Below are 144179 nucleotides of genomic sequence, written 5' to 3' on the forward strand. Positions count from 1 at the left end.
AACTGTCTTTATAAAGACACTTTTCTATAGAAGAAAACTGTCTTTATAAAGACACTTTTCTATAGAAGAAAACTGTCTTTATAAAGACACTTTTCTATAGAAGAAAACTGTCTTTATAAAGACACTTTTCTATAGAAGAAAACTGTCTTTACAAAGACACTTTTCTATAGAAGAAAACTGTCTTTATAAAGACACTTTTCTATAGAAGAAAACTGTCTTTATAAAGACACTTTTCTATAGAAGAAAACTGTCTTTATAAAGACACTTTTCTATAGAAGAAAACTGTCTTTACAAAGACACTTTTCTATAGAAGAAAACTGTCTTTACAAAGACACTTTTCTATAGAAGAAAACTGTCTTTACAAAGACACTTTTCTATAGAAGAAAACTGTCTTTACAAAGACACTTTTCTATAGAAGAAAACCGTCTTTACAAAGACACCTTTCTATAGAAGAAAACTGTCTTTACAAAGACACTTTTCTATAGAAGAAAACTGTCTTTACAAAGACACTTTTCTATAGAAGAAAACTGTCTTTACAAAGACACTTTTCTATAGAAGAAAACTGTCTTTACAAAGACACTTTTCTATAGAAGAAAACTGTCTTTACAAAGACACTTTTCTATAGAAGAAAACTGTCTTTACAAAGACACTTTTCTATAGAAGAAAACTGTCTTTACAAAGACACTTTTCTATAGAAGAAAACTGTCTTTACAAAGACACTTTTCTATAGAAGAAAACTGTCTTTACAAAGACACTTTTCTATAGAAGAAAACTGTCTTTACAAAGACACTTTTCTATAGAAGAAAACTGTCTTTACAAAGACACTTTTCTATGGAAGAAAACTGTCTTTATAAAGACACTGTCTTTACAAAGACACTTTTCTATAGAAGAAAACTGTCTTTACAAAGACACTTTTCTATGGAAGAAAACTGTCTTTATAAAGACACTTTTCTATGGAAGAAAACTGTCTTTATAAAGACACTTTTCTATGGAAGAAAACTGTCTTTATAAAGACACTTTTCTATGGAAGAAAACTGTCTTTATAAAGACACTTTTCTATGGAAGAAACTTTTCTATAGAAGAAAACTGTCTTTATAAAGACACTTTTCTATAGAAGAAAACTGTCTTTATAAAGACACTTTTCTATAGAAGAAAACTGTCTTTATAAAGACACTTTTCTATAGAAGAAAACTGTCTTTACAAAGACACTTTTCTATAGAAGAAAACTGTCTTTACAAAGACACTTTTCTATAGAAGAAAACCGTCTTTATAAAGACACTTTTCTATAGAAGAAAACTGTCTTTACAAAGACACTTTTCTATAGAAGAAAACTGTCTTTATAAAGACACTTTTCTATAGAAGAAAATTGTCTTTATAAAGACACTTTTCTATAGAAGAAAACTGTCTTTATAAAGACACTTTTCTATAGAAGAAAACTGTCTTTATAAAGACACTTTTCTATAGAAGAAAACTGTCTTTATAAAGACACTTTTCTATAGAAGAAAACTGTCTTTATAAAGACACTTTTCTATAGAAGAAAACTGTCTTTACAAAGACACTTTTCTATAGAAGAAAACTGTCTTTACAAAGACACTTTTCTATAGAAGAAAACTGTCTTTACAAAGACACTTTTCTATAGAAGAAAACCGTCTTTACAAAGACACCTTTCTATAGAAGAAAACTGTCTTTACAAAGACACTTTTCTATAGAAGAAAACTGTCTTTACAAAGACACTTTTCTATAGAAGAAAACTGTCTTTACAAAGACACTTTTCTATAGAAGAAAACTGTCTTTACAAAGACACTTTTCTATGGAAGAAAACTGTCTTTATAAAGACACTTTTCTATGGAAGAAAACTGTCTTTATAAAGACACTGTCTTTACAGAGACACTTTTCTATAGAAGAAAACTGTCTTTACAAAGACACTTTTCTATGGAAGAAAACTGTCTTTATAAAGACACTTTTCTATGGAAGAAAACTGTCTTTATAAAGACACTTTTCTATGGAAGAAAACTGTCTTTATAAAGACACTTTTCTATGGAAGAAACTTTTCTATAGAAGAAAACTGTCTTTATAAAGACACTTTTCTATAGAAGAAAACTGTCTTTATAAAGACACTTTTCTATAGAAGAAAACTGTCTTTATAAAGACACTTTTCTATAGAAGAAAACTGTCTTTATAAAGACACTTTTCTATAGAAGAAAACTGTCTTTACAAAGACACTTTTCTATAGAAGAAAACTGTCTTTACAAAGACACTTTTCTATAGAAGAAAACCGTCTTTACAAAGACACCTTTCTATAGAAGAAAACTGTCTTTACAAAGACACTTTTCTATAGAAGAAAACTGTCTTTAGAAAGACACTTTTCTATGGAAGAAAACTGTCTTTATAAAGACACTTTTCTATGGAAGAAAACTGTCTTTATAAAGACACTTTTCTATGGAAGAAAACTGTCTTTATAAAGACACTTTTCTATGGAAGAAAACTGTCTTTATAAAGACACTTTTCTATGGAAGAAAACTGTCTTTATAAAGACACTTTTCTATGGAAGAAAACTGTCTTTATAAAGACACTTTTCTATGGAAGAAACTTTTCTATAGAAGAAAACTGTCTTTATAAAGACACTTTTCTATAGAAGAAAACTGTCTTTATAAAGACACTTTTCTATAGAAGAAAACTGTCTTTATAAAGACACTTTTCTATAGAAGAAAACTGTCTTTATAAAGACACTTTTCTATAGAAGAAAACTGTCCTTATAAAGACACTTTTCTATAGAAGAAAACTGTCTTTACAAAGACACTTTTCTATAAAAGAAAACTGTCTTTACAAAGATACTTTTCTATAGAAGAAAACCGTCTTTACAAAGACACCTTTCTATAGAAGAAAACTGTCTTTACAAAGACACTTTTCTATAGAAGAAAACTGTCTTTACAAAGACACTTTTCTATAGAAGAAAACTGTCTTTACAAAGACACTTTTCTATAGAAGAAAACTGTCTTTACAAAGACACTTTTCTATAGAAGAAAACTGTCTTTACAAAGACACTTTTCTATAGAAGAAAACTGTCTTTACAAAGACACTTTTCTATAGAAGAAAACTGTCTTTACAAAGACACTTTTCTATAGAAGAAAACTGTCTTTACAAAGACACTTTTCTATAGAAGAAAACTGTCTTTACAAAGACACTTTTCTATAGAAGAAAACTGTCTTTACAAAGACACTTTTCTATAGAAGAAAACTGTCTTTACAAAGACACTTTTCTATGGAAGAAAACTGTCTTTATAAAGACACTTTTCTATGGAAGAAAACTGTCTTTATAAAGACACTTTTCTATGGAAGAAAACTGTCTTTATAAAGACACTTTTCTATGGAAGAAAACTGTCTTTATAAAGACACTTTTCTATGGAAGAAACTTTTCTATAGAAGAAAACTGTCTTTATAAAGACACTTTTCTATAGAAGAAAACTGTCTTTATAAAGACACTTTTCTATAGAAGAAAACTGTCTTTATAAAGACACTTTTCTATAGAAGAAAACTGTCTTTATAAAGACACTTTTCTATAGAAGAAAACTGTCTTTATAAAGACACTTTTCTGTAGAAGAAAACTGTCTTTATAAAGACACTTTTCTATAGAAGAAAACTGTCTTTATAAAGACACTTTTCTATAGAAGAAAACTGTCTTTATAAAGACACTTTTCTATAGAAGAAAACTGTCTTTATAAAGACACTTTTCTATAGAAGAAAACTGTCTTTATAAAGACACTTTTCTATAGAAGAAAACTGTCTTTATAAAGACACTTTTCTATAGAAGAAAACTGTCTTTATAAAGACACTTTTCTATAGATGAAAACTGTCTTTATAAAGACACTTTTCTATGGAAGAAAACTGTCTTTATAAAGACACTGTCTTTACAGAGACACTTTTCTATAGAAGAAAACTGTCTTTACAAAGACACTTTTCTATGGAAGAAAACTGTCTTTATAAAGACACTTTTCTATGGAAGAAAACTGTCTTTATAAAGACACTTTTCTATGGAAGAAAACTGTCTTTATAAAGACACTTTTCTATGGAAGAAACTTTTCTATAGAAGAAAACTGTCTTTATAAAGACACTTTTCTATAGAAGAAAACTGTCTTTATAAAGACACTTTTCTATAGAAGAAAACTGTCTTTATAAAGACACTTTTCTATAGAAGAAAACTGTCTTTATAAAGACACTTTTCTATAGAAGAAAACTGTCTTTACAAAGACACTTTTCTATAGAAGAAAACTGTCTTTACAAAGACACTTTTCTATAGAAGAAAACCGTCTTTACAAAGACACCTTTCTATAGAAGAAAACTGTCTTTACAAAGACACTTTTCTATAGAAGAAAACTGTCTTTAGAAAGACACTTTTCTATGGAAGAAAACTGTCTTTATAAAGACACTTTTCTATGGAAGAAAACTGTCTTTATAAAGACACTTTTCTATGGAAGAAAACTGTCTTTATAAAGACACTTTTCTATGGAAGAAAACTGTCTTTATAAAGACACTTTTCTATGGAAGAAAACTGTCTTTATAAAGACACTTTTCTATGGAAGAAAACTGTCTTTATAAAGACACTTTTCTATGGAAGAAACTTTTCTATAGAAGAAAACTGTCTTTATAAAGACACTTTTCTATAGAAGAAAACTGTCTTTATAAAGACACTTTTCTATAGAAGAAAACTGTCTTTATAAAGACACTTTTCTATAGAAGAAAACTGTCCTTATAAAGACACTTTTCTATAGAAGAAAACTGTCTTTACAAAGACACTTTTCTATAAAAGAAAACTGTCTTTACAAAGATACTTTTCTATAGAAGAAAACCGTCTTTACAAAGACACCTTTCTATAGAAGAAAACTGTCTTTACAAAGACACTTTTCTATAGAAGAAAACTGTCTTTACAAAGACACTTTTCTATAGAAGAAAACTGTCTTTACAAAGACACTTTTCTATAGAAGAAAACTGTCTTTACAAAGACACTTTTCTATAGAAGAAAACTGTCTTTACAAAGACACTTTTCTATAGAAGAAAACTGTCTTTACAAAGACACTTTTCTATAGAAGAAAACTGTCTTTACAAAGACACTTTTCTATAGAAGAAAACTGTCTTTACAAAGACACTTTTCTATAGAAGAAAACTGTCTTTACAAAGACACTTTTCTATAGAAGAAAACTGTCTTTACAAAGACACTTTTCTATAGAAGAAAACTGTCTTTACAAAGACACTTTTCTATAGAAGAAAACTGTCTTTACAAAGACACTTTTCTATAGAAGAAAACTGTCTTTACAAAGACACTTTTCTATAGAAGAAAACTGTCTTTACAAAGACACTTTTCTATAGAAGAAAACTGTCTTTACAAAGACACTTTTCTATAGAAGAAAACTGTCTTTACAAAGACACTTTTCTATGGAAGAAAACTGTCTTTATAAAGACACTTTTCTATGGAAGAAAACTGTCTTTATAAAGACACTTTTCTATGGAAGAAAACTGTCTTTATAAAGACACTTTTCTATGGAAGAAAACTGTCTTTATAAAGACACTTTTCTATGGAAGAAACTTTTCTATAGAAGAAAACTGTCTTTATAAAGACACTTTTCTATAGAAGAAAACTGTCTTTATAAAGACACTTTTCTATAGAAGAAAACTGTCTTTATAAAGACACTTTTCTATAGAAGAAAACTGTCTTTATAAAGACACTTTTCTATAGAAGAAAACTGTCTTTATAAAGACACTTTTCTGTAGAAGAAAACTGTCTTTATAAAGACACTTTTCTATAGAAGAAAACTGTCTTTATAAAGACACTTTTCTATAGAAGAAAACTGTCTTTATAAAGACACTTTTCTATAGAAGAAAACTGTCTTTATAAAGACACTTTTCTATAGAAGAAAACTGTCTTTATAAAGACACTTTTCTATAGAAGAAAACTGTCTTTATAAAGACACTTTTCTATAGAAGAAAACTTTATAAAGACACTTTTCTATAAAGACACTTTTCTATAGAAGAAAACTGTCTTTATAAAGACACTTTTCTATAGAAGAAAACTGTCTTTATAAAGACACTTTTCTATAGAAGAAAACTGTCTTTATAAAGACACTTTTCTATAGAAGAAAACTGTCTTTATAAAGACACTTTTCTATAGAAGAAAACTGTCTTTATAAAGACACTTTTCTATAGAAGAAAACTGTCTTTAAAAATAATAAATTTCTGTCCACATTTCTGTCTAGAAATTTAGCCAGTTAGCTAGCTAGAATTCTATTTAGAAATTTACAGATTTCTATAGGAAAATCACTTTAAACTAATCTGCATTTTATAAATAAATTGTTTTTAATATTATTGTTTTTTATTCATCTTTTCTTTCTCGCTAATATATTTAAAAACAATAAAATAAACGAGAATAATAACAAGAAAAATTTAGCTATTTATAACAAATTCAATTTATTTTAAAATAAATTTTTATCTCAACATTGTTTAGTTTTATGGCAAAACATTGATGTCTACATAAACAACCAGATAGTCTTTCCAGTACTCCTTTCTCCCAGCAACATGAGTGAAGTGTCTATACGCCATTTCCGTTTCCGATATTCAAATTTTGTCTCATGTTGTTCAAGTATTGTTTGCTTATAATGTAAAGCACAGACCATTTAAAAGGAAGCAATAGTAAAAGAAAAATAGAAACTGTCGCAATAAATATTATGGCATAATATTAACCCTGAGTTCCTCTATATTCTCTACTGCTGCAATGAAATTGTTGTTCTATTGAAAATAAATTGCCAAAATTGAAAAATACTGGAGAAAAAAAAATATGTAATAGATTCAAAGAATTTGTTCTTTCTCGTTAGGGCTGGAGTAGGAAAAAAGCAAAGCAATAATGCAGAAAATATGTATGTTTTGTATATAAACAGGAAATGCTTGAGTAGCTGGTATTGCCCAGCATTTATAGTTGTGCTTGTTCGTTTCCCTTTTAAAGCAAATTTTCTTCTTTTTAATATGTAAATTTTCTGTTGTTCAAAGAGGTGGTAAGGGACAGATAGACTTTGGATTTGGTTAGCAGTTTGTATGTTTTTTGGTAAGTGGGTGATTGTTCATTCTTTCTTGTTTTTTTGGTGGTTATATATCTTTGCAATTTGTTTATGTTTTATTTGCTAGAAATACTACAGTTCTAGCTTATTTATTTCCATTACCCATATTGTATTCTTTTCGTTTTAAGTGGTGGCTGGAATCTAGGGTGGTGGTTTTTTTGTTTTGTTCCAAAAGAAAGTGTTATTAACATCTATAAAACATGCAAAATATGTTTTGGTAAAGTGTTGATACATTAAGATTTTTTTTTAGCTGTGGCATTGTCAATAATCGTAATGTGTTTGTAAAGTAATTGAAGTCGTTATAGTAACATATGGTCTCCAAATACTAAAGAATTTGTATTTGTTTCTGCACTACAACAGCTGCCATTTTATTAAAGGGGTGTTATGTGCCTGGAAATGTAAATTAAATCAATAAAACATTAGTTTTGATTGACTACCAAAATTAAATAACACCCCCTTTTTTAGGGAAATGTGCAGAAGTTATAAAAAAGAAGACAAACAATTGCCAAAATATGCATGTTTAATAAGAAGGAAACAAATATGGAAATGTTTTCACCTAATAATAATGTTGTTTCTGAGTTATTAAGATGACAACAGTTTGTTTTATGGTAAGAACTGTTGAATAGCTTTAGACTATTAAAAAAAATTAAAAATTTAAAAGACTTTTTAGTTTTTATGAAATTAATATCGTCTGATAGAAATCGAATTTTTAAGGCCGAAACTGAATCGAACCTAATATTCGACAAAATCCGAAATGAGCTGAAATTTCTTTTACTTTATTTTACAGGTCAACAAATAAAGAAAACAAATGTTGGTAACGAGATACCTTTAGTTGATTTGCATTAGATGAGCATTGGTACCACATTAATTTTTCAATATTTGGTGTCTTCAGTAAATTCATGTGCCGTAATGTCTTCATCGCTAAAACGTTGTCACAGAGACTGACAAAAATTTTAGAAACCCTAAAGAGTGTTTTTGTGAGACCGATAGAACTTTAAATTGTAAAAAGTTACACAATAAGTTAATTTTAATCAAAAAGATTTTTTTAGTCGAAAGATCAATACATATGTAGCTTTAACATTTGAAAATTATTTCGGGCATATGGTCAACTCGGCTGTTCTTGAGGAATCACATTCTGGACATCCAATTTTGGGGCACCTTTTTGAGCATTGCTGTCCGTATGTCAGAAATAACACAAACAATGTTGGCCACCGAAGAGTCAATTGTTGCTGATTTAAACCAGTGACTTTACGTTGACCCACAGGAAATAATCGCACGATCTTGGAAGCTAACTGACAAGTCCATTTCTCGAATTCAAGTTATTGCCAAATGAAGTTATCAACGTATGAAACTAACACGTCTAGATCATCGTCATCCATATTTTTAAACAAAAAATCGTTGGTCATGGTGCGGTAACAATATCCATTGAACGCAACGAGAGTTCCTGCTTAATTTTTGAAGAAATAAGGTCCAATGACTCATCTAAATCGCACTAAACGTTGAATTTTTCTGAATGTAATAGATACTGTAGGGTTTGCTGTGGATTGGTCTCGCTCCATATGTGGCAATTTTGTAATATAATAAAATGACTCGTCTATCTCCGCTTACTCTCAGTTGCGCCTCTAGTTCTACCCTATGGTCTCTACTGTACTCAGGCGACGTTCCATCTTATATGAATCCACATATATGAGAACTGAAGTTTGGAAGTTTTTGCGGATGAGCATGACAGTGATTTTGAAGTGTTAACGGTGCCTTAACTTTTTTCACAAGATGCCTTAAGTGACTTGATAAGAAAACTTGACATTTCTAAAGAGCGATCTGAGCATCTAGATTCAAATTAATAAATCTTTTAACTCAAAGTACATACGAACGTTTAATTTGATCGCGAAAAAAAACTTTACCTCCATTACACATCAAATTGGGACTTAAGAAGCAGGATGTGAAAGCATCAATAAAACTGGTCCATGTTTGGCTTTTCTTTTAAGAAAGTTTTAAGATTTGAGTACAGATAAACTAAAATCTGATATCCTTGATGGCCACAAATGAGAATTTGAATAAAAGACAACGATTTCTTGCATTTAATGAATGATTTAAAAGCAGTGGCTTGGAAATTTTTTGTTGCCGTTATAAAAATTTTTAAGGAAATAGGGTATCTCACTAGAGACTACCGCTGAAGCTACATATCTAGAATTGACTGTAATTTATTTAGATTGTTTGGCCAAATCACTATGGACGGCAGCAGCGTTCAATATTATGTGAAAATTATGAAAGTTTTATATTAAAATGGTGGTTCAGTTCGGACAAAGTCCCGCTCGCTTCGCCCTTTTTTACGGTGGGTCCCATTTCTGGATGAGTTGTTGAATTTGTGACAATTACCAATCCACATGAGATCCAAGAGCATCCAATGCATCCCGAACAAGTTACTGTTTGGTATGTCTTTTGGTCTAGCGGCGTCATCGGTCCATTTTTCTTTGAGAACTACGTTGTTATCACAAACGACATGTGGTTTCAACTAGCAATTTGAGGGCATGGTAATCTAACGTTAAGATGATGTGAATTGGTTACTGAGATCGTGCGAGATCGGCCCTTAAATATTTGTTTTTTTACAAACATTTTTTTTACTAAAACATTTTTTCAACATTTTTTTCTAATAAAATATTTTTTCCCAAATTTTTTTTTAAATATTTACCGGCACTTCAGTCTATAGGACTCTTTCATGTTTTATGTGAAATTACTTTCTATTTGATGTTACCCATTAATTGTGAAATCAGTATTTATTTGTGAATTCAGCGAATTTTTCTGATATTTGCATGCTTTTCTTGTGTGTTATTACCAGAGCTGTAATGAGTTATATTTGATTTTTAAATCTCAATGAAAGAAAAAAATTTAAAATTTTTGCCGAAAATATAATGAAATCATCATGATTTGCTCTAAATATGAATTGAATTCAAATTTTAATAAATTCATCATAAATTAAAATTATTAAATGCATTCGTTTCTTCAAAGTAATTGAATTAAATGATTAAAAGAAAAGCAATTTTAATAAGTTTTTTCATTGAATTTTACCCTTCATTTTGTCATTCCGTTTGTAATTTCCACAATATAATTTTCCGACCCTATAAAGTGTATATATTCTGGATTCTTATAGATAGCGGAGTCGATTAATCCATGTCCTTCTGTCTGTCCGTCTGTTAGTTGAAATCAATTTTCTTAAGACCCCAGATATCTTCGGTATCCAAATCTTCAACAATTCTGTCAGACATGCTTTCGAGAAGTTTCCTATTTAAAATCAGCAAAATCGGTCAACAAATGGCTGAGATATGAGGAAAAAACCACGACAACCTCGATTTTTGACTTATATCTGGAGTACTAAGACATTAATATAGACAATATGGATATCTAATGATAGATATTTCAAAGACCTTTGCAACGACGTATATGAGACCAAATCGGATATTTTTTAACCCGATTTTTTTTTTCACCAAAAAAAAAATTGAAAAACCAAAAAAAAAATTTTTAAATTTCCAAATAAAAATTTTTGAATTTCAAAAAACAAAAAAATTTTAAATTTTTAAAAAAAAAATTAAAATAATCATTCGAAAAAAAATTTTCCAAACAATTAAAAAAACAACTTTTTGTTTACCTAAAAATATTAAAAATTTTTATTTTGAAAGTATAATTTGGTTAAGGGTATATAAGATTCGGGACTGCCGAATATAGCTCTCTTACTTGTTGTATGTAATATTTTTGGGCTTGAAATATTTTTTATTTTGAATTTTATGTAACAAATAAAGATTTAGAAAACTGGTTAAATAATTATTGATATTTGTTAATTGACCTTTTTTAAATGTTTATTTCTGTGTTTAGATGTAAACTTTACAAGATTATTTTTGTATATCACCTACTCGCTATCATTTTTCCTAAACATTTTACAGCTGTAAGAAAGAAAGTAAAGTAAAACCTTTTACTACCAGCAATTTGTTTCCATTAAAATTAATGTGTGTTACACAACATGGTCTACTACTTTTCAATTTAATATCTGCTCTGTCTACATTTGAGACATTTACTCCTTTAATTTTTACTATTTTTGCGTCTCTTTTGGGGTTTCAAAATAGCCGTTAAGTCATTGTTGTTTAAGGTTTATAAATGGAGCGGAGTTTTGAGAGTGTACCCAGCAGTTCTGGGTGACTATCCCGAAGTGAGTATTTTATCAATCGTATAGGATAACGACTGTAATGGAAATGGCATCGTGACTTGTTATTTTAACATGCGGCCTAAGCTAGGGGTATATCTGGTTCAAAGTAGACAAAGCATTGGATTCATATACATACCTGTTACATAGAGTCCAAAAACCGATATCAAATAGTCTACGAAAAAGAGTTTATAATTTTTCATTAATATTCGAGTTAATGAAAATGATTATTCTAATCCCAATAAGCATTTTTACTGAAATTCAAGTTGAAAGCAAGTGTAATTCAAGCCTTGGATTATAGTCAAGCAATTGAATTACAGTTGTATTACACCTAATTTCAATAGCATTTTCCAGTAAAAAGGAAACATAAAATCAAGCCATATTTTTTTTGTTTGAAAATATTTAATGTTTTCAAATATTTTTCATTTTACAAACATAATTACATTTGCATTCAAGTCAAATTCCAACAAAATGTTCAAGTGCTTGAATTTTTGGGAATTTGGTGGAATACGTTAATGTAAAATAAGCATTCTTACTGGAATTCAAGTTGAAAGCAAGTGTAATTCAAGCCTTGAGTTCTAGTCAAGTAATTGAATTACAGTTGTATTAGACTTTATTTTAATAGAATTCTCCAGTAAAATGGAAACATGAATTCAAGCCATATGTTTTTTGTTTGAAAATATTTAATGTTTTCAAATATTTTTCATGTTTAAAACATAATAACATTTGCATTCAAGTCAAATTCCAACAAAATGTTCAAGTGCTGGAAGTTTTGGGACTTTGGTGGTGGTTATTGGCAATAAGTTAATACCTACTAATCCTTCTTACTGCAATTCAAGTTGAAAGCAAGTGTAATTCAAGCCTTGAATTTATCAAAGAAAGATAAATTGAGGCCATATGTTTTTTATTTGAAAATATTTAATGTTTCCAAATATTTTTCATGTTTAAAACATAATTTCATTTACATTCAACTTAAAATCCAACAAAATATTCAAGTGCTTGAATTTATGGGGCTTTAATTCTTCTTTTGTAAAGAATATTCAATACCATTAACCAAATGACACTCTGAATTTTTAACAAGTGGAGTTCTGGCATCTATTTAGAATCTTTTTTCTATCTTCCTTTATGACTGTAGCCAATATTTCTAGAATTTAAAGAACCATCCTACTAGATTCAACTCCTCTTTCTCATACCCTTTTTGCTTAAAAGTGTGAGTGTGTGATGTGAGTCTTATTGACAATTAAAATTGTCAAAATATTATGGCTTCTTTGCTGCTGCCGTTTGTTGTGTGTTAAAGACATGTTAATGCATTTAGACAAAATACAAAAACTTTTCTTACATTCTCGCATGGTTTTGGTATTCATTAAAAACCATAAAAACCATTTACATTCACTTTTCTTTATATCAGTCAGCATTGTTTCAAACACAATGAATCACAAAAAAAGCAAAAGAATTTTTATTTCACGGTCATAAACATAATGTCTGATAAATGATAAAATTTTTGAGCTGGGGAATATATTTATGTTAATCTCTGTGTCTCTGCCTAAATATCTTATGTAGACATGTGGGCCATAGTTGTAAATTTTATATGACAAATAAAAATGTTTTTGGATAATTAAATTTTATGTGGTCAAATAGTAAAGTGTTGCTTTTGTCTTCTATGATTGTCAGCATTTTATTGATACATATTGAAAAGCTATAAAAACGTTTGCCTAACAAAACTCTTAGCTAAGTAGTTTAGTTTATGGTTTATAGTGAGAGATTTATCAATAAAGTTGACAATAAATTTGGCGATATTTATTAGATTTATAGAGCTTAAATATAGTTGATTTATTTTGATAATCTGAAAAGAGAGAAACTTAGTTCTAAAGATTAGGGTCAAACGAATTTTGTAAAGAAGAATTATATCAATGGAAAGCTAATATTTTTCTCTATTTAAAGACATAGACTGCAGCAGGCTACACAACTACAAGTGCCGTTGGCGGCAATGGTCGATCTATAGTCAGTTACTAAATTTAATGATAAGGACTGTAACATCGTAACCAGCTGACATTAAAGTTTGAGTTTTTGATACATCGAGCCCTTAGCGCCAAATTATCGTAAGCGACAAAACACAAATTTTACAGCAGAAGGTTTTTTCGATTATTTTGAAATTTATACATAAAATTAAAAATGTTCTGATGCGATATAATATAATTTCGTTCAAGCTATTTGTCTATTTTTAAAAATATTTATAACTTTTGACAAAAAATGTTTTTTATTGAATTTTTGCATAAATACAAATTTTTCGAATTGAAATAAAATTGTTATTTATGAATAGTTTTTAATGAAATTTCCCAGTTATGTAAAATTTTCTATTTAAATTGGAAAAATAAAAACGAATTTTTAAATTTATTATCAGCAATCCCGCAATTCCCAAGAAATTTTTGAAAAAAACCCAAAAATGGAAATTTTTAGTTTTTTGGCTATAATATCCATACCAGGGTCGGAGTTATCGGAACCCTTTAGAAAATAATTAAAAGCATATTGGACCATCTAAAATTGGTTACTATATTTTGATATCGAATATGGGATTTGAGAATTTTTGTCCTAAATTTTAATTTTATATAAAAAATAGGTGTTTTTTTAATGGACCTGGTCCCCTCGGTAAGAACATTTTTTTATTTTTTTTTCAACTAAATTATATTATGAGAACTTAGCTTTCAGAAAGTGTATATATCTTTATACATCCTCTTAGAAAATTTTTGCGATAACTTAAAAAGAAAAAAGTTATTTTTTCCCAAAAAATTAGCGAAAAATCGGTTTTTTAATATTTTTTAAATTAAAATGCATATAACTTTGGACCTAGTCATTATTGTTAAACAGTTCTTTTTCTATTTGACACGTACATATGTTGTTATTCTAATGAAGAAAACTGGAGAAAATCGGAAAATATTTGGATACGTGTGTTATCAAAAAACTGGAGTTGGTTGGGTAAAAATTTTGAAAATTTAATTTTCAAATGCATATATCTCCTAAGCTATAAGAGATAATTGATAGCTACGACCTCCATGAAAAGATTTTATATATGTAATTTTTTTGAAATCGGAACACAAACGAAGAAACAGGATCGTTTTAAAAATGTAATATAGCAGAGGTGTCCTACTTTGAGGAGCCTTGTCCGTGCCCCTGGTGGGCCCATGAGGTCCTCGTTCAGAACTTAAACTCGACAACACTTCTTCATTGCGTATGTGAAATTTCATTCAAACCAATCTAACCATTTAGAAGTTACAGATTTATTTCCCTCTTTTTTTCTTACCCCCTATAATTTTGAAGTTATTAAAAATGTTAATATTCGGTTCATAACATTTCGCTTACGATAATTTGGCGCTAAGGGCTCGACATATTGTTCAATGCCGCATACGAAAATAGAAATTTAAGCTGCCTACAGCCTCGCTGTTGTCGCGTAGAAAAATTTTAGCAATTTTGTGGCAAAAAAAAACTGTCCTTTAAATCCGCCAATTTTTAGTCAGTGTCTACTAGGGTGGCCCTTAATAAACGAAAGTTGGATTTTGGCCATTCTCACCCCTCAGTTTGGTGAACATTAGTAAAAAAATCATCCTGAAAAAATTGTAGGTAAATCGGTTGGGGTTAAGACGTGCCGCAAGCCCTCTGAAGTTTTGAGATGCATTTACAAGGGGAAAAAATGATTTTTTTTTAGTTTTTGTAAAAATCTTGCCATTAAAAAATTACTTTTGCAATTTAATTTAAAAGAATCGAAATGTGTAAGCAATTGTCGTTCTAATGAGATATAAAAAACGGAAAACGGAAAACGGAAATTCGCCAGGCCATTAACGTGTCTCAGGCAACTAGAACACGAAAGGTAGGAACAAAATTAACATATTTTGATAAATATTAAAATAAAAGCTCATTTTTACTTAAAATATGTCCATATTTACTCGTATATGAGTTTTTGTCTTCGTAAGATACCGTTAACCTTTTCTTAGGTATGAACATAAAAATAAAAATGTTTTAACGGCAGTTACAAAACTCCATTTTAAAATTTTTAAAAATTTTGTTAAACAAATTTCAGAATTTTTTGATCATCTCATTGGGATTTATTAAGAATATAATAGGGAATAAAAATGTGAAAAAATTATGAAAATATCTCTTATAGTTTTTCCGTACCTGCGATTTAAATTTTGAAACTTTCGAGAAAAACCAATTATTTGGCAATTTTTTGGCGAATGAGCTCTATTTCCTTACTCTTATGAATTTTAAGCAAAACTTATTCAGAATATTATAGTTCAGGTAATTTTAAATACAGTCGAAAGTTTTCCTAAAATCGGAAAACGTTAACCCTTAAATCGTGAAGGTCAAATGTCAAATTTTTCAATATTTGGAATTTTTAATGGAGAGATAGCGAAATAATCCTGAAAAAATTTTAGTCCACCAAACTGGAGGGTGAGAATGGCCAAAATCCAACTTTCGTTTATTAAGGGCCACCCTAGTGTCTACGTTAACCCATAACAACTGCAACTGTTCAAATTTGCGTTTTAATACCCTTCACCTGTGTGAGAATGTCTATATAAGATTGTCTATCCGTTTGTAATTTCCATAATATAATTTTCCGACCCTATAAAATATATACATATGTATATTCTGGATCCTTATAGATAGCGGAGTCGATTAAGTCATGTCCGTCTGTCTGCCTGTCCGTCTGTTTGTTGAAAATAATTTTCAGATATCTTCGGGATCCAAATCTTCAATAATTCTGTCAGACAAGCTTTCGAGAAGTTTCCTATTAAAAATCAGCAAAATCGGTCCACAAATGGCTGAGTTATGAGGAAAAAACCAGGACAACCTCGATTTTTTACCTATTTTTGACCTATTCTGGATTACTAAGTCGTTAATATAGACAATATAGATATCTAATGATAGATATGTCAAAGGCCTTTGCAACGACGTATATAAGACCATATTAAGTTGGACCTACAATGGGTCAAAATTGGAACAAATATTTTTTAAACCGAATTATTTTCACCAACAAATTTTAAAATTTATAAAAAAAAAAATTTAAATTTAAAAAATTTAAAAAAAAATTTTAAAACAACAATTCGAAAAAAAAATTTTTCTAAAAAATTAAAAAAACAATTTTAAAAAAAAATAAATTTTGTTTTCATAAAAATATTTAAAATTTCTATTTTGAAGTATAAATTGGTGAAGGGTATATACGATTCGGCACTGCCGAATATAGCTCTCTTACTTGTTAATCCTCATTTAACATTTATAGGAATCGAAGACTTTTTTTAAAATTGTTTGAAATTTCATTTCAAAAAACTTATGAACTAATTTCTATTACCAAATACAAAAACAATATTTATGACTTCTTTGATTTTTCTTTTAAAATAAAACTCTTTTTCTTTTTTATATTTTTTTTTTAATTTTTATTTCTTTATTTTTTTTTGTCCATCTGTTCAGTCTTTGTATAAGAAATAACATTTTTTTTGTTTGTAGTTTGTATGGTTTTTTTGTTGGGTTTTCTTTTAATAATAATAATATATAATTAATTTTAATTATAATTTTCATAATTTTTCTCTTATTCTATATTTGTTTATTACTTTTGTGTGTCGATTTATTAATTAAAGAGAGTTTTATGTAACTATGTTTTACTTATAAGAATTACACAATTTATTTTGAAGTTTTAAGGAATTAATAATAAAAAATTACAAATTTTCTTTTAATTTTTGAATTTTTAATGTGTTTTGAAAATAGTATTTGGTAATTACAAATATTTTGCAAGGAGTTGTTTAATATTTAGACAGTTGAAACTCAATTGTAAATTAATAATAAATGAATTGAAATAAAAAATCATTTAAGGCTTTAAGTAAAAAACATGTACGAGTGTTATATTCACCTGTGCCGACTCTTATATAAGTAGACCTTAAGAAAAAAATATAAAATAAAATTTTGGTGAAAAGAAAATTTGGTAAAAAAAAAAATTTAAATGAAAAAAAGTTTAAAACATTTTTCTGGGGAAAACAATGTTTGTGAAAAATTGGTTAAAAAATCGGGTCAGTCACTGTTTGTTGCTTATATCTCGGTATGTATGTTATTTGTTGGCTTTGGAAAGTTGATCTCAACAGTCAGAATAAGTACAGTATAAGTACATGGAATCTTAAAGAGAAAATGTGGAAATTACAAACTGAAAAACAAACTAATATATGCCCTTGCTACTCACGGTGAAGGGTATACAAAATTGGCTCCGTTAGGTTGTGAAGAGCAATTAGTATTATAAGTATCATGAATGGTACATAAATCCAAATAAAATTCGGCAGTTCTAAGGAGTGCGCACGAAAAATAGTAGGCATACTTTAAGGCTTATAACTTTTACAATAATTGAAACAAATTAATTCGGTTACATTGGTTTTGTTCCTCATTTGTCTCATTTGCCACGTGTTAAATGTCATAACTATAACAAAATTAGTTTTTTTGAAAATGGACGCCAAATAAGAATATTGTAGGAAAATAATTTAAATTTTCAATAAAAAACAGCGCTGTTCGCAAAAGACAATAGAGGCTCGTAGGTGTTAACCGAAATATAGTTTCCAAAGTGATAAAACAATACAAAGAGCTTTTTAGCATTGAAAGAAAACGTGGAAGTGGAAGAAAGAAAGGATTTTCTGACCAAAAGAAAGCAAACAAAATAATACGGACTTTTTCAACACACCCTAATATTTCAGGAAGAAAAGTGGAACAAAAAGTTGGGTGCTCTGAAACTTTTGTCAGAAAGGTTAAAAAGAAAGCTGGCCTTAAGACACTTAAAGTTCAAAAAGTGCCTGACAGGAATGCAAAGAAAAATTTGGAAGCTAAAAAAAGAGCGAAAACTTTACAAAAAGAATTTTTCGATAATCATGAGTGCTGTGTAATGGATGATGAAACATATCTATTGGCTGATTTTTCGCAGCTTCCTGGTCAAGAATTTTATATTGCTAATTCTAGAGGAAACGTTGAAGAAAAATTTCGCGTACAAAAAAAATCAAAGTTCCCGAAAAAATTGTTGGTATGGCAAGCAATTTGCACATGTTTAGAAAGAAGAACCTCCTTCATTACTAACGGTTCTATTAACTCCGATATTTACATTAGCGAGTGTCTCCAGAAACGCTTGCTACCATTTTTAAATAAACATAGGGTAACCACATTTTTCTGGCCAGATCTTGTCACTACAGCAAAAAAGCTATTGAGTGGTAAAATACCAATAATATTATTTATGTACCCAAAGAAGCTAATCCACCAAATTGTCCAGAACTCCGCCCTATTGAGAGGTATTGGGCATTAGTAATAAAACATGTGAAGGACATAAAAGGCCTAGTTAAAAACTAAAAAGAATTTAAGAGAAAGTGGACAAATGGCTGCAAAATGGTAACAAACGACACATTAAAAGCCCTAATGAAAGGAATTATAGAAAAAATAAAAAAATTTGTTAAAACACATTGAAATTGTAATTATTTTGGATACGAAAGAATTTGAATACTATTTTATTTCATCTAAATATAAAATAAAAAAAAATCATCACTTTGTTTCATTTCTATAAAGAAAATAAGTTGCATATTTTTTTTTTGTGCGCACTCCTTACGTAGAAAGAAATCACAAAATGAAATTTTGTTTGAATTTTGTTCATATTTGGCCATTGCCCCAATATAAATTCCCCTTCTGAAAAATCACTTAAATAAGTAAAATCTCTTAAAAATATCGTTATTAGTGTGAAATTCTACATAAATTATACTAATATTTTGTGAAGATCGGTCCATAATTCTATGACGAAAATTAGTTAAATAGATCTCGTGTAAATATCTATATCATGTTAAAATTTCTCATATATTTTTATAGAAATCGCCGAATATTGTTGAATATTAAACTCGTTAAAACATGTCATCTTCTTGGGGTACATCCGAAGTGTCCAATTCTCCATGACTCTGGCGCATAGGACATTGATTGTGTTGGCTTTGAGGGCCGCTGTGGTTTGTGGCTTATTTGTATAGACCTGTGACTTAACAAAATATTGAGATATTTGAAGTTGGAATTTTTAAAATGCTGTAAAAAATTTGAGACTTAGAAAGGTGAAAATAATATTTCGAATTTTCCAAAAAGTGTAACATTTTATTTTAAATTTTCCTTTACATAGGAGTCATAATAGTCGAATTTTTACTTATACAAGGTGGCGCAAAAGTAATCCTCCTATCAGAAAATGCTTTAAATTTTGCGATTGCCCCCTAATGTCAGTTCTGTTTTGACATTTGTGTAGTAAACACATGCGAAATACACGTTAATAAACAATGTTACGCTACACTGCTCCAGAACGCGGAATATTGCTGACTATTTATTTGACCAATAATCGGTCGGTGACTTTGGCACAACGTGAATTTCGTCGCAGATGAGTGATGATGCCCTTTTATATCTTAGCGGGTACGTAAATTAGCAAAATTTACGCTTCTGGGGCACTAAAAATCCGCGTGTAACCCACGAAGAGCCATTACACCCGCTCAAAGCCACTGTATGGTGTGCTGTTTTCGCTGGAGGAGTCATCGGAACTTTTTTCTTCGAAGACGTCGCGGGCCAAACGGTTACTGTGAATGGTGAGCGCTACAGAGCAATGATCAACGAGTTATTTTTGCCGCAACTTGATGAATTGGGATTGGAAAACATGTGGTTCCAACAGGACGGTGCAACGGCACACACTGCACGTGCCACAGCCGATATGCTGAAGGATGCATTTCCCGGGCGCCTAATCTCCCGTTTTGGCGATTTGCACTAGCCAGCAAGATGGCCTGATTTGACCGCTCCAGACTTCTTTTTGTGGGACTTTTTGAAGTCGCAGGTTTATGTCAACAAGCTTCAGACTCTTGCAGCTCTTAAAGACAATATCCGTCAAGAATGTGAGGACCTATCGCCGGAAGTTTTGGCCAAAGTGATGGAAAATGCCATAAAAAGTGCTCAAATCACAATCAACTGTGGCGGCGGCCATTTACATGACATCATATTCTGTTTGTTTGTGCTTTATTCGGAAGTCTGTTCCATAGATGGATTGCGTTATAGTAAAATTGCCATTCCGTTATCTTACTTCGGTGTGCAATAGGTATGACCTTATTCCCTCTATTAGACCTTGCAAAAGTTATCCGATTATATAAATATGACGGCACTTTAGTGTAAACGATTTTGTGTAGTAGCGTAAGTGTCCTGATGTTGACCAGATTATTGAAGGTCACGTTGTAAAGCCTTTTACTTAAGGTTGCAATACCATCATGGGTATGAAGACCAAATACATATCTGGCAATATTGTTAAAAAGAGTATTTAACTTCCGCTTACTAGCGGAATCACAGTTAGCATAAACTTCGCAACCATAAAGTAGTACTGGCATTAAATAGGTTTTAGCAATTAGCATTCTAATGTTAACTGGGGTGTAAAATTGTGTTGCCCACAGATTACCAAGCATTGAGTACGTTTTACCTACTACAATATTAACGTGATTATCTTTGCTGAAGTAACGATTTCAATTTTTTCATTGTTAATACAAATGTCAACGTTAATTTTTTGTTTTAAGGATTTCTTACGGATTATTAAACATTTTGATTTTTGGGGGTTCAGGCATAGACCATTTCTTGATGCCCAGCAATAAATATTGTCAAGATCCGAATTAAGCTTACATACATTTTCATTTATGGCCTTAAGCGAAGTGTTAATGTATAGCTGTACGTCATCAGCATATAAATGAATTTTACTGTAGGATACATTATTAGGCAAGTCATTAACATACAAAGAAAATAAAAGTGGACCCAAAATTGAACCTTGTGGTACTCCTCGGGTAACAGACAGAGCTCCAGAGTAAGTGTCATTTAAGAACACAGATTGAGAACGATTATCAAGGTACGATTTAATTAATGAAACTGATGTGTCACTGAACGCGAATTGATGATACAGTTTTGAACAAAGTAAGGAATGATCAACAGAATCAAAAGCTTTCGAGTGATCTAGCAGAACCAAAAGTGTTAAATTCCCACCATCAATTGAACAACGTATATCTTCAGTAACATCTATTAAGGCTGTGATGCAACTGTGTTTCTGACGAAATCCGGATTGCCTGTTGGTGAGCAGATTATATTGGGCTAAATGATCGCTTATCTGTTTATGTAATATTTTCTCAAGAACTTTAGATAAAAATGGTAGAATAGCTATCGGCCTGAACTCAGAGTTAGACTTAGAAACTGGTATTATTTTCGCATGTTTCCAGTTAGTTGGAAAAACACTAGTCATGAGGATGGTATTAAAAATATGAGTGATATGAGGCAACAGCTGAGGAAGTAGGATTTTAAGAAATTTAGGGCTGATGTTATCATAAAAGCGGTATAGAGACATGCTTAATAACTTGTTCGTGACTCAATTGCAGACATGTGTTTTCATCAGGATGGTGCCACATGTCACACATCACGCGATACAATCAATTTACTGAGAGAAACATTTGGCCAAAGAATAATTTCAAGAAATCCTATTAACTGGCCTCCTTGTTCATGTGATTTGATGCCATTCGATTATTTTCTCTGGGGATATGAAAAGTACCAGGTCAATGCAGATAAACCAATTGAATTGGAAGGGAATATTATACGTCTTAGTTCCGAAACAATAACGTCATAAAATTAACTAATCAATGAAGCCAATTTGAGGGATTTTGAAAATGTTTTTCTTTATTTCAATTTAAAATACACCGTCTCTATAAAAAAACATCATTTGGATTGGAATAATCCAAAAACAAGTATGTAAATCTATCTGAAATCATGTTCAAATGACAGGTACGCTTCTTAAAAAGTGTAAGTAGTGGATCCGTTGCCTAGCCTCTAGGAACCAGTCACGTGGCTAGTTTTTTTGTCAGTTGGCTTCCTTTGTTTGGAGTTGTTTTCAAAGCTTCAACTATTAACATTATTATTTGATTAGCTTAAGCAAATGTTTTTTTCCCAAATTGATCAATGCCATTTAAATAACCAAAATTTTCAAGCTCTGTTTCCATAATAACCTATCAGATTTCGACTTTAAAAACAAACAGAAAGGAAAATAAGTGCTGGTTCACAAACGTCAAGTTTACTTAAGCAAGTTTAGAGTTTATAGAAGAAAGAGATAGAAAAAAATCTCCTCTCCTCGCTCATCTACAAACTCAAGACTTGCGCAAGTTAAATTGATGTGAGTGAATTTGGAAAATTAATATTTTTTTTTTTGTATAAAATTTGTTTTGATGTTTGGTTTTTTTGAAATAAAAACTAATTTTTGTTTCGTTTTATTGTTTTTTTTTTAATTAAAAAAGAACTTAAATTTTTATTTATGAAACTATTTACATTTTTTTGATTTATATTTTTATTTTATAATTAAGGATTTGTTTTTGTTTTAAGTTTATTTTATATACAATAGCTAATAATTAATTAAAGTTTATTTATATATATAATTTTGTTTTTAATATTGTCATTTTATTTTAAATTTTTTCTTAAAAATGTTTAACCTGTAATAAAAAAAAGAGAAAGAAATTAAAAATTATTTTAAAGGAAAAACAAACAAATAAAATATCATTAAAAATAAAACACTAAAAAAGCAAATAATAATTAATTAAAATATTAGTAAACTAAAATAGAGAAGATTTAATTAATATTTTATTAATTTAAAAGTAAACATAAAAAAGCAGAGACAGAGGAACTTTTGTTATAAATTTTTATATTATTTTTTTTTCTGGTGTTTTTATAAAAATATATTTGTTTTAAATAAAAATGTTTGAATTTAAACAAAATTTAAATAAATTAAGGTAATTAGTTAAAAAACAGTTGATTTTTGTTGAATGCCAAGCTTTTAAACAAGTGTAGACAAATGTAAAGCATAGTTAAGGGATTGTGTTTATACACACCCCCTATAAGTATGCTAAACTTTTATGTAAACATAGCAACATGTATACAAACAGTGTATATGTTGCTAAGCCTAGTAAAGTAGAAAATCCAATATTTTTTTGAATTTCTCTTTTTAAAACTATCAAAACTGTTAATTCCCTAAATACTAAATAAAATCATTCATCAATAATTGCCATAAATTCTTTTGATTTATTTCATTTAATTTGTTTTTTTTTTGTTATATTCAAATATATATTTTTAGTTTTATTTTAAATCTATGTTGCTTTATTTACATTTCAATATATTTCTATTTTCATTCTTTTTTAGTTTGTAATTTTTAGCAAAAAAAGTAACACTTTAATACAGTATATTGGCCTTAAACTGTTAAATAAATATTTTTTTCCATTCATTTAATATTTATTTATTTATAATTTCTATATTTAGTTGTATTTTTTTTTATCATTTATTTACTCGTATATATAAGTTTTTGTTTGTCGTGTTAGTTTTCTCTTTGTTCAATTTAAATTTTTAATTTATGGTGTTATGAATTCTAGTTATTATTAGTTTTTTTATAATGAAATATTTGAAAAAAATAATACATATTTTATTTTGTTTTTTTAATTTAAATTTTATATAATCCCTTGTTTCATTTTGCTTGTTATTTTTATTTTATTTATTTTTAATAAGTTTTTTGCTTTGTTTGGTTTTGTATTTTTTATTATTTATATATTTATATTTAAATACATACATATTTTATAATAATTTGTTGTGTGTAAATGGGTTTTTTTTTATTCAATAACAAAAATGCTCATACATTTTTAAATGTAAAAGTTTGACAGAAATTAAAAAAAACTTGTAACAAATTAAAGAGATTTTAATAAATATAAGGAAATATTTAAGGAAGTAAATGACATATTGTTTTGTTAACAGTATAATAGATTTTTAAATTTAAAGCTTTAAGCTCAATTAGTATATTTATAAAAGGCATTTTGAAACAATTTTATTAAATCATAGAAATTGTTGAAAATTATTTCCAAACTTTCATCTAAGCAATGAAGCAAATTTTCACCTCGCTTTGTTAGTCGTCAAAATTTCAGTAATTGGGTTTCAGAGAAACATCATGTGATTTCGAAAAACAAATGCATTCATATCCTTGAAACATAGTCTTCGAAAATGAGTATGGTCAAGCAGTGACTGTCACAGATGCTCGATAATGCAACATGATAACATAGTTTCAACAATACGTATAAATCATTTCAATACATGAGACATTTCTTAGACGTGAGATTGTCTCGGTGATCAGAATTCGACCTCTAGATTGTGCGATTTAACACATATCTTTTTATGGGGTTATTTTAAGTCAAAGGTCTCTAAAAAAAATCATTTATGCTAAATTGTTATGAAAAATTTCTATCAAAGACTGTGTTCCACCCCAGCCATGAAGGCCAATTGACCGATGTACTATTCAATACATAACCCTCTTCTAAAAACTTTATGATTCAATAAAAAACAAAAAAAGATCGAAATTATAATTTTTGGAACATTTTTGTTTGAGCAAACATATGACATATGTAATTGCTGGCCCTTAAAGCTCATAAGCTTTTAAGTATTTGATAAAAGCTTTTGTAAATTTTTAAAGAAATTATAGATTTCTCTAAAACTTTTTAGTTTCCTCTCTAATTCTAATAAATTAGCAAATATTTAAGCAAATATCTAAAAAGCTTTTAAAATTTATAAAAGCTTTAAAAAAAATTTAACTAAATATATATAAAAATTATTTTTTAAAAAAGTTTTTATGAAAGCTTTTGGCCAAAAGAGTTGATATTTTGAAAAATATTTACAAAATTTTGGAAAATTTTCGAAAAAGCTCATAAGCTTTTGAGTATTTGAAAAAAGCTTTTGTAAATTTTGAAAGAAATTATAGATTTCTCTAAAAGTTTTCAGTTTATTCTGTAATTATCTAGTAAATTAGCAAATATCTAAAAAGCTTTTAAAATTTATAAAAGCTTTAAAAAAAATTTAACTAAATATATATAAAAATAATTTTTAAAGAAGTTTTTCTGAAAGTTTTTGGCCAAAAGAGTTGAAATTTTAAAAAATATTTACAAAATTTTTAAATTTTGGAAAATTTTCGAAAAAGCTTTTTGACATTTTTCTGAAAAAAAGGAAAAATTATTTAATTTTATTCCTATTATTACTAATAATAACCAAAAACTTTAAAAAATATTTTTTTATCAAATTTTGAAAATTTACAATATAAAGCTTTTTGTTATAAATTACAAATAATTAATGAAATCAGTATGAAAACATACTAAATTTTACAGGTTTTGCTAATTGATAAGACTTTGTTATCTGTATCCAGCAAAAGCATTTAAAATAATAAAATTATTAATTAACCAGCCTAAGAGCTTTTTATTATAATTGAAAAAATATTGTAATAGAGAATTTCATTACTTTTATAACATAAAAAGGTAAAAAAATTTAACATTTTTAGCTAGTTTTTATTGTAATTCAAAGCAGTTAATATTAAAATGTTGAAAATATTAACTTTTTTCGCTTGCTTAAGGAAATTTGGTCCTTTTTTAAGAAAAAAATATTTTTTAAATTTTTAAAGCTTTGAATTTTTTTTAAAAAAAATTTGAAATTTATAATCCAAAACTGTTTATGGAAATTTGGTCCTTTTGAAAAAAAAAATATTTTTTTGAAATTTGAAATTTTTTTTTTCAAAATTTTGAAATTTATAATCCAAACCTTTAGATCGTTTTACAATATTTTAATATAAAAAAATTGCAATAGAACATAAAGAGATAGAAGATTTAACTTGTTTTGCTAGTTGAAGCTACTTAGCCTTGTTTTCAAAAAAAATCTTTAAAATAAAAGCTTTTTAAAATTTCTCAGTCTGAGAGCTTTTTTAGATGACTCAAAAAATATTGCAAATTTAACTTGTTTGGCTATATGAAAATACTTTGCCTTGTTTATTAGAAATTTTTTTTAAAATAACAGCTTTTTTAAATGCCAAGCCTCAGAGCTTTTTTATGTAACTCAATAAATACAGCCATGAATGTAAAAAAATAAATATTTTAAGTTGCTATGCTTTTTTAAGGAAATTATAGGCTTTTTTTAATCTGTTAAAATAAAATAAAAGAACTTTTTATAACAAATACCAAAATAGTGTGGTTGAGCATAAAACAGTTGATATATCTTTTTAACTTGCTTTGCTTGATGAAGTTGATTTGCCTTGTTTTCAAAAAAAGCATTCAAAATAAAAGTTTTTTTATATGGCAAATCCCAGAGCATTTTATTATAACTCAAAAAATATAAAGCTTTGAAAGTTTTTTTCTTCTTTTTTAAGGAAATTTCAGCCTTCTTTCGGCTTAAAAGCGAAATAGAAATTTAAATTTGGATTTTTAACTTTTTATAACAAATAAAAAAAGGTGTAATTGAACATAAAAAGGTTGCTATTGCAGATTTTTTTTAACTAGTTTTGCTATCTGCTGAAACTATGCCATGTTTTCATGAAAAATCTTAAAAAAGCTTTTTTTTAATTAACAAATCGGAAAGCTTTTTATTTCAATTAAGCATATATTTCAAAGAAAGTTACAATTTTAGCTTATTTGGCTTTTTTAAGGAAATTTGGAACATTATAAGAAAAAAAAATGTGTTTAATTAAAAGCTTTTTTTTTAAAAAAAAAAAATATTTTTAAAAATTTTAAAATTATAATTTAAAAAATGCTGAAATTGAAATAGCAATGATAGTTAAAAAAGTAAACTATTTTAACACATTTTTTTTATAAGAAAATTTTAACTTTTTTAAGAAAAGCTTTAAAATTTTTTTTTTAAAAATTTTAAAATTTATAAAACAAAGTTTTAAAACTTTTTATTATAATTCAAAAAAATATTTAATGAAACTTAAAAGGCTAAAACTTTCAGAAATAGTTTTTGTAAATAAAAGCTTTGTTAAAATTTATATGTTTTAAAAATTTTGGAAAGAGCTTTTGAAATTTTTCTGATAAAAATAAAAATTATTTAAATTTTTTCTTATTTTTACTGTTATTATTACAATCCTCGTTTTTTCCGAAGATTTTTAACATGTTTGCAAAACGAAGCTTTTTTAACCCCACAAATTATAAATATTGATGTTTTAATTAAAGCTTTCTGCATTTGTAAAGCTATTCTCTTTAAATTTATATAAATATAAAAGCTTCATATGTCTAAATAATGGTTTCCAAATAAAATAAAATATCTTTAATTTGTTTGTCTAAAAATTTAACCAAGTTGTGGAAATTGTTAAAAGTTTTAAAATATTTTTTATAGTTAATGTCTGTATGTATGTATTTATATGAGTTAGTTCCTCTTAACTGTTCCTCTTTACCACCTTTTTGCTTAAATATTTATGCATTTACTTTCATTACTAAATAAATCCTCTACTATACTTTGTATTTTACTTTAACTTTAACTTTTAGTTCTTTGTTTTTTTGCTTTAGTTGTTTTAAGTTTTAGTTTACTACAAAGTTTATAATTTTGTTTTCTTTTTTTATTTTTTTGTTCATGCTAAATAAGTTCCCTGTTTTTGCCAAGTTAAATAATAATAAATTATTTATGTACGAGTATGTTGGTTGGTTGGTTTGTTTGTATAATATTTTTACTAAGTAAATATCGGTAAGTAGTTGGGGAGAAACGGTTAGAAGTTGTTTGTGTTGTTTTTAATTTTAAATAAACTGGCCGTTTTTTTCATAAAGAATTTGCTTTCAACCAAAATGTTTAACATGCTTTTTTTTTTTGATAGTTTAGTATTAATAATAAGAGCTTGTTTTGTTGGTTTTTAAACTAATTTTATATAACTACACATTGTATTATAATTATTATTTAAACAATTGCTTAATGCCACAGTATCACTAGAAGATCCTTCATCAATGATCAACTTTTCTCTACCATTATATCATACATAAACTATATGAGGTTTATTAAGAGTACCACCACCACCAACACCACCACCACCCATTGTATTAATCATACTTCCCACACCATTATTCAGGCCACCACTACTGCTTAAAAGACCAGTTGTTGAATGTTTATTCTGGGAATTCATCATATGTTTACCATTAGTTGTTTTCGACATTGCTGTATGAGCATCGGGATAGTCGTAATGATCGAATTTCTCATATAAATGTTCAGGTTCATCGGTATAGGTATTTGAGTCCTTTACTGGTGGCAATTCCCAGGGCTTCAAGGCTCTATATTCATTGGCTATGGCCTGGGCTGTTAGATATCTTTCCAATTCCAGTTTATCCACCTGGGGCAGGGTTTGATGATATTCCTGATGATGCAGAGGATGCATATTATGATGATGGGGTAGTGTTGATCTTTGGCTTTGCAGAGTATGATGGGGATATGAGCCATTCATCAAAGTGCCTGGTATGCCACCATTTGATTGAGCGCTCAAGGGTTGATGCGGCAAGATGCGATCATGTACATTGACTATGGACTTGCCCGAGCGTAAACTGCGATCATGCATTAACTTCCTGCGGCGCTTAACAAATCTCATATAGAAAACTATGCTGGCACCGGTCATTACAACCAGCAAACACGTTAGCACGGCACACACTATGGTCACCACATGTGCTGGACAGGTGATTTCTCCCTCTGTCATGGCGGCCAAATGTTTGCGTGTCCTCTTGCTATCATGCCATATCTCACAGCCTATACGTTCCGAGTCCAATTTCAAGTAGCCACTATTCATAGCAGCCGCCGGATTGGTGTATTTGAATTTCGAGCTAACATCCTTTTTACGTTCGGCCACATAGGCCGCCACCCTAACTAAATTATTATCCGTTTCAGAGTTCAAATCGGCACCCAAAGCTGCCACAGAGCCAGCATCATGTGACATCATCATATTGTCGGGTTTCAGTTCATTGCCCTGCTGGCCATTATCAAAATTACCCGTTACCAAACGCCACAGCCAGAAAAGCGTACAATTACACTGCAAAGGATTGTCGCCCAAATAAAGCTTTTCCAATTGATCGATGGGAAATTGGGCGGCATACAGGGTTTGCAGGCTGTTGGCCTGCATATAGACCTCCACAATATTGGGATTGCCTTGGAACATACGCATGGGTATATCGCTGAGCAAAGGATTGTTGTTCAGATACAATATTTGCAAGTGGGTGTTGTCTACAAAAGCTCTGGAAGTAAGAGAAAAGAAAAATATATAGTTAGGAAAACAATATTTAAAGAAGGAAATTAAATAGATTAAAGCATACATAAATAATGTTTGGCTTTAAAAGCAAGTAGTTCTTGAAAAAACTAAAAAAGCTTTTTTTAATCAAAGCTTTCTATACTAAAAATTTCCAAATTTGTTTACAATTTAGTGAATTACTTCAAAATTATTAATGAAAACTATTTGAAAATTTAAATTTTATAATTTTTAAAGTTTTTCAGGAAAGCTTTTCTTGATAACTTTTATATGAAAGCTTTTCCCTAATATGTTTATAATTAAGTAAATTACTTCAAGAAACCATATTTAAAATACAAATTTTATAAACTTCTATTAATTTTAAAAGCTCTCCAAAAAGCTTTTTTTAAAACTGTTATATAGAAAGCTTTTATTAAAGAAAAATTGTTTAAAAGTAAAAATTAATAAGAAAATTATTAATTTAAAGGTAATTTATGTACACTATTTCTAAATTATGATGGTAAATTGTTTAGAACAAAAATTGTGTAAATTTGTATTAATTTTTGAAGCTTTGTTAAAAGCTTCTTGAGAGATTTTTCAAAAACTATTGAATTCAAAGGTGTGATATATAAAATGTGATCATTTGTACAATTAATTAAAGCTTTTGTTAAAAACTGTTTAAAATTAAATTAAAGCTCTCCAAAAAGCTTTTTTTAAAACTGTTACATAGAAAGCTTTTAATAAAGAAACATTTTTTTAAAAGTAAAAAATTTAATAAGAAAATTCTTAATTTAAAGGTAATTTATGTATACTATTTCTAAATTATGATGTGAAATTGTTTAGAACAAAAATTGTGTAAATTTATATTAATTTTTGAAGCTTTGTTAAAAGCTTCTTGAGAGATTTTTCAAAAACTGTTGAATTCAAAGGTGTGATATATAAAATGTTATCAATTGTACGACTTATTAAAGCTTTTGTTAAAAACTGTTTAAAATTCTTGAAGCTTTTGCTGATAGCTTTTTTAGAAAACTGTTGTATAGTTGGATTTTTATACAATTTAATATTTTTAAGTAAAAATTATAAAAAATTTAAATTTTTAAAAATTTTTTTAAAAAGCTTTTTTAAAAGCTTTTTTATAAAATGTTGTATACAAAGAGTTTTTCAAGGAAATGTTTTTAAGGTAAAACAATAATGAATTGTAATATTTCTTAAAGCTTTAATTGAATTGAGTAGGTGACAAAAATTGACACAACTATTGATTCTGGCAGTCCTTCTCTATTTTGCAGTTTATTTAATTTTTTCAATTGTAGAGTTTTAGTCAAGAATGGAGTAACATCTAAGAATTTAAAACATTCGACTAATTTGATCCATTTAATCAGCCGCTACATGTTTTTCGTGTTTTTTCTAAAATTCAATTGCAATAAATTCGAAAATTGATTAAAGCTTTTTCAGAAAACTGTTATATTGAAAGATTCAAATGAAGTAGAATTCTTCACACATACAAATTTAAGAAATTCTGAAATTTCTTATTATTTTTGTTAAAAGCTGTCTTTCAAAAAATGTGTTATACAATGATTTTAATCAAGAATAATTTTGTTACATTCAAAATATAAAAATTTTTCAAATTTATTAAAGTTTTTGTTAAAACCTTCTAAAAAAATTGTAAAATTCAATAAAGCTTTTGTTGAAAGCTATTTTAGTAAACTGTTATTTTAATGCTGGAAAACTTTTCTAAAGAAAATTGCAATAAATTGTAATATTTGTTAAAGCTTTTCTTAAAAGCTTTACTAAAGTGTAGCAAATTCATTAAGTTGTATAATTTTGTAAAGCATTTGTTGAAAGCTTTTATAGAAAACTATTTTATTTAATCATTTTAAGAAGAGAAATATTTCAAAGGTAAAAAATAAATAAATTATAAAATGTTTTAAAGCTTTTGTTAAAAGCTTGCTGAAAGCTTTTTTATAAATCTATTGTATGAAATATTTTTTATCAAGCTACATTTTTTAAAAGTAAAAATTTTTAAATTACTAAATTTTTCAAAGCTTTAAAAGCTTTATTAAGGTGTACTAAAATTAATAAATTGTATAATTTATAAAAGCTATTGTTGAAACCTTTTTGTTATTTAAAAGTCTTTCAATCGAGAACAGTTTTTAATAGCAAGCTTTTAGTAAATTGTAAAGTTTTCAAAGCTTTTGTTAAAAGCTTGGCGAAAGCTTTTCTAAAGAACAATTATAGTGAAGGAGAATGAAGGAGATTTTAATGTTTCTGTTTTCTAAATTGTAGTTAAAAGCTTTTTAAAAGTTTTTGTTAGCAAGTTCGTTGCTTAACTTTATACCAAAAAGCTTTTGATATTGTAAAAGCATTTCTATGGTTGTGAATATAAGTTTTTGTTTATAATACATAAGTAAAACTTTAAGCTGTTGGTATTAAATATATATTGATGAAGGATTTTGTGTAAACAATTAATAACATTAATTGTTTAAAGTTTTGAAAGTTCTTTCCTAACCCCCTTAATTAAGAAACACGGAAAACTATTTTAAAATTTTTTGTATGATAAACACAAACAAATTATTTGAAAACTGGGTGACTAATTTTATTAATTTTAATTGATCTTGGTTATCTTGATTTCAAACAATATGAAAAGTGGATATAATCAGTTTGCCAAAAGCATTTTTTTCTTATTGCTTAAATATAATACAAAATATTAGCTGATCTTTTGTTTTAACAAAATTTTATTTCCATTAATTTTTTGCTTTACATTCCTCCCTAGACAACCACTAAACACCCCACAAAAAAAATTATTCTGTTTAATATTTTGTTGAATTTTTCTGACAAGACAGTCATATTAATCTAATAAACAGCTCATGTTATTTTAAAGTGACAGGTATATTAAAGCAAAAATATGAAAAGTTGATTAAGAAATATGAAAAAAAAAAAACACACACAACAAAATACAAACAAGCAGAAAACGTTTTAGTGAAAGCAAACAGCAAAGCAAAGTTTATTATTATGAAAAAATGTGTCATCTAAAGCTAAGTGGCATGTTAAAAATGCCACATAAATTATAATGGAAATAAAACAAATGGAAAATTATGTTGGGTAACTAGAAGACAAGAAAAAAAAAAACAGACAAGAAGAATCTAACATTTTGAAAATGTTGTAATTTTCAAGGTTGTTAAAGATAAAACTTTAATTTTATTAGTATTTTGTACTTTGAAAAGGCCTTTAAATTAATGTAAGGAATAAGTCCCTAAACATGTCTATGAACCTGAGAAATTAATTTACAAAATTTGTTAAGTGTAAATAGCAAATTACGATAGTAATCTTATATCCCTTTTTCAATAGCTAAGAATGTATGTTATTTTTTAATTGTTTTGTTGTCTGTAGTGAAAGAATGTTAACTATAATACAAAATATTTACCCTTAAATAGAAAAAAAGGGTGGCTCATGTTATTCACCTGAGTAGTAAGTAACTGGAAACATTAGACCTGCTCACAAAGAAATTTACTTAATTTTGTGTGCAAATATGTAAACATTCCACAAATTTGCGAAGGTCTCCCATACAAACTACTTCAAAAAAGAAACATTTTATCATATAACTTCAATTTAATAGGCTTCTATTTAAAAAATTTAATATTTTCCAAATTCCTCTACAACAAGCTTTTCTAAGCTTTAAATAATTATTTTAAATCCTTCAGATAGAGCACCTTCCCAAATTTTGAAAAATTAATAATACTTAAAAGTATATCATGATGGATGTCATTTGAAAGATCTTTGAAAGTTATATCAAAATATTTAAAAATATTAATATGACTGCTTATAAAATTCTAAAGTTATGAGACAAAAAACAATTTTTTTCGTGCATTTTACATGAGAGACCTTTTTATATTCATATAATTTATAATTATTTTAACATATATGAAATGTATGCCAAAAACTAAAAAGTTTGATATACATATTGCTTATATTTTCATAAAAAAATATTTTAACTTGTAAAAAATAATAGGTTTTTCCCTATACAAATTTCCTAAAATAAAAAATTATTAAAAGTATGTCATTATGGGTATCATTTGAAAGCTCTTTGAAAGCTATATTATAAAATGTTAAAACATTAACATATGTTCCTACTAAAATATAAAGTTTTGGTACAAAATCTAATTTTTTTGTGTTTTTTGTTTGGGAGACCTTCTCAAATTTCAATAATTTGACAATATTTTAATGCAAATTTAATATATTCATAAAAACAGTAAATTTGATATATATATTGCCTATGTTCTTAAAAAAAACTCACATCTTCTATAAAATAATAGGTCTTTTAACTAAAATTTTTTCTATTTTTGAAAAAAGTAATAATGCATAAAAATTTATTAATATGGGTATCATTTGAAAGCTCTTGCCAAGTTGTTTAATAAAAAGCCAAAACTTTTATACATCTGCTTGTTAAATTCATAAGTTATATAACAAAAACAGATTTTTTTGAAGTATTTTACAAGGGAGACCTTCTCAAATTTCAATAATATAAAATTATTATAACAGAAATATAATTAACTCATAAAAACAAACAAGTTGATGTACATTTTGTCTATGTTCTAAATAAAATACTTGCATTTTCTATAAAATAATAGGTCTTTTACCGAACAAAACTTAAAAAAAATAATAAATATTGATTAATAGTATATCAATATGGATATCATTTGAAAGCTTTTTAATAGCTTTACCGTAAAATGTAAGAATATTGATATAAGCTCATATTAAATTCAAAAGTTATAAAACAAAAACTTAGTTTTTCCAAATATTTTGTATGGCAGACCTTCCTAAATTCAATGAAATTCATATTATTTTAAGGTTTCTGAAATGTATTCAAAAAACTAAAAAGTTTGATATACATATTGCCTATATTCTCAGCAAAATTTTAATTTCCGATATAAAATAATAGGTCTTTTACCGAAAACTAATTTTAAAAAAATTAAAAATTTTTTAAAAGTATACAAATATTAGTATCATTTGATAGGGTTTTGAAAGTTATAAAACAAAATGTAAAAATATTACTATGTGTTCCTATTAAATTCAAAAGTTATTCAACAAAAACTAATTTTTTTTTAATATTTTGTATGGCGGACCTAAGGAAATTTCCGTAATATAAAAATGTTTTCACATAGACGTAATAAACTCAAAAAACTAAAAAGTTTGATATGCATAAGGGCCATATTCTTAGCTAAATTTTAAAATTTTCAATATAATAATAGGTCTTTTTCCGAAAATAAATTTTAAAAAAATTAAAAATTTATTAAAAGTATACAAATATTAGTATCATTTGATAGGATTTTGAAAGTTATAAAACAAAATGTAAAAATATTACTATGTGTTCCTATTAAATTCAAAAGTTATTCAACAAAAACTAAATTTTTTCTAATATTTTGTATGGCGGACCTAAGGAAATTTCCGTAATATAAAAATATTTTCACATAGACGTAATAAACTCAAAAAACTAAAAAGTTTGATATGCATAATGCCCATATTCTTTGCAAAATGTTAAAATTTTCAATAAAATAATAGGTCTTTTACCGTAAAAAAATTTAAAAAAAATAATTTTGATTAATAGTACATCAATATGGATATCATTTGAAAGCTTTTTTATAGCTTTACAATAAAATGTAAAAAAATAATATATTTTCCTATTAAATTCAAAAGTTATAAAGCAAAAACTAAATTTTTTATGGAATTTCATTAATTTTAAAAAAATGTTTACATAAACATAATGCCAACAAAAAAAGCCAAGATATTGATATACAATTATTAACATCATCTCTAAAATAATAGGTCTTTTACCAACATTTTCGTTATTCCTATTATCTTTAAACGTTACTTTTTATAGCATAATTATAGAGCCCTCCTAATGTTTATACATAATAAATAGCATAGTATAATTTTAGGGTTTGTGTATTTAACTGAATGTGATCAATATCCTTTTACCCTTTTAAAATAATGCCTTGTATTCTTTACAAAACAAAAAAAATACCAATGAAATTGTACTAGTATTTCAAAATGTTTGTTTGTTTTCTATTTTACCTTTATGAGCCCTCTCTTCACAAATGGTAACAAGTCACATGAAATTGTATACTTTTACAAAAGAAATTCTTGAAATGTTTTTTTTTCTGCATTTTACCATTGAAGTGTTAAAATACACAGTTTTGCTGGCAAACAGGGAAGTTTAATAGCAATTTGTTTTTTTTATAACGATGTTTGTTCAGTTTGTGAAACAAGTTGTTAATACTTGATTTAGTTTAAAGGGGGGAAAAGAGGATCAGAGTTCAATAATGAGTGTGAGAAAGGTTAAAAAACAATAGAAATAAATCAATATTTTGAAAATATTGAATATCACATGCTTAACAGCAAATTGAAATAATAGCTTGTATTTAAATGTTTGGAAAAATGGTAATATTAAATTACTAAAAGTAAGTTTGTACAAGAAAGGGTTATGATTTAGATTTATTTAACAAAAAGGGGTAATTTTAAGACATTTTTCATAAAATTCATAAAATTTGTATAAAATCTCTCTTACATATAATTTGCTCATTAACAAGTCTGCACAAATTATTTAACAATTATTTAACCATTACAGCCATTACACCTTATCATTTACCTACAATAAACGTTTATTAGCTCAGTGAAAAAGCAGTTCAAAACCATTGAAAATTTTACATGTAATATAACAACAATAATTATCTCTAAAATATCCCAAAATGTAAATAAACTTAGGTAAATGTTTTATTTAGTTGTTATTTTTAACTCAAAATACAGCCAAAAAAAAATTTCATATTCAATATGAAAAGCCGTAGAAAAATAACAACATGTGAAGGCATGATAGCGAAATAGCCTGGGAAATTAGACAACTGGTTATACAGACAATATGGGCATAAAAAATTTTCAATGAAAATAAACAATATTAAATATTAGGCCAGCTCGATATGATTACAAAATAAATTCAAGGATTTTGGGATTCTCACAATATTTTTGAATTTTTATAGATTTTTTTTTAAATTTAAGTTCAGATTTAGATAATTCAATTAAATAAATTAAATTTTTTGTTTCAATATTGTGTAAATTGTTCAAAAATTAAAATTTGTATACCCTTCACCTTCGTGAGAAGGGTATATATAAGTTTGCCATTCCGTTTGTAATTTCTACATTTTTCATTTCCGACCCTATAAAGTATATATATTCTGGATCCTTATAGATAGCGGAGTCTATTAAGCCATGTCCGTCCGTCTGTCTGTCTGTTGAAATCAGTTTTCTGAAGACCCCAGATATCTTCGGGATCCAAATCTTCAATAATTCTGTCCGACATGCTTTCGATAAGTTTGCTATTTAAAATCAGCAAAATCGGTCCACAAATGGCTGAGATATGAGGAAAAAACCAGGACAACCTCGATTTTTGACCTATTTTTTACCTATATCTGGATTACTAAGACATTAATATAGACAATATGGATATCTAATGATAGATATTTCAAAGACATTTGCAACGACGTATATAAGACCATAGTAAGTTGGACCTGCAATGGGACAAAATCCGAAAAAAAATTTTGAACCCGAATTTTTTTTTTCATCAAAAATTTTTTTTTTGTCATAAATTCTTTTTCCAAAAAAATTAATTAAAGAAATTTAAAAAAAAAAATTTTGAAAAAACTTTTTTTAAAAAAAATTAAAAAACAATTTTGACCTATTTTTAAAAAAACTTTAAAACATTAAAAAAAAAATTTTGATTTTGTTTAAATAAAAATATTTAAAAAAAAATATTTGTAAGTATAATTTGGTGAAGGGTATATAAGATTGCGCACAGCCGAATATAGCTCTCTTACTTACTCTTTTTTCTAAAAATAGTAAATTATTATGTATTATATGTTTTTTAAGTTCAGATTTAGATAATAAAGTAAATTTTTTTTTTGGAATTTTTTAAAAAAAATTATTTTTTTTTGTATAAAAAGTTTTTAAGATTTAAGTTCAGATTTAGATAGATAATTCAATTAAACAAATTAAATTTTTTTTGTTTCAATATTTTATAAATTTTTCAAAAATTAAAATTTTTTTTTTCTAAAAATAGTAAATTTTTTTTTAAGTTTTAAGTTCTGATTTAGATAATAATGTAAATTTTTTTTTTGGAATTATTTTTTTGCTTCAAGATTTTGTAATTTTTTTAAAATTTTTTTTTGTAAAAAAAGTTAATATGCATATCAAACTTATTCTTTTTTTGAGTATATTGAGTTTTGTTTAAAATAATTTTAAATAATGAATATTTAAAAGGTTGTTCCATGTAAAATGCTTGAAAAATTTAATTTTTTTAGATAACTTTAAAATTTTATAAGAACATATATCAAAGTTTTTACAGTTTATTGTTAAGCTTTCAAAGAGCTTTCAAATGATACCAATAATGTTACACTTTTAAAAATTATTATTTTTTCGGAAAAAAAAATTTAGGAAAAAACCTTATTATTTTAGACGAAGTAAAATTTTTTTTGAGCTATTAAGCAAACTATATGTCAAACTTTATATTTTTTTGAGTAAATTAAGTCTATGGAAAAATATTTAAAAATTTTTGAAATTTAACAAGGCCTCTCATATAATAAACTAGGAAAAAGTTAGATTTTGTTACATAACTTATGAATTTAATAGGAATATATATCAATATTTTTACATTTTATTATTTGACTTTCAAAGAGCTTTAAAATGATACCCATAATGCTATACTTTTAATCATTATTATTTTGTTTTTAATTTTGTACGGTAATAGACCTATTATTTTAGACTAAATCAAACATTTTTGAGATACTAGGCAATATGTATGTCAAACTTTATAGTTTTTTGAGTACATTAAGCCTATGGAAAAATATTTAAAAAATTTTGAAATTTAACAAGGCCTTCCATATAAAATACTAGAAAAAATTTAGATTTTGTTACATAACTTATGAATTTAATAGGAATATAAATCAATATTTTTACATTTTATTATATAACTTTCAAAGAGCTTTAAAATGATACCCATAATGCTACACTTTTAATCATTATTATTTTTTTTTTTTTAAATTTGTTTCGGTAATAGACCTATTATTTTAGACTAAATCAAAAATTTTTGAGATACTAGGCAATATGTATATCAAAATTTTTAGTTTTTTGAGTACATTAAGCTTGTGATAAAATAATTTAAAATCTTTGAAATTTAACTAGACCTTCCATATAAAATATTAGAAAAAATTTAGATTTTGTTACATAACTTTTGAATTTAATAGGAATATAAATCAATATTTTTACATTTTATTATAAAGCTAGCAAAGAGCTTTAAAATAATACCCATATATTATTTTTATAATTATTACTTAAAAATATCGGTAACAGACCTATTATTTTATAGAAAAAACTGAATTTATATTGAAAACATAGTCAGTATGTACATCAACATTTTTGCTGTTATAATTAGGATATGATTGTGTTAAAATAATTACAAATTATTGAAACTTTGGTAAAAAATTTTATGAAAAAAAATTGGTAAAACAAATGTCCAAAAAATATTTTTGGTAAAGAAGTGTTAAAAAAATTTTGGTTTGAAAAAAAATTTATAAAAAAATGTTGGTGGACAAATCGAGGTATATCTCGCTATTTATGGGCCTATCTAATATGAATACATTCGACAACAACAAACTTTGTTCGAAAAATGTTTAGCATATGTTAGGGCATATATACCGCTTAGGTATTAGGAGACATTAAAACAGTTTTACAAATTTATATTTGTTTGAATTACATTTACAATTCAAGTAGGTACTTGTTTTTTTTTTACAAAATACTTGCTGCACTAAATATATTTTCCAGTTGTACAGTAGGGTATCTGTTCAGTATGAAAAACGTAAAACCGAATTAATGTTAATGGCATTACATACAACCAGATAATGCCATAATGTATAATCGTATGCAATTTAATGTTAGATAATAAGCATTTAATGCAATAAACAACACTGTAAGACTGAGTGTATTTAATGTGGCAGGCTCATACAGCGAGGTTGGTTTGGAAAGTTATTTAAAAGGGCAAGGATTAATTAAGGAGAGACCTTAAACTACATGGATTTCATATACAATACAAATTACAGTTTTCTTAATAGAAAACTTTATTCAAATTAAAATTTCCCATAGAAAACATTTATCGATTAAAATTTTTTGAATATAAATATTTTCTCCAGAAAATTTTAATCAACTGCAAATTTCCAATAGATTTAATCGATTAAAATTTTTTTATTCGATTAAAAATGTGGAATATAAAACTTTATTCCATTAAACAATTTTCATAAAAGGTTTATTCGATTTAAAATTTTCTTTAGAAATATTTATTCGATTAAAAAATTCCATAAATGTTCTATAGAAAACTTTATTCGATTAAAAAATTTCCATTAAATGTTTATTCGATTAGAAATTGTATATAGAAATATTTATTCGATTAAAAATTTTCCATTGAAATTTTTTTCGATTAAAAATTGTCTATAAAAAACTCAATTAAATATATTCAATAGGAAACTTTATTCGATTAAAAATGTTCAATAGAAAACATTATTCGATTAAACATTTTCTATAGAAAATTTTATTTGATTAAAAAATGTCTATAAAGTTTTAATCGATTATAAATTTCCCATATAGAACTTTCCTATTTAAACATTTTCTATAGAAAACTTTCTTCGATTAAATAATTTCTATGAAAGCTTTATTAGATTAAAACTTGTCTATAGAAATTTTTATTCGATTAAAAATTTTCCATAGAATACTTTTTTAAAAATTTTATTTGGATAAAATTAAAAGATTAAAATAGAATTTTGAATCGATTAAAATTTTTCTATTCGATTGAATATTTCTATTAAAGATTTATTTAATTAAAAATTTTATTCGATTATAAATTTCTCATATAAAACTTTTCTATTTAAACATTTTCTATAGAAACTTTATTCGATTAAAAATTATCTATAGAAAATTTTATTCGATTAACTTCTTCTTCGATTAAAAATGTAAAATAGAAATTTGTATTCGATTAAAATTTTTCCATAGAAAACTTTATTCGGTTACAAATTTTCTATAGAAATATTTTCTCCAATAACTTTTATTGAATTACAAATTTTCTATAAAAAATTTTTAATTGACTAAAATTATTCGATTAAAACTGAAATTTTAATCGATTAAAATTTTTCCATTCGATTAAAAATTTTCCATTTAGAAAACTATATTCGATTAAACAAATACTATAAAAGGTTTGTTCAACTAACTTCTATAGAAGGTTTATTCGATTAAAAATGTAAAATAGAAATTTGTATTCGATTAAAATTTTTCCATAGAAAACTTTATTCGGTTACAAATTTTCTATAGAAATATTTTCTCCAGTAACTTTTATTGAATTACAAATTTTCTATAAAAAATTGTTTAATTGAATAAAATTATTCGATTAAAACTGAAATTTAAATCGATTAAAATTTTTCCATTCGATTAAAAATTTTCCATTTAGAAAACTATATTCGATTAAACAATTACTATAAAAGGTTAGTTCAATTAGAAAATTGTATTCAATTAACTTCTATAGAAGGTTTATTCGTTTAAAAATGTAAAATAGAAATTTGTATTCGATTAAAATTTTTCCATAGAAAACTTTATTCGTTAAAATTTTTTTTTAGAAATATTTTCTTCAGACACTTTTATTCAATTACAAATTTTCTATAATAATTGTTTAATTGAATAAAATTATTCGATTAAAACCGAAATTTTAATCGATTAAAATTTTTCTATTCGATTAAAAATTTTCTATAGAAAACTATATTCGATTAAACAAATACTATAAAAGGTTTGTTCGATTAAAAAGTGTCCATAGAAATATTTATTCGATTAAAAATTTTCCATAGAAAACTTTATTTGATTAAAAATGTTCAATAGAAATGTTCATGAAATAATAATTTTTAATGAAATTAATCCAAATTTCGAAAATTTTTAATCGAATAAAGAATAGAATAATTTTAATCGATTAATTTTATTCAATTAAAAATTTTCTTTACAAATATTTTATCTTGAAATTTTTATTCAATTACAAAGATTCTATTTTAAAATTTTCGAAAGAAAATTTTTAATTGATTAAAATTATTCTATTCGATTAAAAAAAAATCTTTATTCGATTAAAAATTTTCGGAATATTTATTGCATAAAAAACAAGCTGGATTTAATTTCATTAAAAATTATTATTTCATGTGACGTTTTTTATAGAAATTTTTATTCGCTAAAAAAATTTTCTAGTTAATTTGGTTTTGTATAAAAAACTTCAATTAAAAGTATTCTATAAACAAATTTATTCGATTAAAATTTAGTTTATAAAACTTTATTCGATTAAAAATTTTATTCGATTAATCATTTATTCGATAATTTTATTTATATTTTCAACTAACATTTTTCTTAAATTGAAAATTATGTACATATCGAGAACTTTGGCCGAATTAAAACTTTTATATAGAAAGTTTTATCTGATTAAAAATTTCAGTCGATTGAAAGTTTTTCACAGCATTTTCATATCACCCTCTTATCAACAAATACATTAATAAATAATGTTACTGGGAAAAAATAATGAAAATTCGTTTAAATTAGCATAATTTCGTTGTAAAATTACCAAGAATTTGAAATGTTACATTTACAAATACATTTTATATATACACAGTTAGACACTCTCATACTGGTATCAATCATACACATACATATGTAAACATTAAGATGGTCCTTATTTTTAATCTTTTGGATTTTCGTTGCTTCAAAGGTATACAATTGTTCCTCATCATCTGAAAACCAAAAGCTGAAAATTTTGCAAAATCGTATAACGTTTAGAGGTTGCAAATTTTATTTGATATTTCGAAATGGGTTTTTGAAGGACGGAGCTGAAAAATTTTATTTGTTAGGAGTAGCGTTAATCGGAAAAACTGCAAAATAAGGTCCAGCCTAGTGTGTAATAAAGACACATGTAATTCAATACTAATATTGCCTGTTATTTTAATGACAGCGTAATTTGAAGGTTTTTTATATGAAAAATCTACTTAAACAACAGACAAAATAAGCCAAAATAAAACCATTTACAGGATCATTAACATTAATTATATTTTTTGTTAAATTATTTACAACAATTTATATTATTATATTACAAGTGCTTTTTTATTATATCAATTACATGGATACATACATATTTTGTTTTAAAGTATACCAAAGAAGCTTGCTATATATCCTTTTTATGGAATATTGCAGTTTGAATAATTTTTTCCCAGCCAGGATTTACAATTTTGGAAAATTATTTTTATAAAAACTTGTATTTTTGTATGTGGTTTCATGGAAAGTAAAAATATTTTTTATTTTCTCTATAGTTTAAGAGTCTACCATATATCCTTTTTTGGAATAATATAAAATTTTAAGTTTTTAATGTAAATTTTGTATATTTTAAAGAATTTAATAGCTTTACTATATAATTAGGGAATTTTAGAATAAATATAACTTTTTGTCCTTAAATTTTTTGGAAAAATATATTGATTTTTTAAAATGTATTGTTATAAAAATTTGTGTTTTTAGTTAAAGTACTATTAAATATAAAAATATTTATCATATTCCAACAATTTAAAAAGCCTGCCATATATCCTTTTTTCGGAATCATAAAATTTTTATTTTTTTTTTAATTTTTGAGGACACTAAATTTATGTAGTTACAACAGCTTTAATTATAACTATAATTTTAGTACCATGATGATTTACAGGTTCTTTTTCCTGGCAAGGATTCATAGTTTTGGAAAATTAGTTTTATAAAAACTTGTATTTTTGTATGTGGTTTCATGGGCAGTAAAACTATTTTTTATTTTCTCTTTAGTTTGAGAGTCTACCATATATCCTTTTTTGGAATAATATAAAGTTTTAAGTTTTTAACGTAAATTTTGTATATTTTAAAGAATTTATTAGCTTTATTATACCATTAAGGAATTTTAGACTAAATATAACTTTTTGTCCTTAAATTTTTTGGAAAATTATATTGCTTTATTAAAATGTTTTTCATTAAAAACTAATGCTTTTAGTTAAAGTTCTATCAAATATAAAAATATTTATCATATTCAAATAATTTAAGAAGATTACCATATATCCTTTTTTTGGTATCTTAAAATTTGTATTTTTTTTAAATTTTTGAGAACACTAAATTTATGTTGTTACAACAGCTTTAATTATAACTATAATTTTAGTACCATGATAATTTACAAGTTCTTTTTCCTGGCAAGGATTCATACTTTTGAAAATTTATTTTTATAAAAACTTGTATTTTTGTATGGCCTTTCGAATGAAATAAAAATATTTTTTATTTTCTCAATATTTGAAGAGCCTGTCATATATCCTTTCTTGAGAAATACTAAATTTTTATATTTTCTTTCAACAATTTTTATATTTTAAACAATTTTATAGCTTTATTATACAATTAAAGAATTTTAGAATAAAATAACTTTTTGTCCTTAAATTTTTTGGAAAAATATATTGATTTTTCAAAATGTATTGTTATAAAAACTTGTGTTTTTAGTTAAAGTTCTATTAAATATAAAAATATTTATCATATTCCAACAATTTAAAAAGCCTGTCATATATCCTTTTTTCGGAATCTTAAAATTTTTATTTTTTTTTTTTAATTTTTGTGAACACTAAATTCATGTAGTTACAACAGCTGTAATTATAACTATAATTTTAGTACTATGATAATTTATAAGTTCTTTTTTCTGGCAAGGATTCATATTTTTGTAAATTTATTTTTATAAAAACTTGTATTTTTGTATGGCCTTTGGAATGAAATAAAAATATTTATTGTTTTCTTAATATTTAAAGAGCCAGCCATATGTCCTTTTTTGAAAAATAATAAAATATTAATATACATAAATTTTCTAAAAATTGTTTTACTATACAATTTATGTATTTTAAAATGAAAATAACTTTTTGAACTTAAATAACTATTTTATGATGAAAACATTTACTTACCTAGAGTCAATGCGTTGCAGAAAATCTAAACGATTTAAATGTAATTCTCTTAAATGGAATAGATTTAGAAAACCCACTGCAGGCAAATAGGTAAAACGATTACCGCTTAAGGTTAAGTGGGTAAGATTTGAGAGTTTGGAGAGTTGTTGGGTAGGCACCATCTGCAAAAAGAAAAATGCATAAATCTTTAATAAATAATTAAAAATTAATAAACTTAAGATACTAAAGATTTCAGATATTCAAATTCAAGTTCAATGTTATTTTAAGCTTTTTTTGTTGAAAAACAAAAATCTACTTTTTGTTAATTCTTATGATATTTATATTTAAACTTGTGTTGTTCTCTATTAGTCTAGCTTAAGGGGCAAACACACAACATATTTCTTGTTATTGCCACTTTTTCATGTGGCATTATACACCAGCACGTATTGTTTATAACGTTATCGCGATCTAGTGGCACGTTTTAAAGCTACAAATTTTTTCCTTTTTGTTTTTTTATTTGCCACTTTTTTATGTGGCTGTTTCTGCAACAAAAAAAAAACAAGAGCTCTAAATCAGGTTATATTTTGGTAGGATTTATTTGTGGAAAAACAAACAAATATTAAGCTCTCTCAGGTGGCTGTTTTGGCAGAGTGTTAAAGACAGCCAAACCAAGCCAAGCAGCCAGCCAACCAACCAGCCAACAAAGAAATCATGGCGAAAGTAAAATTCAGTTTTTTTTTTGTTGACTCAGTCACAGTTATAAACTGAAATGGCTAAACATTTCTATAAATTTCATTGAAGTAGAGGGTGGCTGGTGGGGTTTTTTGGCTAAAAAAGATTGATTTTATTACCCTGCTTTAAACTACTACTGCCACCAACAACGAGCTTTGTTTTAAATGGAAAAAGGCAAAAAGAAAACTACTTTCCCCTGTTGGCTGGCTGGGTTATGGTCAGTAATACTCCTTCAATAATTTATTTTTCTATACAGACTTTTATAGAAAAAACACAATGTTTGAGTTAAAGCAAAATTTTTGGAAAAAAAATACACCAAAAAATATTGCTGCAGAGTTTTAGTTGTTGTTAAAAGGAAACAACGAACATACGTTTCCGTTTCCTTTCTACAATTTTTTATTTTTTTGCAAATTGAGGAGGGAGCAAATTTTTTACATTATATAAAAGCATTAGTTTGTATTAAAGGAAAATTGAAGCTTTAGTTTCTTCAATTTATTTTTGGTTGTACAAATGTCGTTTGCTTTAAAACAGTGGTCGGCATATCACTTTAGTATATTTTTTACTAAAGTATAAAATAAAAACAAATTTCGAATTGAGTTTTTGTGCACCTTATCCAATTTGTTAACTTTTAATAATTTTAAAGAGTTTCGCTCGCATTCGGCCCCTGCTGGCTATCACAGCCCACCACTGCCTTAAAAATAATTTCATGTGGCGCTGCTAAAAAGGTCACGTAGTTTTTATTTTTTTTACTTTAGCTTTCTTGTCAGTTACAATATAATCATTTTACAAAGTTACAAATTTCATTTTGCCACATTGTTGTTAACATTATATTTTATTGTTTTTTTTTTTAGTTTTATGTGGATTTTTTTAAGGGAAAAATTTTAATATTTTTTTTTATTAGCTAAATGAAAGGGGTTTATTAAAAGCAAATAAAATTAGTTTTAATTACTTAAACAAGTAGAAGAAACCACATTCTTTTTTAAGACCGCTTAAATAAACTTTTTAGGGTGAAAAAAGGAATTGTGTTGAGAAAACAACCTTCATTTGTAAACTACATTTTTTTTAATGACTCAAAAGGGAAATTTAAAACAATTGTTTTGAACGTACTAGTCTTAGGTTATGTGAAAATATAACATATCACTTCATTTGTCCAATCAATGCTAAAAAAATTAATTTTAAAATTCAAAAAAAAAAAAAATTTTTATTCGAATAAAATTTCTGATAAAAAATTTTTATTCGAATAAAATTTTTGATAAAATTTTAATCGAATAAAGTTTCCATATAAAATTTTTATTGACAGTTTTCTTTAGGTAATGTTTAACGAATAAAGTTTTTATAGAACATTTTTAATCGATTTTTGTTTTCTATTGAAAATGTTTAATCGAATAAAAATTTGCTAAGATAATTTTTAATCGAATAAAGTTTTTTTATAGAACATTCTTAATATAATAAAGTTTTCTATACAAAATTTTAATCGAATAAAGATTTCTTTAGAGTATTTTATTCGAATAATGTTTTCTATGGAACATTTTTAATCGAATAAAGTTTTTTTTAGGAAATTCTTAATCGAACAAGGTTTACTTTAATAAATTTTTAATCGACTAAACTTTTGTATAAAATTTCTTATTCGAAATTTTCTATTGAAAATTTTTAATCGAGTAAAGTTTATTTTTAAAAAATTTTATTTAAATAAATTCTTCTATAGAACATTTTTAATAGAATAAAGTTTTCTATACAAAATTTTAATCGAATAAAATCTATTATTTATTTAACCAAATAATTTTTTTTGTTAGGAAATTTTTAATCGAAAAAAATTTTCTTTAATAAATTTTTAATCGTATAAAATTTTCTATTAAATCATTTATTCGAATAAAGTTATCTAAGGACAATTTTTAATCGAATAATGATTAAAAATGTCTGATATAAAATTTTTATTGGAATAAAATTTCTGATAAAAAATTTTTAATCGAAAAAAGTTTTCCATATAAAATTTTTATTGAAAGTTTTCTTTAGATAATGTTTAATCCAATAAAGTTTTTTATAGAACATTTTTAATCGAAGATTGTTTTCTATTGAAAATGTTTAATCGACTAAAATTTGCTATAAATAATTTTTAATCGAATAAAGTCTTTTATAGAACATTTTTAATATAATAAAGTTTTCTATACAATATTTTAATCGAATAAAGTTTTTTATTAAATTTTTAATCGAACAAAGTTTATTTTAATACATTTTTAATTGACTAAATTTTTTTATAAAATTTTTATGAAAAATTTTTAATAGAGTAGGTAAAGTTTATTTTTAAAAAAAATTTTAATCGAATAATAGAACATTTTAAATCGAAGAATATTTTCTATTGAAACTGTTTAATCGTTTTCTATTGAAAATGTTTAATCGAATAAAAATTTCTATAGACAATTTTTAATCGAATAATGTTTTCTATAGCACATTTTTAATATCATAAAGTTTTAAATAAAGTTTTCTAAGGAACATTTTTAATCGAATAAAGTTTTTTAGGAAATTTTTTATCGAACAAAGTTTACTTTAATAAATTTTTAATCGACTAAACTTTTTTATATAATTTTTTATTGGAAATTTTTTATTGATAATTTTTAATCGAGTAAAGTTTATTTTTAAAAATTTTTATTTAAATAAATTCTTCTATAGAACATTTTGAAAATAATAAAAATTTCGATACAAACTTTTAATCGAATAAAATCTATTATTTATTTAACCGAATAATTTTTTTTTAGAAAATTTTTATCGAACAAAGTTTTCTTTAATAAATTTTTAATCGAATAAAAAAATCATTTATTCGAATAAAGTTATCTATGGAAAATTTTTAATCGAATAATATTGTTTTTGGTAAATTTTTAATTGAAATACCGTTTTAATCGAATAAAGTTTTCTGCAGAACATTTTTTAACCGAATATTAGTTTTGATAGAAAATTTTCAATGGAATAAAGTTTTGTATATAAAGTTTTTGACTATAAAGAATAGTCAGTTTTTAATCGATTAAAGTTTTCTGGGGAACATTTTTATTTAAATAAGTTTTTCAATAAAATTTTTTTAATCGAATAAAATTTTCTTGGAAAATTTTTAATCGAATAAAATTTTCTATTGAAAATATTTAATCAAATAAAGTTTCTTTAAAAAATTTTTAATCGAAAAAAGTTTTCTATTAAATATTTTATTTGAATAAAATTTTCTTATAGAACATTTTTAATAGAATAAAGTTTTCTATACAAAATTTTAATCGAATGAAATTTTTTATAAAATGTTTTATTCGAATAAAGTATTATATGGAATTTTTTTTGATCGAATAAAGTTTTTCAATGAATCTTTTATTCGAATAACGTTTTCTTATAGAACATTTTTAATAGAATAAAGTTTTCTATACAAAATTTTAATCGAATGAAATTTTCTATAAAATGTTTTATTCGAATAAAGTATTCTATGGAAATTTTTTTAATCGAATAAAGTTTTTCAATAAAAAATTTTTAATAAGTAATTTTTTTTATACAAAATTTATAACGAATAAAGTTTTCTATAGGAAATTTTTAATCGAATAAAGTTTTCTACAGAAAATTTTTTTAATAGAATAATATTTTTGATAGATAGTTTTAAATTAAATAAAGTTTTCTATCGAAAATTTTCAATCGAATAAAGTTTTTTACAAAAAAATTTTATTCGAATAACATTTTCTCTTGCAAATGTTTGATCAAATAAAAATTTCTATATATAATTTTTAATCGAATAATGTTTTCTATAGAATATTTTTAATGGAATAAAATTGTCTATACAAAATTTTAATTGAAAAAGTTTTCTATAAAAAATTTTATTCGAATAAAGTTTTCTATTGAAAATTTTTAATCAAATAAAAGTTTTTTTTAGGAAGTTTTTAATTTAACAAAGTTTTCTTTAATAATTTTTTGTCGATTTAAGTTTTTAATCGAAAATGTTGCATCGAATAAAGTTTTTTATTGAAAATTTTTAATCGAATAGTTTTCTATAGAAAATATTCACTGGAATATAATTTTCTATTGAATGATTGAAATCGAATAATGTTTTCAGAATTTCAATCGAATTAAATTTTCTATAGACAATTTTGAAGCGAAAAAATACAAAATTTTAATCGAATAGAGTTTTCTATAAAATAATTATGAATTGAAATTTATTGTGAAAAAAATTTAATCGAATAAATTTTTTTGGTAATTTTTTAATCGAAAAAGATTCCTTTAATATATTTTTAATCGAATAAAGTTTTCTATGGAATATTTTTTAATCGAGGAATATTTTTGATAGGAAATTTTCAATCGAATAAAGATTTTTTATAAAAAATTTTTAATCAAATAACGTTTTCTATTGAAAATTTTTAATCGATACAAATTTATATAGATCATCGAATAAAGTTCTCAATAACAAATTTTATTCAAATAATGTTTTCTATAAGACATTTTGTAATCGAATAATATTTTTGATATAACATTTTTAATCGAATAAAGTTTTTTATAAAAAAATTTCAATCGAATGAAAAAATGTCTGTAGAAAATTTTTAATCGACTAATATTTTCTATAACAAATTAGTAATTATATACATTTTTCTATGGAACATTTTTAACAAAATAAAGTTTTCTATACACAATTTCAATCGAATACAATTTTCTATAAAATATTTTAATCGATTAATGTTTTTTATAGAAAATCTTTAATCGAATAAAGTTTTTTTTGGAAATGTTTTAATCAAAAAAGTTTCATATAATAAATGTGTAAGCGAATACATTTTTCTATATGACATTTTTAAACGAATAAAGTTTTTTGTAGAAAAATTTTAATCGAATAAAGTTTTTTATAGAAAATTTTTAATCGAATAAAGATTTTTAGAGACATTTTTTTAGTCGAATAATATTTCCTATAGATAGTTTTTAATTGAATAAAGTTTTCTATAGAACATTTATAATATAATAAAGCTTTAATCGAATAAAGTTTTCTATAAAATATTTTATTCGGATAAAGTTTTATTGGGAAAATTAAAAACTTTTCTTTCGTCAATTTTTAATCTGCTAAAGTTTTTTATAAAATATTTTATTCGAATAAAGTTTTCTATGGAAAATGTTTAATCGAATAATTTTTTAATATAGCTTTATAAAAAATATTCATATTTTTGTAGAAAGTTTTTAATCGAATACAGTTTTTTTTAGAAAGTTTGAAATACTGTAAAGTGCTTATAGAAAATTCGCAATCAAGTGAAGTTTCGTATAAAAAATATTTAATCGATTTAAGTTTTCTAAAGAAAATGTAATTAATCGATTAATAGTAAGTTTTTAAAGGAAGAACTTTTTCTACAGAAAGATTTGAATCATATCACATCACTTCTGCAATTGCAGCTCAATAAAAGATTCCTTACACAATCAATTTGTGTAAAATTTTAATTAAATAGCAAATAGGTACTGTTTTTTCTTAGAAACATAATTTTGTATAAACAGTTTAACGGATAGGGTATACAATCGCAGATGGTGTAAGGCTTTGCTGCAACATATGCTCTTTTTCCCCATGATAATTGTGCCCAAAATATTGTCTGAATTTCTTTGATGCAGCCTTGAATTTCTTCCTTCAATGCGAGAATGCTTAAGGGTTTGTCCACATAGTCCTCAAATAATCTTGTGAAAATTTGACCATTCATATGAATTTCTATTTCTAAAACATTTTCCAACATTTTGATAACTTCTTTTCCCTTATTATTTGTTATCTACTTTTATTTGTGTTTTACCAAATAATTACAGTATTCTGTAAGTTTCTCCTTAATAAAACCTTAAATAATTGTTGAGTAGCATTAAAACACTTCTAAATGAAAATTTTATCAAGACAAACCTCAAATCTTTTGAGGCTTTTATCAAGAACATTTTGCACAAATTACTATATGGAAAACATAAGTTTGCTGTAAAACAATTCGCACCATAAGTGCCTGGGAATTGTAACAGACAGAGGATGTAAGGAGGTAATGGTTTTTGAACACATTACAATAAGCATGCATAAACATGCACAATATTTTCAAAAAAATAAAATTCATTTCATAAATACCAATAAATATCTTCCTAGAAATGAATTTTAGATGCAGATATTTTTAAAGAATTGATTTTAGAAAAACTATTTTTGGAGTTTTTAACAAAAAACCGATGAAAAATGAATTTTCACCAAAAAAACAGATTTAAAAAAAAAAATTCTAGAATTTTCTTTTTGAAATTTTTCGATTTTTCGCTAAATATTAAAAGAACTCTAATGACTTTAAAGAACTTACAAGATTCGTTTTTGCCAATTATTTATCACTCCTACTTGTTTCACTTTAAAATTTTGCTAAATATTTTCAAGTGTTAAAATTGTTACTTAAAAAAAAATTGTTATATTTCCTGGAACAAACCAACAATTTTGAAATAAAACAAATAACTAAAAATATTTTTATCTATTGTAGAGTTTCTGCTTCAACTACAAAAAAAAGCAAAATCCTTAGATTATTTTCCACACACACAAAAACACTTATAAATGTAGTTGTTGTTGTTTTAGGAAAAAACAGAAAACATTGGTAACAAAATACTTGCTTAAATATGTCTCTAAATTTTGTTGCTTTTTTTTGTGTGATAGAACCACAAAAACATATTATGGCTCTCTGGCTTATATGGTTCTTAAAAACAATGGTTATAAAACAGCAGGACCTGCATTAACTTACAAACACATAACAATATGCAGGCAGGACCTGGTTTTAAACAAGAGTATAGAATTTATTGTCATTGTTAACAGTATAAAGTCGTACATATTTTTAATACAAACTAACAGCTACAGACACTTACACATGCCCAGGTTCCAAACCGGAAACTACTTAAAATAACTCTCAAAAATTCTTTAGTGATTCATACACTAAGTACGTGAATTTCCTGATATGTGTGTGTACGTTTGCTTGCTAGATAAAATGTTTAAGTTTAGTAAAATACCTGTTTATTGTTGTAGAAGTTAGTTTGTCCGTCCTGTCTGTTGTGTTTAAAAAGGATATTTTTGGTATTTTATTTGTTGAGTTCAAAGTATTTCCATATAGTTTTCTTTTTTTTGTAAGTTTCTTTCCATTTATTCCTAGTTTGTGGATTTTAATAACTTACGAAATGAAATATTTTGAATTTCCTGTTATATTTTCTTGCTTTTTTTTTTGGCAAATTGTAACAAATATTGCCAAAACAGGAATTCTATATATGTTGATAAACATAAAGAGAAATTTAAGTATCTAATTGTTTAGTAGAAATATGAGGATATAATTTACGTAGAGATAATAAAAATAGTTCTGTTCTAGTTCTGTTCTAGTTCTGTTCTAGTTCTGTTCTGTTCTAGTTCTGTTCTAGTTCTGTTCTAGTTCTGTTCTAGTTCTGTTCTAGTTCTGTTCTGTTCTAGTTCTGTTCTAGTTCTGTTCTAGTTCTGTTCTAGTTCTGTTCTAGTTCTGTTCTAGTTCTGTTCTAGTTCTGTTCTAGTTCTGTTCTAGTTCTGTTCTAGTTCTGTTCTAGTTCTGTTCTAGTTCTGTTCTAGTTCTGTTCTAGTTCTGTTCTAGTTCTGTTCTAGTTCTGTTCTAGTTCTGTTCTAGTTCTGTTCTAGTTCTGTTCTAGTTCTGTTCTAGTTCTGTTCTAGTTCTGTTCTAGTTCTGTTCTAGTTCTGTTCTAGTTCTGTTCTAGTTCTGTTCTAGTTCTGTTCTAGTTCTGTTCTAGTTCTGTTCTAGTTCTGTTCTAGTTCTGTTCTAGTTCTGTTCTAGTTCTGTTCTAGTTCTGTTCTAGTTCTGTTCTAGTTCTGTTCTAGTTCTGTTCTAGTTCTGTTCTAGTTCTGTTCTAGTTCTGTTCTAGTTCTGTTCTAGTTCTGTTCTAGTTCTGTTCTAGTTCTGTTCTAGTTCTGTTCTAGTTCTGTTCTAGTTCTGTTCTAGTTCTGTTCTAGTTCTGTTCTAGTTCTGTTCTAGTTCTGTTCTAGTTCTGTTCTAGTTCTGTTCTAGTTCTGTTCTAGTTCTGTTCTAGTTCTGTTCTAGTTCTGTTCTAGTTCTGTTCTAGTTCTGTTCTAGTTCTGTTCTAGTTCTGTTCTAGTTCTGTTCTAGTTCTGTTCTAGTTCTGTTCTAGTTCTGTTCTAGTTCTGTTCTAGTTCTGTTCTAGTTCTGTTCTAGTTCTGTTCTAGTTCTGTTCTAGTTCTGTTCTAGTTCTGTTCTAGTTCTGTTCTAGTTCTGTTCTAGTTCTGTTCTAGTTCTGTTCTAGTTCTGTTCTAGTTCTGTTCTAGTTCTGTTCTAGTTCTGTTCTAGTTCTGTTCTAGTTCTGTTCTAGTTCTGTTCTAGTTCTGTTCTAGTTCTGTTCTAAGGAGTGAGATCGAAAAATTCTTAACACACGTTTTTCATTACATTTTTTAACCCAAGTATTATTTGAATTTTTTTTTGATCAAGTTACCTTTGAAAAACATGTCAGTTATTATGTGTAATGTCAATTATATTAATTTTTTTGTTAATCTGATTAAAATGAGTGACCAGAAAAAAGTGCGTACTGAAATTATTAAATATTTTCAACAAAACCCAACTTGGTCTTACAAAAAGTTGGCCAAGCATACAAAGGTCTGCCGTCAAACTGTTTCCAATGTTATTAAACAGTACCGGGAGAACTTGTCAGTTGATAGAAAACCTGGTTCAGGTAGAAGGAATGGTCCACATGATGTTTCTAAAGCCAAAAAAATAGAACGCATTTTCAAAAGAGCTCCCAACACATCCGGTAGGAAAGCAGCCCGGTTAGCTCAGTGCTCGGACTATTTGGTACGAAAAGTTAAAGCTAATGCAGGTTTAAAAACATACAAGGCTCAAAAAGTTCCTGACAGGAACGCTACTAAAAATTTAGAGGCCAAAAACAGAGCACGGAAATTGAAGTCAAGTTTTATAAAAAAATATTCTTGCTGCATAATGGATGACGAAACGTATGTTCTGGCAGATTTTTCGCAACTTCCAGGTCAAAAATTTTATGTTGCTGATGCTCGAGGGAATGTTGAAGAAAAGTTTAGGACCCAAAAGCAGACAAAATTTCCCAGAAAGTTCTTGGTATGGCAAGCAATATGCAGTTGCGGCAAAAGAAGCCACTCATTTGTTACAACGGGCTCTATAAATACCGAAATTTACATCAAGGAATGTTTACAAAAAAGGCTGCTTCCATTCATAAGACTTCATAATGTGTCCACTTATTTTTGGCCTGACTTGGCATCCTGTCACTATGGCAAACAAGCCCTTGAGTGGTACAAGAACAATAATGTGGTATTTGTACCAAGAGAGGCAAATCCTCCAAACTGCCCGGAGCTAAGGCCAGTGGAGAGATATTGGGCTCTTGTTAAAAGAGAATTGAAGAGTACAAAAAAGGTGTCCAAAAGTGTGGTAGATTTTAAACGGAGATGGACTACATGTTCGAGCAAAGTGACAGAAAGCACTATAAAAACGTTAATGGAAGGGTTTCCGAAAAAGGTTCAAAATTTCATCACTAGTGATTAAAACTATAAAAATAATTTTTTTTGTAAATTGTAATAATAATTTCAATCAAATAAAAAAAAAATTAAAGCTGTAAGTTTAGTGGTTTCTTTTTTATAAACATATATGTATGTTAAGAATTTTTCGATCTCACTCCTTAGTTCTGTTCTAGTTCTGTTCTAGTTCTGTTCTAGTTCTGTTCTAGTTCTGTTCTAGTTCTGTTCTAGTTCTGTTCTAGTTCTGTTCTAGTTCTGTTCTAGTTCTGTTCTAGTTCTGTTCTAGTTCTGTTCTAGTTCTGTTCTAGTTCTGTTCTAGTTCTGTTCTAGTTCTGTTCTAGTTCTGTTCTAGTTCTGTTCTAGTTCTGTTCTAGTTCTGTTCTAGTTCTGTTCTAGTTCTGTTCTAGTTCTGTTCTAGTTCTGTTCTAGTTCTGTTCTAGTTCTAGTTCTGTTCTAGTTCTGTTCTAGTTCTGTTCTAGTTCTGTTCTAGTTCTGTTCTAGTTCTGTTCTAGTTCTGTTCTAGTTCTGTTCTAGTTCTGTTCTAGTTCTGTTTTAGTTCTGTTCTAGTTCTGTTCTAGTTCTGTTCTAGTTCTGTTCTAGTTCTGTTCTAGTTCTGTTCTAGTTCTGTTCTAGTTCTGTTCTAGTTCTGTTCTAGTTCTGTTCTAGTTCTGTTCTAGTTCTGTTCTAGTTCTGTTCTAGTTCTGTTCTAGTTCTGTTCTAGTTCTGTTCTAGTTCTGTTCTAGTTCTGTTCTAGTTCTGTTCTAGTTCTGTTCTAGTTCTGTTCTAGTTCTGTTCTAGTTCTGTTCTAGTTCTAGTTCTGTTCTAGTTCTGTTCTAGTTCTGTTCTAGTTCTGTTCTAGTTCTGTTCTAGTTCTGTTCTAGTTCTGTTCTAGTTCTGTTCTAGTTCTGTTCTAGTTCTGTTCTAGTTCTGTTCTAGTTCTGTTCTAGTTCTGTTCTAGTTCTGTTCTAGTTCTGTTCTAGTTCTGTTCTAGTTCTGTTCTAGTTCTGTTCTAGTTCTGTTCTAGTTCTGTTCTAGTTCTGTTCTGTTCTAGTTCTGTTCTAGTTCTGTTCTAGTTCTGTTCTAGTTCTGTTCTAGTTCTGTTCTAGTTCTGTTCTAGTTCTGTTCTAGTTCTGTTCTGTTCTAGTTCTGTTCTAGTTCTGTTCTAGTTCTGTTCTAGTTCTGTTCTAGTTCTGTTCTAGTTCTGTTCTAGTTCTGTTCTAGTTCTGTTCTGTTCTAGTTCTGTTCTAGTTCTGTTCTAGTTCTGTTCTAGTTCTGTTCTAGTTCTGTTCTAGTTCTGTTCTAGTTCTGTTCTAGTTCTGTTCTAGTTCTGTTCTAGTTCTGTTCTAGTTCTGTTCTAGTTCTGTTCTAGTTCTGTTCTAGTTCTGTTCTAGTTCTGTTCTAGTTCTGTTCTAGTTCTGTTCTAGTTCTGTTCTAGTTCTGTTCTAGTTCTGTTCTAGTTCTAGTTCTAGTTCTAGTTCTAGTTCTGTTCTAGTTCTGTTCTAGTTCTGTTCTAGTTCTGTTCTAGTTCTGTTCTAGTTCTGTTCTAGTTCTGTTCTAGTTCTGTTCTAGTTCTGTTCTAGTTCTGTTCTAGTTCTGTTCTAGTTCTGTTCTAGTTCTGTTCTAGTTCTGTTCTAGTTCTGTTCTAGTTCTGTTCTAGTTCTGTTCTAGTTCTGTTCTAGTTCTGTTCTAGTTCTGTTCTAGTTCTGTTCTAGTTCTGTTCTAGTTCTGTTCTAGTTCTGTTCTAGTTCTGTTCTAGTTCTGTTCTAGTTCTGTTCTAGTTCTGTTCTAGTTCTGTTCTAGTTCTGTTCTAGTTCTGTTCTAGTTCTGTTCTAGTTCTGTTCTAGTTCTGTTCTAGTTCTGTTCTAGTTCTGTTCTAGTTCTGTTCTAGTTCTGTTCTAGTTCTGTTCTAGTTCTGTTCTAGTTCTGTTCTAGTTCTGTTCTAGTTCTGTTCTAGTTCTGTTCTAGTTCTGTTCTAGTTCTGTTCTAGTTCTGTTCTAGTTCTGTTCTAGTTCTGTTCTAGTTCTGTTCTAGTTCTGTTCTAGTTCTGTTCTAGTTCTGTTCTAGTTCTGTTCTAGTTCTGTTCTAGTTCTGTTCTAGTTCTGTTCTAGTTCTGTTCTAGTTCTGTTCTAGTTCTGTTCTAGTTCTGTTCTAGTTCTGTTCTAGTTCTGTTCTAGTTCTGTTCTAGTTCTGTTCTAGTTCTGTTCTAGTTCTGTTCTAGTTCTGTTCTAGTTCTGTTCTAGTTCTGTTCTAGTTCTGTTCTAGTTCTGTTCTGTTCTAGTTTTGTTCTGTTCTAGTTCTGTTCTAGTTCTGTTCTAGTTCTGTTCTAGTTCTGTTCTAGTTCTGTTCTAGTTCTGTTCTAGTTCTGTTCTAGTTCTGTTCTAGTTCTGTTCTAGTTCTGTTCTAGTTCTGTTCTAGTTCTGTTCTAGTTCTGTTCTAGTTCTGTTCTAGTTCTGTTCTAGTTCTGTTCTAGTTCTGTTCTAGTTCTGTTCTAGTTCTGTTCTAGTTCTGTTCTAGTTCTGTTCTAGTTCTGTTCTAGTTCTGTTCTAGTTCTGTTCTAGTTCTGTTCTAGTTCTGTTCTAGTTCTGTTCTAGTTCTGTTCTAGTTCTGTTCTAGTTCTGTTCTAGTTCTGTTCTAGTTCTGTTCTAGTTCTGTTCTAGTTCTGTTCTAGTTCTGTTCTAGTTCTGTTCTAGTTCTGTTCTAGTTCTGTTCTAGTTCTGTTCTAGTTCTGTTCTAGTTCTGTTCTAGTTCTGTTCTAGTTCTGTTCTAGTTCTGTTCTAGTTCTGTTCTAGTTCTGTTCTAGTTCTGTTCTAGTTCTGTTCTAGTTCTGTTCTAGTTCTGTTCTAGTTCTGTTCTAGTTCTGTTCTAGTTCTGTTCTAGTTCTGTTCTAGTTCTGTTCTAGTTCTGTTCTAGTTCTAGTTCTAGTTCTGTTCTAGTTCTAGTTCTGTTCTAGTTCTGTTCTAGTTCTGTTCTAGTTCTGTTCTAGTTCTGTTCTAGTTCTGTTCTAGTTCTGTTCTAGTTCTGTTCTAGTTCTGTTCTAGTTCTGTTCTAGTTCTGTTCTAGTTCTGTTCTAGTTCTGTTCTAGTTCTGTTCTAGTTCTGTTCTAGTTCTGTTCTAGTTCTGTTCTAGTTCTGTTCTAGTTCTGTTCTAGTTCTGTTCTAGTTCTGTTCTAGTTCTGTTCTAGTTCTAGTTCTGTTCTAGTTCTGTTCTAGTTCTGTTCTAGTTCTGTTCTAGTTCTGTTCTAGTTCTGTTCTAGTTCTGTTCTAGTTCTGTTCTAGTTCTGTTCTAGTTCTGTTCTAAATCTTATAATAAATATTTGTTTGCCTAAAAGTAGGCTTTAGTTTTTTTAAATTCCTTCCACTTACCGTTAAATTATTATCCGCCAAATCCATATGCTTCAGCGTTATCAAACCCTCAAAAGCACTCAAATCCAATTCACTTATAACATTACCCCGCACCGTCAGCGTCACCAGTTCTCGCAGGCCCTCATAGCTATCATTGCGCACATACTCAACCAGATTGTCAGACAAATCCAGTGATTTCAACGAATGCAAATGTTGCAAGTTATTCGCCGGTACATCCAGCAATTGATTATTTTTAAATATCAACATTTCTAAAGACACTAAATTCCGAAATGTATTATCCTCCAAACTAACAATATTGTTATTCGTCAAATCCAATTCTATCAGCGTGGACAAATCATTCATGGCGGAGGCATGTACCATATCAATGCGATTGAAACTTAAATCCAAAACCAACAAATTAGTCAAACCCTTAAAGGCATCCTTTTGCAAAGAGCTCACCGAATTATGACTCAAATTCAAGGTTCTCATTTCCGTTTGGTATTCGAAATTTTTCGAACCCAATGTCTCGATAATGTTACGCGACAAATCCAATATCTCCAATTTCATATAGAAGGGCAGTGTAAACTCTATATTGCGTATTTTATTTAAGGTTAAATTAATATATTTGGTCTCGGGATTCAATTGTATTGGCACATCTTCTAAAGCGGCATCCACACAATACGCCTTCGTATTGGCATCACTGCCCAAACACTGACACTTGGAGGGACAAAATGCCTGGCTAAATTGTGTCTGATAGCTGAGCAGGATTATGAGTAATGAGCTTAAATGTAGCCAAGGTATGCTGCAGGAGGATAACATTGTTAAACGCCATCTTACATGGGTAATTCTGTGTAAATGTTTCATTTTTCTATACAGCGACATGGAGGAGGAGCAGCAGGTTTGTTGTGTGTGTTAAAGTTTAAAGAAATTATAAAAAAATAAAATCAAAAGAATCGTTAAAAAAGATTTTTAATGATGAAAAATATTTAAACGATTCATGGAGTTAGGTTGGTTGTTTTGTAGGTTTTATAGTAATGAAAACAGCATTTCTAAAAAGAGAAAGAAGGATAATTCTAAATTAATATAAATGTTAGACATATTTATAGGAAAATAGGCTACTTTTTTTATTAAACAAAATGAAGTTTTTGAAAGAAGTTTACAAAATACCAAGGAAAAGATTTCATTATAAAAAGTACTGCTGTTCAACTAAAAACTAATATTCAAACAAAAACTTTAAAAATTATAACATTTCTTTTATATCTATCCACTAAATAAAATGTTTGAGTTTGCTATGTTTTTCCTCTTTTATTTGCCAATTATTATTGCTATTATCTTTATTGATTTTTATTTCTGGAAAATAATGAACTTCATGAAATCGTTTATACAATTTATCTTTGGCCTAAAAGTTTCTCTAGCAAAAAAGTAAAATCCACGAACTCAGCTAATCAAAAATACATTTAACGTTTTTATGGGAGCTCAACTTTACCATTATTACATTTCTGTTTATTTTTAGGGGATTTAAAAAGAGCCAACAACAAAAAGAAAAACAAGAAATTGAAAATTTGCTACAAATTAAAAGTTGATGGAAAAAAACGAGAACAATGAAAACCAAACAAGGGAAATATAAAAAGATTTAAGTAAATGGGTATTTATGAGAAATCAATAAACTCAACAGTTTGCAAAAAATATAATAAAGTTTTCAAATATTGAGGAATTTAAATGGGAAAAAGCTTTTAAATTAAGCTGTTTTCCAGGAAAACATAAAAAATACAATTTATTTAATGAAATGCCTTAAAATATGCAACATTTTTTGGAATACTAGAACAGAACTAGAACAGAACCAGAACAGAACAGAACTAGAACAGAACTAGAACAGAACTAGAACAGAACTAGAACAGAACTAGAACAGAACTAGAACAGAACTAGAACAGAACTAGAACAGAACTAGAACAGAACTAGAACAGAACTAGAACAGAACTAGAACAGAACTAGAACAGAACTAGAACAGAACTAGAACAGAACTAGAACAGAACTAGAACTAGAACAGAACTAGAACAGAACTAGAACAGAACTAGAACAGAACTAGAACAGAACTAGAACAGAACTAGAACAGAACTAGAACAGAACTAGAACAGAACTAGAACAGAACTAGAACAGAACTAGAACAGAACTAGAACAGAACTAGAACAGAACTAGAACAGAACTAGAACAGAACTAGAACAGAACTAGAACAGAACTAGAACAGAACTAGAACAGAACTAGAACAGAACTAGAACAGAACTAGAACAGAACTAGAACAGAACTAGAACAGAACTAGAACAGAACTAGAACAGAACTAGAACAGAACTAGAACAGAACTAGAACAGAACTAGAACAGAACTAGAACAGAACTAGAACAGAACTAGAACAGAACTAGAACAGAACTAGAACAGAACTAGAACAGAACTAGAACAGAACTAGAACAGAACTAGAACAGAACTAGAACAGAACTAGAACAGAACTAGAACAGAACTAGAACAGAACTAGAACCGAACTAGAACAGAACTAGAACAGAACTAGAACAGAACTAGAACAGAACTAGAACAGAACTAGAACAGAACTAGAACAGAACTAGAACAGAACTAGAACAGAACTAGAACAGAACTAGAACAGAACTAGAACAGAACTAGAACAGAACTAGAACAGAACTAGAACAGAACTAGAACAGAACTAGAACAGAACTAGAACAGAACTAGAACAGAACTAGAACAGAACTAGAACAGAACTAGAACAGAACTAGAACAGAACTAGAACCGAACTAGAACAGAACTAGAACAGAACTAGAACAGAACTAGAACAGAACTAGAACAGAACTAGAACAGAACTAGAACAGAACTAGAACAGAACTAGAACAGAACTAGAACAGAACTAGAACAGAACTAGAACAGAACTAGAACAGAACTAGAACAGAACTAGAACAGAACTAGAACAGAACTAGAACAGAACTAGAACAGAACTAGAACAGAACTAGAACAGAACTAGAACAGAACTAGAACAGAACTAGAACAGAACTAGAACAGAACTAGAACAGAACTAGAACAGAACTAGAACAGAACTAGAACAGAACTAGAACAGAACTAGAACAGAACTAGAACAGAACTAGAACAGAACTAGAACAGAACTAGAACAGAACTAGAACAGAACTAGAACAGAACTAGAACAGAACTAGAACAGAACTAGAACAGAACTAGAACAGAACTAGAACAGAACTAGAACAGAACTAGAACAGAACTAGAACAGAACTAGAACAGAACTAGAACAGAACTAGAACAGAACTAGAACAGAACTAGAACAGAACTAGAACAGAACTAGAACAGAACTAGAACAGAACTAGAACAGAACTAGAACAGAACTAGAACAGAACTAGAACAGAACTAGAACAGAACTAGAACAGAACTAGAACAGAACTAGAACAGAACTAGAACAGAACTAGAACAGAACTAGAACAGAACTAGAACAGAACTAGAACAGAACTAGAACAGAACTAGAACAGAACTAGAACAGAACTAGAACAGAACTAGAACAGAACTAGAACAGAACTAGAACAGAACTAGAACAGAACTAGAACAGAACTAGAACAGAACTAGAACAGAACTAGAACAGAACTAGAACAGAACTAGAACAGAACTAGAACAGAACTAGAACAGAACTAGAACAGAACTAGAACAGAACTAGAACAGAACTAGAACAGAACTAGAACAGAACTAGAACAGAACTAGAACAGAACTAGAACAGAACTAGAACAGAACTAGAACAGAACTAGAACAGAACTAGAACAGAACTAGAACAGAACTAGAACAGAACTAGAACAGAACTAGAACAGAACTAGAACAGAACTAGAACAGAACTAGAACAGAACTAGAACAGAACTAGAACAGAACTAGAACAGAACTAGAACAGAACTAGAACAGAACTAGAACAGAACTAGAACAGAACTAGAACAGAACTAGAACAGAACTAGAACAGAACTAGAACAGAACTAGAACAGAACTAGAACAGAACTAGAACAGAACTAGAACAGAACTAGAACAGAACTAGAACAGAACTAGAACAGAACTAGAACAGAACTAGAACAGAACTAGAACAGAACTAGAACAGAACTAGAACAGAACTAGAACAGAACTAGAACAGAACTAGAACAGAACTAGAACAGAACTAGAACAGAACTAGAACAGAACTAGAACAGAACTAGAACAGAACTAGAACAGAACTAGAACAGAACTAGAACAGAACTAGAACAGAACTAGAACAGAAGTAGAACAGAAGTAGAACAGAACTAGAACAGAACTAGAACAGAACTAGAACAGAACTAGAACAGAACTAGAACAGAACTAGAACAGAACTAGAACAGAACTAGAACAGAACTAGAACAGAACTAGAACAGAACTAGAACAGAACTAGAACAGAACTAGAACAGAACTAGAACAGAACTAGAACAGAACTAGAACAGAACTAGAACAGAACTAGAACAGAACTAGAACAGAACTAGAACAGAACTAGAACAGAACTAGAACAGAACTAGAACAGAACTAGAACAGAACTAGAACAGAACTAGAACAGAACTAGAACAGAACTAGAACAGAACTAGAACAGAACTAGAACAGAACTAGAACAGAACTAGAACAGAACTAGAACAGAACTAGAACAGAACTAGAACAGAACTAGAACAGAACTAGAACAGAACTAGAACAGAACTAGAACAGAACTAGAACAGAACTAGAACAGAACTAGAACAGAACTAGAACAGAACTAGAACAGAACTAGAACAGAACTAGAACAGAACTAGAACAGAACTAGAACAGAACTAGAACAGAACTAGAACAAAGGCAGCTAGGAAAATATTTTTTAATTGTTTAGTAATTGTGATTAAAAATTAGTTTTATTTTCGTTTTTAATTGGAATTTGGTTTTAGGAAAATTCTGTTTTAAAATTATTATTTTTATTTTCTGTTTCTTTTCTAAGAAAAGCTAACCTTAATCGAAAAACTAATTAAGCTTATGAAAACAACTCAATTACCAATCCTTCTGCTGCATACAAATTAAATTTAATCCCTTTTTCTTTTGCTCTCGTGACTTTACTTTTAAGCCTTTTGGAATAAGTGAAAGTGCGAAAAATAAAATTGAATATTTGCATGTGTCATTGAAAAACTCACTAAACTCACTCCTGTCGTTTTCGTGACAAAGTTTCAATTTGAAATTAAGTTTTGTTTCGCTTTATACCTTTTGTTTTCTTTAGCCTGCCACCACAATTCAATTGTAGTATTTAGTTTTTAATGCTTGAAAAACTATTGTTCATATTGAAACTCATGTTGCATGCAACTACACGGCAAACTATTTATATACTTGCTAAAGCTGCAACGTCAAATGAAATTGAGATCTGTGTGTATTGAAAAACAAAGTTGTTGTTTAGTTTCTATTTGAGTTTTTTTTTATATTTCTTTTCTATTTATTTAATTTGACTATACTGCCACAGGCAGTCAAGGTAAACAATTCAATGGAAAAAGAGTTTAAAACAAAAAAAAATATATATAATAAACAGATGAAAAAGTTTATTTTTTATTTTTATTTCAGTTTCAGTTTTGTTTTCTCGTTGTGGCAAATAAAGGAAACGTGTTAACGACACCATTTTGTATGAACGCAGTTGTATTTGCCACAACAAAACAATTGTTGTAATAAACAAAAAACCAATTTCTTAAATAAAATTGTCACAAACACACGTTCTCGTTGAAAGAGAAAAAGTTACTGTTTCTGGGCAACTTTCAGTTTCGAAAAGGTAATGAAATTCTATGGTAACGATTTCAATTGTATTTTTCTTAAACGTTTTTATTTTTCTTCATAATTTTTTTTTCTATAATTAAAGTAGTTTATTACTTTTTGCAGGCTGTTGCCTGCTTTTGAAAGGTTCATTAAGAAGTAATACGAAAAAAGTTTCATAAAGTTGTCAACCCAGACTGATTTGAGTAAGATGAAAGGAAAAGTATTAAATTGTAGGTATGTTTGCTGATTTTAAAAGTGATTTAGTCTAGACATTAACCATTAAGTAGGCAAATAGGCAATGCAAAGGGTTTCAGTTAAACAGAAATAAAAGCTACTTCTTTTAAAATAGAGTTGAAAGCAAAACAATTAAGCAGCATAATTTTGGGATACTTTAAGTTTTATAACATTTTAATGTTAAGTGTTCAAGTTCAGTTCTAGTTGAGTTCTAGTTCAGGTTCTAGCACCTGAACTAGGTTCTAGTTCATGTCCTGTTCTAGTTCAGGTTCAGTTCTAGTTCAGGTTCTTTTCTAGTTCAGGTTCTTGTTCAAGTTCTACATCAGGTTCTCGTTCAGTTTCTAGTTCAGGTTCTAGTTCAGGTTCTTGTTCATGCTCAAGTTCTAGTTTAGGTTCTAGCTCAGTTTCTAGTTCAGGTTCTAGTTCATGCTCTAAATCAGGTTCTAGTTCAGGTTCTTGTTCAGGATCTAGTTTAGGTTCTAGTTCCAGTTTAGGTTCTTGTTCAGGTTCTAGTTCAGGTTCTAGTTCAGGTTCTAGTTCAGGTTATAGTTCAGGTTCTAGTTTAGTTTCTAGTTCAGGTTCTAGTTCTACTTCAGGTTCTAGCTCTACTTATGGTTCTAGTTCTACTTCAGTTTCTAGTTCAGGTTCTAGTTCATACTCTAAATCAGCTTCTAGTTCAGGTTCTTGTTCAGGATCTAGCTCAGGTTATAGTTCAGGTTCTAGCTCAGTTCTACTTCAGGTTCTAGATCAGGTTCTAGTTCAGGTTCTAGTTCAGGTTCTAGTTTAGTTTCTAGCTCAGGTTCTAGTTCAGGTTCTAGTTCTACTTCAGGTTCTAGTTAAGGTTCTAGCTCTACTTAAGGTTCTAGTTCTACTTCAGTTTCTAGTTCAGCTTCTAGTTCATGCTCTAAATAAGCTTCTAGTTCAGGTTCTTGTTCAGGATCTAGCTCAGGTTATAGTTCAGGTTCTAGCTCAGTTCTACTTCAGGTTCTAGATCAGGTTCTAGTTCAAGTTCTAGTTCAGGTTCTAGTTCAGGTTCTAGTTCAGGTTCTAGTTCAGGTTCTAGTTCAGGTTCTAGTTCAGGTTCTAGTTCAGGTTCTAGTTCAGGTTCTAGTTCAGGTTCTAGTTCCAGTTCAGGTTCTAGTTCAGGTTCTTGTTCATGCTAGTTTAGTTCATGTTCTAGTTTAGGTTCTAGCTCAGCTTCTAGTTCAGGTTCTAGTTCATGCTCTAAATCAGGTTCTAGTTCAGGTTCTTGTTCAGGATCTAGTTCAGGTTATAGTTCAGGTTCTAGCACAGTTCTACTTCAGGTTCTAGATCAGGTTCTAGTTCAGGTTCTAGTTCCAGTTCAGGTTCTAGTTCTAGTTCAGGTTCTAGATCAAGTTCTAGTTCTAGTTCAGGTTCTAGTTCCAGTTCAGGTTCTAGTTCAGGTTCTAGTTCAAGTTCTAGTTCAGGTTCTAGTTCAGGTTCCAGTTCAGGTTCTAGTTCAGGTTCTAGTTCAGGTTCTAGTTCAGGTTCAGGTTCTAGTTCAGGTGCTAGTTCAGTTTTAGTTTATTTTAAGCTTCTTTATTGTTCAATAAGAAAAAATTAATTTTATGAAAATTCATACTGCTTTTGAACATGCACCAAAGGTAAATATTTACTATGAATTTGGTATTTTCCTATAGAAATTTATTGTGAATGGAGAATTTGAGATTTAACTCAGCAACCCCTAAATGTATGCTTTAAAAACAGAGTAAACATTTGGCATTTTATTTGAGTATGTTAGCCCCTTAAAATATGCTTTAGTATGAGTAGCTTGAACTTTGTAATATTTGCTTTTAACTACAATATTTTTTTTTTAAAAATATGAACTTCTAACATCAACTTAAAAGTAGTTTAACCTCAGTTTCTTTATTTGAAAAGTTTATCGTTTTGATCTCCTTTTTTGAAACATAAATATTATATCATTTTAAAATGAAAATAAACAAAGAAAAACATTTTTTGTTCATTAATTGTGTTTCATTTTTTGATGTGTGCTTGTTGCAACATCTCATACATGCAGCATTGTTGCACTCCTTGTATGATAACTTTATTTACGATGTGTTTTAAGTGGAAATTTTAGACTCAGTGTCTAAAGACAGCAGAGCAAACAAATGGAAAGCAACACAGCTTTTCTATAAGAATAGAATTTCTAAAGTCATTTAAAAAATTAAATAATTTTTTTGTTTTAATTTGTGTATATTTTGTTGGTTTTTCCCATTTCTTTTTAGATTTCGAGTGAGTGCAAAAATAAAGCTGAAAAAAAACGAAACAATTGTATTGCATTTAAAACGTTGCTATTGTGGCGTCACCAGACCAGCGAATGATGTCTGCTTGTTTAACCGTCTCTCTGTCTGTCCCTTTGAATTTACAAATACATTTGTAAAATGCTTTGCGTGTCTTTCATTCTTTCTCTTTGCCCTTGCTTCTGTCTGTTGGAAGTTTGGTTCGCCTGAATGCATGCATTTGGTAAAATGCATTTTGTAAAACAAAAAATTTTCTGTTAACGAAACATGTCTGAAAAGTTTTTTCGCCAATAAAAAGTGGTGTCGTTTTTCTTAACAAAACATTTTTTTCTATTTGTTTTTTTTTCAACTGTATAAATTGTGACATTTTTTTTGTTGTCGCTAACAATTATGAAAAAACGAACAACACTTTAAATGAACATGAAACTATAGTGGACTTTGGCAGACTGGATAGACAACATCTTTATTATGGACGGAATTGCTATAAAATTTTAACACAATTCAAAATTCTAAAGCAAATATTGAAAAATAGGAAATCTTTAAACTGTTTTTGGTGGGAAATGTTTGAATTACTTTTGAAGAACTGAACTAGAACTGAACAAGAACCTGAACAAGAACCTGAACTAGAACCTGAACTAGAACCTGAACTAGAACTGAACTAGAACTGAACTAGAACTAGAACTGAACTAGAACTGAACTAGAACTGAACTAGAACTGAACTAGAACTGAACTAGAACTGAACTAGAACTGAACTAGAACTGATCTAGAACTGAACTAGAACTGAACTAGAACTGAACTTGAACTGAACTAGAACTGAACTAGAACTGAACTAGAACTGAACTAGAACTGAACTAGAACTGAACTAGAACTGAACTAGAACTGAACTAGAACTGAACTAGAACTGAACTAGAACTGAACTAGAACTGAACTAGAACTGAACTAGAACTGAACTAGAACTGAACTAGAACTGAACTAGAACTGAACTAGAACTGAACTGATCTAGAACTGAACTAGAACTGAACTAGAACTGAACTAGAACTGAACTAGAACTGAACTAGAACTGAACTAGAACTGAACTAGAACTGAACTAGAACTGAACTAGAACTGAACTAGAACTGAACTAGAACTGAACTAGAACTGAACTAGAACTGAACTAGAACTGAACTAGAACTGAACTAGAACTGAACTAGAACTGAACTAGAACTGAACTAGAACTGAACTAGAACTGAACTAGAACTGAACTAGAACTGAACTAGAACTGAACTAGAACTGAACTAGAACTGAACTAGAACTGAACTAGAACTGAACTAGAACTGAACTAGAACTGAACTAGAACTGAACTAGAACTGAACTAGAACTGAACTAGAACTGAACTAGAACTGAACTAGAACTGAACTAGAACTGAACTAGAACTGAACTAGAACTGAACTAGAACTGAACTAGAACTGAACTAGAACTGAACTAGAACTGAACTAGAACTGAACTAGAACTGAACTAGAACTGAACTAGAACTGAACTAGAACTGAACTAGAACTGAACTAGAACTGAACTAGAACTGAACTAGAACTGAACTAGAACTGAACTAGAACTGAACTAGAACTGAACTAGAACTGAACTAGAACTGAACTAGAACTGAACTAGAACTGAACTAGAACTGAACTAGAACTGAACTAGAACTGAACTAGAACTGAACTAGAACTGAACTAGAACTGAACTAGAACTGAACTAGAACTGAACTAGAACTGAACTAGAACTGAACTAGAACTGAACTAGAACTGAACTAGAACTGAACTAGAACTGAACTAGAACTGAACTAGAACTGAACTAGAACTGAACTAGAACTGAACTAGAACTGAACTAGAACTGAACTAGAACTGAACTAGAACTGAACTAGAACTGAACTAGAACTGAACTAGAACTGAACTAGAACTGAACTAGAACTGAACTAGAACTGAACTAGAACTGAACTAGAACTGAACTAGAACTGAACTAGAACTGAACTAGAACTGAACTAGAACTGAACTAGAACTGAACTAGAACTGAACTAGAACTGAACTAGAACTGAACTAGAACTGAACTAGAACTGAACTAGAACTGAACTAGAACTGAACTAGAACTGAACTAGAACTGAACTAGAACTGAACTAGAACTGAACTAGAACTGAACTAGAACTGAACTAGAACTGAACTAGAACTGAACTAGAACTGAACTAGAACTGAACTAGAACTGAACTAGAACTGAACTAGAACTGAACTAGAACTGAACTAGAACTGAACTAGAACTGAACTAGAACTGAACTAGAACTGAACTAGAACTGAACTAGAACTGAACTAGAACTGAACTAGAACTGAACTAGAACTGAACTAGAACTGAACTAGAACTGAACTAGAACTGAACTAGAACTGAACTAGAACTGAACTAGAACTGAACTAGAACTGAACTAGAACTGAACTAGAACTGAACTAGAACTGAACTAGAACTGAACTAGAACTGAACTAGAACTGAACTAGAACTGAACTAGAACTGAACTAGAACTGAACTAGAACTGAACTAGAACTGAACTAGAACTGAACTAGAACTGAACTAGAACTGAACTAGAACTGAACTAGAACTGAACTAGAACTGAACTAGAACTGAACTAGAACTGAACTAGAACTGAACTAGAACTGAACTAGAACTGAACTAGAACTGAACTAGAACTGAACTAGAACTGAACTAGAACTGAACTAGAACTGAACTAGAACTGAACTAGAACTGAACTAGAACTGAACTAGAACTGAACTAGAACTGAACTAGAACTGAACTAGAACTGAACTAGAACTGAACTAGAACTGAACTAGAACTGAACTAGAACTGAACTAGAACTGAACTAGAACTGAACTAGAACTGAACTAGAACTGAACTAGAACTGAACTAGAACTGAACTAGAACTGAACTAGAACTGAACTAGAACTGAACTAGAACTGAACTAGAACTGAACTAGAACTGAACTAGAACTGAACTAGAACTGAACTAGAACTGAACTAGAACTGAACTAGAACTGAACTAGAACTGAACTAGAACTGAACTAGAACTGAACTAGAACTGAACTAGAACTGAACTAGAACTAGAACTGAACTAGAACTGAACTAGAACTGAACTAGAACTGAACTAGAACTGAACTAGAACTGAACTAGAACTGAACTAGAACTGAACTAGAACTGAACTAGAACTGAACTAGAACTGAACTAGAACTGAACTAGAACTGAACTAGAACTGAACTAGAACTGAACTAGAACTGAACTAGAACTGAACTAGAACTGAACTAGAACTGAACTAGAACTGAACTAGAACTGAACTAGAACTGAACTAGAACTGAACTAGAACTGAACTAGAACTGAACTAGAACTGAACTAGAACTGAACTAGAACTGAACTAGAACTGAACTAGAACTGAACTAGAACTGAACTAGAACTGAACTAGAACTGAACTAGAACTGAACTAGAACTGAACTAGAACTGAACTAGAACTGAACTAGAACTGAACTGGAACTGGAACTAGAACTGAACTAGAACTGAACTAGAACTGAACTAGAACTGAACTAGAACTAGAACTGAACTAGAACTGAACTAGAACTGAACTTTTTTTACATGTGGTTCTTGTCCTTGCTGAACAACATATGGTACTTTAAAGCTTTATTTATTTAAAGCATTTGGTTTGTTTTTTGTTATTGGCTCTTAATTCAAATTCTTGTTATCTGTCTACATAAATCTTATAGCTTATGCTAACATCTTTCAAATGTTACTAAAATAAAGAATATATGCCAAAATATATTGCTTTATGCTGCTATGCAGCATATGTTTTGGCAATCATACAGATTTTTAAATAAAAAAAATTTATAACTTTACAAAATATTATGTTTTATTAACTTGCCACAAAAATTCTTGTGAAAAAAATTTTCTTTTCCAAAAGAATCTATAATTTACGACAACATAATTTAGTTTTTGGGCATAAAAAGCAACACATTTAAATAAAATTTATTAATTGGCATTTAAAGAATTTACACATTCATTAATTGAACACATTACTTAACAAACACTCACAGTTTTTATGGACTCCCTCCCGCACAATTTATGTGAAAAACTTAATAAATTTTTATGATTTGAAACACATTTTTTTTTCGTTCATTTGAGGCCTTTCATAAGTTTATAATGTTTAGCTCACCCACTCATTTGTTGAGTTTTCTGACTAGATTTTTAGTTTATCACTCATTTAACACGTCTTTTTGTTTTACACATTTAAGGTGTTTTTCCATTTTATATTTGATTTGTTTTAAATGCTTTTAATAGCAACTTCATGGTGTGGTTGTGTGGCAATAAGAAAATATTCTTAAGAAATGTTATTTTGGTGGCATTGCTATAAAATTCCTTAAAAACAAAATATTGTTGTTGTATATAGGGCCAGCTGTTAAACTTTTTAGTTGATAAAATTTATGAGTTTTTGGAATAAAGAAAAAAACACTGCGTTGTCAAATAATAAATTAATGAGATTCTTGTTCAGATGGCAAGATTTGCAATAATAAGGAAATAAATCATTAAACTGTTATAAAGTAAATAGATTTTGCAAAAAGCCAAAAAAGAGGTAAATATATAAGATTTTAAAAGCAGCCTAAAAGTAGGCAATATTTTTATGAACAAGTAAGAGAGTGTGCCAATATCTTCGATATTTGTGGACCAATTTAGATGATTTTCAAAAACACAATTCTTTACAGTATTTCTAAAATATTGAAGGATTATTCAGGTTGAGAAAAAATTATTTCAATAAAAATAAATATTTTAAGGAAATCACAAACGTCATGTCAAAACTCTGTTAGATAAAAATCACTCAAATATAAATTACTTTAAATTAAACTCCATTTAACCTTCTCTAACCTAAAAAAAAAGTGAATAACTCTTCCTCCAGTTTCTTCTTTAAAAGCTCATATCAAATGTCACTTTTAGCCTGCAGCTCTCTGAACTGACTGATGATACCAAATGCTCACTTTAGTTTAAGACTCGAGGGGAATACAAAAACTTCATTTCATTTTTCTTTTTGTTACATTGGAAACTCTTAACATGACAAATAATGTACTACGTGTAATCTTGATTTACAACATTAAATTATAAAATGCCTTCAAACGTTTTCGTTTTTTTTTTGCTTCTCTACTTCAGTTTTTTGAGGTTTGAGAGCCAAAGGAGTTTTTTGTGGCAGCTGTAGTGTAAAGAAAAAAAGTATTTGTGAAGCTGGAGTAATTTTATGAATATTTTATTTAGCTTTTTCTGTTTTTTCTTCTTAAAATTAAATTACATTAGTCAGGTAAACCATAATGATTTGATGAATGTCTGTAAATGGTTTTTTTGTAGGAGTTGGGTTTTTTTTTCTTCGCTTGTTTGAGTTTGAGTTGGTTTCAAAAGGTTGTTGGCTTTTAGATTGTCATTCACCGGGGAAAAGGGTTAAAATAATAATACAGATTCTTCAAAAATTTTAATAAATAAGTATCTATTTAACAGCTTCTAATATAGATATTACTTAACTACTTCCTAGTAATGCATGTAGTATGTAGTCATTACAAAGTGTATATGAACTTCCTAGGAATGATTCTAAACTCAATATAAGTTAGTAGGAAAAAAACTAAAGGAATTAAGTGTTTTGTGCCATAAACTATTAAATTATTATAAACTAAAGTATACTTTTAGGCGGCTTTAAAAAAATTCATTTCGATTTTTTTTAAATTTTTGCGATTTTGATCTCGAAGATGAAGTTATTTTGATTTTATATGTTCACAATTGTTGTTCTTTATGACAAGGGCTACAACTTTTCCTCAGAGAGTAAATCAAAATTCCGAACCGTTTGCAAGATATGAGCCTGAGAACATGATCACATTTTTTGCAAAAATGACACCGAGAACCCAAATCTTTGGTGGCCCATAAAAGAAGGGTAAAACTGGGAGACACGTTTTTTCTTTTTAGTATTTTATCACGTAGTGGTGTTTCCATGACTCAAAAATTTACACACACTGTAGGTAACTGAGAGCCAAAAACTTAAGGCTGTTGTCAAAAACTTAACTCATGAGAATGTATTGTTATTGTATCTCCCATATGTGTGAAAGGAAAGAATTTTTTTCTCTAACTCATCTTCCTTTCTATGTATTTATTTTATGATAAAACATTTGATTTACTTCTCTTTTGATTTCGGCCTATCATTTCCCTTTGATTTGATTCCCTAACTTCTGGCTATTTAAACAAACCTATCCCTCTATTGTTACCTTAAACGCTATTAAACTGTCATAATCATAAACATTGTTTACAACCGCAAGTTGTAATGTCAATGTCAAAAAGTTAAGCGTAAAACTCTTTTGTTTCTCTTACTTACTACAGCTCCCCCTTCTCTAATGCTGGACTTGACCAAAATGATCGACACTTCTAACCCACTCAATTTTTGTTTTCAACAAAAACATCAATCATAATGATGGGACATTTGAACAGAAAGTTTTGGATGATGGTGGTGGTGGTGCAAACAAAAGCAGCAACAATAAAAAGCTGTTTTATGTTTGAAAGAAGGGTTCGGCTCTCAGAGCCAAGCAAGAATGTACACAATACGAATCTGAACGAAACTTGTTAAAATCACCAAAAGAGAAACTAAATTGGAGAGTAAGCATCAAAAAATACAAAACATTTACTAATGTTGAAAGATCTCTTTGTAACGACCACTGTTTTAAAGCACCTAACAACAAATAAAAACGAAAGTAATATGAAACCTTTTAATGAGTCAATAAAATATTGTATTTTTAGGTTTATCATACCACTACCATGACAGCTCTTTGTTAAAGGAATTTTTAGGGAAAGAAAATTCTAAAACAAGCCACTGGTAGCAACCTCCAGAAACAGCCTAAAACTGTAACTTAAATTCCTAGAATTTCTATAAACATCCTTTGCTACTATTCACTCATTATAACATTAAAAAAAAGCTAAAAATAAGAAACCATTTTTTTAACAAATGAATTGTGAAAATATACCTACAACGCTTGGTTAAGTAAAAATAAAATAAAAATCATCAAGTTAAAAAAAACTGTCTCTTTCTCAACCCAAAATTGTTGAAAAAAACTCAAAATATTCAAACCATTTCGTTAGCTTTTTTATGTATTTTGTTATAAAAGTGATTTTTATGACATTTACAAAAAAAAGAACAAAATTTTGTTGTATTTTATGATTAAGATATACATTTATTGTTTGACTAGATTAACCATAGACCAACAGACATAAAATAGCTAAGCAGAGCAGCATATAAACAGAATATTGTCAAAGCTTTAGAAGCTAAATGAAGAATTTTTATGGCCAAATACAAAATACTTAATAAAATGATTAAGATGATGTTGAAAAAAGGGCAAACGACAGGTTGCTATTTAGTTTATAAGGGGGATAATAAAATGGGAAACAAGAAAGAATTTCAAGAATGTTAAACAGAATAATGTAAAGTGTTTAAAAGGCTTAGTGTTTTTGGTAAACAAAATATTTGAAATTTGCTTTAAAAAGCTTTAAAGCTCATAATGAAAGAATAAAGAAATTTATGTAAAAAGCTTAACAAATATATTTAATTTAATAATTTTGTTTATTTATCTTTAAATCTTTATATTTTAGATTGTAATAAAAAAAGCTTTAAAAGCTGTTTTTGTAAAAATAAAGCATCTCTTGTTTTAAATAAAGTTTATCCACTAAATTTTAATTTTCTGGCTAAAAATGCTGAAAAAGCTGTTTTGGAATAATTTTTCAGAAATTTGCATTAAAAAGCTTTAAAGCTCATAATGAAAGAAATATAAAATTTATGTACAAATCTTAAAAATTTTAACAAATATATTTAATTTTATAATTTTGTTTTATTTATCTTTAAATCTTTATATTTTAGAGTTTAATAAAAAAAGCTTTAAAAGCTTTTTTGTTTTAAATAAACTTTAATCATTAAATTAATATTTTCTTGCTAAAAATGCTGGAAAAGCACATTTTTAAAGAAATTCGAATTTTTTTAAATAATTTCATCACGACCTTTAAAGCTTTTTTAGGTTAAGCTTTTAGTTACAAACAAAAAAATAGTTTTTTTTGTACAATAAATTAATTTAAAATAGTAAAAGTTATACAAATTAAGTTTTCTGAAAATTTTTGAAAAAGAACTTTTTTATTTTCAAAAGCTTTATATGCACAATTTTGACATAATCCTTGAAAAACGGAATTTTTAGGTTAGAAACTATAAAAAATATAAAAAAGCTTTAAAGCTCCTAATGAAAGAATTAAAAAATTTATGTAAAAAGCTTAGAAGCTTTAACAAATATATTTAATTTTATAATTTTGTTTTATTTATCTTTAAATCTTTATATTTTAGAGTTTAATAAAAAAAGCTTTAAAAGCTTTTTTGTTTTAAATAAACTTTAACCATAAAATTAATATTGTCTTGCTAAAAATGCTAGAAAAGCACATTTTTAAAGAAATTCGAATTTTTTTTAAATGATTTCATCACGACTTTTAAAGCTTTTTTAGGTTAAGCTTTTAGTTACAAACAAAAAATTCGGTTTTTTTGTACAATAAATTAATTTAAAATAGTAAAAGTTATACAAATCAAGTTTTCTGAAAATTTTTGAAAAAGAGCTTTTTTATTTTCAAAAGCTTTATTTGGAAAAATGTTGATATATGCCTTGAAAAACTGAATTTTTAGCAAGCCATTAACTAAATATGGTTAGAAACTATAAAAAATATAAAAAGCTTTAAAGCTCATAATGAAAGAATTAAAAAATTTATGTAAAAAGCTTAAAAGCTTTAACAAATATATTTAATTTTACAATTTTTTTCATTTATCTTTAAATCTTTATACTTTAGAGTTTAATAAAAAAGCCTTAAAAGCTGTTTTTGTTTTAAATAAACTGGAAAATCACATTTTTAAAGAAAATCAAAAATTTTAAAATACTTTCATCACGACCTTTAAGCATTTTTAGGTTAAGCTTTTAGTTACAAACAAAAAATTCGGGTTTTTTGTACAATAAATTAATTTAAAATAGTAAAAGTTATACAAATCAAGTTTTCTGAAAATTTTTGAAAAAGAGCTTTTTTATTTTCAAAAGCTTTATTTGGAAAAATTTTGATATATGCCTTGGAAAACTGAATTTTTAGCCAGCTATTAATTAAAAAATTGTTAGAAATTATCAAAAATATAAAAAAGCTTTAAAGCTCAAAATGAAAAAAGTATAAACATTGATGTAAAATGCTAAAAAGTATATTTAATTTTCTAATTTTGTTTTATTTAACTTTAAATCTTTATATTTTAGAGTTTAATAAAAAAAGCTTTAAAAGCTGTTTTTGTTTTAATAAACTTTAACCATTAAATTTAAATTTTCTTGCTAAAACGATAAAAATGCTGAAAAAGCTATTTTGAAATAATTTTTCCGAAATGCCTTTTTTATAAATTTTTGATAAAAATAGTTTCGAGAAATTTTTAAGACAAAGCTTTTTTTAAAAAAGTTCACAAATCAAAATTTGTTTAAGTATTCTTAGTTTTAATGAATTTGGTGAAGTGAAAAATATTTCTATTAGTTTCTAAAACCTTAGACTAAAGAGCTTTAAAGCTCAGCTTGAAATTATTGTACAAAGTTCGATTTCTTTAAATATACCTGATTTTAAACCATTTCCTCGTTTTGTTTTTACATACAAATATTTGTAATAGCTAAAACTAAGACTGAGTAAACCAAAAAGCTTTTTCATGACAAAAGCTCTGATTTCAAAAAGGCAAGTATTTTTGATAATTTAACTTTATAATTGTTGTACAATTGTATGGATTTCAGTATGGACTTTAAGCATTAAACATTTCTTGGCTATTTAAAATAAACATGCCTTTCCCCTGTCTATATTTTTGTCTAATATTTTTTAATTTCAAACTCTAGATAACAATCAAAATCATGTTGTTTTTGTTTTCAATGTTTAAATAACAATCAAAATCATGTTGTTTTTGATTTTCATCTGGTTTTTTGTTTGTTAAATTCCCTTTAGAAAACCACAATAATTGCCTGGTTTTTGAGCAAAAAACCACTAATAACTTTTTGTTGAAACAAAAATTCGTTTCATTTCTCTAACTGAAAGAGAGAAAAAATAAACAAACAAATTGTAATTCCCCATATTATCAAAGAAAAACCGGAAGAAATGTTTTGTAACATAAAAACACTTTTCCCTAAAAGTCTAGCAGCAAAATGAAAAAGGAACAGACTGTCAAAACAATCAAAGCAGCCAAGCAACAAACAAACAGACAATCGAAAACTAAACCGCCATTGAGTCAAAAGTATGGACTGGCTGTTGGGATGTTGTTGTTACAGACAGGCCAGCAATTTCCAACAGTCAAATAGAAACAAATCCCAAAATGTTCAAATCAAAACCACACAATTTTCAATGATTTTTTCCTTTTCATTTACATTTAATGCTGCTGTTAAATACATTGAATTGTAATATTGACTTTTAAAACAAAATTACAACCACAAACAGCAGAAACAAATGGAAAAAAACCTTAAAATACAACTGACACTAAATAAACGGCTTAAGGAAAGGCATACAAATATTATTAACTCTAAGTTCTTATTACGAGACAGAAAAGTCATTGCAAATTGAAATATTCCCTTAACTTTCCCTTTTTTTCTCTGCCACCACAAAAAAAATCAAAGAAAGGTAAATCTAATATTTACTCAATAATGAAAGACTTGTACACAAAAAGTTTTACAAGTCAAATACAACAAATTTTACAAGAATATAAAGACAACTTTTACTGTTTCTAACCATTGTCTTTTGAAGCTTCATAACCCTCTAACTGTGGGAGGTAAAGTCAGTCCTTTAACCACCTTGTTTGCTTATTGAAAATGCCAGACAATCATATTCAAGGACAATGGCAGGCAGTCCTCCCTCGCTGTTGAAAGAGAAAAAAAAAACAAACAACAATAAAAAGTATTTTCTTTTGTTTTTATGCTGCTTTTTATTAGACCGGAATACCTTGCTTGCTAGGCTTAGTGCAGACAATGTTTCATCTTCTTTTATTAACCATCAAATCCAGAGTATTTAAGGATTTCATTAGAAATCACTCATGGATTTAAAGTTCAATTGAAATAGAAAATGGAAATAATTTAAGGCGAAATGATTTTTTACACCAAAAAAGGGAAATTTGTATGAATTTGCAAAAAGCTCTTGATAAAAACTAAAGCTTAAAATTGAACACAATTACTAAAGGGTCCTAACAATTCTATGAAAACATTGTTTAATATAATAATAGAATTGAATAAAGTCAAATCATTAACAATATTTTAGCTTTTAAATATTTGAGCTTTCGTTTGTAAAAAGCTTTTTGGTTTCCAGACTCTTATTTGCATGTATTTCAACTATTTTCCTGAAAAGCTAAGAGAACATTTTTAAAGATTATTTTTAGAATTATTTCTCTACGAGCTTTAAAGCTTTTTTAGGTTAAGCTTTTAGTTACAAACAAAAAAAATCTTTTTTTTTACAATAAATTAATTTAAAATAGTAAAAGCTCTAGAAATTAAGTTTTCTGAAATTTTTTTAAAAAGAGCTTTTTTCTATTGAAAAGCTTAGTTTGAAAAATGTTGATATAAGGCTTTAGGAACTAAATTTTTAACTAGTCATTAACTAAAAACTGTTAGAAACTATTAAAAAATATGATTTTAAAAGTATATTCCTCAAGGAGCTTTTTCAGCCATTTGCGATTTTGCAAAGAAAATATGTAGTAATATTTCAGCATTTGATACTAAACAGCTGTTTGGTTTCCAGACTCTTAGTTTCAGGTATTTCAAATAATTTTACCAAAAGCTAAGAGAAAATTTCTAAAGAAAATCAAAATTTTTAAAATAATTTCACGACGAGCTTTAAAGCTTTTTAGATTAAGCTTTTAATTATTCTACAAATCTAGTTTTCTTTACAATAAATTAATTTAATATAACAAAAGTTATAAAAATTTAGTTTTCTGAAATTTTTTGAAAAAGAGCTTTTTTATTTTCAAAAGCTTTGTTTGAAATATTTTGATATAAGACTTTAAAAATTACATTTTTAGCAAGCCATTGACTAAGAACTGTTAGAAACTATAACAAATATGATTTTGAAGGTTAGTTATTCCTCAGGGAGCTTTTACAGCCATTTGGGCTTTATATTACAGAAATTAAAAATAGAACTACATTTTGGCAGTGATATTGTATTTCAAATAGAGCTTGTTCCTTACACTCTGAAATATACTGATTTTTATAGAAAACTCTGCTAAATTATAGAAAATTAATGAAATTAAAAACATTTTTTCTAAATTTTTAAGCTTTTTATATAAACTCGCTTATTTTACGAGACAAAAAAATTGTCTTTACTTCAAATTCATAATAACTAAGTATAGATATTAAAATTCAGTTTTCTAATTTTTTTTTAAAAAAAATCTTTTTTATTTTAAAAAGCTTTTTTTGAAATTTTGCTATTAGGCTCTAATAATGCTAGTTTATCTATTAATGGACTAAAAGCGGCTAAAAATAAGAAACAAATATTTTTAGAAAGTTTATTCCTTAAGGAGCTTTTTTATGCCTGTGAGCTTTTTCATAATTTTTAACAGAAATTACAAATTTAATGGCCAATGTGTATTTAACATAAAAATTAAGTACATAAAACAAATTTTTAGAATTAGTATTAAATTATTTTAAAAGGAGCTTTTTAAAAGCTATGAGATTTGGTAAACTGTTAAGATAAAATTACAAATTTTTATAGTTCAAAGTGAATTTGAGGCTAAGAGTTAAATGAAAAATAAATTTTTTAATATATATTGAATTATTTTGAAAAAAGCTTCAAAAGCTTTTTAAATAAAATCTAAAAAAATAGAGTTTTATAGAAAAATTATATAGAAAATACAAATATAATAGCTTAATAATTGAAATTTTCTATAAAAATCTATTTTTTTATATATTATTTAATAAAGCTTTTGAAGCTTTTTTTAAAATCTTTCAATATATATTACAAAATGTGTTTTTTTATTTAATTCTTAGGTTTAAATAGCAGACAATAAATTTAAAATAGTTTTTAAGCTTTTTACAAAAATTTAAGTTTTAGTCAAAAGCTCAAAGCTTTTCAAAATTTTTCAAAATTTCAGAAATTTAATTTAAATAGCGGTAAAATAATTGAAAAAAATATATTTTGCATTATTTAACTTAAAAGCTATTCTTTTAATAATTAAAGCTTTACTCCAAAAGCTTAGAGTTTTCAGATTTTAAATTTTTATTTAAAAAATATTAATTTATTACTAGTTATTATGGAATTAACTTAAAAATGCATTTTAGCTACATTTAAAGTAAAAGCTTTCAAAAGCTATTTCTAAAATTTTAGTTCCTAAATTTTTAAGCCAATTCATTAAAACAAATTGAGTTTTCATATACCTATCAATAACTTTGAATTATTGCTTTATATTAAATTTAAAAGCTTAACAATATTTCATATGTAGTTTTGTGAGCCAACTCTAAAAATGTCAAAAATAAACAGCCATAATTTGTTAACACTTATGGAAGAAAAAAACATAAAACTAAACTTTTTGCTTATGATCTCCATTAAAACTGCACAAATGTGTGGAAGAAAGAAAAAAAAACTGAAGAAAAACTTTTAACATGAAATAGAGTTTTACTGGAGTATAACTCCCTGGTATAGAAGTCAAATGTTGTCACATTTATATTTTATAAAACGACAGAAAATGCGACGACGATATTTATTTAGTTTAGTTTAGTCTATACAGCAGTTTATATACAATAAACAGTAACGCACATAATTAAATAAACATAAATAAAAATATTTCGTTTTATATATAACAAAAGCTTTCAGTGTTTTAAACTGAATAGTTATTCAAATACTTTGTAAAATAAAAATCTAGATTTCCTTAATGAAAATCATTGAAGTGATGCTTTAATTTTAATTCCCACTGTCTTTATATGGTTGAAATTATTGTGTACAAAATGTTCGACAACTAAATGTATTTATAGCTTTAGTGTGAAACTAAACACTCTCTTTGGCGAAAGAACAGCAAAAATATCCATGACTGTTGCATTTCAATTTTGTGGGTGGAAAGCTATACAACATACGTAGTAAACTACATGCAGACGACATGTATCCACAATTTCATACCAGAAGTTTCAAATAAACTTTTTCAATTTTATACTTCCAGTTTTTTTTTTTATTTTTTTTTTGCTGTTAAGCAAAGTACTTCTTCGATGTATGTGTGGGAAAAATCGTATTGAATTTCACAGAAATACGAAAAAAAAAATAATTCAATATTTATTGCTTGTTAAAATTGTATAGAGTATGAAAAAAAAAACAGAATAACAAACTCGACTCCACTGAACTTGACAAAAAAAATAATAATAATAAAAAAAAAATCTGCTATCGCCTTAACAAGTAAGCAAGAGAAGGAAATGAATATCAAAAATAAAACGACAAACAAATTTATTTAAATATTAAATAAACTCAATAAATTCTAGGGAAATTGTTAACAAATTGTTGGATTTTATTTTCTCAGAAATTTGAAAGAGATTTAGTTTAGAAAATTTAAGAATTAATTAATTTTTTAAAGGTTTTTTCATAAAATTTATAGAAAAGCTTTTACTTAAATAATTGTTTACAAAAATTGATTAAAGCGTTACATTATGTTTCTTTAATAAAATAATGGTTATCTAAAGAATTTTAAAAATTTTCTAAAAAAGCTTTTTTTAACTTAATTTTATGAAAAAGCTTTTCCCCAAAAAACTTGTGGTTTATTAAAACTCTAGCTGAAAAACTTACTACAAAGAAATTTTTGTTTACAATTACACCAAAAGCTTTAAAAAGATCTGCCTTTTACGAAAAAGCTGTTTTATAATAAAAGCTTTACTTTATTAATTACGGTCAATAACTCTTAATATTGAAAAATATTACAATTTAAATTCATAAATTTACAGCAAAAGCTTTTTAATGAAAGCTGTTGTTAAAAAACACACCAAAATTATATTAAGCTTTTTGAAAAAAAAGCTTTTTTTGCTAAAACGGTTGCGTAAACCTCTATTTAGTAGAAAAAGCAATAACATTTTATTTATCTTTAATGTTCTATCAAATTTCTGTAGATTACTAAAAAAGCTATCTATGAGATAAAAAGCTTTTCAAAAAAATAGCTTTCCAAAAATCTTAATTTTCTTTGTTTTAAAAATTTGTTTTAAATTCGTTATAAATTTTATATTTTATTTATAAAAGCTTTTATTTGAAAAAAAATTTATTTGAAAAAAAATTTATTTGTTTTAATTCTCTGCAAGATTTTATTAAAGCCAGTAAAAAACCTGCAAATCCGAAAAATTGCTCAAAAAAGCTTTTCAAAAATAAACAATTCGATTTAATTTTTTTTTTCAAAAAATGTTAATATAAATTAGTTAAAAATTTTATATTTTATTAATAAAAGCTTTCATTTGAAAAAAAATTTTCTGAAAAAATTTCTAAAAAATTTAATTTGTTTTAATTTTCCACAAGATTTTATTAAAGCCAGTAAAAATTACTCAAAAATGTGATAAATGCAAATTTAGTTGATAAAAGCTTTTTTCCAAAAAAATAAAAATTACTTAATTTTCTTCGACAGTTCCAAAGAACTATTCGACAAAATTAATTTTTTATGAAAGTTTTCTTCAAAAATATCGAGCCCTTAGCGCCAAATCATCGTAAGCGACAAAACACAAATTTTACAGGAGAAGGTTTTTTCGATTATTTTGAAATTTATACATAGAATTAAAAATTTTATGATGCGATATATTATAAATTCATTCAAGCTATTTTCCTATTTTTCAAAAATATTTATAACTTTTGACAATTAAAAATTCATGGAATACTTTATTGAAAAATATGACAAAAAATATTTTTTATTGAATTTTTGCATAGATAAAAATTTTTCGAATTGAAATAAAACTGTTATTTATGAATAGTTTTTAATGAAATTTCCCAGTTATGTAAAATTTTCTATTTAAAATGGAAAAATAAAAACGAATATTGAAATTTATTATCAGCAATCCCGCAATTCCTAAAAAAGTGTTGAAAAATCCCAAAAATGGAAATTTGTAGTTTTTTGGCTATAATATCCATACCAGGATCGGAGTTATCGGAATCCTTTACAAAATAATTAAAAGCATATTGGGAAATCTAAAATCGGTTACTATACTTTGATATCGAATATGCGATTTGAGAATTTTTGCCCTAAATTTTAATTTTATATAAAAAAATAAGTATTTTTTGAAAGGACCTGGTCCCCTCAGTAAGACAAATTTTGAAATTGGTTTTCCTTTAAAATATTTTATGGAAACTTAGCTTTCAGAAAGTAGAAATTCCTTATACATATTCTTAGAATTTTTTTGCGATAACTTAATAAGGAAAAAAGTTCTTTTTTCCCAAAAAATTAAAGAAAAATCGTCTTTTCAAAATTTTTTAAATTCAAATGCATATAACTTTGGACTTAGTTCTTATTTTTAAACAGTTCTTTTCTGATTTGACACATACGTATGTTGTTAGTCCAATGAAGGAAAACTGGAGAAAATCGGAAAATAATTGGATACGCTGTTATCAAAAAACTGGAGTAGGTTGGGTAAAAATGTTGAAAATTTAATTTGCAAATACGAATATCTCCTAAGCTATAAGAGATAATTGATAGCTACGACTGGGACTTTTGTAGCACTCGATAATCGGAACTCAAACGAAGAAATAGGATCATTTTAAAAATGTAATATACCCGAAGCGTCCTACTTTGAGGACCATTGGTCGCGGCCCTGGTGGGCCCATGGGGTCCACGTTCAGAACTTAAACTCGAGAACACTTATTCTTTGCTCATGTGAAATTTCATTCAAACCAATCTAACCATTTAGAAGTTACAGATTTATTTCCCTCTTTTTTTTCCATACCACTATGTGTCGCTTACGATAAAATTCCTTTACTGTAAAATGTAAACATTGACTTACTATAAAATCTTACCCCCTATAATTTTGAAGTTATTAACAATTTTTATATTCTGAGAACGCTAAAACATCAATCGCTCCATAAAATTTTAATTTTTGAAATAAAAAAAAAATTTATAAAATGTCGCTTACGATAATTTGGCGCTAAGGGCTCGATATGTTCAAATTATTTTTTTTTCAAAAATCATGCAATGTTACATTCTATTATTTTAGTGAAAAAGCTTTATTAACTACAATTCCAAAGAATTATTCAACAAAAGCTTTTCTATATTGAAAGTTTTATTGCAAACTACTTCCCTAAAAATTATTTGGTAAAAAAAAAACTGTAAAATATGTTAAATTAAATATTGTTTTTTAATTGAAATTTTATTTTTCTTAAAGATTGTTTTAAATTCTGTCAAAAATTTACAAAATTACACAAGAAAAACTTTTTAAAGAATTTTTTTTTTTTAAAAAACTTTCCTTCAAAGCTCTTTGATAAGAAACACGCTCAAATAAGTTAAAATTATTAAAATTCTGGATAAAAGTTTTTATTAAAGAAAAGCTTTTTTCTGAAAAAATTTATAAAATTTTTTTTTCTTGATTTTCTTAAGGATTTTATAAATGCCCATCAAACCTACAATTCCGAATATGTTTTCAACAAAAGCTTTTATATAATGCAATCTTTACTTTAAAAAAAAACTGACGTTTCTTAATATTGAAAAGTTTATTAACAAAATTTTTTATGTTATAAAACCTAGTTTTAAATTTCTCTAAAATTCTGTTTGCTAAACTTTATCTTAAAGTATACTTTGGTGGAGGGTGTATACAATTAAGCACAGCCGAATATAAAACTTTTTTTTGTTTTTATTGCTTTTACTTAACATTTTCCCAAGTTACCTCTTCAATTTCTTTGGAATTTTAAATTGAAATTTTAAATAATATTTAATTTCCTGTAACGCCTTTAAACCTTATTTAAAAGTACACTCCCCACATTTCTGTATACCAAACATTTTTTTCTTTTCTCCTCATTTTTGAAATATATTACCTTAAACCAAAAACTTATCATAATCATAATCGTCAATTTAATCTTACTTTTTCTCAACTCTGCCAGCATAAGAACGCATACAAAAGTTTTTCCTTAAAGTTTTTTGTTGCTTTTAGCTTCGTGAGAGAGATTTTTTGCTTAATAACGATAACGATTATGAGTGTGTTGGCATGTAGAGCCTTCAACTAGAGAGATTTTCTTTCAATAAAAACTAAAACTTAAAACAACACCAACGATTAAAAATTTTTTTTTTTTTTTGCAACACTCTAATGACAATATCATTAGCATTTTAAGTGCTAGTTAGTTTATCACTGTTGAAAATAAAGCTTTAAGAAAAACAAAAAAAAGCTTTTACTAGCTAAACAAAAAAATAACGTTAATTTTAAAGTTTTTAAATTGCTGAGTAGCTTTAGTTAATATCAAAAGCAAAAGTTTTAGTTTTCTTGTTTCTATTTTTGTTGTTTTTACTATAAACAGGAGATAAACTTTAATAAGTTTTCAATTACTTGCGAAAATTGTGGTCGAAGTTTAATGAATAATACGGCTATATATGTAAAAGAGTAATTACAAAGTTTTAAAACAAGAAATATAAATAATTTTAATAGAAATTTAGTTAAACATGGTCATTAAAACTGTTAAATAACAAAAACTTGTGTTTTAATAAAAAAAGCTTTAAGGAAATTTTTGACATTAAAATAAAAATTAACCTAAAAATATAAATAAAAAGATTCATAACGAAATTCTTGCACTGCACTTATGAAAGGAATCAATTCAATCAATTCCACAAAACGCTTCCAAAAACCAAAAGCTTTTTCTTATCTTCTTGCAAAAGACTAACCTAGATTTACATTAATTTCAAAATAAATTAAAAGGTAAGCTTTTAGCTTGTAAAAAAGCTTTTTTTAATGAAAACTTTTATCAAAATTTTTGGTGAACAAAAAATTTGGTGGAAAAAAATTTGTGAAAAAAAATGCTGGTGAAAATCTGCGCCATTTTCCTCCGCCTGATTTTCTCGATTTTAAATAGCAACCGAACCGGGCCTATAGCGGATATATTGAAGTATCAATAAGTACACTTTAGTTACATTGCTATGTAATCGTCATTGCATCTGACGAGTGGTGTGGTCTCATCAAAACGGGGTCCCTTCGACTCTACTTGATTGTTCGCACGTAGTGAACTACCACGTAAACCATAACCATAACCATCAATCATAAATGAACGTTATTTGCGGGGCTTGGGAAAGTTGATTTCAACAGACAGGGGGCATGGTCATATCGACTCCAGAATATATATTTAATGGGGTTGCAAATGAAAAATATAGAAATTACAAATCTCTATCTATATATACCCTTGCCAATCATGGTGAGGGTTATAATAAAGTAAATATAAGAATTTTCTATTTGATTTGAGTAACTAATGTTTACTACAGGCAAAAATTCAAATAAACTTTCAGTTAATTACTCGGGGCAACAAAATCGGCAAAAAATTAAGAGGCTTTTTAAACCACTACACAATTTTGATGTATTGTGGCTCCAGTAGTACAAATATGCTCTAAATTTTAAATTTTATGGAAAGGTTTTTTTTAAAAAAAATTTTAAGTAGAATTGTGAATTTTTTTTTTGGCGTTTATCCACATAATTAATCATTACTCAAAAACGGTTTGTCCGCTATTATTAAGGAAAACTTAAAAAAATGTGAATTTATATAACCTTTAATCCGTTTATATATTGCGTTTTAATCGGTTCATTAGTTTCGGAGTTATAATAACAAATTGAAGCAAAAACTATAATTTTTTGTGTGAAAATATCAAATTTTTTTATTTTAAAAAAATCATGAAAAATCGAAAACGTAAGAAATTGTTTAGATTTATTATTTTATCTCAAAGCCACATATAATAGCAACAAAATGAGATCACGCTTATAAAAATCGATTGATTCTTTTCGAATTTATTCACAATTTAGTGAATTGGCTCATTTTCACAAAATTTTAGTTTTTTGTTTGATAAACATAAAATTGAGTAGTTAATGTTCTTCTTTTGAATGATTGAATTTTGAAAAACTGTTCCCCATTCGATGTACAAAATTTCATATATACATAGTGTTTTAATCGGCTCTGTAGTTTCGGAGTTATACTAACAAATTGGAGAAAAAAATATATTTTTTACATGAAAATACCAATTTTTTTTGTTCAGGTTTATTACTTTGTTGCAAAGCCACGTATAATAGCAACAAAATAAGATATTGATCATAAAAATCGATTGATTCTTTTCGAATTTATTCATAATTAAGTGAATTGGCTCATTTTCACAAAATTTTAGTTTTTTGTTTGATAAACAAAGAATTGAGTAGTTTATGTTCTTCTTTTCAATGATTGAATTTTGAAAAAAATTTCTCCATGCTATGCAAAAACTTTCACATATATATTGCGTTTTAATCGGCTCAGTAGCTTCGGAGTTATATAACAAATTGAAGCAAAAAATATATTTTTTACGTAAAAATAAAATTTTTTTTGTTTTAAAAAAATCATGAAAAATCGAAAACGGCAGAAATGGTTTAGATTTATTACTTTATCGCAAAGCCACATATAATAGCAACAAAATAAAATATTGATCATAAAAATCGAATCATTCTTTTTGAATTTATTCATAATTAAGTGAATTGGCTCATTTTCACAATATTTTAGTTTTTTGTTTGATAAACATAAAATTGAGTAGTTAAAGTTTTTTTTGAATAATTCAATTTTAAAAAAATTTTCCCCATGCTATGCAAAAACTTTCACATATATATTGCGTTTTAATCGGCTCTGTAGTTTCGGAGTTATAATAAAAAATTATAGCAAAAAATATATTTTTTTATGTGAAAATATCAATTTTTTTTATTTTAAAAAAATTATAAAAAATCGAAAACGGCAGTAATTGTTTAGATTTATTATTGTATCGCAAAGCCACATATAATATCAACAAAATAAGACATCATTCATAAAAATCAATTAATTATTTTCGAATTTATTCATAATTAACTGAATTAGCTCATTTTTTGTATGTGAAAATATAAATTTTTTTTTGTTTGAAAAAAAATCATGAAAAATCGAAAACGGCAGAAATTGTTTATATTTATTGCTTTATCGCAAAGCAATATATAATAGGAACAAAATGAGATATCGATCATAAAAATCGATGGATCCTTTTCGAATTTATTCACAATTCAGTTTAGTTTGTGCATGAAAGCCTATAAGTAGGCAATATTAAGTTTTAAATTCAGCTTTATCAACTTGAAAGGATCCTTAGCTAATAGGACTTTATTATAAGAGAATAAATAGTAAGAGACCTAAGCAAATGATAAATAGCTAGCTCTTTTGCTAGTTAATGGTCCTTCAATTCGATAAAGCTAAATTGAAACTTAAAAATTGCCTATTTTTAGGAGTTTCATAAACAAGTAAAGCTTTAATTTATTTCAATTATTTATTATAAATACATTTCTTTCTCTAAACTTTTTTTTTTCATTTTAATTGTCTGCTATTTATCTTTAAGTTTATTTTTTATTTTTAGTCTATACAATTTTATCTTTAACCATGTTCAATTATTGTCTTTGAATTGGTTTGTTTTAATAAATGATACTGTAAATATGTTTATTTTTTTAATTTCTTACCATCAGCAAAACTTTTACTTGTAGTTTTCTTGGCCACTTTTTGTGTCAGTTTTGTGTAGATATTTATCTTATTATAAAGGTATAGAAACTTAACAGCAAAACTTTGTCTGGCTGGCTAAGAGACAGACGGACAGTCAGCAAAGTGGTAGAAAAAGAAAAAAATGAAGGAGAGAAAGGGAGAAGACTTTAAACATAAGTAATGCAGACGGCATGTATAAGACATTACATAGTAGCGATTACTTTGAGTTAAACATGGAAATCATTACCCACCTATATTTTAGTAATGCACAGGGTAAACAGTGGTCATTACAATGTGTGTAAGCCATGACATTTTAGGACTTTTAATGATTTTCTTATCATTTTTATGGTCTCCTGTGCATGTTTTCTTTAGCAAGATTTTTTTAATTTAAATTTTTAACTAATATTTATTTATAACAAAAGTTTATAGAGCGTAAAATTACTTTAACAAGCATAAAAAAACCAACATACAAACATAAGCAGGGATATAATTTCACACACATCCAACAACGCAATGATATCAATAAGGAGATACAATAAAGTCAATTGAAGTCAACACCCCAATAGAGACCTTAACTGTGTAATCACAACAGTACAACAGTAGCGCTATAAAAACCAACAGCAACAACAATCAGGGCAGCAAAAATTATACTTATAAATACATTAGGGTGGGACCTACTTTGAGCTTTTTAGATATACGATAAAATTGTTCTTCGTCATTTAAAAGTCAAATGCCCAAAATTATAAATTTATTAGTGAAAAAAATGGTATGGCTAGAAATTTTTTTTTTGGCGGATTTCGAGGAAATTCATTTGTTGGCTCAAATTTTCAATATTTGGTTTCTAGATGACTGAGAATAAGTTAACCCTTGTGAGAACCGACAATTGTAGAAGGGCCACCCTAATATACATGTGTAGAGCAAAATAGTTATATGAATGTGTGTGTAATAAACGTAAACTTTTGCTTTAACTTAAATAAAGGAAGTAAGAAACAGAAAATCCTTAAAGAAAATCTTATTTTTCTGCTAGGATGTTCGTAAGCATTACCCACAGAAACTTGGCTAGAGATAAAGATTGCATTGTAATGATATAAGTTCTATATAATAGACACAAATACACATATATATCAACATTTATACTTATTGAATTTGACATATATACAGGATAATACATATAATAGTATATACATTAGAGAGGCCCTTAGTTTGCACTTTTGTGAATTTTCATCATCTAAACAGACAATTTAATCTATTTGATGTTTTGAATAATTTCAATTTACACAACCTTTAATCCGTTTATATATTGCGTTTTAATCGGCTCAGTAGTTTCGGAGTTATAATAACAAATTGAAGCAAATAATATATTTTTTTTCGTGAAAATAGCAAATTTTTTTGTTTTAAAAAAATCATGAAAAATCGAAAAAGGCAAACATTTTCAGATTTGTTTCTTTAACACAAAGTCACATGTAATAGGAACTAAATGAGATATCGACTATAAAAATCGATGGATTCTATTCGAATTTATTCCCAACTAAGTGAATTCGCTCATTTTCACAAAATTTTAGTTTTTTGTTTAATATACATAAAATTGAGTAGTTAATGTTCTTCTTTCAATGTATTGAATTTTGAAAACATTTTCCCCATGCTATGTACAAACTATCATATATATATTGAGTTTCAATCGGCTCAGTAGTTTCGGAGTTATAATAACAAATTGAAGCAAAAAATATATTTTTTACGTGAAAATAGCAAATTTTTTTATTTTAAAAAAATTCATGAAAAATCGAAAACGGTAGAAATTGTTCAGATTTACTCCTTTATCGCAAAGCCACATGTAATAGCAACAAAATGAGATATCCGTCATAAAAATTGATGGATTCTTTTCGAATTTATTCACAATTGAGTGAATTCGCTCATTTTCACAAAATTTTAGTTTTTTGCTTAATATACATAAAATCGATTCGAATGATTCTTTCGACATAAAATGCATATACTTATTTATTCTGAAATAACTATTCATCATTGAACACTCATTCTACAGTGCATTCTGCTGCCATTGTTGGCCATTGAAAAATATTCCCATAAGACTCTTCATATCCAAGTATTACATAGTATAAAACCAGTTAGTTAAGCGCTGCCTTTCTGCACTAAACACTGATTTATCGGCTTTGCATCACCATAATAGGGGTCGTAATTAATATTATTTTGCATTAAACGATGCATTTATCTTTACAAAACGTTAATCACCCAATAACTCAATTTTTGATTTTTTGTTGCTTGACTGGTTTTTGAAAAAAACGATTAAATTATTAAAGTTTTTGCAATTTCTTAGAAATGACAAATTACGAGCACATAATTTAGCGACACAAAAAAACACTCTGTAATTAAATATAAGAAAATAGGCTACGAAATTTATTTTTATGACATAATTTTATCAAATTTGTGATCAAAAACAAAATTTTTTCTAAAACCGCCAATATAAATTCAATCTTAACGCTAACCCATATAAAGTACATTTCTTAAATTTAGAATTTTCAATCCTCATTTAGTATTATTAAGCTGGAAATTAATTGTTTGAAATGTTAAAACAAAATTTTGAAAGTGTAAATTTTTGGGATTCGATAATTTTGATTTGTTTTTTTTTGTTTCAATTTGTAACGCTCGATCGATGTCATTTGATTTTTTTTTCAAAACTAAATTTAAAAGTATTGCTTTTGGCTAAAATATCAGCGAAAATATTAAAATTGAAAAATTAGAGCCAACTTAGTATTCCTATACATAGGGAAGTATGTATGTGCTTTTTACACACACATGCTTTAAGAAAGTTTTATACTATTTCCTACTATATAAGTATATCCTGCAGATTTGGGAATTAGTTCCGGGTTCTATAGCCGAGTTTATATTCGAGTCTATATGAATCTGTAGTCGGGTCTTTAGTTCAGTTCATGGTCAAGTCTATATATAGTCGATTCTATATATAGTCGAGTATCTATATAATTGAGTCTCTATATAGTCGAGTCTCTATATAGTCGAGTCTATATATTGTCGAGTATACATATAGTCGAGTCTATATATTGTAGAGTCTATATATAGTCAAGTCTACATATAGTCGAGTCTATATATAGTCTAATCTATATATAGTCGAGTCTATATAGTCGGGTCTATATATAGACTCGTCTATATAGACGAGTCTATATATATATAGACGAGTCTATATATAGTCGGGTCTATATATAGACGAGTCTATATATAGTCGGGTCTATATATAGACGAGTCTATATATAGTCGGGTCTATATATAGACGAGTCTATATATAGTCGGGTCTATATATAGACGAGTCTATATATAGTCGGGTCTATATATAGACGAGTCTATATATAGTCGGGTCTATATATAGACGAGTCTATATATAGTCGGGTCTATATATAGACGAGTCTATATATAGTCGGGTCTATATATAGACGAGTCTATATATAGTCGGGTCTATATATAGACGAGTCTATATATAGTCGGGTCTATATATAGACGAGTCTATATATGGTCGGGTCTATATATAACCGAATCTATATATAGTCTAATCTATATATAGTCGAGTCTATATAGTCGGGTCTATATATAGACAAGTCTATATATAGTCGGGTCTATATATAGACGAGTCTATATATAGTCGGGTCTATATATAGACGAGTCTATATATAGTCGGGTCTATATATAGACGAGTCTATATATAGCCGGGTCTATATATAGTCGAATCTGTATATAGCCGATTCTATATAGTCGGGTCTATATATAGTTGAATCTATATATAGCCAATTCTATATATAGTCGAATCTATATATAGCCCATTCTATATATAGACTCGACTATATATAGACCCGACTATATATAGACTCGTCTATATAGAGTCGAGTCTATATATAGTCGAGTCCATATATACTCGAATTTACATATATAGTCTAATCTAGTCTATAGTATTGATAACCTTTAGATATCCTTTCTAAGCAGCAGTTAAGTAGCCACAGAAATTCCGTTTGCCCTGGCACCCCTTTAAGCTGCCGGGTTTTTATAATCTTAGACAAATCGTATATATGTATGTTTCTTAAATGCGTTAAGGCAAGAAATCTATTTTTATATTATTGAACCATGTTAAAGTTCAGCAGAAAATATGTTATTTTAAGATAATCTTCATGTTAAAATTTAAATGAATTTGAAAAAGGAATTTTGAGGCATAAAAGTGCTTATTTATTCTGAATAAAGCTTCCAATAGAAGGCGGCTAAATATTAATTTCTTTCAAGGCACTTATGTATATTTTTATACCCTTCATCATGAGTGGCAGGGGTATATATAAGTTTGTAATTTCTACATTTTTCATTTGCGACCCCACAAGCTTTATATATTCTGGATCGTTATAGATAACGGAGTCGATATAGCCATGTCCGTCTGTCCCTCTGTGTGTTGAAATGAACTTTCCGAAGCCCCCAAGTAACTTACATACACGATTCATACATCAATAGCTCCGAAATTCTTCCGGCTCGGTTGCTATTTAAAAAATCGAGAAAATTGGAAGGAAAAAACCAGGACAACCTCGATTTTTGATATATTTTTGCCCCATATCTGGATTACTAAATCATTAATATGGACAATATGGATATCTAATGATAGATAATTCAAAGACCCGAATGTTTTTTCCAACAAATTTGTTTTCATTAAATATTAAAAAAAAAAATTTAAATTAAACATTTTTTTTTAATTAAAAAAAAAAAAAATTCTAAATTATACAATTTTCAATTTATTTTCAAATATTACTACTGATTCCGATGTTTTCTTAAAGGATCAGAAAATAATCAGTTTTTCTGGCTCCCCTGTAAAATTGTTAAATAACACTTAGATCATTTTGCATATGTGCTATATTGTATTTAGCTCATCTTACTTGATGTAAAGTCTCCTCTAATGATTTATGGCCAATTGTTAAACGCATAAAGGCGTTTTTAATTTCTCTACCTTACAAAATCATCTCAAACAAGTTACTGTTTACTTAAGACACCACAATAAGCCAGATATGAACCAATAACTACAAAGAAGCTTAAAAAAGGTTTTGCACACAAACCTGTGGAAGATGCCTATGCATTCAATAACAAAAGCAGCCAAAGGTTTTCAAGCGTAGGTTATTTAATAAAAGCGTGACTTAAGGTTACATTTATTAACCAAACAGATCATCAGTTGAAGCTTCAGCATCAGCATCAACCAGCCACACACAATTGCGTTTCAGTTTTGCTGCCAAGTTGTAAAGAATGGTTAAATGGGTGTGTATCATAAAGTGTTTAAATTATAGGATTTTAAAAAACAGTTTAAATGCTGGTGAAAAAAGAAACTGCAGAAAAAACCACGAAAATTATTATTAAATAATTGGTCAATTGTTTGATTTTGGGAGGATTAAAGCAGAGGGAAGAAATAATTCCGAAACTAGTTTGTTTGAGTGGTTTAAAACGAATTTTAAATACACTAAAGTTTCTTTACTAATCTATGTACTTTGTTTTGAATTTAACTTACCATAGGCCTTACTTAGAAGTAGTTTAGTAATGACTGGCTTATATTGAATGGAGTAAGAGAAAGGGATTCTGGATTGAGTTGCAGTTTGTGGGGCATTGACTTAGACAAGTCAAGCGATTTAATTGGCTTTCCTGGGGAAAATCCCAGAAGCTACTATCGCTCAATAAGGGAAATAGTCACGGAATTTTTTACCGAAAATTATTTTTTTCAACCAAAAAATTTTTCAATAAAAAACATGGCTTTGTTGCATTTTTTATTACATAAAAATAACCAAAAAAAAATAGTTTAACTCTTCTCCTTTTAAGTATTTTCATAGCAACAAGCAAAGCTCTAGCAAGTGATCTAATCTTTTTTAATCATAAACGTGCCCTGAATAAGCAGCAATATTTCTTAACATTCAACATCATCAATTCTATAAATTTTCAACTTATTACACTCACAACATACAATAACTGCAGAACTACTATACAATACAATAAAATAAATATGGCCACAGACATTTTTTTTGTTAAGAAATTTTCAATACAGATCTTTTTATATTTGTGTGAGAAAACTAACTGACATCTACACATCTATTTTATCATCTTATAAAAGATTTTTCAAAAAAAAAACCAAGAGATTTCTTATAAATATACTTATTTATACTCTTCTTAATATAAATTCTTTTTGGATATTTTCCCTTTTGTTATGGCTCATTTTTTATTTACAACGATTTGCCATGGTCAGTCATTCACTCAGTCATTCATACACTTAGTTACGTCCGTCATTATGGTCGGTTTGGTCTTTCTTTTCATTGTGTACTTTTATCTTTTTTTAATATTTTTTAGTTCAACTATGTCCATACTCTAACAGTGATTATCAAAACTACTTTAAAATTACTATAAATATCAAGGGTTTGCCTTAAAGAGTCCTTTCAAAAATAACCCCACATTCTACATGAATAGCTTTGGTCGAGTTGATAGTAGGGTTTAAGCTTAAAGATTTTTAAATATATTTTTGTTAGTCAAGCAATTGAACTTAAATAACTTTAAAGTTAAAGCTTTTACCTTAAGCTTTAAAGCTTTAAAAAAATAGTTTTTATGCTTCTGAAATTCTCTTAAAGTTTTTAAGCTTAAGCATTTATAGGAGCTTTCAAAGGCTTATTTAACTTAAATAATTTATGAATGCTTTTAAAAAGGATGTAAGATTTTTTAAGATTTTAAGCTTCTGAAATACCTTTAGTTTTGCATAAAAGCTTTTAAAAGTTTTTTATAGGAGCTCTTAAGCTTTTGGGATTTTATATAAGAGCTTTCAATAAAGTTCTTAGCTTCATAAGCTTTAAAGCTTAAGCATTTATAGGAGGTTTTAAAATGCTCCTAAACTTAAATCATTTATGAATGGATTTAAAAAGGCTATTAAGTTCTTAAAAGCCTTTAAGCTTTCAAAAGCTTTTACGGTTTTTAAAGTTTTTATAAAAAACTTTTAGTTTTTTGAAGTTAGCCTTAAAAGCTTTTAATATTTTGAAATTTTTTATAAAAGCTTTTAATATTTTAAATGTTTTTATAAAAGCTTTTAAGTTTATATAAATTGTAGATGTTTTTTGGGTTTAAAGCATTTAATTTTTAAAAAAGCTTTTAATATTTTGAATGTTTCTATATATGATTTCAAACTTATGAATTATTTTATTAAAGCTTTTAAGATTTTGAAAGTTTTTGTGAAACGTTTTAAGCTTATTGACTTTCAAAATCTATCATTACTCACAGTTTTTTAACTAAAAGCTTTTAACTTTAAATATATTTAAGTTTTATTAGAAATAAAAGCTTTTACGGTTAAATACTTTAAATTTAATGCTTTCATAAAAACGTTGAAGCTTAAAGTATTGCCTTAAAGCTTTTATGAAACCTTTAAGCTTAAAGTGTAAATAAATATTTTCAGAAAGTCCCAAATTATCCTTATTTAAAATTGTTTTAAAAGTTTGTAAAAGTCAAAAGGGCCTTTAAACTTAAGCTTTTATCTTTAAATCAAATCGTTCATTAGAAATATGAGTTTTTTAACGGATTAGAACTTAAAGCTTTAATAAAAGCATTAAAGCTTAAAGTATTGAAGTTCAAAGCTTTTCTAAAAGCTTAAAGTTTTAATAAAAGTTTTCAGAAAGTTCTAAATGGAACTTGAAATTAAAGATTTTATGAAAGCTTTTAAAAAGGTTATTTAATTTTAAAGCTTGACAAAGCTTTAACGTTTAATTTTGTAAAAGCTTTCTAATAACCTCTTAATGCTCTGTAATGCTAATTAAAAGCTTTGATCGTTAAAGCTCTTTTTAACTTAAACTTTTTTAGTTTAAAAACATAAACTTCATTAGAAATAAAGCTTTTTTACGGAGTTTACAGTTTTAAATATAAAGCTTTTATAAAAGCGTTTAAGTTTTGATATTAGCAGCTTTATAAAAGCCTTTAAAAAAAGGTTTTATTAAAGCTTTCACAATGGGATCAGATTTATCACAATGGGATCAGATTTGAGTGAGCTGCTTGAAGACCAGCTGCCCATGGAACCTAAAGCTTTCAAAAAGGCTCTAAGAATTAATAATTTTTAAAATCACTAATTGTTAAACATTCATACATTCTTTTTATCTAAAAGGTTTTTTAGTTTAAACTCTTTTTAGTGGATTTTTCAGTAATTAAAGCTTTGAGGGGGAAAAGCTTTTCTTTATAATTTTAAACTTGTGTTAAGAAGTACATATAATTAAGGGATAACTTCAATAATATAATTCGTCAATAGTAATAATACGTTAATGCTCACAAAAAGCTTTTCAACAGCTTTTTTAGTATTTCAAAAACATTTTTAAGCTAAAAATAGCTGATACAAAATAATTTCTTCCTGCTAACTCCAATAGCTAACCCTAACATTACGTTTCTGTCTACTCCCCCCCTTAAACACCATTATTATTTTAAAATAAACGTAGTTATACCAGAACGTAACTAAAAACATAATGATCTCTGCAAGCAAAACCAAAAAAAAAACTACAATACGTGTAACTACTCTAAACTGGACATACTAAGTATGTAGTATGTAGAACAGTCTCTGTCTTTTCTTATTCCATACAATTGTAGATAACTACACTTACTTATACATTTACTCTTCATGTTCTTTGTCCAATCTACAGATAACTCCATTTTTTATCCAAACGATTACATACCCAGTTTTAGTGCACGAACATGTTGCAACAAGCAACAAAAAAGATAAAATATCTATACAAAATATATTGTAAAATATTAAAAGCTTTTCCAGAGATTCCTTTTTTTTTTTGTTAGGTTCTACTGGCAACTAAAGGAACTTTTTTAAAAAAGAAACATAGGTTCTGGTTGAGCTATAAGTAATATTTGATGTAAAGTTTTTGTTTTGTTAAGAGGCGAAAGGGGGTATTGTGGTTAAAACTTAAGCTTTTTGTGTTGTAGTTTAATTTGTTTTAGTTGTTAACAAAATTGTTATCAGTTTTCTTTATAAACATAAATTTTATGCAAGAAATTTTTTAAGATATGAAGCAATTAGCAATTGCTTTAATTTCACAGCAAATTTATGACTTGGGCAATAATTTTTCAATTTCCAATTTACAAAATTATAAAATTAACAAATTGTTTACACACAATTATTTGAAATTACTTAATATATTTCATAAACTAAATAAATAATATAAATACCGTAATGATGTTTAAACACCCTCATCAAAAATTTAACAAACCATAAAAATGGATCAATGTTTAATAAACCAAAACCAAACAAAAATACAAAAGCGAAAATTATTTCATAATAAATAATTTAAATAACACCACAGGGTAACTCCTCTGGTTTTACAATAATTTTCAGATTTTTTTGAATTTTTTTGATTTTTTTTTGGCTTTTTTATAAAGTCTTATACAACGAGTCACGAAAAATGTGTTTAAATTAATTGAGTGCTAAAGTTGCTTAAATTGTATTATAATTCAAGCTGTTTTTATACAACTTGAACAATTATTGTAAAAATTGTTGTATTGAAATAAACAATTCTGTCAGTTGGATGATTGTCTAATGGCCAGCCAGCCAGCCTGCCTGCCTGGGTTTTCATGTATGAAAACCTGTGTGTTTATTTTACAAATGACATATTTAATTTGTATTTGAGAGTTTTATTTGAAAATTATTTTTTTTTCTTTGGCCCCCATCGTGTGTTTGTGTGTGAGAAAAGTTGTAAAGTTTTCAACACCATGTGGTAATATTGGTGAGCTTTTTAGTTTATTTATATAAATTTTGTAATTAATTTTTTGGGAAAAAATTCAGTATTTTTTTCCATTTTTGCTCAAGTGTTCATGCAATAAATTAATTATGAAGTGAAAATTATTTAATTAATTTGAAAGTATGTAGAAAATGTTTATAGTAAAACGTATTTCATAATATATTAAATTGTATTTTCCAACCGCAATGCAGTCAGACTAAGGGAGCCAATGGAGTAAATTTAATATGTATTAAAGTATTTCACAAAAAAATGTTTATTTGTAACCACAAAACCACAACGAAATGTTAAATTTTAAGAGAAATAATCAATAAAATTACAGCAATGTAAAAAACTTAAACTAAAAGCTTTTCGAAAAACATTGGGAAAGCTAATATAATAAACAAAATGTATAAAAGCTTTAAAAACAAATATAGCTACCTAAAAGCAATTTAATTAACAAAATCTATTTTTATACATTAAATAAATTTTTATACAAAAAAGCTTTTTCACAATGCTTTTTAAAAAGCTTTAAAAAAGTGTAGCAAAACCTAGTAAATTATAGTTTTTATATAAAATATTTAATAAAATTTAATCAAACTAAAAAAATTAACCCAAAAGTTTTTCCAAAAATCAGAACTGACTCTAGATAAATACCCTGAAGATAAAAGCTTAAAAGTAAAGATTTTTAAAAATTAAAAAAAAAAAATTGTAGAAAAATACCCTGAAATTCTATCAAGATAAAATAGCTTTAATTGAAAGGTTTTTTCATAAGCAAAGCTTTTTTGAATTACTACATATATTTGGCTATATATAATGTTTAAGAACAAAATTGAATTGAATTAAATATAAGAAATCAATAAAAACTATCAGAAATTAATTATAAACAAGCTTTACAAAAAGCTCATTAAGAAGCTTTATACAATATTTTCCTAAAAATTAGCATTTAAAACCCATCTCCCTGTTTTTGTATTATAAAACTTACTTATTAATGCCTTTAAGATAAAAGCTTATAAGAAAGCTTTTTATGAAATAAAAAAAATAACTAATATGTATAATGTTTAAGAAGAAACATTTAAATGGGTTTAAAGAAAATCAATAAAATGAACTAGGAAATTGTACATAAAGAAAGCTTTAGTAAAAAGCTTTTACAGAAAAACTTGTTAAATTTATTTGTTTGCTAAACTTTTTTGTCATTTTGTTAAAACTAAATACTTAGACAAAAGCTTTTTCAAAAAATATTTAAGAAAATTTAAATATAAGGACTAAGTTCATATTTCTTAAAGAGTGATTGTTAGAAAAATTTATAAAAATCTTATTTTGGTACAAGATTTTCCGAAAGCTTTAAAAAAAAATTAAAAAAATTGAAAAATAAGCAATAATATAATATTGCTTAGAGGTTAATTCTCAGAAATATTGTAAAAATGTGTAAAAATCTAATTTTAGCAAAAGCTTTTCTTAGAGCTTTTAAATAAGATTTAAGATAATTTAAAAATGAGCTGTAATTTTATATAGATTAAAGCTTAATTCTTAGAAATACTTTAAAAATTTGTAAAAATCTATTTTTAATAAAAACTTTTTCGAAAGTTTTTAACAAAAATTAAAATAATTGAAAAAAGCTTTTAAAAAAAATTTAAAAATAAGCAATATTATAATATTGCTTAAAGTTTAATTCTCAGAAATATTGTAAAAATGTGTAAAAATCTAAGTTTAGCAAAAGCTTTTCTGAAAGCTTTTAAATAAGATTTAAGATAATTGAAAAATGAGCTGTAATTTTTAGAAATACTTTAAAAATTTGTAAAAATCTAATTTTACTAAAAGCTTTTTCGAAAGCTTTGAACAAAAATTAAAATAATTGAAAAAAGCTTTTAAAAAAAATTTAAAAATAAGCAATATTATAATATTGCTTAAAGTTTAATTCTCAGAAATATTGTAAAAATGTGTAAAAATCTAAGTTTAGCAAAAGCTTTTCTGAAAGCTTTTAAATAAGATTTAAGATAATTGAAAAATGAGCTGTAATTTTATATCGATTAAAGGTTATTTCTTAGAAATACTTCAAAAATTTGTAAAAATCTAATTTTACTAAAAGCTTTTTCGAAAGCATTTAACAAAAATTAAAATAATTGAAAAAAGCTTTTAAAAAAAATTTAAAAATAAGCAATATATAATATTGCTTAAAGTTTAATTCTCAGAAATATTGTAAAAATGTGTAAAAATCTAAGTTTAGAAAAAGCTTTTCTGAAAGCTTTTAAATAAGATTTAAGATAATTGAAAACTGAGCTGTAATTCTATATATATTAGAGGTTAGTTCTCAGAAATAATTTAAAAATGTTTAAAAATCTAATTTTACTAAAAGCTTTTCTGAAAGCTTTTAAATTAAACTTAAGATAATTGAAAAATAAGCAGTAATAAGGTTAGTTCTGAGAAATGCTATACAAATTTATAAAAATCTAATTTAAGTAAAAGCTTTTCCGAAAGCTTTTTTTAAAAGAAAATATTTTTTTACAAAAACTGATTTTTTTTAATTTTTAACAAATAACAATAGAGTTCCAAAAAATTCTATAACAAGTAAAAATAAAACTGAGTTTAATAAAAGCTCACCTAAAGATTTTTTCAAAAAACTTTAATATTTTTAATTTTATTATGATTTTATTGAAGCTAAGAAATAAAAAAGCTTTCTTAAGGAGTTTTTTTTTCGAAATTTGAAAAAATGTTTCAGTAGTAATTTATTTTTAGCTAAAGTTAATTTATTTCTTAAACAAATTTATAATAATGAATTAAAGCTAATTTTCCTAACAGCTTTTTTTAAAAAGCTTTCAAATTTCAAATAAAATAAACTTTAAATGTGAAAGCTTTCTCCAATATATTTTTAATATTTTTATATTAAAGCTAATTTTTCTAAAAGCTTTTTTAAAAAAGCTTTCAAATTTCAAATAAAATAAACTTTAAATGTGAAAGCTTTCTTCAATATATTTTCTATAATAATAAAAACCATCATTTGGAATTATTTATTTTCAGCAAAACTTATTTTAATTATATAAAAATTCCAAATAATTTAAAAAAAAGAATTTTTTAATAAAAGCTTTTTCTTAAAACAATTTATTACAATTACAATCTCTATAATTGATAATTTCTATAATGTTAATTAAACAAAAGTCTCTTTCTATACTTGTCATAATAATAACTGACTAAAACACTTTGAATATAACAGCTTTTACCTAAAGCTTTTTTTTTATAATTAAAGCTTACCCTTAACACATTTTCAAATTGTTTATAATTTTACCTGTAAATAGAAAAAAAGGAAAAATTAATATCAATATAAAAAGTTTATTTAAAAAAATACTTTCTCTAGAATATTCTAAAAATTAGCTAACACTAAAAGCTTATTGCAATTAGCTTTTAAATACTTAAAAATACCAGAAGTTTTTACCAATATAGCTGCACACTTGAATGTTTTTTTTTATATAAAACAAAAAATAAAAGAAAACTTTTAATATGCCATTAAACTTTTGCTGTTCAAACTATAATACAAATAAATATATTTACCTGATTTTATGTAAATTGTTTTTCTTTAACAAATAAACTTTTAGTTTAAGCTTTCAAAATAACCCCCTTCACCAACTTATTTATACTAAAATATTCGCTTTCTTAGTCTGTTTTTTTAGTAGCTAAACTATTGAATTTTAATGTGGTTTTAAATGTATGTAGATTTAAGTGTATAAAATGCATTTTCGTATCGATTTCTATCCAAAAAAAAAAACAGCAAACGAATGACAAAAAACTTGAAAAATAATTTGAATTTATAAAGAAAACTGATATGCTTTTTCCCAGCATTTCCTTTTTCCTCAGACTCCCTCTCACTCTCTTAAGTTTTGCTAAGCATCATGGTTCTTGGGTTTTGAATATAAATGGCGTTTTTATTTGTTTGTCAAAGTTTATAATTAAATTTCATTAAAAAGTTTCTTCTTTCGCTGGTGCTTCTTCCCAGCAGTTCTGGCAAAGCAATTTGTTTGTTCATAAACATTGCTTTCGTATTTTGAGAGTTTTTTTCCTATAACTATTTCTGCGTTTAGTTTTCTTTAGTAGTCGTCTTCAGCTTATTTTAGAGTATTTTTTTTCTTATTTTTGCTGAAGAGTTGTTATAAATGATTAAAGTTTACTAATAGTTTTGTTGGTACAAAATGATTTTCTTCTGTTTTTTTCTCTTTCGCATAATTCGCGTTATTTTATTCAATTTCTTTCTTTTTAATGCTGTTTTTTTTATTATTTTGTAATTTATTGCTGAGGATTTTTGCATTCAAACAAGTTGTGCTCGCAAACAAATATTTTGTTATTAAAAAATTTGTTCTTTGCTTTGTTCATGCTTATGCTGTGAAGGAAGTTGTTAAGAAAGTTTTGCTAGTTTCTTGAGAAAATTTTTAATTTTTGGCATGCAAATTAATTGAAAAGCAATGCACTTAGTTAATAAATTTTGTAAGAGTTTTTTGGGCAGTTCAATCAGAATTAGGGGTGTTGTTTTGTTAAAATAGAATAAAATAAGTTTTAAAAAAGCTTTTTGAAATTTAAAGCTTTTAAGTTTCAAACATTTAAGAAAATATTTAAGAAGCTTTAAACAAGATTTTTTAGATTATGTTGCTTTCAGAAAGCTTTCAGATAAAAATATTAATTCAATTGATAAATTTTAAAAGCTCTTTAGAAACTTTCCAGATCAGAAATTTTCAAATAGCTTTTTTATATTCTGTAGCTTTTAAAAGAAAACATTAATATGATAGTTTTTTTAAATTTGATATTCTTTTAAGAAGCTTTCATCAAAATAAGCTTTCCAAAAAAGCTTTTTTTTGATACTTTAGCTTTCATATTAGAAATTTAATTTAATAATTAAATTGTAGTTTTGTTAAAATATAATAAAATAAGTTTTAAAAAAGCTTTTTGAAATTTAAGCTTTTAACTTACAAACATTTAAGAAAATATTTAAGAAGAACATTAAACAAGATTTTTTAGATTATGTAGCTTTCATATTAAAATATTAATTTGATTGATAAATTTTAAAAGCTCTTAAGAAACTTTCCAGATCAAAAATGTTCAAAAAGCTTTTTTATTTTCTGTAGCTTTTAAATGATAACATTAATATGATAGTTTTTAAATTATTTTAAGAAACTTTCATGAAAATGAGATTTCCAAAAAAGCTTTTTTTTTGATACTTTAGCTTTCATGTTAGAACTTTAATTTAATATTTATTTTTTTTTAATTCAGCTGTTTGCTATTAAAGAAATGTTCATTATTTTGCCACTGATAAACAAGGATATATTGACAGTTGCAAAAGCTTTTTTCTTAATTTCCCAGGCGAAACCTTTTAACTTCATATTTCGCTTTCAAGTTCTGATTTAATCACTGAAAAAATTGTCTTTCTATAATTTTTTTTATTTCATATTTATATTTTATTTTAAAATCATTCTTCACATTAGAGATTTTCAGCCATGAAAAAGAAACTACTTTGCTTATAAGACTTCAATGTAATTTTTTTCCGATTATTTTTTTCTTTATTTCCAACAAATTTAACAATATTTCACAAAAATAAAAAAAACTCAAGTCGACAACTATAAATCAACACATTGTAAAAATCCCCTCTTCAATAAAGTAACGCGCTGTGAAGAATGAAAAAATCATTTACTTTTAACAAGACTCGGTAGCTTTTTTTTTGCTTTTCCATGTCATAATGTTTGCTTCCTTAACTTGACACACTCATACACAGCGTGATATGTGGAAGAATTTCATGTGTCGCCATTGAATCTTATTATTTTTTTTTGTATAGAAGTCAATCTTCTCACAATTTTGTGGCAGCCACAATGCAAGATTTCCAATAGTGGCAGCAGTCTTTCATTTTTTTTTTTATTTTTTTGGGAGTCAAGTATTAAGTTACAGAATTACACCGTGTGGCGTTTTTTATATATTGCTAAGAATTTTGATTTTTTTTTGGTTGGTTGTTTGTTTGACTCAACATGTATGTATGTTAGTCTGTCCGTCCGTCTGTCTTTCCTTTTGTCTGTCTTTTTTGAAGGCTGCTTCTTGCTGCCCCCGAAACATTGGCGGTGGCATTTAACTGAAGTGTTTGACAAGCAGAAGCCGCTTAAGAGCAGTGGAAAAAAAAACTCTACACAAAATTATAAATGAATTTAAGGCGGTAGGTGGCTTATGTCAGAAATTGACATACAAAACACTTCAGTTGAATATTTTTTTTTGTCTTTCTACCAGCATCTTTTCTAGGACTTTTACTTGTCGAATTACTAAACGATTTCTTCGAAGTTTAGTTACGCGTTAAGAATTATTGCAAGCAGAAAAAAATAAGAAACAAAGGAATTTCATATAAATTGATGAAATCATGTTTAAACACCGTTATAAATATATATTTATGGCAAAACATGTGATTTTTAAGCCTTAAAGTTTACTTTATTTGAAATGAAATAAAAAAGCTTTTACAAATTACTGCTAAATACTTTGGAATTAAAACAAACATATATTAAGTTCAAAAGCCCTTAAAGCTTTAGTGGTTTAACCAAGCTTTAGGCTTCACACTTGATCTGAAGTTTCTCTAGATTTATAAATTAATATTTTAAAAGCTCTAAAGCTTAAATTGCTAAAAAGTTAGCTTTGAAGCTTTAAGCTTTTGATTAAAATTTTAAGATCTAAACTTAATTTGGAGAATCTCTGAACCAATAAATTCACATTTAAATTATCGAAAGCAAATATCTTTTTAACTGTAAATTAAGCTTTTAAAAGCTTTTGTGGTTTGAGAAATTTTTAGGCTACAATATTTATGTTAGCATTCTTTAGATCTGGAAATTTATATTTTAAAAGCTTAAATCATTCAATGTCAAAATTAAAGCTTTTAAAAGCTTAAGTTGTTTAATTAAGCTTTAAGTTTCCAAACTAATTTAAAGTATATTTCGATCTATGACAATGTTAAAGTTACACAACTTCTATTAATCAATATTTTGTTAAAAAAAAATCAAAAGGTTTGGTGGCTGTAAAAAGCTTTATGTTTAAAATTGGATTTAAAGGTTACTACAATCTAAAAATTGACATTTCATATTCTCGAACTTAAAATTAAACTTGAAAGCCTTTTTTCATTACAATGCATAGCTTAATTTAAAGCTTTCTTTTAATTTATAATATTTTACCACTTTGAATAATTATTACCTCGAATTCCTTAAAGCTTTTTATACAAAAAACCATAACCAACCTCTCCCTATCTTCTCTTTAAATCCAGCAAAAAAATAAAATATGTATATTTAAATTATTTTTGGACTATCAATCTACAACAAACCACAAACAAAAACTTTAGTCAAAAAATAGAAATAATCAATAAAATGATTAGATAACTTCAACATCAAACGCAAAACAAAACGTATAAATAAAGGAGGCATCAAATTAACCTAAAGCCAAAATATTTCATGTGCCGGTATTGACTGCAAGGCATTACATATTGTTATTTAGGAAACAGTAGATGTGGAAGTTGCTGAGGGTTTGGTACAAAAAAAAATAAAATACCCACAACAAATTCTTTAGCCATACTACACAATAAATGGTCATAATAATAAAAATAAAACGTTTTAAGCGTTACGTTATCTATAGCTGAAAATCTAACAGCAACAAGAAAAACAATAATAAATACCATAATACAACATATGAACCCATAAAATACATATTCCTATATATACATTCCCACTTTCATATATACAAAAGAATATAGTACCAAAAATACCTTAACATTTTTTTGTTCCAAACAACCAGCAGCAGGAATAGGAAACATCCAAGTCATACCACCAGTAGTTTGAATGGAAAAAATAAAAAGGTCTTTCATTGCCTAACAGACGTATTTAAGCTTCTGTTAAAGGCAATATTTATTTATATTTTCTCTTCAGTTTTTTTTTTTCTACTATTTAACTTTTTTTCCCCCAAACATTTAAAGACGAAATAGCAGCGAAAATATCTATACAAATTAATAAATATTCAAGAAATGAATATTAACGCGTTAGGGAGAGAAATCTATTTAAGTTTTAATGATAAAAACAACATAATAACTTTATTAAATCAAATTTCAATAGAAAAGTACTATTTTTCATAATTTTAAAAACTTGCATTTAAAAGCTTTCCTGAAGCTTTTAACAATTATAGTTATTATAGTAATTATTTGGCAAAGATTATATTATTTTTAGTAATAACTCTTTAAATGTAAGATTTTGTGATAAGAAAATGAAAAAAGCTTTTTCGAGCTTTTTGTTTAAAATATAAAAATTTAACTTTTATTGATAAAAAAAAAATATAAATTTATTAAAAACAAATTACATTAGAAAATTGCTTAATTTTAAAATGAGTTTAAAGCTTACATATAAAACCTTTATTGAAGATTTTATTAATTATAGCTTTTAGAGTAATTATTTTGTAAAAATAATATTATTTTTAGTAATAACTCATTAAGTGCAAGGTTTTGGGATATGAAAATTAAGAAAGCTTTTTTGAGCTTTTTGCTTGAAATAAAAAAATTCAACTTTTAGTGATAAAAAACTCAGACAAATTTATCAAAAACAAATTACATTAGAAAATTGTTTAATTTTAAAATGATTTTAAAGCTTATATATAAAAGCTTTCTTGAAGATTTTATTAATTATAGCTGTTGTAATAATTATTTTACAAAAATAATATTATTTTTAGTAATAACTCCTTAAATGCAAGGTTTTGAGATTTGAAAATGAAGAAAGCTTTTTTGAGCTTTTTGCTTAAAATCAAAAAAAATCAACTTTTAGTGATACAAAACACAGACAAACTTATTAAAAACAAATTACATTAGATAATTGCTTAATTTTAGATAAATTTTAATAGAATTTAAAACCTATATTTAAAAGCTTTTTAAAACATTTATTAATTGTAGGTGATATAGTAATGATTTCTTAAAAGTAATAATATTTTTAAAAATATATATTTTAAAGCAATTTGTAGGAACATAAAAATTAAAAAAGCTTTATTGAGCTTTTTAGTGAAACTTAAAAATATGAATATTAATGCTTAGAAATACATAAAGGGTTATTTAGAATCTTTATATTTCATATTTTTTAGGTTTTAAATAGCATTTAAAGTTTATAATTTAAAGCTTTTTTAAAGTTTTATGAATTGCGGGTGCTATAGTAATTATTTCTTAGAAATAATGATATTTTTAATAATAAAGTGATGTTTTGCGACATCAAAATTGAAAAAAGCTTTTTTAAGCTTTTTGGTAAAAACTTAAAAATATAAATTTTAAAGCTCTGAAATACATAAAATGTTATATAAAAACTTAATTTTAGAAAATTTTTTAAACATTTAAAGTTTAAATTAAAAAGCTTTTTAATATGTTCATGAATAGTAGAAGCTTTAGTAATTATTTCTTAAAAATATTAATATTTTTAATTATAAATTTGTTAAAGAAATATTTTGGGACCTAAAAATTACAAAAGCTTTTTTTAAGCTTTTTCAATAATATAACTTTTAGTGATTGAAAATACATAAGTTTTTAAAGAAATTAAATTATTTAAGAAAATTAATTAATTTTAAAAAGCTTTATTTAAAATCTCTTTTAAAGCTTTATTTCTATTTAAGCTATTTTATATCTGTTATCAATTAAAGGTGTTACAGTAATAATTTCTTTAAAATATTAATATTTTTAATTACAATCTTGTTAAAATAAGATTTTGGGTCATAAAAATTAAAAAGCTTTTTCAAGCTTTTTGAAAAATATTTAAAAATTAGTGTTTTTATAATAGAAATACATTAGAATTTATTGAAATGAAATTGTATTAGACAACTGCTTAATTTTAAAATGATTTTAAAGCTTATGAATTGCTAACTTTAAATAGAAAGCTTTTTTATTATGAGTAAAGCATTTTACTAAAATTGATAAAATTAACTTAAATGCTTTGTATTTCACACTACTGTAGTAAATAACAAACCTATAAACATGTGAGAAATATATTCCTTAACATTTAAGTTAAAAGCTTTAGAGCTTTTGTCAATTATTTTCCAAGGGTAAGCAAGATTTGTACTCTATTATATTATACTAAATAGAAAACGAAGAAAAATACAGATTTCTATCAAAAGCTTTAATCTATCTAAAAGATTTTTCTTATAATTTGTTTAACTTATAAAAGCTTTTTATATTTGTTTAATAATTTCCATAATTGTTTAAAGTTTTTATCTGAATAGTAAGTTTTTAAGTATTTAAAAGCTTGTTTGCCTTTATTTATATAACATTTGTGCCGTATTTTGTACCGGTCCTTAAAAGCTTAAACATTTGTCTAACTTAGAAGTCTATTTAAACGTCTTCTCCCTTTTTGTTTAGTTTTTTTTTTGCAAACAAAAGGGGCGTCTTGAAAGCCTACAATGAAAAAAACAATAATAATAGAAAACAATAGGAAATATTTCAGCCAAGTCTAGGCACCTTCGCTTAAACTTAACTTTAGTTCCTATAGGTTTTTTTTTGGTTTTGTTCTTCATCAACGATTAACTTCTACTAGTATAGTACTACTACATTTTTGGCGGTAATAATACTCAATTGGTATTAAATTGTTTGTAACTACAAACAACCTCCACAATTTAATGGTAATACTCTCATACCTTAAAAAGCTGGAAAGAACAAAAAAAAAATAAATAAAAAAGAAATACAGACAAGAAGATACTGAAAACGCCTTATAGATTTAAAGCTCTAAAATACTACTACTGCCTTTAATTTCTTTTCGCATTTAAAGGAACTCATAAGTCTTTTAGTTGGCTACAACCCTTTATATGGTTGGTTTAAAGCCACATTTAGAACATTTAAAAGAAAGACGGTTTTGCTAAAAAAAGTACCTTAATAACTTAACAATTTAAGAATTATTCTATGCCATTGTTATAAATGCCTGGCTGGTTGGCTTTCTGTTTGTCTGTCCTACTGTTTGTGAGTTTTTTGTGTTGAAATCAGTAAATTAATCTTTAACATTGAATAAGATAAATAAATATCAAATTAACCGCCTTGAAAAGAGTTTCATTGCTATTCATTACCCACCATTTCTTGGCAAAATTTTAAAAGCCAAACCTTAAATGTAAAACCTAGAATAAACTATGAAATTTTGTGATAAAAATTCTTGATAAAATATATTAAAATTGTTTGGTAAACTTCAACGTTTATTGTGGCCTTAGAATTATAAAAACACAGGAAGTTAAAATTCTGATAAACTCCTACTAAAAAAGGGTATAATAAGTAAGAAAACTATTGCAGGTTAAAGGTCACGAGTAAAAGCTTAAATAATAGAATATTTAGTTTAATAAAAGCAGTAAGGAAGGTATTTAAAAGCTAAGATTTTATTTTGTCTTCAAATTATAATAACAGAAATAGATATGCTTCTATATTTTAAATCCAAAAAAATTTTGCCACAAAAAGCTTTTTCAAAATTTAAATATTTCCTTAAATTTTGTTTATTTTTAAGTTTGTTCTGCCAACTTAAAACCACAACATATTTGTTACATTAATTTAATTTTTATATTCCTTCCCTGCTAACCTGTAATGTTTACATCCTTAAACACATTTTATTAAGCCCCCTGCCTTTTAAAACTTCACTATCCTCAAAAATTTTAAAATTTGTTCTCCAAAAATCCAAATAAAAGTATGTCACGCATTTTTTCTATACATCTTAAATAAGCTGCAGCAGAGCTCTTCATTATTTTGGGCTTTATAACAAAATAACAAACAAACAAAAAAAAAAACCAAAGTAAAACTCATTTCTTTAAAGTCTTCATCATCAAAAAGTAAATGGCAAAAAACGACGCCAGAAATTGTTACCATTTTCAAAGTGCCATATAAATGCCAGCTTACTTACCTTAAGAATTTTTAGTTTTATTTATGAGTGGAATTTATTTAAATTAGAGGTTCATTACTCCATGCCATGCCATAGAATTGTAGCGAAAAGCAACGCCTTTAATGATTCGTCAAGGCACAAAAAAAGCTTCATGAGCCTAACAACAATGAAATGACGGCACATGAATAGTTATAAAGTAGGGGGCAGAGGAGAATGTTTTAAAGATTTTTTACTTGAAAATTTAAGATTTTTAGGAGAATTTAAAATGTAAATTTTTTAATTTGAAAGATTTTAACAAAATTCTTGTTTTAAAGCTGAATGAAAGTATTTTTATTAAGGGAATTGTATTAAAGCTTTAAACATTTGACAATCGAATTTTCAATTAGTTTCTTTTAATAATTTAACAATAATAACAGAAGCTTTTAAGACGATTTTTATTAATGATAGAAGCTGTTTTAAAGTTTAAAAGAAACAGCTTTTATAAAGCTTGATTATGCTGAATAGTTTATTAAAGCTTTTTAGAGCTTTTAATACAATACTTGTTTAAAATTATAATTGTTATTAGCAAACAATTTTTTAATGAAAATACATGAAACTTTTTAAAATTATTCTCTAATTAAATAGTTTTTTTCAAAGACTTTATTAATGAAATCTGCTTTTCATTCTTTTAAAATGAAAAAAGCTTTGTTTGCAAAAAATTTGTTTAGAGCCTTTATAAATAAAAAGCTTTTTTTTAAAAGCTTTATAATGATAAAACATTTTTAATAAAACATAATTAAACAGAGTTTTAGATTATGTTTTAAGTTAAAGTTTTTATTAATGAAAAAGTTTGAAAAAGCTTTGTAAATCAAAGGTTTTATTAATTAAAATCCGGTATGAAGATTTCATTAGCGAGTATGTTTTTATAATGAAAAGTCATTATAAAGCTATTATAATGAAAAAGCTTTACTTTTCTTAAATTAAAAAGCTTTTATAACAAAAAATATTTTTTAGCTTTTATTATAAAAAGACTTTCTGTAGCTTTTAAAGCTTCTTTGGAGCTTTTCTAATAAAAAGTTTCTTTGGAGCTTTTCTACCAAAAAGCTTTTCCGGGGTTTTTTAAACAAAAATCTTAATTTTTAAATTAAAAAACTTCTATAAAAAATAATTTTTTGAGCTTTTAAAATCTTTTTTGTAGCTTTTATATTAAAAAGCTTTTTTAAATCTTTTATAATAAAAAGCTTTTTTAAATCTTTTATAATAAAAAGCTTTTTTGTTTAATGTTTTTATAATAAAAAGCTTTTTGTTGAATGTTTTTACAATAAAAAGCTTTTTTGTTCAATGCTTTTATAATAAAAAGCTTTTTTGTTCAATGCTTTTATAATAAAAAGCTTTTTTGTTGAATGCTTTTATAATAAAAAGCTTTTTTATTTAATGTTTTTATAATAAAAAGCTTTTTTGTTGAATGCTTTTATAATAAAAAGCTTTTTTGTTGAATGTTTTTACAATAAAATGCTTTTTTGTTGAATGCTTTTATAATAAAAAGCTTTTTTGTTGAATGCTTTTATAATAAAAAGCTTTTTTGTTGAATGCTTTTATAATAAAAAGCTTTTTTGTTGAATGTTTTTACAATAAAATGCTTTTTTGTTGAATACTTTTATAATAAAAAGATTTTTTGTTGAATGCTTTTATAATAAAAAGCTTTTTTGTTGAATGATTTTATAATAAAAAGCTTTTTTGTTGAATGCTTTTATAATAAAAAGCTTTTTTGTTGAATACTTTTATAATAAAAAGATTTTTTGTTGAATGCTTTTATAATAAAAAGCTTTTCTGTTGAATGCTTTTATAATAAAAAGCTTTTTTGTTGAATGCTTTTATAATAAAAAGATTTTTTGTTAAAGGCTTTTATAATAAAAAGCTTTTTTGTTGAATGCTTTTATAGTAAAAAGCTTTTTTGTTGAATGCTTTTATAATTAAAAGATTTTTTGGAGATTTTATAGCAAAAAGATGTTTGCATCTTTTATAATTAAAACCTCTTTTGTGGATTGTTAATAAAAAGCTTTTTTGGAGTTTTTATAGCAAAGCACTTGCTGAATATTTTATAATAAAAAGCTTTGTTAAAACAAATGCTTTTTAGGAAAGCTTTTAAATTTGTATTGGTTTATGTCCTTTTCCTTATTATAGAAAAGCTTTTAGATCATATTTTGTTTACACTAATTAAAAGCTTTTGTTGTTTAAAGCTTTTTTTTGTACAAATACTTGCTCAATCTCGCTTTCAAGAGCTTCAAATTACAATATTTTTAAATTGTTTAATAAATATGATAATAAAGCTTATGTATTTCGAAATGTTTTGTCTCTCTCTCTTATTATTATTTTTTGAAATCATTAATTGTTTATTTATGATGATCAAATATTAACCTTTACTGCCTATCACACTGACATTAAAAACGTATTTACTTCTTTTTTAAAAGCTTCTTTAAAGATTTCAATCTTTAAATCATATCAAAAGTTCACCCTCATCAAGCAGCTACACAAAATTGAAGAAGAAACAAAACAAGCCTTCACAAAAAAGTAACTGCAAAATACAATTTTTTATAGAGAAAAATAAAAATCATATTTTAAAATGTTGAAGCAAAAAACGTGTATGTGATTAAAGGAACCTAAAAACGGAGAAATCATTTTGACAGCCCACAACAAAACAATACACTGGCGTTGAGAATAATGCACAGAAATAAATAATTTTATCTCTGATTTAGTTTCCTTGTACCAAAGAATTCTTGGCTTTTTTTTGGGTTATTGTTTGTTTGTAGAAAGAAGATTGCCAGCATATGATGGGGTTTGTTGTACTGACTTCATCATTTTAACAATTGTTTGTAAATAAAATTCATGACTTTAGATATTGAGTATGACTGTGAGTTGATGTTGGTTGATTGTGGTTTAGGCCTGACTGTGTGTCGATCAAAATATACGTTTGTAATCAATCATCATCATCAGACAATCATAGCAAGAGGAATGGGTTTCTTTTTTCATATTTTTGTTTGGTAGATATGAATGTATGAAAAGAAAAGGGTTTTTATATGATTGTTTGACATCTTGTGTGTTGTTTTTCTTTATTTCAATTCAAGGAAATAAACAAAAAGTCAGCATATTTAATGAGTTTTTTGTTTGGTTTCTCTTAACAATGTTTGCTGGGTTATGCTGGCTGGCAGTTTAAGGCTTTTTTTAGTACGTGTTTAAAATCATTTGTTTGCAATTACAAAGTAACTTGTAGCTATGTTGTGTTCTCTAGATGGTCTTCTCTTCTCTTGTCTGCTCTGATCTATTATAATTTTCTTAATCTCTAGGCCTGCTGATGGTTGGCCTAAACCACAAAAGCCAAAAGTCAAACAAATGAAAGCAATGAGGGCCGGTTAACCAACCAAAACCATTCATTGAGGAAACATCTAAACAATTCATTGCAACCAAAATGCAGCCAGCAATCGAATGTATTTTTTTTTTGGACCTTTCAAAAATGAAAAGAAAAGAACAAAGAGCGAAAAAAGTTCAACCATAGAATGGTTATGGTTGGTATGACTTGAAAGCACAATTGCGTTACAAATGTGCATCTTAAATTAGCGTTAAAATGCTTAAACAATTCCAATTCCATGTACATAGTCAACATGGTTATGAGCCACTCCAGTCCACACAGTTCGTCAGTCTTTCAGTCATTCATTCATTTCATTTCACTTCAACAAAACTTGACCAAGTATGGTATTTTAAACATTTTTTTTTTCGTATACAACCAAAGGGCTTTTTTTTTTGTTGTGTTGCTGCAAAGCATTGAATCATTTTGTATAGTTTTATACAAAAAGATGTGTCATGGTCAAAATTCATGATTGATAGTTTTAGTTTTTTCCAGCTCTTACTATTCCATATAAGATGCTGGCAGTTTATAAAGGCTGGCGACATGCAATTTGCTTTTTTTTGCAGCCAAATTAAGGTAATGATTTAGAAAATTTTGTGCAAAAAAAAAAGATTTCCTAAGAAGTTAAGAATTTATGAGGCAATTATGTAGATAGATAGGAGATTAAAAGGAAAATTGTATTTGAATTCAAAAAGTCAACAAAATATATGGAATATTTAGAAAATTTTGCAAATTTTAATGAATTTTTATAAAATTTTCATATTTTTTAAGAACTTTTAAAAAAGTACTAAATCTACTACTAAATGAAATGTTTATATTTATAATTTAATTTTAAATTTCTGCAATATTTCCAGCCTAATTGCATAAAAATTTAAATTTTTAACGATTTTTAAAAAAGTAGTAAATCTACTACTAAATTAAATTGTGGAATTTTTTAATATTTCCAGTATTAATTGCTTTCAAATTTTTAATTTCTACAATATTTTCAGCCTAATTGTATAAAAATTTAAATTTTTAACGATTTTTAAAAAAGTAGTAAATCTACTACTAAATTAAATTGTGAAATTTTGTAATATTCCATTATTAATTGCTTTAAAATTTAATTTTTTATAAAATTTTCATAATTTTTAAGAACTTTTAAAAAAGTACTAAATCTACTACTAAATGAAAAGTTTATATTTATAGTTAAATTTTCAATTTCTACAATATTTCCAGCCAAATTCCTTAAAAACATAAATTTTTATCAATGTTTAAAAATGTAGTAAATCTACTACTAAATTAAATTGTGAAATTTAAGAATATTTCCAGTATTAAATGCTTTAAAATTTAATTTTTCATAATATTTTAATATTTTTTAAGAAATTTTAAAAAAGTACTAAATCTACTACTAAATGAAATGTTTATATTTATAATTAAATTTTGAATTTCTACAATATTTCCAGTCAAATTCCATAAAAATTAAAATTTTTAGCGATTTTGAAAAAAGTAGTAAATCTACTACTAAATTAATTCATGAAATTTTTGAATATTTCCAGTATTAATTGCTTTAAAATTAATATTTTTTATAAAATTTTCATATTTTTGAAGAATTTTTAAAAAGTACTAAATCTACTACTAAATAAAATAATTATATTTATAATTAAATATTCAATTTCTACAATATTTCCAGCCTAATTGTTTAAAAATTAAAATTTTTAACGATTTTAAAAAAAGTAGTAAATCTACTACTAAATTATATTGTGAAATTTTTGGAATATTTCCAGTATTAATTGCTTTAAATTAAATTTTTTTATAAAATTTTCATATTTTTTAAGAACTTTAAAAAAAGTACTAAATATCCTACTAAATAAAATGTTTATATTTATAGTTAAATTTTCAATTTCTACAATATTTCCAGCCAAATTCCATAAAAATTTAAATTTTTAGCGGTTTTGAAAAACGTATTAAATCTACTACTAAATTATGTTGTGAAATTTTGTAATATTTCCATTACTAATTGCTTTAAAATTAAATTTTTTATAAAATTTTCATATTTTTTAAGAACTTTTAAAAAAGTACTAAATCTACTACTAAATGAAATATTTACATTTGTAATTAAATTTTCAATTTCTACAATATTTCCAGCCAAATTCCATAAAAATTTAAATTTTTAGCGATTTTGAAAAAAGTAGTAAATCTACTACTAAATTAAATAGTGAAATTTTGTAATATTTCCATATTAATTGCTTTAAATTTAATTTTTTATAAAACTTTCACAATTTTTAAGAACTTTAAAAAAAGTACTAAATCTACTACTAAATAAAATGTTTATATTTATAATTAAATATTCAATTTCTACAATATTTCCAGCCAAATTCCATAAAAATTTAAATTTTTAGCGATTTTGAAAAAAGTATTAAATCTACTACTAAATTAAATTGTGGAATTTTTTAATATTTCCAGCATTAATTGCTTTAAAATTTATTTTTTTATAAAATTTTCATATTTTTGAAGAATTTTTAAAAAGTACTAAATCTACTACTAAATAAAATGTTTATATTTATAATTAGATATTCAATTTCTACAATATTTCCAGCCTAATGGTTTAAAAATTTAAATTTTTAACGATTTTTAAAAAAGTATTAAATCTACTACTAAATTATGTTCTGAAATTTTGTAATATTTCCATTATTAATTGCTTTAAAATTAATTTTTTTATAAAATTTTCATATTCTTTTAGAACTTTTAAAAAGTACTGAATCTACTATTAAATGAAATATTTCAATTTCTACAATATTTCTAAGATTTTTAAAAAAAGTAGTAATCTACTACTAAATTAAAATGTGAAATTTTGGAATATTTCCAGCTTTAAAATTATTTTTTTTTTAAATTTTCATATTTTTTAAGAAATTTTAAAAATGTACTAAATCTACTGCTAAATTAAATTGTGAAATTTTTTTTCAATTTTAAATTTCCAAAATATTTCCAGCCTAATTGCATAAAAATTTAAATTTTTAAAAAAGTAGTAAATCTAGTACTAAATTAAGTTGTGAAATTTTGGTATTAACTGCTTTAAAATTAATTTTTTTTTAAATTTTCATATTTTTTAAGAACTTTAAAAAAAGTACTAAATCTACTACTAAATAAAATGTTTATATTTATAACTAAATTTTCAATTTCTACAATATTTCCAGCCAAATTGCATAAAAATATAAATTTTTAACGATTTTTAAAAAAGTAGTAAATATATATAAATATAAATTATCCTGTTTTTAATTTAATTATTAATTTCTGTAATGTCCCAAAAAATTCGCCACAATGTCATAGAAATTTTTTAAAAAAAATTTTAGTAAAAATTTAAATTTATTGACAATACAATTCAGAAATGAATTCCGAAAAATTTGTCAAAAATAACTACAAAATTTTGCAAGTTCCCCACTTAGTTCCAATCATTTCCATTCCATTTCTCAAAAATATCCTAAAATTTAATTTTTTTTTAAAAAATATTGAAAATTTATTTAGATTACAATTTAAATTATTCTTTTTGGAAGAAAACTCACATTTGCCAACAAAAAAATTCTCTTCCAAGTGCAAAGGATATAGAAATTTTATATGTGTGAAAAACCACACATGATATCTCAACAATTTTATCTCATTATTTTTGAACAAATTAATGCGTTTTCTGTGTTAAATTGATGAGACAGGAAATTTTAAGAAATTTCATGATTATAAAATGAATGAAGAATAATTTTGTGTGGTTTATCACACAAGGTTGTGAAGAGGTTTAAATTGTATTAATTGACAAAAATTAGCAAGGTGTCAAAATGTTTATAAAAACTGATAAATTAACTTAATTTATAATTTAGACAAAATCGCCACTCAATTACTTTAATTCCCTAATATTTTCCAAAAATCCACAAAATTGCTTATTTCTTGTCTTTTGTCAAATTACTTTATATTAAACTTTTTATTAGAAAACTCACATTTGCCGACAAAAAATTCTATTCCAAGTGCCAGAGTCATAGAAATTACATATGTGTGGAAAACCACACAGGACATCTTAACAAAAAATTCAATAAATTAATGCATTTGTTCTGCTAAATTAATGCGACAGAAAAATTCTAAAAATTTCATGATAAGATTAATAAAGATTAATTATGTGTGGTTTCTCACACAAGGGTAAAATGAAATGTGCCAACATGTTTATAAAATATGATAAATTCGCTTAATTGTCCAAAACTCACAAAAAATTGCCTTTTTTGTTTTGGCCAAGTGCCAAAGACATATAAATTACAAGTGTGTGGAAAACCACACACGATATCTCTACATTTTTATATCATTATTTTTGAATAAATTAATGCGTTTTCTGTGATAAATTGATGTGACAGAAAAATTAAAGAAATTTCATAATTATAAGATTAATAAAGATTAATTTTTGTGTGGTTTCTCACACAGAGGAGAGATAAGAGATAAATTGTATTATTTGAAAATTTTTATATTCTAAAATGTTTATAAATGCTGATTAATTAAGTTAATTTAACTTTTAACATAAAACGCCACTCAATTATATTAATTCCCACACATTTTCCGAAAATCCCCAAAATTTCCAACAAATTTTTTTTTTTTAATTTATGTAAAAAGTTTATAAAATCGAAATTTAAGACATTTGCTAACATTTTTGTTGATTTTATACATAAATCCTGTAATTTTTCCCATATTTTATCCCACTTTTGTTAAAAACTTGGAAAATAACACAAAATTTGGTAATTTTAAAAGAACTTTCAGTTTATAATACAAAAATATGTTAAGATTTTCCATAACTAATGCTATTACTATGGATTTGGTCTATTAAATATTTAATCAAATGTATGAGAATGTCTGGCAAAATAAATCCCTTAAGTAAAATAAATTCTAAAACGAAAGAAACATTTCCTTTATATATCCCTTATAAAATATTCAATTAAGCTTCACAAAATCTATTATTTATTCTATTAACATTTTCCCCATTTAGTCATTGTTATTTGTTGTCGAAAATTAAATGAGTTTTCTTCTTAAATTGCCATAAAACCAAAAATAGAAATTTAAATTTCCTTTTTCCCAAAAAAAAAAAACAACCAACAAAATAATGTCCTATCGATAACACAATGTACAAAAAGCGTTAAAATGTAAAAACATAAACTTTGTACACAAAATAATGTTATTTTCTTAATAAAATATAATGTTATCTTGCGTTTATGGGGGGAAGAGTGTGGCTTCATGTTTGTATAAGTTTGCTGACATGCATGCATGAATGTGCATGATTGTGTGTATGCTTTGTAGCCAGTATGTGTAACATTCATTAGTAGCAATAACAATGATAAAATGTTTTATAACTTTTATTTTTCATGATGATAAATAACTGCAAATATGGAGAATGAGTGAGTGAGTGTGTGTGTACTCTATGACCACATCCATACACATTTATTTTGTATGAGACACGACATGTCCTTACACACACAGACACACTCTCTCACTAAAACACACATCCTTTTTTGAATGTAACAACATCAGTTCAGTAGTCATTTGTTTGGTTGTCTTACTTGCGTTCTGGCTTAATACAAATTTCTGTTTAAAATGTTAGCAATGCATCATTTGTAACAACAGCAATGACTAAAAACAACAACAAAAAACAGCAGCAGCAGCAGCAGCAACAACAATAATAATATTCCTACAATGTTGCTAACAAAGTTATTGTTGATTTTCATTGTAAAGACAAGAGGAAAGAACAACAAATGAAATATGAAGGCAGCAAGAGGGAGGGGAAATGCTTGAAACAAAATATCATTATAACACACATAAACTCTGGCACAGTCCTACACACATGCAAATTAGGGTGAGGCCTAATTTTCCCGAGAAAAATAAAACTGTTAAAAAAAATTTAAATTTTTGAGAAATTTAAAACCTCCAACCCATGTTTTTAGAGACTAATGGGATCTAAATGATTTCCAAAACTCTTGTTAATCAAAAGCAATAGCTCCCTATTACTTCAATACTCCACCATATGTCTGAATATTTTGCTGTACACACATGTGAGTGTACATCAAGTACTCATACATATGCTAAGACTAGCAAGTATTGTGTTGTACATTTTCAGACTAAAACATGGTTAATGACACAATTTATACTTTAGACTTGAAACGCAATGACACACAGAAAACGGGGAGGAGATCATACCCCAAACAATAACAACAACAGCACTATTAAGAGCGAAAACAAGACGAAAAAAAATGAAATTGTTATCAACATCAGGCCAACGTAATGTTTGTATAAGACGCGTAATTTATAAACTTAAAATGGCAGAAAAAAAGACAGTCATATAAAAGAATTTTAATTAAAATTAAATTAAACTAAAATAAAAATTTGAGAAAAAATTCCCTAAAGTTTACAAATTAGAAAATTTAAATAAAAGAAAATACAATCCCAAAAATATTTTCAATATTCCCAAAAAATTATTTCAATTTCTTAAAATTTCTAAAGTTAGTCAAAAAATTATACATAAATAACAAATTTCTTAAAATTTTTAAATTCCCAAATATTACACAAAAATACTCAAAATATAAATTTTATAAATTCGGTTTAATTTTTATGAAATATATAAAAAAGATGTTATAAATACTAAGATTTAATATAATTTTATATTTATATTTTTTATTTAGCATTTATAAAATTTGTATTTTGGGTATTTTTATGTAATATTTGGGAATTAATTTTTTTATTAATTGGGTAATTTTTAAATAGTTTTATTAAAATTTTAATTCATATTATGTTTCAAAAATAAGCGTAAGCTTTAAATATTAAATTCCCAAAAATTTTAAAAAATATCCAAAATACAAATTTTACAATTTATGTAAAATTTATTCAAATGATTTTAAAATTCCTATTAAATAATAAGAAAAAGTATAATTTTTATACCCTTCACCTTCGTGAGATGTCATTCCGTTTGTAATTTCTACATTTTTCATTTCCGACCCTATAAAGTATATATATTCTGGATCCTTATAGATAGCGGAGTCGATTAAGCCATGTCCGTCTGTCTGTCTGACTGTCTGACCTTCTGTCTGTCTGTTGAAATCAGTTTTCTGAAGACCCCAGATATCTTCGGGATCCAAATCTTCAATAATTCTGTCAGACATGCTTTCGAGAATTTTGCTATTTAAAATCAGCAAAATCGGTCCACAAATGGCTGAGATATGAGGAAAAAACCAAGACAACCTCGATTTTTGACCTATATCTGGATTACTAAGGCATTAATATAGACAAAATTTTTAACCCGAATTTTTTTTTTTTTAAAAAAAAATTTAAAAGGCAAAAAAAAAATATTTTTAAATTTAAAACAAAAAAAATTTAAAAATTTAAAAAAAAAAAAATTTTAAAAATTTAAAAAAAAAAAATTTTAAAATTTTAAATAACAATCGAAAAAATTTTTTTTCCAAAAAATTAAAAAATTAAATTTTGTTTACCTAAAAATATTTAAAATTTTAAGGTATAATCTTACTTGTTAATCATTTCAACTTATACCCTCAGTTAAATCCCAAAAATATTTTCAAAATACCCAAAATCCCGAAACATTTTTTTTTACAAATTTTAATCAAGTTTATAGAAATTATAATTAAAAACAAATAATAAAAAAATTCCTATAAATTAAACATAAAATCCACAATCCCATATAAATAATTTTAATTCCCAAAAATCCTCAAAACCCATGAAAACCGTAAATTCTGCACAATTTTTTCTAATTATTTAAAAAAAAATTAAATGATAATAATAAATAAGTTTAACATTTCAATTAAATCCCATCAAAAAATTATATTGAATCCCCCCCGAAAACATTTCCAAAAAAAAATTAATTTTTTCTAAAAAATTTAAAATTCCTTTTAAATAATAAGAAAAAGTATAATTTTAAATCATCTTTGAAATCATTTTAAATTCCAAAAATAATTGCAAAATACCCAAAATCCAGAAACAAATTTATAGAAATTATAATTAAAAACTTAGCAAATATTGAAAAAATATAAACAAATTTTAATTCCCAAACAAATTTAAAAAAATCCACAAAACGCATTACAGTTCCTGCAAATTTTTTTTTTTAATTAATTTAAAATTTAATTAAATCCCACTAAAAATATTGAAAAATGACCAAGAAAAAATTTCAATATCCCGAAGTTTTAATTAAAATTTTTTTACAAATTTATTAAATTCAAATTATACTTTTTCTTATTATTTAAAATGGAACTTTAAAATTTTTAGAAAAAATTTACGTTTTTTTTTTTGAAAATGTTTTTGGGGGATTTTAAATATTTTTAGGAGGGGATTTGATTAAAATTTTAAACTTACTTATTATTATCATTTAATTTTTTTTTGAAATAATTAGAAACAATTGTGCAGAATTCACGGTTTTCAATGGGTTTTGAGGATTTTTGGGAATTAAAATTATTTTTATGGGATTGTGGATTTTATGTTTAATTTATAGGAATTTAATTTTTTTATATTTTTTTCAATATTTGCTACGTTTTTAATTATAATTTCTATTAACTTGATTAAAATTTGTAAAAAAAAAGTTTCGGCATTTTGGGTATTTTGCAAATATTCAAATAATTTAATAATATACTTTTTATTATTCAAAAGGGAATATTAAAATCCTTTGGGGATTTTTAGAAAATTATTATGAATTTTAAAATTTTGTTTTTATTAAATTTTGAAAGGTTAAGCTTATTTTTAAAGCATAATTTAATGAATTAAAATTTTGTTAAGGAGAAAATGGATGTGGTTAACACATTGACTGCCAAGGCACTTTCAGCAAATAAGATGCTGGGGGCCACAGGATTTTCTTTGGAATTTTTTATGGGATACTGAGTTAGAAAAAATACTCAGTACAAGTTCTGAAAGTGATGAAGAATGTGAAGATTACAGTTTTGATGAGAAACTTCCAGACAACATCGAAAAAATTCTTAAAATCTAGCACTATTGTCTGACATGGCTAGAGAGAATAAAAGTCTTGTCGGACATATGTGTCCGACGTGGCGTAAACCGCATAGTGCAGTGTCACACATATGTGTCCGACGTGGCAGTCAATGTGTTAAATCGATTCAACAAATTCTCCCTTTAATCATCTTAATTCCTAATCAAACATTGCAAAAATTCCCAATAAAAGAAGTAAATTAAATTTTTCAATGAAATCCTTTGAAAATTTTTCAAAAAAAATAATTTCAAGTAAATTACCAAAAAAGTTTAAAAATTAACAAATTTTTAAATTCCCAAAAGTTTTACAAAAATTCCCAAAACAAAATGTAATTTTTAAGAAAAATAATGTGTTAAATCGATTGAACAAATTCAACCATCAATAATTGTCTTAGTTCCTAAATAAAATTATAAGGAAAATTATTTTTAACTTTCTATCAAATCCCCTTAAATATCCCGAAGTTTTGATTGATTTTTTTGGTACAATTTTATTATGCTTAAGGTATCATTTTTATCTAATTATTTTTGAATAAATTAATGAGTTTTCTATGATAAATTGATGCGGCAGAAAAATTCCAGGAATTTCTTGAACATAAGATTAGTGTTGTGTGGTTTCTCACACAAGGGTGTGAAGAGGGTTAAATTAAATTAATTGACAAAAATTAGCAATGTGTCAAAATGTTTATAAAAGCTGATAAACTAACTAATTAAAATTTAACCAAAATCGCCATTAAATAAAAATTATATTAATTCCCAAATATTTTCCAAATATCACCAAAATTTCTTAAATTTTTTTTGTTTATTTATTTTTGTAAAAAGTTTACAAAATCAAAATTCAAGATTTTTGTTACAAACTTGTTTGAGTTTATATTTAATACATGCAGCAAAAGTTAAGGAAATTATCAAAAAAAATTAATTTTTCAAAAATTCACAAAAATCCAAAATCCACAATTTTATAAATTTCTTCATAAATTGTTCTAAATATCAAAAATTGTTCTTTATTAAATAACTAGTTGACTAGCATTTACTTATGTTAGTTCTTCAAGTTTCTCCAACCCACATACACCTATCTGTTCTTATTTGTTTGCAAATATAATATCTAAATTTGTACTGCATACTTTAGGTAGCTTTTTTATTACAGTTGACTGGACTCAAAAAACAAATTCCTAGTTTTACCCCGATTTTTTTAATTTTTTTTCTTTACAAACCTTCTTCGGAAAATTTCGAATCGAATAATAAAAAAATCTGCCAAATCGCTCCAGCCGTTCTCACGTGATGCCATTACATACATGGATCATTTCATTTTTATTTTAAAAAATATTCCAAAAATTCAAAAAAATTCCAAAAGTTGTGTTTAAAAATTTTCCAAAAATTTATAAAATTATGCTTAGAAGATTATATAATTAACAAAATTAAAAAAATAATTAAATTCCCAAAAAATCTACAAAAATCTCCAAAATACAATTTTAAAATTTTTGCAAATTTTTAAAAATTTTCTATTAACTAATAAGAAAAAAGTATGTTAATTAAACATATAAATAAATTTCCCCTCCAACTATATTAATTCCCAAAAAATATTTATAAATTCCCAAAAATAATTACAAAATCCCGGTATTTATTTTAAAAATTATTCCACAAAGTTATAAAGTTGTGTTTAGGAAATTAAAAAACTTGAAAAAATTAACAAAAAATTTTAAAATATTCAAATTTGTAGATTCCCAAAATTTTTTTAAAAAATCCCCAAAACCCAATTCAAAAATTACAAGCAGGATAGAAGTAGTTTCTCCTAATTGAATAACATATTGTCTATTACTGGTAATAACGTATTATTTTAGTTATGCATTCAAATTTGTAGATTCCCAAAATTTTTTTTCAAAAATCCCCAAAACACAATTCAAAAATTACACGCAGGATAGAAGTAGTTTCTCCTAATTGAATAACAACCTATTGTCTATTACTGGTAATAACATATTATTTTAGTTGTGCATTGTCATTTGTCTGTTCATATTAACATTTTAACCAGATGTTATCTGACCAAATTGGACCATAAAGTTATTTTCCTTAAAAAATTTAAAAAAAAAAAAATTATTTGTGGGAGTTTAAAAATATATTTGTTTTTAAATTTATATAAGATGCAGCATCAAATTGAGAAATACCTCCTTGAAATGTTTGGAAAATTTTCTCGGGAATTTTAAAATCTTCAATACTTATAATTTTTGAAGATTTCACACCTTTAATTTCCATTTCTCTCAAATTATGTTTAAATACTAGTGTGACTAATACACGTTATTTATTTACAACTGCATACATTTATACTTTTTTTTTAGATACAATTACTGATAACATGAAAAATAAAATATTGCTTATGTGTTTTTATGCGAAAAATTTAACAGGAATTAATTAAAAATTCATATAAAGAATAAGGAAGACATAGAAAAGTTTTAGCATAAATAAGAAAAAGCTAAAAAGAAAGAGCGTAAAACTCTGGAAAGGAAGGCAAAAAATAATGTGTCTCAAACCTAGATCTATTCACCCAAGTTTAAAAGAAAAACAATTAATGGAAATAAATACTCTGAAAAGAAATATAATTAAAGATGTTTTTATTTAAAAACAAATTGTAAATGTAAAAAAGTTTTGAAAACAATATTTCCATAGAAATTTTGTTATATTTGTAAAACTTCTATAAATAAATTATTGAGGCCATGAACTCAAGATTTTAAAAAGAAAATTTAATTTAGCTCTAATAAGTTCAACGTCATTATAGTTAATCGTATATTCCCTTACTTAACAGCATCTAAGAAGCGTTTTTTTCAAGTGCACTTTTTATTTTTGTTCGGTGGTTAGAAAAAAGTTAAATTTTTACGTTCACAATTTTTGTTTCAGTAGAAGGGTACATATCTGTCATTTATTCTCACTTAGCTATTGAACATTATAGTGTAAAAAAAATGTTTTTTTTTTGCTTCGAAAATGTAGAATTTTGTACCAACAAAGCGTCATATGAGGGAAGTTTTGCTTTACTTCTTTAATTTGAAAAAAAAAGTGCAGCTGAAGCACACCGATTGCTCAACAAAGTTTAGGATGAATGTATTCCATCGATTTCAATGTGCGAGAGATGGTTTGTTTGGTTCAAAAGTGGTGACCGGCCAAAAAAGTTTGAAGCCCAAGAATTTGAGGCATTACTCCATGAAGATTGTTGTCAAACTTAACAAAAGCTTGCAAAATCATTGGGAGCTACTCAATTAGCAATTTCAAAACGTTTGCAAGCAGCAGGATTCATCCAAAAGCAGGGAAATTGGGTAACATACGAATTGAAGCTGAGACAATGGCGGTTTTGCATGAATGGCGATTTTGAATGTCTGAGATGCTGCTTTAAATTTATAAAAGAAAGTAATTTTTGCACCAAATCTGTACTTGTGATGGAAAATGTATCCATTACGATAACCCAAAACGTAACAGATCGTATTTGAAGCCCGACCAATCAGCCGGATCGACACCAAAGCCAAATATCCATGGCGCTAGGATAATGCCTCTGTATTTGGTGGGAGCAAAAGTGCCATATCTATTATAAGCTGCTGAAAATTATCCATACCATCACAGGGAAACTGTTCCGAACTCAACTGATTCATTAGAAGCGAGCATAGGCCGAAAAACGCCAAGAATATTCGGATAGATATGAAATCGTAATATTCCATCATGACAACACTCGGTCACATGTTGTAATACCTGTTAACAAGTATTTGGAAAGAATTGGTTGGGAGTTTTGCCTCACCCGCTTTATAGGCCAGACCTTGACTCGTCCGACTTCTATTTGTTTCGATTGATGCAGAACTCTCTCTCTCTACAATGAATCAAGTATCCTAAACTGGCTTGATTCATTGTTGGCCTCAAAACATGAGCAGTTCTTTTGGTTCGAAATCCATTTGTTGCCAAAAAGCTGGGAAAAAATGGCCAATATTTTGAATAAATTTATATTGTATAAAAGTTTCAAAATAAATGCAAAAATTTCAAAAACTCCACATTTTTAAGTCAGACAGACACCTTATAAATTAAACTAGGAACAGCAAATTTTGCAAATAAATCGCAAATTTCATTAAAAAATCACTAATTTTGGTAATTTTTTGTGCGAAAAAATTTTATTGAAAAAAAAATTTTGGTAAAAAAAAATTCGTATTGAAAAATATTTTTTCCGGATATGAACCATTGTCGTTCCCACTTACTATGGCGTTATATAAGTCGTTGGAAAGCCCATTAAATTGTCTATCATTTGATATCCATGTTGTCTATATTTTTGTAATAAAATCCTTAGTAATTGAGATATAAATAAAAACAAGTTAGAAAGTATTGTCGGTCAAGCAAAAACATGTCTCTTTTAAAATTTCAATAATTTATATTTTTGAGTGATTTTCGGAAGTGGGCCTTATATGGGAGCTATGAACAATTATGGACCGATCACCATGAAATTAGGTCGAGTGATTTATGTCTATATGGAAGTTGTGTATGTTGAATTTTGTGTGTATACCAATATTTTTAAGCGATTTATGCACGTTTAAGTGATTTTCGGAAGCGGGTCTATATGGGAGCTATGACTAATTATGGACCGATCATAAGAAAATTTGGTGACATGAATTTTGTATATATAAAACTTATTTGGAGCGCAATTTATGGAGATACATTTATAAATTAAACATTTATGACCGATAAAGTCCAATTTCGAAAGGACATTAGTATGGGGGCTAGGTGAAATAATGGACCGATTTCAGCCAGTTTTAATAGGCTTGGTCCTTGGGCCGAAAAAATAATATGTACTAAATTGGATCGAAATATCTTCAGAATTGAGACCTGTACTCTGCGCACAAGGTTTACATGGCAGCCAGCCAGCCAGCGGACCAGACGGACGGACGGACATCGCTTAATCGACTCAGAAAGTGATTCTAAGTCGATCGGTATACTTTAAGGTGGGTGTTAGACTAATATTTTTGGGCGTTACAAACATCTGCACAAACGCATAATACCCTCCCCACTATGGTGGTGTAGGGTATAAAAATATAAAAAATCGAGGTAGTCTTGGTTTTTTGCTTATATCTCCGGCATTTTTGGGCCGATTTTCCCGAATTTAAATAGCACTATAAGCAGGACTATAGCGAATTTATTGAAGTATGAATCATGTATTTAAGTTATTTGGGGGCTACGGAAAGTTGATTTCAACATACAGACGGATAGACGGAAATGGCCAGAATATATGTGTATACGATCTTAAATGAAAATTGTTGATATTACAAACTTATGTATAACCCTACCACTTATGGTGCAGGGTATAATAATCACAAATCTCTAATTTCCGGAAAACAAACGATAGATTTCAAAATTAAAATCAGTTATTTGAAAAAAAAAAAATTTTAATTTTTAAAAAATCACTTTTTTCAGAAAATTCCAACGATTACTTTTATGGTATACTGAGGTTTATTTTTTACATTACAACAAAAAACAATTCTGGAAAAATTTAATTGAATTTTCTTGTTTGATTTCATTAAATTAACAATATTTCTAACCACTCCAAACAGCATATATACACACAGGAAATAGGAAACAGAAAAATATAACATGTCAAGTGCAAATTAAACATATGTACGACGAACATACAAAAATAAAACAGCAAATAAATTGTCAGCACGAGCTCAAAAAAAAAAAAACAGGGCCGCAAAAAAATATAAAACAATTACAATGTTAAATAATTTAGCAAGTACAGCAATGACAAACATACATATATAAATTATTAAATAACTGTAATTATCACCTTTATGCCTGACCTGTAAGCTGTTGCTGCTGCCTGGTCTTTTGCAGCATTTTGTGACAAAAAATGCCAAACAGAAAACTGAAAATTATTTTTAATTACAATATGGGTTTTTTTGTGCTTCTGCTATTGTAAATATACTAGCTATACTATGGCAAAACTTTCTAGAGAGCAGCCAGCAAATAAATTATTCTTTATCCTTAGAGACCAGTCCATTACAACTCAGAAACCTTGCCCTGAATTATGGAGAAAAAAAGCAACAGTCTTTGGGAAATTACTTGTGTTTGAGGAAATTTCATATGAATTTAATGACAAGCAAGTGAATAACCATCAAAATTGTTTTATTTTCTATTTTTTATTTTCGTCTAAATATAAAGCTAGCAAGAGCAAGCACGTGAGACAGACTAATGAGATATGACATGCAAGGACCAACCAACACAGCTACCTCAAGAGCTATAAACAAATATTTTCCTTTTTATAGTATAAAACAAACTAACCAAAATGCTTTCTTCTTGCCCCGGCAAAAGTGTCTCCAAAAAAAAGAAAACGGAAACAAACACTATAAAAACACATTATTGTATTATAATGAATATCAAAAAAAAAAATAAAACAAAAACTAAAGAAATGTTACATTAACGTAGCCATAATTAAATTAAAATTTTGTTATTATTTAATAACATAAAAGAGCGAGACTTATTTATACTTAGAAGTGGATGAGGAGGAGGAAGAGGCATTTCACAAAAAAGGAAATGAAATTGTTTGTGGCCACATAAAAGGCACATTAGTAAAGGCACAAACGAAAAACAAACATTAGAATAGAGGTTGTGATAATGTTAATGACATTTACGCCTTCTTACTCTGGTTATTAAAAGCTAAAGACACGAGACCTTTACAATATGAAATTTATACCAGGACAAGGGAGGTGGCTGGCTACAATTAAAGTTTAATTAAAGTTAACCAACAAAAATTAAATTGAACTTGTATGACATAAATTATATTATGGTGATGGAAGGTAATTTACATGAAATGCCTTAAAAATGATTAGACAGGAATTAGACCAAAATAAAGTTTTAAAATTAGAAAAAATCTACAAAAAAAAAAACCGAGAGGCGTTAAAAATAATTATAATTTAAACGAAAATTTAATAATTAAAAGCTATTAACAGCAGATAACTGAAAACCTAAAAAAACTAGACAGATATTATTGAGAAAAAGCTGGGTATTGAACAATTTTCAAGCTAAATCAGTGGTCGGCATACGGAGAACATGGAAAATTCTTGAACAATTGTTAACTGTTAAAGGAGAATAATTAAGAATAAAAGAACTAGAATAATATTCGTTTGGTATTGAACAAATTTAAAGCTAAATCAGTGGTCGGCATACGAAAAATTCTTGAACAATTGTTAACTGTTAAATGAGAATGATTAAGAATAAAAGAACTAGGCAAACATTAGTTAGGAAAGCTTGGCATTGAACAAATTGGAATCCTAATCAGTGGTCGGCATAAAGAGAACATGCACAACAAAGGGCAACAAAATTAAAAAAAAAAAAATCGAATTTTGATGTATTGTGTTTCCAGTAGTACAAATATGGTCCACACTTTAAATCTATGGAGAGATTTTTTTTTAAAATTTGTAAGTAAAATTGTGAATTTTTTTAAACGTTTCTCCATATAATTAATGATTACTCAACAACGGTTGGTACGATATTATTAAAGGAAACTGATAAATATTGGAATTTAAATAACCTTTAAGCCGTTTGTATTTTGTGTTTTAATCGGCTCAGTAGTTTCGGAGTTATAATAACAAATTGAAACAAAAAATATATTTTTTACATGAAAATAGCAAATTTTTTTGTTTTGAAAAAATCATGAAAAATCATAAACGGCAGAAATTGTTTAGATTTATTGCTTTGTCTCAAAGCCACATATAATGGCAATAAAAAGAGATGTAGATCATAACTATTGATGGATTCTTTACGAATTTATTCACAATTAAGTTAATTCGCTCATTTTCGCAATATTTTAGTTTTTTGTTTAATATACATAAAATTGAGTAGTTACTGTTCTTCTTTCGATTGACTGAATTTTGAAAACATATTCCCCATACTATGTGCACATTTTCACACATATATTGCGTTTCAATTCGCTCAGTAGTTTCGGAGTTATAAAGACAAATTGAAGCAAAAAAAATTTTTTACTTGAAAATAATTTTTTTTTCTTTTAAAAAAATCATGAAAAATCTAAACCGGCAGAAATTGTACAGGTTTATTACTTTATCTTCGAGGCACATATAATGGGAATAAAAGGAGATATCGATCGTAAAAATCAATTGATTCTTTTCGAATTTATTCACAATTAAGTGAATTCGGTAATTTTTACAAAATTTTGGTTTATTGTTTGATATACATAAAATTGAGTAGATACTGGTTTTCTTTCGATTGATTGAATTTTGAAAACGTATTCCCCATGCTATGTACAAATTTTCATATATATATTGCGCTTCAATTCGCTCAGTACTTTTGAAGTTATAAAAACAAATTGAAGCAAAAAAAAAATTGTTTACGTGAAAATAAATTTTTTTTTTGTTTTAAAAAAATCATGAATAATCGAAAACGGAAGAAATTGTTCAGACTTATTACTTTATTGGAAAGCCACATGTAATAGGAACAAAATGAGATATCGACCATAAAAATCGATGGATTATTTTCGAATTTATTCACAATTAAGTGAATTCGCTCATTTTATCAAAATTTTAGTTTTTTGTTTGATATACATAAAATTGAGTAGTTACTGTTCTTCTTTTGAATGATTGAATTTTGAAAAAATTTTCCCCATGCTATGTAGAATTTTTCACATATATATTGCGTTTCAATTCGCTCAGTACTTTCGGAGTTATAAAAACATATTGTAGCAAAAAATATATTTTTTATGTGAAAATGATTTTTTTTTTTTAAAAAAATCATGAAAAATCTAAACCGGCAGAAATTGTTCAGACTTATTACTTTATAGCAAAGCCACATATAATAGCAACAAAATGAAATACCGATCATAAAAATCGATTGATTCGTTATGAATTTATTCACAATTAAGTGAATTCTTGAACTTATACATGCATTTTCTATTTAATTCAAATCTAGCGTAAATTTTGGCACACCCTTTGAATATTTATTATTGGTGATTATTTCCAGACGTTATCCACTGAATGTGAAATTTCAATAAACTCTTATTTACCATGAGTGTTAATAAAGGTTATAAAAATATAAGTAAACAAATAAAAAAAACTTCTTTCCAGTTAGCCTTACATTTTGCTTCATAACTTTTTTCCTTGATTATTAATTTGGCTGATATTTAATAGCAACTTAACTAGGACAATGATAAATATTTTGCTGAAAAATTTATTAAGTTTGCTTTATAATCTTGGACAAGAGTCTGATTTACACTAACATACAAAATACAATATTTTCGAATTTATGTATTTTAAAATGGATTTTGATATTTTGCTTCTAATTCAAATATGTATTTAACAAATTTGAATCAAATTTTCCCACATTATTTATAATTTAAACAATATAACAGACTAAACCTAACTCATCAATAATACATTAAATATAACATTTTTTTATCTTCTCTTTTTTCCCTTGGAAATTAGTAACACCCTGTAATGTAACCAACATCTGCCAAAGGCATAACAAATCCAAATGATGCTACACAGATGAAAAAAAAAAAACATATTAACACTAAATGGAAATTAAAACATTAAAAAACCTTAATATGAAATTTGTGCTCACAACACCGAGCATTAATTATGTTGTAACCTAAAGCGTAAAAATACAACATTTAATAACAGCAGAAAAAAAAGCCCAGCAAAAACCAAAAAAAAAAATCATACACAATGTAATGATGCTACATTAGAAAACACTCAAGGAGAAAAAGTTGGTAAAACTACAAGAGATTTTGGAGCAACGAAGCACTTTTGGCAGGCCAAATTCCAACTTCAGAATCCGTTCAGCTCTAAGCAAACTGGAACAAAACTAGAAAAGAACTAGCACAGAATAGAACTGGAACAGAACTAGTGCAGAACTAAGTACAAAATCGAAAAATAATTTGAACCATTTCATTTAACTTAGTTTTTCGAGTGTTTAACTAAATGTCTAATATAACATTTATTTTGGATAATTTGTCTTTTATTTTTTTTGTTTTTGCTCTAACTAACCTTCTTCATAAAAGCTTAGGGCCATGATGCGCTGCAAAGAAAGTGTGTGTTCACAATAAAAAAAAGTGATTTCCATAAATGTTTCTTAAGTTATCTAACATGATATTAACGCTTAGAAAATGCCCTCCATACTTATGCTATACGTAAGTAATAATGATGCTATATGTATGACTTTTCTTAATCTCCAAGACGTTTCAACCAAATTCCCATCATCTGCCTCTACTTAACACTCAAATAATACTGCAAAGCTTTAGCGTTCATATTTGGAATGTATAAGAGAATTTTTCTAATGCCTAAAGCATCATACACCAACTTACTATCATTATAATTTATGAATATATGCATAGATTACTTATGCAAGAGCGTATTAATTAACTAAATTAGGTATTAATTGCTTAAGGAATGGCAAAAAAAATACAAATTTAATAAAGTCTTAATGGGAGTTTGGAACAACAAAAAAAGTTCAAAGAAAAATTTATTTAATTTGGTGGCTCAAAATTGGTATTTAATTACGAAATTTTGCATATTATTAAAATCTTAATTTTATTTTTAAAAGCTTACCAATAGGTTTATGTAAAAACACATCAATCATTTATTACCTGTAAAGAAATAAAAAAAATATATAGAAATTAATCATTTTGAAATAGACAAGAATATTGGTTAATTTAAAAGGAATGAAAGAGAACTAGAACAGAACTAGAACAGAACTAGAACTAGAACAGAACTAGAACAGAACTAGAACAGAACTAGAACAGAACTAGAACAGAACTAGAACAGAACTAGAACAGAACTAGAACAGAACTAGAACAGAACTAGAACAGAACTAGAACAGAACTAGAACAGAACTAGAACAGAACTAGAACAGAAGTAGAACAGAACTAGAACAGAACTAGAACAGAACTAGAACAGAACTAGAACAGAACTAGAACAGAACTAGAACAGAACTAGAACAGAACTAGAACAGAACTAGAACAGAACTAGAACAGAACTAGAACAGAACTAGAACAGAACTAGAACAGAACTAGAACAGAACTAGAACAGAACTAGAACAGAACTAGAACAGAACTAGAACAGAACTAGAACTAGAACAGAACTAGAACTAGAACAAGAACAGATCTAGAACAGAACTAGAACAGAACTAGAACAGAACTAGAACTAGAACTAGAACAGAACTAGAACAGAACTAGAACAGAACTAGAACAGAACTAGAACAGAACTAGAACAGAACTAGAACAGAACTAGAACAGAACTAGAACAGAACTAGAACAGAACTAGAACAGAACTAGAACAGAACTAGAACAGAACTAGAACAGAACTAGAACAGAACTAGAACAGAACTAGAACAGAACTAGAACAGAACTAGAACAGAACTAGAACAGAACTAGAACAGAACTAGAACAGAACTAGAACAGAACTAGAACAGAACTAGAACAGAACTAGAACAGAACTAGAACAGAACTAGAACAGAACTAGAACAGAACTAGAACAGAACTAGAACAGAACTAGAACAGAACTAGAACAGAACTAGAACAGAACTAGAACAGAACTAGAACAGAACTAGAACAGAACTAGAACAGAACTAGAACAGAACTAGAACAGAACTAGAACAGAACTAGAACAGAACTAGAACAGAACTAGAACAGAACTAGAACAGAACTAGAACAGAACTAGAACAGAACTAGAACAGAACTAGAACAGAACTAGAACAGAACTAGAACAGAACTAGAACAGAACTAGAACAGAACTAGAACAGAACTAGAACAGAACTAGAACAGAACTAGAACAGAACTAGAACAGAACTAGAACAGAACTAGAACAGAACTAGAACAGAACTAGAACAGAACTAGAACAGAACTAGAACAGAACTAGAACAGAACTAGAACAGAACTAGAACAGAACTAGAACAGAACTAGAACAGAACTAGAACAGAACTAGAACAGAACTAGAACAGAACTAGAACAGAACTAGAACAGAACTAGAACAGAACTAGAACAGAACTAGAACAGAACTAGAACAGAACTAGAACAGAACTAGAACAGAACTAGAACAGAACTAGAACAGAACTAGAACAGAACTAGAACAGAACTAGAACAGAACTAGAACAGAACTAGAACAGAACTAGAACAGAACTAGAACAGAACTAGAACAGAACTAGAACAGAACTAGAACAGAACTAGAACAGAACTAGAACAGAACTAGAACAGAACTAGAACAGAACTAGAACAGAACTAGAACAGAACTAGAACAGAACTAGAACAGAACTAGAACAGAACTAGAACTGAACAAGAACCTGAACTAGAACCTGAACTAGAACCTGAACTAGAATTTGAACTAGAACTTGAACTGGAACCTGAACAAAAAATGAATTGGAACCTGAACTAGAAGCTGAACTAGAATTTAAACTAGAACTTGAACTGGAAACTGAACAAGAAATGAATTAGAAACTGAATAGAACCTCAACTGGACAAGAACTGAGTTTGAACTTATCCAGAACCAGAATTAGAATCTGAACTAGAACCTGCACTTGAACCTGAACTAGAACCTTAACTGGAATCTGAACTAGAATCTAAATTGGAATCTGAACTAGAACTTGAACTAGAACCTGAATAAGATTTTTTTTAGAACCTGAACTGGAATCTGAACTATAAACTGAACTAGAACTATAATAGAACTATACTATAGTATACGAATATTTATATTAAATTCATCTTTTATTAAACGCCAACCAAAAAGCTCTTTAATATTTATTCTCCATTTATTCTCAATTCTGTTTATAGTTTTGCGGCCAACCTCCATTAAGACTTCCTTGTCTGTCCTAGTGTCTAAATGTATAGTGTTTTATGACCAACTATTAAATCCCTAATAAAACATTTACCACTGTAACATTGTATCTCTGCCCCCTTTGCCAAATAACTAACACACTTTGTGGTTTTTTGAAGAAACATGAGCTTTTCATTTAAAATAAAACCATTTCACAAAATATTGGGTTAGTAGGCGTTTATTGTTTAGGCTCAGATGTCAGTGGTAACCACAAGAATGTTTCTTGCTGTAAGTTTAAATTTTACACCAAGACATTTTGAGCACAAATGAATGATGAAGTGTAACAAAAAGCAAAAATTTAATTAAAATTTAATACAAAAAGCTCTACAACAATACAAGAAAACTAAATATTTAAGTTGATACATTTGAAAGTACCTAAAAATTTGTTAGTAAGTTTAGCAACTCAAAGAAAAGGACTTTAAACTGAAATTTTCTGTTAAATTAAATTCAGTAATTTTTTGTGCAGTGTTCAAAAAAGGGTTTATTATCCTTTTTTGGTTAGTCTTTATAGCCTCTAACGGTGTTTAGCTATGTATCCTTGTTATTATCCATTTTCTTTTTTTTCTGGTTTTTTGCTAAACTAGATAATAAACATGTTTTCAAAATTTTGCGTCCTTTTTTTTTGTTGCTATTTTGGGTTATAATTTTAAGTTTAAATGACTTAAATGTTATTTGCAGGTCATAAAAAATTCATTTGAATTCTATGCCTTTGTAGCTCCAAAGCAATTTGTCATTTTGTTAATTGTTTTTAGGGGGTAGATATAATTTTCCATTTATATTTACATTTTCGTTTTCCGACAATTTCATTTATATTTCCAATTCAATATTTTTTGTGTGTGTTTTAGATAAGTTTTGTAATTAAAATTCTCTACATTATTGTTTAATTTTAATTTAATTATTTTTTTTTGTTGTATGGCATTATTGGCTGTTATTGAACTATTGTATTGGCCGCCTCTCCACATAATGGCTTAAATGCGATTAGTTTTTGCCCACAATCAAAACAAAAACAACAAACTCATTGATTATTTGAGAGCCAAATTACAAAAATATAAATTAAACCACACCATCTGGTAAATTATATTGCCATATTGAAATGTAATTGAAATTCAAAGGCTCGAGCAAAAAAAAAAATAGAAAATTCAATAGATTTTTTTTGTAATTATGAAATAAAAATGTGTAAATAAAAGGAATTTGTTATAAAAACCCTTAAAGGGGTTAATTTAGAAATAAATATTGCAATAAATTAAATATAATGGTGCTAAAAGGATAATAAAATAAATATGTTTGAAGTTTTTTACACAGAAGTTTTATTTAGTTCTAGTACAGGTTCTAGTTCTGGTCTTAGTTCAGTTTCTGGTCAAGGTTCTGGTTCCAGTGCTGTTCTAGTTCTGTTCTAGTTCTGTTCTAGTTCTGTTCTAGTTCTGTTCTAGTTCTGTTCTAGTTCTGTTCTAGTTCTGTTCTGTTCTAGTTCTGTTCTAGTTCTGTTCTAGTTCTGTTCTAGTTCTGTTCTAGTTCTGTTCTAGTTCTGTTCTAGTTCTGTTCTAGTTCTGTTCTAGTTCTGTTCTAGTTCTGTTCTAGTTCTGTTCTAGTTCTGTTCTAGTTCTGTTCTAGTTCTGTTCTAGTTCTGTTCTAGTTCTGTTCTAGTTCTGTTCTAGTTCTGTTCTAGTTCTGTTCTAGTTCTGTTCTAGTTCTGTTCTAGTTCTGTTCTAGTTCTGTTCTAGTTCTGTTCTAGTTCTGTTCTAGTTCTGTTCTAGTTCTGTTCTAGTTCTGTTCTAGTTCTGTTCTAGTTCTGTTCTAGTTCTGTTCTAGTTCTGTTCTAGTTCTGTTCTAGTTCTGTTCTAGTTCTGTTCTAGTTCTAGTTCTGTTCTAGTTCTGTTCTAGTTCTGTTCTAGTTCTGTTCTAGTTCTGTTCTAGTTCTGTTCTAGTTCTGTTCTAGTTCTGTTCTAGTTCTGTTCTAGTTCTGTTCTAGTTCTGTTCTAGTTCTGTTCTAGTTCTGTTCTAGTTCTGTTCTAGTTCTGTTCTAGTTCTGTTCTAGTTCTGTTCTAGTTCTGTTCTAGTTCTGTTCTAGTTATGTTCTAGTTCTGTTCTAGTTCTGTTCTAGTTCTGTTCTAGTTCTGTTCTAGTTCTGTTCTAGTTCTGTTCTAGTTATGTTCTAGTTCTGTTCTAGTTCAGTTCTGTTCTAGTTCTGTTCTAGTTATGTTCTAGTTCTGTTCTAGTTCAGTTCTAGTTCAGGTTCCACTTCAGTTTAGGTTGTAGTCTATTGTGCAATCTAGTGTATCAGTGTTCCTGTATTTACTTAAGAGGCTTTTCTAACTTGCTTTTAATTAATTTAAATAATATTGTACGATCTATTTAAATTTTCTTTTATCATTTGTAAGCTAAGAGAAATTGCTTTGAAAATTTAAATTCCCCAACATGAACTTTAACAAATAATACATTTTTCCAGGTGAGTAACAATTATTCATTACCCACTTAACACTGGTAGCAATTCTACAACCACTTCCCTTGCATACACTCAAAACACAGACCCATTAGTTATACCAGCTTTTTTTTAACTTTTTGACTTTTCTTTTTGCTAATGCTTGCTTTTCTAACAAATGAATACCGAATACCCCCAACTCTACTGCGGTAATGGTCATCTGTTTCCAAACCAAACCAAACATACACAAAAAACTATAATACATGGTTTAAGTATTTAATACCGGGTTTGTTACCCTAATACAGGGGTTGCCTACTAATATTTTCTATTTATTTTTTTAGTTGTTTGCTTTTCTGTTAGATTTTTGATTAACATAAGTAGGAAAGGAGCATTTTAACATGAAACATACGTTTATTATCCTCAAACAAACATACATTTGCATGTAGTAGATAAAATAAATGTTTATTTCATCCTACTGACATCTGCCCTTTTCTTGTAGTTGTTTCTCGTTTTTTGTCAGGAGTTTTTTTCAAACCAATTTTTTTCTCTCTAACATTTCTGCTTGGTTAAATTTAAACTACCATGAATAGAAAAAAATTTTTCTTAAAAAAAACTGTTGTTAGTTGCTTAATTTAATAGAAAAAAAATTGTTTTTTTTTTTTTGTAAACGGCCAATTTCCAAATAACAAAATTTCAATTTCAAAGGATACAAATATGATGGTTTTGGTAAGGCAGGCCGGCAATAAAGGTTTTTTTTTGTGCACAAACAATATTATGAGGGTATTTATAATGTTTAATCAATTATAAGGCCAGTATGGTAGAAAGAAAAAAACAAACAAGGAAACTAATCATAAAAGCCATGAATATTTTAAATGAAATTTTAAATTGAGGCAAGGGAACATTTATATGTATTTGAGAATAAAACTGTATGCCATGGGGAAAATAACAACATTAATCAAGGGCATAAAATAGAAAAATAAGCTGTTAAATAAATGTTTAAATTTTAAACATCAAATGATTTAGTATTTTGCTTAATAACATTTGCCGTAAACTGAACTTGAACAGAATTTGAACTGAACTAGAACTGAAATAGAACCTGAACTAGAACCTGAACTGGAAGCTGAAACTAAACTAGAACCTGAAATAGAACTAGGATCTGAACTATAAGCTGTACTAGAACTTGAAGTAAAACATAACTAGAACCTGAACTAGGACCTGATTTAGAAGCTGAATAAGAACCTGAACCAGAACCTGAACTAGAACCTGAACTGGAAGCTGAACTGGAAGCTAAACTAGAAGCTGAACTGGAAACTGAACTAAAACCTGATCTAGAACCTGAAATAGAACTAGAACCTGAACTAGAACCTGCATAAGAACCTGAACTAGAACCTGAACTGGAAGCTGAACTGGAAACTGAACTAGAACCTGAACTAGAACCTGAAATGAAACTGGGAGTTGAACTAGAAGATGAAGTAGAATATGAAGTAGAACAGAACTAGAACCTGAACTAGAATCTGAATTATACCCTGAACTAGTAGCTGAACTAGAACCTGAACTAAAACTAGAACTTGAATTAGAACCTGAACTAGAACGTGAACTAGAACTGAACTAGAACTGAACTAGAACTGAACTAGAACTGAACTAGAACTGAACTAGAACTGAACTAGAACTGAACTAGAACTGAACTAGAACTGAACTAGAACTGAACTAGAACTGAACTAGAACTGAACTAGAACTGAACTAGAACTGAACTAGAACTGAACTAGAACTGAACTAGAACTGAACTAGAACTGAACTAGAACTGAACTAGAACTGAACTAGAACTGAACTAGAACTGAACTAGAACTGAACTAGAACTGAACTAGAACTGAACTAGAACTGAACTAGAACTGAACTAGAACTGAACTAGAACTGAACTAGAACTGAACTAGAACTGAACTAGAACTGAACTAGAACTGAACTAGAACTGAACTAGAAATGAACTAGAACTGAACTAGAACTGAACTAGAACTGAACTAGAACTAGAACTGAACTAGAACTGAACTAGAACTGAACTAGAACTGAACTAGAACTGAACTAGAACTGAACTAGAACTGAACTAGAACTGAACTAGAACTGAACTAGAACTGAACTAGAACTGAACTAGAACTGAACTAGAACTGAACTAGAACTGAACTAGAACTGAACTAGAACTGAACTAGAACTGAACTAGAACTGAACTAGAACTGAACTAGAACTGAACTAGAACTGAACTAGAACTGAACTAGAACTGAACTAGAACCTTAAACATTTACTAAACTGTCTCTTAATATGTATTAAAATGCATTTTATTTTAAACATTTGTTCTCATTCTCTGATTGCACTTGACGACCATTAAATGCTTAAAAATTTTTTAAATAAAATTATAATTTTCATAATTATTGTTTTGCTGTTTTTAATTATGTCTAGTCTCGATGACACAACAACATTTGCGTTACAAATGAATGAATTTTTTATCTCAATCTAGTTATTAAACACAAAGCCGTAGATAAAAGTAAATCACAGTGACTAAACAATAAAATACATTCTAAATCCACAACAACAACAAGTAGCAAATTTAAAGCTGATAAATGAATTAATGACGAAAGCATCAGCTGGCTGGCAGTCAGTCAAATAAAGAGAAACACAAACTAAAGGTCGTTGAATAGAAATGTAAATAAATGCAGCAAAAAATAAATATTTACACAAAGAGAGCTATAAACAAAATAATAAAAGAGAGAAATAGAATGGAATAGAATGAAATTGATAATAATAATGCTCAAAAACCAGATAAAAAGATACAAAACTGGGCTGCCAATATCACAAAAATAGAATAACTTTGAGATCTTAGAACTAAAAAGAAATTTTAAACAGTTTTTCTTGGAAAATGTACCTAAAATAAATCTACATGGCCACCTTGTTTTAGAAAATTACGATCAGTGCTCTCTCAACTTGAGATTAGCTAAACTTTACTGTGTTTTATTTTCTTTGTGTTTCTTTTTTGCAATTCTTTACCAAAACGATCTCCGCTTTCTCTGTTCTGTTTAGTGTAACAAAGTTCTCGTTCCAACTAACAACTACGGCCAGAAACCAGTCTCTACAAAACTCTTCATCATGGAATTTTTGTTAATCTTCTTTAATTTATTGCTGGCCTTAATTACTCTGGCTTATTTAGCCATACGCCGTCATTACACATATTGGGAGCAACGCAATGTGGTTTACGAAAAACCAGATTTCTTTCTGGGCAATATGCGTCAGGTGGGCAAGACACAGAGCTTGAAACAGCCCTTTTACGATTTCTATCAAAAGTTTAAGGGCAAAGCCTTGTTTGGTGGTTTCTACTTAAGTTTACGCAAAGCTGTGGTTTTATTGGATTTGGATTTAATCAAACATGTCTTAATAACAGATTTTAATGATTTTGCTGCTCGTGGCAATTACTACAATGAGAAAGACGATCCCTTATCGGGGCATCTGTTCAATTTGGATGGTCCCAAGTGGAAACAAATGAGAGCGAAATTGACGCCTACATTTACCTCAGGTAAAATGAGATTTATGTTTCCCTGTGTCATAGAAGTGGGTGAGAGGTTTGTGCAAGTGCTATCACAACTATTGGAGGATAATAAGACGCCTGAAGAAGGTCTGGAAATACGTGAGCTATTGGCCCGTTTTACCACCGATGTTATAGGTTCCTGTGCTTTTGGTTTGGATTGCAATAGTTTGAAAGATCCTAATACCCAATTTCGTGTAATGGGCAAAAAAGCTTTTACCACCAGACGCCATGGCCGTTTAGTGTTTGCATTTTGCCAAGCCTACCCCCAGTTGGCTCGTAAGCTGGGCATTGTGCTGGCTCCCCAAGATGTTACCGATTTCATGATGAATGTTGTCAAGCAAACAGTGGAATATCGTGAGCGAGAGAAAGTTCAGAAAAATGATTTTATGAATTTACTAATAGAACTGAAAAATCGCAATGATTTGGAGGGTTTGACATTGGAGGAGATAGCAGCCCAGGCTTTTGTTTTCTTTTTGGCTGGTTTTGAAACCAGTTCTAGCACTATGGGTTTTGCCTTGTACGAGTTGGCGGTTAATCAGCATATGCAAAATAAGGCTAGGCAGGAGATCACTGATGTTTTGAAGAAATATAATAATGAGTTGACGTATGAGGGTGTGAAGGAATTGAAATATCTGCAGCAAGTATTATATGGTAAGAGATTTGAAAGGGTTAAATGGAAAAAAGCTTTAACATTTTTAGGATTTTCACAATCAAAAAGATTCGGGGTAAAAGCTTTTTATGAAAAGATTTTCCAAGAAACATTTTCATAAAAAAATCATACCTGCAAAAAAATTTCTGAGATTTTTTATAAAAGCTTTTTTAAAAAAAATATTTATTTAAGAAAAAGTAATTTTTTTTGCCAAATATTACGTTTTCTAAAATAAAGATTTTGCAAAAAATTAATTTTTCTTAAAAAAAGTTTTTGTAACAATGTTTTCTCAAAAAAAAGCTTTTTATAAAAAAATAAAAAATCTTTTTCATTTTATGAAAATTTTTCTTAGAAAAACTTTTTACAAAATGTTGTTTTCATAAAAAGCATTTTTCCCGAAGCTTTATGATATAAAGTTTTTTAAGAGAAGCTTTATATTTTTTAACAAAAAGCTTTCTCGGAAAATTTTTTCGATAAAACTTTCTCATAAAAAACAAGTTATTGAAGGCTTTCTCATTAAACATTTCTTTATAAAAAGCTGCCTTATTTATACAGAGGTTTCTCAAAATTTATTTACAAAAACATAAAAATCTCTCTAAGAAAATCTTTATATAAAAAATTTTCTCTGAAAAATTTTATTATTGAAAGCTTTCTTAAAATTGTTTTTCGGAAAAAAACTTTCTTTGGAATTTTTTTTCTAAAAAGCTTTCCTTGAAAATATCCTTCATCAAAAGCTTTTTTAGAAAATTGTTCTCAAAAGCTTTCTTAAAAAATTTTTTCAAAAGCTTTCTTAGATTTGTAGTAAAAATCCTTATCAAAAGCTTTATTAGAATTTTTGTGCATAAAAAGCTTTCTGTGGAATTTTTTTTCTAAAAAGCTTTTTTTTGGAAATATTTTTCGTCAAAGGTGTTTTAAAAAGCTTTTTTAGGAAATTTTTTTTATAAAAAGCTTCTTCAGATTATAGCTTTCAACATACATTATTTTTCATAAGATTTACCGATTCTTTTTAATCATAAAAAGTTTTCTGATAAGAAGCTTTCAAAGGAAAAACTTATAATAAAGGTTTCTCAGTAAATCTTTATAAAAAATGCTTTCCTAGAAAATATTTTTCATCAATTAAAAAACAATTTTTATAAAAAATTTCATAAAAAATTTACTTAGACAAACTTGTTCATAAAAAGCTTTCTCAGAAAAGCTTTTAAATGAACTTATAAAAAGCTTTCTCAGAAAAGCTTTTTATAAGTAAACATATATTTCATAGAAATCTTTGTACCTAAAAAGCTTTCCAAACAAAGGTTTATACAAAAGCTTTCAAGAAACTGGTTTTTAAAAAAAGCTTTCCAAGAAAATTCTTTTTTTAAAGAGCATTTGCAAATAAAAAAAGCTTTCTTAAAAATTTTCTTCATCAAAAGCTTTCTTAGAACATTTATATTCAAATTATATCTTTCATCAAAACTTTCTCAGCAAATTTTATCCATATAAAGTTTACTCAGACAAACTTGATCATAAAAAGCTTTCTCAGAAAAGCTTTTCCATAAATTTGTTAAGAATAATCTTTAACATAATAAGCATTCACAGCAGATATTTAAATAAAAAGATTTCTCCACGAGATATAAAAGCTTTCACAAAAGCTTTTACTCATGAAGCGATTTTTTATAAAAAGTTCCATGGAAATCTTTGTTCATAAAAAGCTTTATACAAAAAAGTATTATACAAAAAGCTTTCAAAGAAACATTTTTATAAAAAGCTTTACTAAAAAATACTTTTTCATAAAGATGAAAATATACGATAAATATATTTTTTTCACAAGTCTTTCTCTAAAAAAGTTTTATAAAAGATTTATTTCTAAAAAGCCTTACTACTTACTAATAAGGTAAACAAGTTCTCTTTCAAATCTTTTCACAAAAAGATTGCTCCATTAAAGCTTTTTTCAAAAAATAGTTCATGAAAAGCTTTATTCATAAAAACTTATTTTTCTATGTTTTATATTAAGCATTTTACTCTTGTAAACAATATTTTCAATACTTATTTCTTCCTTTTAATTTTTTCAGAAACCATGCGCAAATACTCCATAGCTTCCATAACCATGCGTAAAGCTTTAAACGACTACAAGGTACCCAATTCTTCACACATCATAGAAAAGGGCATGGTTGTCATTATACCCATCGATGCCATACACCATGATCCCAACATTTATCCCAATCCCTCGGAATTTATGCCCGAACGTTTTACCCAAGAAGAAATTGCCAAAAGGCATTCTATGGCTTGGCTGCCATTTGGTGAAGGACCACGTAATTGCATTGGCTTAAGGTTTGGTAAAATGCAGGCTCTAATTGGCTTAGTTTTGCTATTGAAAAATTTCCATTTTTCGTTGTCCCCCAAGACACCAGTGCCATTGGAATTTGATGAGAAAACATTTGTGCTGACAGCCAAGGGGGGTATATTTCTGAAGCTGGAGAAGTTGGAGTGATGAGGGTAGGTTAAGTAAGGTGTTGCATATGTGATAAGTAGGCTGCAATTATTAAAGTATTATTATAATTGGTATAAGGTTAAAATTACAATAATGTTACAAGAATTTTACAATTGTAAGACAAAACGTTTATTAAAAGAAAAAAGTTTTTGAAAAGCTTTTATAAAAAAATATATAAAATATTGCATTATTATTTATGTTTATTTTGAATGACCTCGTTTCACTGTGCTTTATGACATTCACACTTCAATACAATCTTTATAAGCAGAAAAAAACTATGTGTAAA

General features: G+C 26.9%; 2 protein-coding genes across 3 annotated transcripts in view; one reads left to right on the forward strand and one right to left on the reverse strand.

The window, feature by feature from the left end:
* Positions 1-22584: 22584 nt before the first annotated feature.
* On the reverse strand, positions 22585-58998 carry Fili (Fish-lips). Of its 2 annotated transcripts, XM_065513249.1 has the most exons (4): positions 57993-58998; positions 44415-44575; positions 28293-29374; positions 22585-22816 (listed from the first exon to the last, which is right to left on the reverse strand). In XM_065513249.1, the coding sequence occupies exons 1-4, from the start codon at positions 58851-58853 to the stop codon at positions 22812-22814; spliced, it is 2109 nt and encodes a 702-aa protein (XP_065369321.1). In that variant the 5' UTR covers positions 58854-58998; the 3' UTR covers positions 22585-22811. The 2 variants fall into 2 exon arrangements, with proteins under 2 accessions (XP_065369321.1, XP_065369320.1); XM_065513248.1 differs by lacking the exon at positions 22585-22816 and having other exon boundaries at positions 27472-29374.
* Positions 58999-140281: 81283 nt separating this feature from the next.
* LOC135960641 (cytochrome P450 6a8-like) overlaps positions 140282-144179 on the forward strand; it is a 4104-nt gene continuing 206 nt past the window's right edge. The window contains exons 1-2 of the mRNA XM_065511981.1: positions 140282-141425; positions 143475-144179. The exon at positions 143475-144179 is cut by the window's right edge and continues 206 nt beyond it. Coding sequence (XP_065368053.1) covers positions 140339-141425; positions 143475-143893 — 1506 coding nt within the window. The 5' untranslated portion in view covers positions 140282-140338 and the 3' untranslated portion in view covers positions 143894-144179. The remainder of the gene's footprint in view (positions 141426-143474) is intronic.

The sequence above is a fragment of the Calliphora vicina genome, chromosome 5 (assembly GCF_958450345.1).
Source record: "Calliphora vicina chromosome 5, idCalVici1.1, whole genome shotgun sequence".
Taxonomy (NCBI): Eukaryota; Metazoa; Arthropoda; class Insecta; order Diptera; family Calliphoridae; genus Calliphora; species Calliphora vicina.

Bases quoted from the DNA above. Each gene is read 5' to 3' on its own strand.
- Fili (XM_065513248.1), bottom strand. From the start codon at position 58,853: ATGTCGCTGTATAGAAAAATGAAACATTTACACAGAATTACCCATGTA. The intron at 44,576-57,992 runs GTAAGTGGAAGG...TTCTTTTTGCAG, and splicing joins TGGCGGATAATAATTTAACG to ATGGTGCCTACCCAACAACT. The intron at 29,375-44,414 runs GTAAGTAAATGT...TCTTACTTCCAG, and splicing joins CTGCAACGCATTGACTCTAG to AGCTTTTGTAGACAACACCC.